This window comes from Trachemys scripta, chromosome 3, assembly GCF_013100865.1.
Source record: "Trachemys scripta elegans isolate TJP31775 chromosome 3, CAS_Tse_1.0, whole genome shotgun sequence".
NCBI classification, from domain to species: domain Eukaryota; kingdom Metazoa; phylum Chordata; order Testudines; family Emydidae; genus Trachemys; species Trachemys scripta.
The window spans coordinates 198,581,861-198,725,229 of NC_048300.1; the positions used below are offsets into that span (position 1 = coordinate 198,581,861).

Here is a 143,369-nt window from a genome sequence, read left to right on the forward strand (position 1 = left end):
ATTGGCTGAGCCTCTGGAGGTTTTTCGCCTTCCTCCGCAGCATGGGGCAGGGATCACTAGCAGGAGGGTCTCTGCCGATTGAAGTCACTAAAACACAGGATTGGGGACTTCAACAGCAGAGTCCAGGGAAGGGGTAGGGACGGTTTTATGGCCTGCAGCATGCAGGGGGTCAGACCAGATGATCATAATGGTCCCTTCTGACCTTAAAGTCTATGAGTCTATGAGTCTATGAGACGCTGCAGCCCCAGCTGAGGATCTGGCTGAGAGTCAAGCTGGGTTTTTTCCTTCTCAGGCCTCATCCCAGTCATTGAGATTTTTCAGGTCCAGTGCTGCCCTGGGAAGCCATTGGTTTCCATGATACCTGGGCAATCCCATGGGTTTCAATCACACCGGTGTAGCCGAGGACACCATCTGGCTCTGCGTTTGCAGTTTGGCTAGGGAATCTGTTGCTAATGCACGGGCCAGAGTGAAATCCGGCTTGTTCTCCCCGAGCTGTGCAGGGCCAGCAGGCCTAGAAGGTAGCGAGCTCTTGTTTTGGTCCGTGGAGTCAGTTGATTTGACCCTGAGATGGACACAGGGCACGGGGGCAGAGCTGCACGGTCACAGTGGGGCAGACTCCAACCTACAAACATCTGAACCCATACATGGATGGGGCTGAAAAGTCCAGCTCCCAGCTTGGAAAGCATGTTGGCTTCGTGAAGGGGAAGGGGATCAGCCGGGGACCATGAGCATTGCACCAGATGGCACCTCCTAGGTCATCAGACCCAGTCCCCTGCTATTGCAGGCACAGAATGCTGGTCATAAATGCATCAGGCTCCCTCTTCAGAATCGCTCGGTTGTTTGCCCGTCAGCATCTCTTTCGAGGACGCCAACGGCCGGTCTTCCCTGGACCTGATCAGCTAGAAAGTGAAACGTTGGTCTCATGCCTGGAAGGGCAGCTCTGAGCCGGGGCACGGGGCAGCAGCAGGGTCTGAAAGCTGCCTGTCTAACCTCCGCAGGGTCACAAGGGTGCAATGGTCTGCCTCTGACCACGTCAGGCTACAGCGTCCTCGTCTGTCATGTGGATCGGTTTAGATCTTACAAGCAAAGCAGGGTCAGGTTGGATTAGTGTGTGGATGAGAGACTGCTACGGGGAACGCAGCAGACTGCTGCAGGGACTGAGCCATGAACCAATCTGGGTCCGCAATGAACTCAAACCCTAGGATGGTGCTAGCGGGCGATGCCCATAGGGCAACTAAAACCAAAGTCCTGACCCCGTTGGTCTGCTGAAAGATCTCCTGAGTCCTGGCCAGAGTCACATTTGGGTAATAACACTGCCTATCTACAATTCCCTTCACATTGTCCGCTGGAGAGAGAATCGTTCTACATGCTGCTCTACACTGCTGTGCTCCACCCCAGAGGTGGCTGCATGTGCAGCTGTTTGCCTGTAAATGGGCATTGTATGAATGGCAGCTTTGTCATTGCTACCCATGGGGGAGGAGACGAGGTAAAGAATCTGGTGTTTCCATGATCATTTGGTGCTGGATCTTTTCCTTAGCCTGCGGCTCTGCACAGGCTCACCCCAAGACACTCGGCGTGAATTAAAAGTTGCTAGTTGTGCTGGGTGATGGAGAGAACGAAGCCAGCATTTTCTGGTTCTTGTCTGAAGCAGCAAAACAAGTAGTAAATTAAAGGTCCAGGACCTTAGTCAAGGTTGGAAGGCTCAGAATATCACCTCCATATTTTCGGTCTGTTTGCAAAGTCTGTGCGATTTCTTTGATTCCAATTCCTTTAATGCATCAGTGCTTATTTCTTAAAAAAAGACAAGAAAAGAAATCACACCAATAGAACTCATGTGCAGGCAGGCCAGAGTTCACAGGCAGCCCTACAATAACACACCAACGTAGGTAGTCCCCCCAACTGAGCAACCCTACAATAACAAACCAATGTACGCAGACCACTTTAATCGAGCAACCCTATAATAACAAATTGGTGACTTCGGCCCACTCTAAATAAGCAAACCTATAACAAATCCATGCATTCAGACCCTACAACAACAATCCCCTGTATGGAGGTTGTCCCAGCTGAGCAAGCCTTCAGTAACAAACCAACATACACAACCCACCTCCAGTGAACAACCTTATAATAACTAACCGGTGTGCTTAGCCCAGTGCTACGAGCAATCCTACGCTAACAAACCAGCGCACACAGCATATGTTTTGCCATTATGAGAGGGGTGTGCAGCCTGGCCCAGTTTGTCCTAATTGCCAATCATTGCCCAAGGGCGGCTGAGGGTGAGGGCAGCACGTGGGCAGATGCAGGTGCCGTGAAGGAGTTTGCCGTGAAGCCCACTAGATTTGCAGTTGGAGTAGATGAAGCATGTGTTGTTATTGCAGTGGGTCTCAGAGGGTGAAATTCACCCCAGGCACGGATTAAGCTGCACTGCCAGCCCTCTGCACGGGGGTGACTTGCACCCAGAGTTTTATAGGTGCCAGTTCCTAGCGATCTTTTCGCCATACAGAGCCCGGGCGCAGATTCCAGCTGTTACTTGGAAACGTTACACAGCTGCCTTAGCAATAACAGGGCCCTTTCCAGTCCAGGCTCCTCCCCGTGTATGCAGCGTGTGGGTCAAGCCAGACATTTATCTCTCCTGACAAGCCAGAGTCCTCGTCTGACAAATGGACTCAAATCCATCCTGTCGCCCTGCCCGAGAGGAGAAACGCGGCAGGAGATCAAGGGAGGTTTTTCCGCAGATGTCAAAACTGGCTCGATTCCGGTTGCTTAAAATCATCTGATTATACTCCAGAGACAGCTGCAAACTTGCAAAGCTTTCCTGCAGGTCCCCGTGGTGCTGGGCGGCCCCTGGGGACCTCCCACTTCAGTGTGTTCTTGAAATTCCTATGGGGCCCTTGTATGGAGCTTTCCTTCGCTCCCATGGGTCCTTCACAGCAGAACATCCCACAAGGTCCCAGTGATTCCTTCTATGGGGAGTAATGCCCCAAGCCCCCTCAATTCACAGCCTCCCTGCCGGGCCAATGGGTCCCTTATGCGGTGCATTCCCTGACTGCTTTCCAGCGGCTCATCTGGAGGCAGAAGATTTCTACAGAGTCCTTCAGAACAGAAGATCCATGCAAGTCCCAGTGGTCGTGTTATAGGTACCTCAGGGCTGAGCAACCCCAGAGACCCTGCACGGCCTAGTCTGTCACTGCTCAGGGTAACTGCATCTGTATTTCCCCCTCATGATCCGCCCAGGGTCCCTACACCCCAGGCTCCTCTGCCACCATCTCTCTTGGGTAGAGACCCACATCTCTCTCCCTCCTCACCGGGGTTTGTCCAGGCTTCCCACTTCCTGGTCTACACTGCGATATCCCCAGCAAGCCAGACTGCCTAAACAGGCCAGAGTCTGCGCTTTGCTCTCTCTAAAGGCTGTGAACAGCTGCACTTGCCAGCAGTTGTCAATTACTACCCACCCCTTTCTAAGCAAGCACATTTATTCTTAAGGTGAAAGCATGAAAGAGAAAACATCTTAAACACAATAAAAGAACCTACACTGCCTGCTAACAGGTTTACCAGAGAGCATCCCAGCTCCAACAAGGGCTCTAGGAGGAGTCGGTCCTTCCAATCCCACCAAGGGGCTTTTGCTGTCATTACAAGCCCATAACAGCCTTAGCTCAGGACCCCCCAAAATAGCTCAGTGTTTCCTTTATACAGCCTGGGCTTTTGATCTGCAGATTCTGGGCACAGGTAATCAGCAGACAACGGTGCCCTCCTCAGGGCATAGCTTCCAAAGGCTGGGATTTTGCATCTCTGGTGGTGAGAGTGGGATTTGCAGTCACCTCCCACTAGATTTCAGAGTGGTAGCCGTGCTAGTCTGTATCAGCAAAAACAACAAGAAGTCCTTGTGGCACCTTAGAGACTAACTTAGTCTCTAAGGTGCCATAAGGACTCCTCATTGTTTCTCCTATTAGATATTTCTCAAGAAATCCACTTCACACATGTTCTCCCATAAGACCGTTCTTGTCCGCCACATTGGTCAATACAGTCCTTTCACCATCCAGGCCCACCATCATACGTGACCACTGCATTGAATACAGTGGACTCCGGCCACACACAGATGTAATTTGATAAGGTTGTTTCAAGGATATTGCAGGGAATTGCTCTGTCCGTCGCAAGGTCCCTCCTTTCTCACAGCTGCCTCTGAAGTAGGACATTCCCACAGAGCCCCTCCGAGCAGGACAACCCTGCAGTCTCAAGGAGGGACGTTCTGAGAGCAAGGACTCTGGGAGGTGACCATAAAAGCACCGCGGTTTGACTGTCCACTCACATGCCTCAGGATGAATCAGGATTAACTCCACTCTAATTAGTAGGGTTCCATTGGACAGATGATGGGCTTGATTTTATGGGACGGAAGGGGGACTTGGGAAAGCTGGTGGAAATTCTCAGCTCTGCTACACACTTCTTGTGTGGCCTTAAGCAAGTTATTTAATCATCCTGGGTCCCATAGTCCCCATGTGTGTGTCATGGAGTTTAAGGCCAGAAGAGACCATCAGGACATCTTGTCTGACCTCCTATAGATCACAGGCCACCAACACCACTCAAAGCCCTGGTTGGGATGATTTAGTTGGGGGTTGGTCCTGCTTTGAGCAGGGGGTTGGACTAGATACCTCCTGAGGTCCCTTCCAACCCTGATATTCTATGAGTCTATGATTCTATATCACCCGCACAGGGAACCCAACAACCAAAATTAGACCAATGTATTACACTGAAATGGGGCTGATAATACTTCCCTATCTCAAAGGGGTGTTTTGTGAGGTGCTAATTAACTATAGCGATCAGGGCCACATAAGAACCTTGATAGGTAGATAAAATTGATGTGAGATCAGAATCAGGACTGGGGTCTAGCGTATTGGTCAGTTGAATGCTGGGAATAAAGACACCACTTTCCTAGTGGGGTGTTATCCGAGACAGTGTGGTCCAGAGAACAGGGGCCCAGAGGTTAGGAGGCCTGGGGTTTATTTCAAGATCTGTCATTAACGTGCTGTGCTACCTTGCACAATTCACTTCCTCTTCCTGTGCCTCAGTTTCCCCATGTGTGAAATGGGGATAATAGCTTTGACTGATGTATGCTCATTGCTATTAGCATTTTGACCCAGCCCATCTATGTGGTGTGAGTCCAGCTCAGTTGGAGAAAAAAATGGTTTGCAAACTTCGGTTTGAATTTGTAAATGAGTTTGCTCTGCCTGTGTCCCTGCCCCTTTTGTGTTCATTCCCCATAAACTTTCTGCTGAATGAGTTCGCTGTCAAGAGAGCCAGGGAAAGCGGTGGGTTCTGAATGAAGAGTGAGGAATATTCATGGGAAGTGAAATTCAAATTCACCTTTGTACTGGGGACACGGATTGTGAGAGGTACTTGTATATGCATCTGCTCAGTTTGTATTATTATAATATTCTTGTCTTTGCGCCCCAGTCATGGAGCAGGGCCACATTGTTCTAGGTGCTGTACAAACTCAGAACAAAAAGACAGTCCCTGCCTCAAAGTGTTAACAGTCTGAGGTAGGATGTATACAGACCCCTCACTGGGCCTGAAGGGGTTAAAGGGCAATACTGGGCCCAGGTAGCCCCGCCCCTCTGGTCTTCAGGAGTGGGCTCCAGCTAGAGGAGCAGACTAAAGGGAGCTCAGAAGCCCAGGCAAAAGTGGTGGACAGGCTGCAGGAAAGCCAGACAGATGGTTGAGCTTGAAGAGGGGAACACAGAGTGGGTGAGGCCCACAGACTGAGCCTTCTCCAACCACCACCCGCTTTGAGAACCAGCAGGTCCTGCAGGGCCCTGCTCCTTTGGTTAAACTATTGGCTGTTTTAGACCGTAACTGAAGGTTCACACAGGTAAGAAGTAGCCCAGGGTGGGGCAGACTTAGACTCTCTGCAGGAAGTAGGGTGACCGGATAGCAAGATTGAAAAATCGGGACAGGGGGTGGGGGCTAATAGGTGCTTATATAAGAAAAAGCCCCAGATATTGGGATTGTCCCTATAAAATCGGAACATCTGGTCACCCTAGCAGGAAGGACCCCTGCCGGTGTTACTTCCTGCAAGGCCCTTGGCTGGGATCTGGTGAAGAGGGAGGTTTTGGGTCCCTCTACCACACCCTACGCAAGAGCAAAGGTCCAGATGCAGGTTGGGGCCAAAATACTTCCATCCAGGGGCAGGAACCAGGCACCTCTACCTCCCCCCGACAGAGAGCCAAGGGGCTGGAGGACAGATACACTAATTACTAGGCTACCTGCCCTTCCAAGTGCCCTCTCACATACCCCTCTCTCTGTCTCCTCCACAGAGGATGCAAGTCAGCTACAGCACCCAGCTAGGAGATTTTGTCCTTTAGCTCAACCTAGAAAGGCTCACGCTCTTAGCTCATGGGTTCGATCACCAAACCTTGATGTGACCCAAGAGCCCCTTAATGCCAACTGGCAAGGGGGGGTTACAGGAATAGCCTGATTCTGGTATGTACATTCTAGTTCATGAAAGAATGTCATATGGAGGCTCAAATGAAAGGTGGTGGTTCACTGGTCCTTCATGTCATGTGTATATATACAGGAAATACGTTTTAAACTCTATCAAGGTATTAGTCACCAGCCGAGATGAAGAACAGGTTTTCTGTCAGACAGGAGGTAAGAAATGTGTATATCTGTCAGGATGTAAATTAAGCAGCATAAGCTAGCACAATGGATGCCCATTTTATATACTAAATCAAATGTTAACGAAGAGATGTGACGGCAACAGGGAAGCAGCACACAGGAAAAACAAGCCACAGGTAGTTATCCTGCTTGTGAGCAAAGACAACGAAATTGAGGCGGTAAAGAAGACCCTTTGCATCCTGCACCTAGGAAGAAAACAGACAATGCGTTTACATTCGTGACAACAGACTCAACCTTGCTGCATGAGAGAAACTTCTTTAGACAGGAGGTTAACCTGGTAGTTAAGTTTAGTCTCTAGAAAGCGTGTTGTGATTTTTTCCCCTATGTAACCCTTTGTTTCCAATATCCTCACTCACTATCTCCCTTATCTCTAGTCTTTGGTAATAAACGTCACTATCAATGTACCTCAGTGCTGTGGTGTTCAGCAAAGTGCTGGTCCTGACCTGACTCTTACAAGCTGGCGTGTCCCGTTCCTTTGGGAAAAGCAGACCTGGTAGTTTTGCGAGTAGCCAATGTTGGGGCTGGATATTGAACATTTCAAAGGGACTCAGGATTGGGGTGCACCTACTGTTAACCTGCAAGGCGGAGTAAGGACTGGCAAAGCCCAGAGGAGAGTGCTTGGGTGGCTGACAGGCTGGGGGTGTTAGGAAGTTGCCAGCTAGCTAAACTCAAGCCAGATTCTCTCCTGGTGTAGGCCGGGGGTAACAAGGTGACTCATGGTCTGTAGTACCCTGAGAACCATCACACTGGAACCATACTTTGCTCATCCAATCAGTGAATAGAAAAAAAAATCATGTGAGTTCTTTGCCCAATGAACATCTCACTGAACTATCTCCGCCTCCTTCCTCCTTTTTGTTTCTCTTCTCTGTCTTTGATTTCCCTCCCGTGTGTGTCTCTGCCCGTAACACACAGGTACGACTGCAGAGTTGGTTTCACTGGAGCCTTCAGCAGATCCATGGGTGTTAAGCCCAGAAGGGATGGTCATGGCCACCCAGTCTGAGCAGGGCTGCAGCGATAAACAAAGAAGAGGGCAAACTAACCTTTTAGGTGTTTCAGGGCAGTGGCATGGTAGTCACGAAAGTTGTGCAGCGATGCCTTTATGCTGAATTGAGTTTAGGCTAGGATGACATCAGGGGCGAAAACCAGACGTACCGTTAAAATAGATTTCTGGCTGAGTGTAACCAGCCAGCACGTAACACGCCCGTCAGTTGCGGGGGTTGTGCAGCTCGGATTTGCTTGTCACAGCAGAGTGGGAATGAGTAAACGCTGTATTCCTTGAAGGAGAGGTGGGTAAAATGCCATATTCCCCAAGGAGTAAACTCTTTACCTGTGTTTCCCCTCCACTCTGCTACTAAGCCTGATCCCGGCTTAGCTCAGGCCAGGAGATGTCACCCTGTGATTCCTGCATCAAACCCAGCACTTGTGGGTTCCCTAGTGCAACTCGATTAGAAAGAGACACCCAGTCTTGATTTAAAGACTCCAAGTGATGGGAAAATCCATCCTGTCCTTAAGTAAATTGTGCCAGTGATTAATTACCCTTGGTGTAAAAAAACCCATGCCTGGCTTCTAGGCTGAATGTGTCTAGCTTCAGCCTCCAGCCACTGGAAGGCAGTAGAGAGACGATTACTTCCCTGCTCTATGTAGCCCAAAACGCACTGGGCCCAATTCATCTCCATTGACTTCAATGGATGAGTCGGGACCATTCGCTTTTCTTGTAGCTGCCGTGTCACATTGCAAGCTGGCTTCTCACCTGCTGACAGCTCCCACCCTCCGGTTGCCATATCCGGGAAGGGTGAGCTACGCTGTCTACTCTGCTTGTGCAAACGCATTCAGTCCCCAGGCCGATCTGCCTGGCAGAGGATCACCTCTGCTTAAACGGCGCCATACGGCACACGGATCCCTGCGTCTGACGCCCGAGCCTGACTCACTCCTAAGACGATGACATAGATGCTCTCTGGGATGGGTGACAATATGGATGGAGGCAGGCTGCTGTTTCCTGAGCACCGTTAGCCATTAGACCACATCACCATGACATCTCGGTAGCTGATGCGTCTGGCATGATGCACCGCGGGTCGGCGGCGTGCAGAGAGCTTTGCAAACAGCTCTCAGGACTCTTCAAAAGGAGATGGGAGATTTGTGGTTTGGAAACGGGGACTGGGAGGCTGCTACTTCAGACGCTAACGTCAAGATCACTTTGCACTGGCACAAACTGTTAAGCTGCAGTCTCTGAAGTCTTCCGCTGGAGGAGAAAAATCAGGCAGGCAGAATGATGGCCTCTGTGGTTAAGACGCAGGAGAGGGTGTCAGGAAATGGGGTTTCGTTTCCCATCTCTGCAGCTGATATCCTGTCTGACTTTGGGGAAATCACTTAGCCGCTTGCTTTGCTCATCTATAAACTGACGCTAATGAGCCCTAGCGCACAGGCTCATTGCAAAGCTCATTTCTTTGGTCTTGTAAAGTGCTTTGAGATCCTGGGGTGGAAGGCGCTACAGAAGTGCAAGGGATTGTAATGAACTAGGGTGTGTGTGTGTATGTATGGGGGGGGAGACACCACTGCACTCTAGTGATTGGAATCAGAACCTCTGTAGTGTGTGTCATAAGCTCTATATTGCTAACAAGTACAAGACATACAGAGCTTACAATCTAAAGGGAAGATGACCTGAATTAGGGCCATAAACAGACTGAAGGAAGAAAGACAGGGAGATGGGAACAGATCATGTCATTCCTCAGCTCTGAGAGTAGGTTCTCATCTTAAGGATTATGCTGCTTTTATTATGGAGACATGGTACCGTCTCGAGAGATGAATCTGAAACTGTGGAAAGCTGAATTTTCCACCCTCTCTAAATTCTGCTCCCAAAGTCCGATCATCCTGAAAAGTGAGAGGTCAGGGTCCAGGGTTGACAGTCTTAGGAAATATTTAAATTCATTTGGCCTCAGGATTCCTGTGGTACGGGGCTGTGACGGTGCTGCCCGTGGGAGCCAGCTGAGGTCACTCAGTCAGGGTGAACTGCAAACAGAACGGGGCAGACAAACCCCAAACGCTGGTGGATAGTCCAAAACTTAGATTTACCAACCAGCCCAAAACAGCTTCTATAGGACCTCACTGGTTACTCAGAAGTCCAAACAACACAGTTCCCTTAAAGTGCCCAGCCTCAGGCCTCTGTCCAGACACACACGTCAGATATGATGATGATTACTGAAAATCTGATCTCATCATAGAAAAGAAAAGGTTCTTCCAACCCCAAAGGATCAGCCACATATCCAGGTTCAATTACAACTTAGATCTTATCCAAAATACATGCTAATAGCCAATTCTTATTAACTAAGCTAAAATTTATTAAAAAAAGAAAAGAGAGAGAGTGTTGGTTAAAAGATCAATCTACAGACAGACTTGAATTCAACTCTTGAGGTTCAGGTACAGAGCAGAGATGAGTTTGTAGTTGCCAAAAGTCCCTTTAGAAATAGTCCATAGGTTATAGTCCAATGTCCATATTCAGGGTGGCTCCAGTCAATGACTGAGGATCTCAATCCTTATGGCTTAAGGTTTCCCACTCTTGAAACCCAAAGCAGATCTGAGATGAAGCAGGATCGTGTCCCAAGGTTCTTATACATTTCCAGCAGCCTTTCGGCCTGAGAAAACAATAGACTTAACATCCTGGCAATCCATTAAAAAGTTCAGACACAGGTTACCACAACCTTCAAAGAGACATAGAGACAATAATACTATTTCACTTAAGTATCATCACAAATGTTAATATTCCTTTTTTGATCTTTGAATTAAAGCTATAGCAATAGACAAGACTTGTTTGCTTACATCACAAGACCTGAGCAAACATCTACCCTTGAGATCTCTAACAATGCAGACTTGCATTTCAAAGCTCTATTCATTTACACATATTCTTGACCAGTCCTTAAGGTTCACCCATGGGTCGGGTCAGTCTGTGAGTTAATTAACTCTTTCTGGCCCTGTCACCTTCCAATGAAATATTATATCACACTCCTAACGTCACAGGGGCACCCTAAATAATCAGCCATTTTTAAAGTTGCAAAATTCCCATGCTTGTTTGTGCACCAATAGGTGAAAACGTACTGAAAGCACCATCTCCGACCTAGACTCTGTGTGTGTGTGCGACTTAGACTCTGTGTGTGTGTGTGAGAGAGAGAGATATTGAGGAATGGACAAGATCTGATCAGGAGTGTGAAGGGATTGGCGCTTTGAAAGGAATTTCTGTTATACAGAGGCTGTGAAAGTGCACCAGGGGAGCAGTGCTTCAAAACATGTCACAATATATAAGCAGCTATGCCGAGAGCAGCAAAGCGAAGGCTGCATGAAAGATTAATGTTTGCAGGCAGAGAGACTGCGGCATCCAAAACACACAGGCCTCACGTCACCCTCTCTTTATTAGCTAAGCCTTATGGACACATCCGGTTAAAAACAAACTTGATCAATTACCCCTCCTGTGATGACTTCTCTGCAGCCATGTGGAAGGATTTAGAGTCAATTAACTTCCTTAATTAAAGGTATTTGAGTATTTTAATGATCTTCCTCACCCAATATGAACTCACAAGACAGCCTAGGGAACAAGATCAGAACATGTCTATCTGTACCGCCAGTATGTTTCTTAAAGGGACTATGCCACAATCAAGCACATTTCAACAGTTTTAATGAAAGAGCCACTGTTTTTGGCAGTGTTATGTGTTGGCCCTTTAAGGGACCAACTAGGGTGACCAGACAGCACGTGTGAAAAATCGGGACGGGGTTGGGGGGTAATAGAAGCTCATACAAAAAAAGCCCCAAATATCGGGACTGTCCTGGGACATCTGTTCACCCTAGGACCAACACACAACAGTCTATTATAGCTTTTTCCTTAGCCTTGGATAGTAGTGATCTGTTGTGTAGTGGTGACGTTTCCAAGTTCAAATCTAGTTGCTGAGGTAGTTGCGATTTGACCTTGCTTTTACAAAACTCAGGCTCAGTAGAAACATTGGGCATGTTTAGTTTTGACAAAAAAACCCCAAACACCTGAGGGGCCCGAGAACAGTCTTCAGGTGTGTCAAGGGCTGTTATGAAGAGAATGGTGATCAGTTGTTCTCCATGTCCGCTGAAGGGAGGAGGCGAAGTAATGGGTTTAATCTGCAGCAAGGGAGATTTAGATTCGATATGAGGAAAAGCTTGTTAACTCTGAGGGGAGTTAAGCTCTGGAACAGGCTTTGAAGGGAGGTTGTGGACTCCGGTCACTGGAGTTTTTCAAGAGCAGGTTGGACAAACACACTTGTCAGGGACGGTCTAGGTTTACTTGGTCCTATCTCAGCACAGAGAGTCAGACTACATGATCTCTTAAGGTTCCTTCCAGCCATACATGTCTATGATTCCATGATTTCCAGGAGTGTTAAACACCCCCCAGCCCCCAACAAAAGTAGGTTTTAAGAAATCAGAATTTCCGCCAGAATGTAACAATGCATGATAAGCTGACAATGAAATTGACCAGAACTGGGAGAAATGTTTTCATCAAATCAGTTTTTTCAACAAAAAAGTGGCTTTTCAACAAAAATGTCTCGGTCCAAAGTTTCAATTAAAAGCCTTTTTTTTAAACCCAACCCCCTAAAATATTTACTGGAAATTGCTTCGAATGTTTGGTTTTCACGTCTGTTTTTTCATTTTAAAAAACCTGCTCCCCCCCAACCCAGGAAATTAAAAAATAAACCAATATTCCCCCCACCCCTCCCAATCTCCCACAAACCTTATTTGGTGTTTTTTGAGCAACTCCGTTAAAACTGAAAGGGCAAGTGACCCAGTCTAGTTGCACTGCCTAAAGCCCATGCCCAAAGGCAGAAGCGGCAGAACGCCTGGGCGCTGCACAGACGCATAGTGGGAGATAGTCTCGACCGGAAAAGCTCGCAGTCTAGAGATACAAAGTTAGGTTGTTCTCTCCTTTTCAGACAGGGACTCAGTGAAGTGAGTGGCCGAAGGGCAGACAAGGAGCCTGTGGCTAAATCAGAAACCGAACACAGATCTCCCGTGTCCCAGTTCAGTGCAGTAGTCACTAGACAACCTTTTCTCTCTCGATGGAGGGCCAGTGCTTAGATTCCCAAGTGGCAAATATTCGGGAAATCCCATAGCTAGACTAGATTAGCGATACAGGGTATGTCTTCATTGCATTGTAATCCTGGGTCTGTGGGACCCGTGCTTATGGACTTGAATGGGCTCGTGGGCTTGCACTTGATTGTCCACACTGCCTTGTAAACCTGGGTTTACACATTGCTGGACATGGGCCTCACAGCCTTGCAAACACGTCCATACGGCACTACCTTTCTGACTCGGGTCTGTGGCTTGGGCTGCGTCCACACTGCAGAATGCCACGGCACACTTCCGAGTCACAACAGGACTTGGGCTGGGGCTTAGGCCCCAGGTCCGGAGTGCTTGCTGACCTGAGTCAAACAGATTTGTGTGGGGATGGTGGGGGGTGTTGGTCTCGAACTGGAGTCTGAGCCCAGGTTTACGAAGCATGAAGACATAATCACACTGCAGGAGTCCGTTGCGGCTGACGCATGTTCCTCACCCCCTCCCTTTGCCGCATGCCCTTGCAGCTGTGAGTCTCTGGTTAACAATTACCACTAGATTCGTTGCCGTCATAGGTTTCTCAGCAGCATTTTCTTGTGCATCGAGAGCTGGTGATGACAACCAGATAATTACCCCAGCAGGAGAGGTGGATGACAAGAATTTCCTCACTTATTTCCTTGGGATCATTTGCATCTTAGTCCCAAATTAAACCAGTGGCATAAATAACCACTAATTCTCCTATAAGGTAGCTAATGCGCTGCGGGAAGTTCTGCCGTGCTCCCTAATCACAGGGAAGAATTTTAAATAGTTACAGTGGATTGTAAATATTTGTACAGTGGTATACAAGGAAATTGGAGTGCTCGCAGGGTGAAATTCATCCCTGTCCAGGGACTGAATATGATGCGTAGGCAGCATTAAAGTCCCACTTCGGCCCATAGGGAAGGTATGGAGGTGGTGCCACCCTGTTTCCGGAGTGGAGAGGGATACACATTAGGGGCAAGAAATCAAACGCATCCCGGGAGTGGGGGTGATTTTAATCTCTGTATTCCAAAGGAGGGGAGGGGAAGGAAAGGAAGGGAATTACCTGAGATGGGATTTGGCCAAGACCCGGAGGCTAACACCTCTGCTTGGAGAGCAAACAGCGCGAGCTCTGTAATGACCGTGTGTGGTCCAGAGCTCAGTTTTACAACGCATCCAAAAGGCAGCACCCGCCGCAGGCCCAGCGCAGCACCCCGTGAGTCATGTGCCCTATCGAGTGAACAGCAGCCACGCTTCCTACAGCATCCCGGGAGGTCTCCCACTCCAATACAGACCAAGTCCCATCCTGTTTAACGAGTGAGCCCTGCTGGGCTCCCAGGCCATGGGGCCTGCCCACGGACTCTTGCCTTAGCCAGCTTTCAGAGCGTGCCGAGCCGCACACCAACACACCTGGCAATAATCTTTCAAATAATTGCCCTTTTCTGCCAGTTTCTCAACAGCTTTTCTTTTTTTTAAGTGGATAATACGGGCTCAGTTCACACCAAGTCAATAGCAGCCCTGAGACACCATCTAATTTAATAACATTAAACTCTGAAAGGAAGAAATCTGCCTTGGCTTACCGCGAGAGCTGCTTATCTCACGAGACGCCCCATCCCCAGTGCATACAGGAGTAAGGTGCTACCAGGCTCTGGTATCAAGGGGGGAGGGATAGCTCAGTGGTTTGAGCATGGGCCTGCTAAGCCCAGGGCTGTGAGTTCAATCCTTAAGGTAGCCATTTGGGGCAAAAATCTGGGGATTGGTCCCCCTTTAAGCAGGGGTTTGGACTAGATGATTTCCTGAGTTCTGTTCCAACCCTGATATTCTATGATCAGACACTCCCTGAAAGTTATATGCCAGCAAAGGATTGTTCTCCCTTGTTACTCTCTGAATTGTAGCAGCCCACCATCCACTCTGCCATAAGAATCCCCCCAGTACATTCAGAGTGGGACACTGGAGGGCACCTTCAGCGCAGCTGCTGCTCCTTTTGCCCACCGCAGTAGCTCTTTTTGCAACAGAACATTGGATCCCAAGGTCCCAGCTCTCCTCTGAGTTGCCAAAGCCGTAGCGCTCCTGTGACGCTGGCAGACCGGGTGCCAGCTCATGCCAGGGTCTCCGTGGGACACTGACAGATACCTAGCTAGACTCTGTCTAGCGCCCCTGTGTGTTAGTGCTGTTGAAGTGGGTATGAGAGTTATAAAAAGGTGTTTAGTGTTCAGACTTCGTTGAATACTTGGTGAGTTGCTCCATCTCGCTTATTGGCATCCCACCTTGTAAGGTCACATCTGAACAGGTGTATTGTGAGCCCAGACAGGAGAGAGATGTTAACTAGCAGGAAGGGTTGATCTTCAGCAGAAGGTGTGATGCCCTTCCCAAAAGGAAAGGTCCATTGATACCAGATGAACTATTGTGGATATTGCAACTGGAATTTCTCTACATACCATCAACAAGAGAACAACAGACTTTTGTTGTTGTTATTCTGCTTCCTCCCAGGATGATGCCTCACGCAGGGGACTGCTCCCATCAGCCAGAAGAGAATAAAACTCCTAAGAAGAAGGAATTGCTGAGCTCGCTGTTGCTTGGACTCCATGGGGCAAAGTTTTCTAGGCATAAATAAGAGATCCCTAGACACTTGGCCTGGGTGAGCCCTAAAGGACATAGAGCGCTTGCTTATTGTAGAAGCTTCTATTACCTTTTAAAACTTAAGGGTATAACTCATTTGTGTGTCTATTTTACCTGCTTTAACCTTGTAAATAACTCCCTGGTTTTCTTTTCAATCTTTAGATAGTTGATTACAGGATTGGCTACAAGCCTTGGTGTGAGATCTAAAGTGCAATTGACCTGGGATAAGTGACTGGTTCTTTGGGACTGGGAGTAACCTGAATATAGCTGTGATTCTTGGTGTACGGGACCATCTATCACAAAGGCAGGTTCATCTGGGGGGCGAGACAGGTCGGTGTACCCGAGGGGACTGTCTGGGACTCCGTGTTAGGGCTTTTATAGTGCCTGGGGAGTTTACACTTGACTATTGGTTGGTGAGATCTAAGTGTAGAACTCACAGCCAACGTGGGGTTTGTGCCCTGGTTCCTACCTGTCTGACCGTAGGTAGGCACCCATGCTTTTGGGTCACTGCAGGGAGTGTCAACAGTGCCTCTCTTCTATCTCTACAGCATCTTTCCATCCTAGATCACTTTATAAACTCAATACATTGCAATTAAACATCCATGGCTGGCCCGGGACAACTGACTCAGACGTGTGAGGCTCAGGCTATGGCTCTGCTCCCATCCCCTTCGTTCGCCAGCTCTTTTCTAGGGTTCTTTCTCTGCTCTCAGACCTCTCTCTAACTGCTGAGGGGCCCCTGGCTCTGCCGACTCCCCCTCTCCCCAGTGGTGTTGCTCCTGGGTCCCCGTTGTCTCCCAATTCGTTCTCTTTGCACCAGTTTCTCTACCCAGCTGCTCCTAGTCTCTCCCTGAATTCCCATCTCTCCTGGCCCTTGTTTCTGCTCCCATGCAACGTGTGCAGCCCATCCCTCGCAGGCAACTCTGCAACAGCAAGCCAGCATGTGCACAGTGAAGGAAACTGGTTTCTAGTCCCATGTCTACCGGTCCTTGGGCAAGTCCCTTCCCCTCTCTTCCTTGTCTATTTAGCTCTGTGGGGTAAGGGCTATCACTCGCTACGACATGTACAGCACCTAGCACAGGGGTGGGCAAACTACGGCCTGGGGGCCACATCCGGCCCTCCAGACATTTCAATCTGGCCCCTGAGCCAGGGCCGGCTCCAGGCACCAGCTTGGCAAGCAGGTGCTTGGGGCAGCCACTCCGGAGAGGGGCGGCAGGTCCAGCTATTCGGCGGCAATTCGGCGGACGGTCCCTCACTCCCACTCAGAGCGAAGGACCTTCCGCCGAATTGCTGCCTCAGATCACGATCGCGTTTTTGGGTTGTTTTTTTTTGGCTGCTTGGGGTGGCCAAAACCCTGGAGCCGCCCTGCCTTGAGCGCCTGCCGGGGAGCAGGGTCTGGGGCTTGCCCTGCTCTGGTGCTCCAACTGGGAAGTGGGGTCAGGGGCTTGCCCCACTCCACATGGCTCTCAGAAGCAGCAGCATGTCCTCCCTCCAGCTCCTTCACATAGGGGTAGCCAGTGGGCTCCACATGCTGCCCCCACCCCAAGCGCTGCCCCCAAAGCTCCCATTGGCCGGGAACCGTGGCTAATGGGAGCTGCAGGGGCGGCGCCTGCAGACAGGGCAGTGTGCAGAGCCATCTGGCCGCCTCTCCGCATAGGAGTCGAAGCGGGGACATGCCGTTGCTTCTGGAAGCTGCTTGAGGTAAGGGCCGCCCGGAGCCTGCCCCCCTGCCCCCTTCCTGTGCCCCAACCCCTTGCCACAGCCCAAGCCCTGATCCCCCTCCCGCCCTCCGAACCCATTCGTCCCAGCCCGGAGCCCTCACCCCCTCCCGCACCCCAACCCCCAATTTAATGAGCCTTCATGGCCCACCATACAATTGCCATACCCAGATGTGGTCCTCAGGCCAAAAAGTTTGCCCACCCCGACCGAGCTCAAAGAGGCTGTGATCTCAGTTAGGGCTGCGACAATAGTGCAAAGAATCATAAGTAATCTGAGTATATTCCAGATTGTCCCTTGAGAAGAAAAGGTGGAGGCAACTCTGAGCTTTGAATCAGACTTTATTTCTCTCTAGAATGAAAGTAAAACAGCAGTACAGATATGCTTTGGCATGAGACACAGATAACCTTTGTCTGACGGTGTTTAACTCTCTCCATGTCTAAAGATGAGAAAGATGCTAAGAGAAAACGTCCCAGAGTCATCAAAACCCTGTTCCAAATTCCCCCCAAATGCTCCTTTACCATCGAAATTTATATATTTATAGAGATATGATGAATATACCTTCATTTATAATAAATATCTTCTCATATCGAACAGTATGTACATGTCATCAAGTATTAGAAACACATTTTCATTCATTAAAAGGTGAGACACAGGTTTGGCTCGTGCTTTGAAAATGCTGCTCTGGGAACAGTTGTGTTCCATTGTTGGTCACCAATAACCCAAATACATCAAGGGTTGGGTGGGTTATAAAATCACCATTGTGGACTTCGGTGGAGAATGCACTGCTTAGTGCGTGTTACCGTGTCCTCCCTGGAAGCACCAACACCTGTAAGAGCCTGCTATGGATTCGCAGCTAGCAGAGTGACGCCTTTTGCTCAAGGAGACAGAGCGCTGTGCTTTGGGTGCAGAAGGTGCCGAATATGATCTCCACTCATGGCTTTGGTGTCGGTGTGCGTGGAGGCGTGGAGGGATGGAACTCGGGAGTCTACTGATTGGGAAGAAAGGGTCAGGGAAGGTGAGAGGGACGAGAGATTTTACTTTGCAAAACACTTGGCATGAAAATGAAACCAGACAGCTCTCTACGTGCACCCGCACAGTACTCCCAACTGCTCTGCAGCTGCCTCATGGCAGTGCTGGGGGTTGGAGCCCTGGGCACAAACTACTTCTGCCTTGTCTCATTGCCCATGGACCCTCTTATCCGGCAGAACCTGGGCTCTCCCAGTGGCAGCTTTGCACTTAGTTTGGTGAAAACCAGTCTAGTTTTTTTTTCTTTTTTTTTTTGTTAAAAAGTTGTGTCCAAAATGTTTCCCTTTCCCCCTCCATAATTTGAGCTTTGTGTGTGCTCTCCGTGTGTGTGTGTGTGCTCTCTGTGTGTGTGTGTGTGTATGTATGTGTGCTCTCCGTGTGTGTGTGTGTGCTCTCCGTGTGTGTGTGTGTGCTCTGTGTGTATGTGCTCTCCGTGTGTGTGTGTGTGTGTGTGTGTGTGTGTGTGTGTGTGTAAAGCAGTAGTTTCCATTTTTTAGGCAAACCCCAATTCCCCCCGGGAAGCTGAGTGCAACTGATCTCCCTCCCCCTCCTTCACCTTTTCCATAAATATGCACCTTTCCCGATGAGGGTTTCCACCTCTGCCTGCTGACCCCCCTCCGACCGCACCCCTAGAGTCAGGGTTTATGCAGTACATCGGCCTGTTTGACTGCATCTTGCTTTTAAGGGCAAGCTGCATACCAGATTTCAGTGACACAAGATAAGTTCACGGAGGATGGGTCCATCAATGGCTAGAGCCAAGATTGTCAGGGACACAACCCCGTGCTCTGGGTGTCCCTAAACCTCTGACTGCCAGAACCTGGGTCTGAACGACTGTTTTGTTCACTTCCTGCGAAGCGTCTGGCACCAGCCACTCTCGGAAGACAGGATGTTGGGCTAAATGCCCAGCCTGGCTTTTCTTATGACGTTGTCAATCTGTGACGAATGCCCAGACCGAGCTGAGCTAGAAAGACAGATGACAAACGCCTTAGAAGCACCTACAATTGCTAGATGATCTCTGGCTATCCCAGGGCCAGTCTGTACATTCTTCCCTACAAGCTGATCCTACCTGCATTTGTTGGGATGCTGCCATGCCCACGTCCACTGTGATTGGCTAGCACTGGTTCTGTAACATTCCCCATCATGCACTGTGCTGTTAGTGCATGAGCTAACCTCATGGGGAAATGTATTTAGGTTGTTGTGGGCAAAAGGCCCCGAGATCCAACCTCTGCAACATTTAGGAAACCAAAGAACCCTGGATCTGAGCTGCCCGGACGTTGGCTCTGACTCCAGCCTCAGGCTTTGCCGCTTGGCTCCATCTGGTTCTAACGACAGCTTCACTTTCGCAGATTGCCTGTGCGCTACAGGCGAATGTAATACATCCTCCTTCCACCAGGCGTCCCATAGGACACACCCCAGAAAACAGATGCACAGAGCCAGGGACTCAGTGGGTAAGTTGCACTTAGGGTGACCAGACAGCAAGTGTGAAAAATCAGGACAGGGGGTGAGGGGTAATAGGAGCCTATGTAAGAAAAAGCCCCAAATATTGGGACTGTCCCTATACAATCGGGACATCTGGTCACCCTAGTTGCACTTCTAAACACCAAGAGCAACAAAGCCCTCCCCCAGCCACCCAGCCTGAGGCTTCCCCGTGGATCCCTCGCTAGGAGAGGATCGAGCAGTCCTCTTCCAACTCAACCTTCTTGAGAGAGACTACACAGTACGCACACAGAGAAGACAGGCGTTCCTGCCTCTGCATCAGCAAAACAGGTGCCATTGGCCCTTGAAATGCAAAGGAGACGTATAGCCGGCCTTGGCCACAGTTGCTAGAGATGGGCCCCACCAGATTCAAACACCCCTGGGTGGCTGGCCTCTGTCTTTATAATGGGCACCGCCAAAGCCCCGCCTATGAAACGTTCCATCTCCGAGGGAATGTCTACATGGCAATGGAAGTCCAGGGTGAGTGGGACTCGAGCCAGCTGACCCATGTTAGGGGACCCTGGGCTTGAGTAGCTACACTGTATGTTAACCAGGCCCGCCAACGGGAGGTAATTGCCCAGGGGCTCGGGCGATTTAAAAGGGCCTAGGGGTCCCTGGCTGCGGGAGCTCTGGGCCCTTTTAAATCACCCGGGCGGGCTGTAGGGCTCCTAGGCACGCGGGGCCGGTACTGAGTTTCCAATCTGCCGGGTGGTGCTACCCATGGCCCCGGCCAGGCCCCGCCCCTACACCACCCCTTCCCCCAAGGCCCCACCCCACTCCGCCTCTTCCCTGCCTCTTCCCACCCTGCCCCTTCCCCACCCAATTCTGCCTCCTCTCCCGAGCACACTGTGCCCTTGCTCCTCCCCTCCTCCCCCCCAGAGCCTCCAGACGCCGCGAAACAGCTGATCCGTGGCAGGCGGTAGCACGGGGAGGGAAGGGGAGGTGCTGATCGGCGGGGCCCACGGCGGGCAGGAGGCACTATGGGGAGAGGACTGCCGGTGGGTGCTCAGCACCCCCCATTTTTTCCCGTGGGTGCTCCAGCTCCGGAGGGCATGTGGAAGCCCTGTCTGTGTTGGAAGAGCGCGCCCAGCAGTGCAGCCATCAGCTCGCTGGGCAAAGCAAAAGGGTTCGGACTCTGGGTCCTGGCTTGACTTGAGCTCCGACCCTCCAGCCCTGCAGAGTCCTGGGACCCTGGGTCTGAGCCCTGGATTAGCACAGTTGCAGTGTAGACCCAAAGGGGCTTAGCCTGGAGCCGGGGCTCCAGCCTGGGCTTACATTGCAGTATAGACATACCCTGAAAGGCCACCCCCATTGCTTAATGGGCTGGACCAAAACCCGGGATCCTAACGGCCCTGAGAGCTGGGTCTGACTTTTGTGCTTGAACTCTAAGTTTAGAATGGGCTGAACCACCCCTCAGGTCTAAATCCACCCTCAACTCTGGGCACTTCTGGCCCAGCTGTGGACTCGGTATCTCCCCCGGCCTTTTCTCTGCAGCAAGATGCATGGATAATGCATCGGCACAGGGAACACGAAACAGAAGCCTGTTTCTTTGCAGGATTGTTTCCCTCCATCGGGATTGTTATTGCAGGGCTGCTCCTGAACACTGGGCCGTGCACGCTCATTTAGACTGGCGTTGCACGGGAGTGCTGGGCTGTGCACACTTGTTTGCAGATGTAGGGTTGCTAGGACTTGACTCCTTGTTGTCAATTTTAGTTTGGCAAGTGCACTGAAGCATGGCTTGATAGATCTTTAATGCATATCCTGGACAGAGACATCTCTGTGATGCACTGGGGCAGCACCCGGCAGAGAACTGAGACAGATTTCTCTTTGCCTTTCTCCCCTTCATACAACTTGGGGAATTTGTTTTGCTTTTGGCCTCCTGTGTTGCAGTACATGGGACAAACAGTCACACGCTGGGATGAAACCTCAGTGGAAGCAGCTGTGTCGAAAGAAGAAGAGATGAAGACTGGTCCAATGTGGCATCATTGAAATCAACAGCAAAACGCCCACTGATGTCAGGAGGGTCCGGATTTCACCCTGGAACTTTTGGGGACATATTATTTGGTTGCGTTTTGAAATGAATCTCGTGGGCAAGCTCTTGCCCCCAACTTGGGGTGGGGGTAGGGGGCTGATCGTTTGTATTGCCGAACCTTATTATTTTTTTATTGAGGAAAATAAAGTTTCTCATTTGTGCGACGTATCAAAAATGGCCTATCTGGAGCTGACGTTTTCTCTGATTTGACGTGTCTATTTCACAGTTTTCATGAATGAAAAGCTGAGCGAGGGAACTGGAAGAAGGAACTCCCCGGATCTGGCAAAACGCGCCATGGGACCTGCATGTTCTCAGCACCCTGGAGGCGATAGTCACACCTGCCCAACAGCTAGGTTGGCATACAGGGGCTGGAGGCCTGGGGCAAGCTGCCTCCCAGGGAATTCCCCATGCAAGTGGTCTCCATGCCCAGTGCAGAGCCGGTTCCACCATCTCTACCCCACCTCCATGGGAGCCCCAGGATAGGAGCAGGTCAGCAGGGGGTGGACAAATGCAAGCGGAGGTTTGGCCTGGGGATTCTTATGTCGTGAGTACTTTGTGAGTGATAGGAGCCACTGAGAGAGGGGCACAGGGTGGCACACCCTCAGGGCTGTCCTAGCCTGCACTGGGGGCCACAACTGCCCCAGGCCTGGGAGAGTGGGAGCCACCTTCCCTCCGTCCCTGAGCCAGGGTCACTGCTGACACAGAGATGTTCATGGGCGCGCCGTGTGCCGAGGGCCCATGGATGGATGCTGGGCCATGGTTAGGCAGGGACGGAAGGAAGGTGGCTCTGCTGGGATATTTTTCCACATTGTTACTTGACTTCTCTTGCTGCCCTGGGCAAGCCACATAACCTCGCTCTGCCCCTCGTGTTTCCCTTCTGTCAAATGGGGCCAATGACCCTTCCCCGCCCTGGAGCGGTGCCGGCAGGCTCAGCCCCTTAACGTCTGGGACGCTCTTTGAGATCCTCAGCCGCTAGAAACGTGCCAAGCGAGAAACAAATAAGGGGAAGGGGGAGAGGCAGGTCAAATTTTGGGCCCATCCGTCTTTACTGCTGCCTCTTGAAGCCCTCGGCTCACGGGGAGGGGCGAGGTGTCACCGCAGTCCCCACCTTGCTTTGAGATGTGCAGGAGGCTGGTAAATCCTGGGCAAGGCTGCGGGCTGCTCCTGGCATCCCCACAGCTTCCCGTCCCGCCAGGGGCCTTTGATCCCATGCCAGAATCTGTCCCTGGTAAGGACTGATTCCCTTCCCCCGCCTGCGGGGTACCTCTCAGCATGCTCTGGGCTCTCCCCAGCCCAGCAGGGGAGGCACCTGGGGCTAAGATCTCTCCTGGGTTATGCTGAAGATGCGCTCGAGATCAGAGTGCAGAAATGAGAGGGAAGGATGGGCGAACCTGCCTGGTTATCTTTAATTAACCCCTTAGCCACAGAAGATGGGCGGTAACCAAATCAGTCCTTCCTCTTCACCCCGCCCATCCCCACCATCGCACTCCTTGCCACTTGGATGGAGCTTTCCATCCGCTGGGGGGGATCAGATCTGGGGGTCGTGTTTGGGAGCCATCTCTGGTTCCCACCTCCCATGCCCTGTGCTGCGTTTGTCCATTGCTGTCCCCCCTACCCAGACATCTCACGTTGCCACTGACGGATGGAGCAATGGGGACGAAAACTGAACAGGAGATTGGCAACTGAACTGAAGAAATGATCTCGGTACAGAATTTATAATCAACTCTTCTTCTGGTGAAAGGGGAAGAAAGGCACCAATGGCATTGGGCGCCCCCAAACAATTAGCAGAGCCCTGCCTGCCCCAGCAGCAGCCGCTTCCCCACACAAGTTGCGTATCGAGAGGTGATGTACCGAAAAAGGCACTGGGGAGGTACTCCCCCGATGGGGGTATGGGAGGAAAAGAGGGGGCGTGGCACCTCTGTGTGACGGTTGTGCAATGCGGTAGCCCCATCCACTCCAGTCCTGACTCTTCCCTGCCAGCCACAAAGTAGCAGCAGATCTGACCTGCCGATCCCTTGCTCAGATTTCATATGGAAGTGCAGTTGTGGTCATGAAAAGGAGCGTAGCGCTGTAAAAACAGCCCCTTCTTACCCATCAGCTTTGCCCCACCGGGGTAGCCCAGAGTCCTATCTGCTGTATAATGTTTGTTTTAGTCCCATGAGCCCAGCAGAACTAATACAGCTATAGAGGAGGGGGGGCTGGAGTTTGTTCTTTCACCATGAACCGAACGACTGAAGTTCCTATAATGTGGGGGAAGGAAAGAAACCAGCTTGCCTCTCAGTCGCCCGGGATCCCATTAGGAAAAGCACCACTGCAGTTGGCAAAGTGAGCGCTTTCGGACAGTCCCTTTTCGGAGCAGAACCAAATGTAAGGGGAGGCCACGGCAGCCGCTTCTTCGGAGCATCTTAGGAGGGAATTCTCCCCCGCCCAGCGATGTGCAATTCACATCCCTTTGTGGCTAAGACATGGCCATCCATGAGTAAAGGGCTAGATACAGAAACTTGTTCACAACAGCCACTCCCATTTCATTATTGCTTACCATGGAAGAGACTCAGACACTGTCAGCGACGGAGCAGACACACCCTTGTTCAGAACACAACAGGTTTATATTAAATAATAAACAGGAAGGATCAGTTGCTTTTATTTCCCAGGCTAGTCTTGCACTGGCTAGGGGGCCTCTAAGCTTTCCTGACATGGATGGATACACTGGTTTGGTTTAGGGGGTGCTGACCCAAATGCAAGAGGAGGTACCTATCGCCTCATCTTCAAGGATCTGTTGTAGCTTTCAACAGATCTCAGCTGCGATCTAGATGAAGCCACAAACCTGCGGTTTGGTGAATAAGAAACAGTTAAAAAAGGACCCCTCCTGGCCCAGATCTGATTTCCATCCCAGTCCTGCCTGAATCAGAGCGCTGGCTACGTGACACCCAGCTTGTTGTCTCAGACACGGTGGCAGGATCACGTGCATAGGAATCGAAAAAGCTTCTGCCTAAGACCCTCTTAGCCTGATTTGCTTGGTGATGCAGCCATGACTTTTAACCAGGATGCTTTGCTGCCCTGGAATCCCTTTTTTATTTTTTTTCTGAACTGATGTTAGCAAATGATGTCGAGGGGACAGGAACTAATGTTGGAGGAGGAATGAGCAGATGGGCCATGGCTACTAATGCTCTTAGATCCGAAAGTCAGAGGTGGGAACCATCAAGAAGTGGGAGTAAGTTGATGTAACTTACCCGGGATAGGGTGGAAGGGTGGCAGCGAGAAAAACAGCCATTCTAGTCGGAGACATAGAATCAGCTAAGTCTCCCCCTATGGCAGGTAAGTTACGACCCACTCTGCCTTATCAATGTGTCAATGGTACCAGCGTTTATATCACCTCTGGCTTTGATCCACCAGTAGAAAACATACAATCCTTTCCAGCTGGCCTAAGAGCAGGGACTCGTCCCCGGCACAGACAGATGTTGCCAGACCTCCCCGCAGGTTTCAGCAGAGTCCTGCATCCCATGGGATTTGAGACCAGCCCATGGGATTACAGAAGGATTACATTGGGCGTCATGTCACAACGCCATTGACGTCACGACATGTAACAACGATGCAGCCAAGCGCTGACGCTGTGGCGAGATGTTAAGCGGCAGACATTACGATGTAGCCACTTTGGGAGCTGGTAGGCGGCCGATGCTAGGAAACTGGAAGTGCATCTTTTAGAGAAACACAGCGAAGGTCCTGGGGAGGAGGAGATGGAAACACGAAGAAGACCCCTGTCCAAGGCCCCCGAGGACATATTTTGAGTTCTGCTTGCGTCTTTGGCTGGGAATCTTTTGTGTGTGTAACTGACCGACCTGCATGGAAGGTACAAAGTTGGGAGTGCGCACCAACACACACGCACGTCCACACTCTTACAAGCGCCTCTTAACCCCCATTGCAGCTGCAAAGCTAATCCCAATGTGTCTGATGTCCCGGCGCGTCTGGCTCACCAGGACAGTGTGGGGGGAGGTTAGAAGCGCAGCGGGGTGCACAGCCCATGTATTTATCTAGGGCAGGGTGTGGGCAGGGAGATGTGCTAAGAGGACACTAAGTCCACCTGTCAGTCCAGAGAGGTATAAATAGAGAGATGCAAACGGAGATGGGATCTGCCTGCACCAGAGCCCTTCAGGTGCTCACCTCTCCGGCGGCTGTTGAAAAAGCTATCCATGTATTCGCTTCAAGTTTCACATTTCATGGAGTTGTTGCAAAATGATGCAAAAGAGTTTCTCAATGAAAGGAGCATTAGAGACAGCTTACCAGCTTACACCCCCGTATCTCTCTCTATATATATGTCCATATACCCACGCACAGACATACTCGTCTGCATGTACATTTGTGCATCCAACATACTCCCAGTCTATCGGGCTGTCCCTTTTGGTATTTGTCTGTTGAATGTGAATAAAATCTGAAGGTTTTTCTTCGTCTGGTTTTGCTGGTCTCCATACGGTTCCTCTCTGTATTAAAAAAAGAAGGGTCCTCAGTGTTGTGTGTGCATTGGTGGGGGGAGTTACACAGAGCTGCGGCGCTTCATGAAGCCATGCAAGGCCGAGAGGCTGTGGAGTCCCGTGGAGACGGAGCTGATGGCCGAGCGCTGGGCGTTGCAGAAGCATCTGTTGGATGGGGTGTCGGGGTAGCGGCTAGGTGAGGAGTGGCTCTGCTCCACGCATGTGTCCGAGGTGGACAGGTCCCTGGGGATGATCATAGGGATGGAGTACTGCAGCTTCTCCCGGCTTTTGTACCACAGACATGAGCACATGGACTGGAAGTGGAGCACCTCCGCGTACACGTTGCGGAATCCGCCCCCGCCCCCTCCCCCGCCGCACCCGCCCACCGCAGTGGTAGACGAGGTGGTGTCTGTGGTGTGCACGCTGCTGGCCTGTCCGTTGTGGGTGAGCAGCGCTCGGTGCTCGGCATCCCGCTTCTCATCCTCGGCATTCATGGTCATGAACCGCAGCACCACCAGGTTGAGGAAGGCCCCGATGACGGTCAGCCCTGTCAGGATGTAGACGAAGCTGAAGGCCACGTACTGGGGTTTGGTCTGCAGTGCCTCATCCTTCTGGAGCGCCACGTAGTCCCCAAAGCCGATGGTGGTGAGGGTAATGAAACAGTAGTAGTAGGCGTGGAAGAAGCTCCAGTGCTCGTAGTAGGAAAACGCCGCGGCCCCAATGCACAGGGTGCTGATGCAGGAGAAGAACCCAATGGTGACCATGTTGGCCATGGACACCTCTGTCCGTCTCATGCCAAGGCACTTCTTGATGCGGTGCAGAAGGTATTTGACAAAGGTGTTGATCCTCTCCCCCAGGCTCTGGAACATGACGAGTGTGAGTGGGATCCCCAGCAGGGCGTAGAACATGCAGAAGACTTTCCCGCCATCCGTGCTTGGGGCCGCATGGCCGTACCCTACGGAGCATAAATACAAAGCACATGGCCTGGTTAGTACACTCCAAATGCTATTCTCATCCCATCTTCCCTTCCTTAGCTATTGTTCAGGGGTGTCCAGATGGGCCATACCAATGGGTTCCCCTAAATGCATTGGAGCAAACTACCAATGGAAGTGGTGGATTCTCCATCTCTTGATGCCTTCATGGCTGCCTTTTTGGAAGAGGCTGTAAGTCAAACCCAAGTCACTGGGCTCAATGAAGACGTAACTGGGTGAAATTCTCTGGACTTGATATACAGCTCAGGCGAGCGGATCTAACAGTCCCTTCTGGACTTAAACTCTGTGACTCTATGAATCCTTTTTGCAGGATATTACTATTATTTATCTTTATTATGATAGCTCCTAGAGACCCCAACCACGATCAGGACCCCATTGTGCTGGGCACTGCACAGATACACAGAAAGAGGCAGTCCCTCTCCCAAAGAGATTACAATCTGCACGGACAAGACAAAGGGTGGGAGAAAAGACAAACGCCCAGCGCCCAGGACATCTGCTGCTGTGGTACTTGCAGCTTCGTCAAGGGATGATTAGAAATTGCTTGTCAACTGCGTCCAACAGCAATAAAAACCCGCAGCTGATCAGCTTTATCTTCATCCTGCAGTTACAAGGAATAATTACAGATGGCTTTACAGACTAAGAGGATAGCATGACCTCAACAAAGAAAAAGGGGGGAAAAAAAAGGAAAAGAAAGACCATATAAAGCCTATGACATGATCAAAAAGCCAGCAGAGGATCACAAGACCTGGGCTCTGAGAGTTTCACTGGCCTCTACGGACTGTACTGCCGCCCCTGGCTTGGAGGAGAAGACTTGCTAGTAATCAGTTGCCCTGATCTGAGACATGGGCTATGACCAAACTCTCAAAGCTCACCGTCGTCCCTGATCCTTTGTTTGAACACTAGCTTGTCTTAGAACACAACCTTGAGAAATCACGTTAACTAACTTGAGACACAGCACATCTTGCATCTCGGCAGGGGGTTAGACTGTGGTCCCTTCTAACCCTGTGGTTCTATGATTCTAACCTGGGGTGAAGCACTGGCCTGGTTGAAGTCAAAAGCAGAACTCCCACTGACTTCAGTAGGGCCAGAATTTCACCCACCCGACTGGCACTCAGTGTGGATGGGTGCCAGGGCATTTAACATCATGTCAGTGGGTGGTGGTCAGATTAACTCTATGATTCTAGTAGGCTTTACCCATGAGCAGGTGACACAGTGTTAAACATCACGGTGCCTGTCTACACTGACAACAAAGTCATGTTTAACCTCTTAGGTAACATGACTTTGGAAGGTCATGACCTCATTCTCTAGTGAAGACGAGCAGGAGCTTGGATCCAGATTTGGGTCTGAACTTGGCATTTCACCCCTTATCTAACGCTGAACTGAACCCCTGGATCTAAACGTCCCCCCAAATTCTGGAGAAGGGCCCATCCGGATGACTGGGGATGGATCACTCACTAATTACCCTGTTCTGTTCATTCCCCCCCGTAGCATCTGGCATTGGCCACTTTCAGAAGAGAGGATACTGGTCTAGAGGGGCCATAGGTCTGCCCCAATATGGCCGTTCTAATGTACTTCTTGCCCTACCTTCAGTGGACATGGAGAACAATTGATCGCCATCCTCTCTAGAACAGCCCAGAACATATGTGAAGACTGTTATCAGGCCCCCCCAATCCTCTTTTCTCAAGACTAACCAGGCCCAGTGTTTTTAACCTTTCCTTAAAGGTCAGGTTTGCTAAACCTTGGATCAGTTTTGTTGCTCACCTCTGGACTCTCTCCAATTTGCCCACATCTTTCCTAAAGTTCAGCACCCAGTACTGGGCACAGTCCTGCAGCTGAGCTCTCCCCAGTGCTGAGTGGGGCAGGACACTTACTGCCCTCGTCTAACACACGACACTCCTGTTAATACACCCCAGATGGAGCCTTTTTCACACCTGCCTCACATGGTTGGTGCATGTTCAGCTTATGATCCACTGTCCCGCCCCAGATTCTTACAACGCCCATAAGTCATGGCAGAACAAAGCCAAGAACTGAGCGGCCCATCGAGTTGCCTGTTTCTGACGAGGTGGGAGGAGGGCTAGGAGAGGAGGTGGAGTTTGAAGGCAAGCGCGAAGGGAAAAGGGAGACTTCGCCCGGGCATGAGCGAAGGCGTGAAAGTGTTTGTGAGAGGAAGGGATGGCGAGGTGCAGACCAAGCAAGGGCAGGAGCGGGAGGAAATGAGATGGGTGACGTAGAGCTGGGGGGGGGGGGGCTGTCTTCAAGGTGAGGCTGAAGAGCTGGAGACGAAGAGTCCAGGGTTGTAGCAGGGTGAGAAAGGCACCAACAGGGTGGGTGGCCAGGCAGGAAAGCCAGAGAGAAGGTTAAACTGATGAAGGCAGGAGACAGCCAATGGTCACTTCTGATGATCATGATGGTCCCCTCTGACCTTAAAGTCTATGAGTCCTTGAATCTAACCAAGGGGTAAGACAAGGGTGGGGAAAAACTCCATTAGCCCAGCACAGTCTCTCTCCATCCCCGCTTCTCCTGCCTGCATCCTGGCTCCCTTGAGCTGCTCACCAATTCCTCTGACAGGGAGCGCTCTGGAGCAGGGACTGGCACCTTTGTTACTTGCCCACACAGCCTCTAACGCATGGGAGCTCTGCCCCGGGCTGGGGGTCCTAGGCACTGCCTCAGGGAGAATCTGGAGCAGTCGGGGGCACCCGCGCAGTGCCCCCAGGGATATAATGTTCAAGCAAAGCCCCGGAGCCATCTGGATTTCAATTAATCTGTTTTCTGCACAGTACAAACCACGTGCCAAATTCTGGTAAAAGGCCTCATTCCTTACGTCTGCCACCTGATTATCCATATCTAATGGAGCCTGTGGGCTCGGCAGAGCCTCTGTGGGAAATGCGCTTGACTCACAGAGTTGGCAGGGATCAAAGAAACCTGGTAACAGCCTGCTCCTTCCTGACTGGGTACCCTGGTCATTGGTCTCTGCAGAAGCCCATGATGCACCCCCCCCCCCCCCACCCGTTTATAATGTTCCCAAACAGCCTGGGCACCGTGCACACAGAGAGGGAGCTGCAACCGAACAGGGGTTTACCTGTGCCCATATCATGCCTTTCGGGCCTTTCGGCTTTCTCATTACGTCAGAACTAGCAAGGGCAGGTCGGAGGGGGCGGCTCAGGGTCTGAGCTGCAGGTTTGAACCACAAGGTGGCTTGCCCCATGGGCTGGACAGCCTGGGGCTAGGCCAACCTGAGTCCAGAATGAGCCCCCCCACCCTGAGGGGAATCGGGCACTTGGCCATTAAGAGAAGCAGGTGGCTGCAGTAATGAGGGAGAGGTGATGAAGCCCAGGAGGGAGGTTCTTATCCAGGCAGAAGCTCAGCCCAAGAATGAGAGCTGGGGGTGGAGGCGGGGGGACTCCAAGCTGAGCGAGGACAAGGTCTCCAGGCAGAAGCCCTGGGACAGACCCTGACTAAGCAAGGAGGAGAAGGAAGAAGAAGCTGAAAGTCTGGGTAGAAAGGGGCCTGGGCAAACTGCAGAACAGGTGGAGGAATCATAGAATCATAGAATCTCAGAGTTGGAAGGGACCTCAGGAGGTATCTAGTCCAACCCCCTGCTCAAAGCAGGACCAATCCCCAACTAAATGATCCCAGCCAGGGCTTTGTCAAGCCGGGCCTTAAAAACCTCTAAGGAAGGAGATTCCACCACCTCCCTAAGGAACCCATTCCAGTGCTTCACCACCCTCCTAGTGAAAAAGTTTTTCCTAATATCCAACCTAAACCTCCCCCACTGCAACTTGAGACCATTGCTCCTTGTTCTGTCATCTGCTACCACTGAGAACAGTCTAGATCCATCCTCTTTGGAACCCCCTTTCAGGTAGTTGAAAGCAGCTATCAAATCCCCCCTCATTCTTCTCTTCTGCAGACTAAACAATCCCAGTTCCCTCAGCCTCTCCTCATAAGTCATGTGCTCCAGCCCCCTAATCATTTTCGTTGCCCTCCGCTGGACTCTCTCCGATTTGTCCACATCCTTTCTGTAGTGTGGGGACCAAAACTGGACGCAATACTCCAGATGTGGCTTCACCGGTGCTGAATAGAGGGGAATAATCACTTCCCTTAATCTACTGGCAATGCTCCTACTAATGCAGCCCAAAATGCCGTTAACCTTCTTGGCAACAAGGGCACACTGCTGACTCATATCCAGCTTCTTGTCCACTGTAACCCCCAGGTCCTTTTCTGCAGAACTGCTGCTTAGCCAGTCGGTCCCTAGTCTGTAACATGAATGGGATTCTTCCTTCCTAAGTGCAGGACTCTGCACTTGTCCTTGTTGAACCTCATCAGATTTCTTTTGGCCCAGTCCTCTAATTTGTCTAGGTCACTCTGGACCCTATCCCTACCTCCACCCCGCCCCCCCCCCAGCGTATCTACCTCTCCCCCCAGCTTACTGTCATCCGCAAGGGATGGAGGAGTGGAGCTAGCTGTTCAGTAGAGGGACCCAGAGTAGAGGGTGAGCCTGAAGGGGAGGACATGAGATGGTGACCCAACTTGGGGGGCTGAGTCACCAGAAGTCACAGCACCAGAGGAACCGTCCATGGGGCAGCCCTACAGAAGGGACAGAGCTGCCATGCCATGCCTGGCCATGAGGGGGTGGCTAGCGGTGAGTGGACTCATTTACCGTTGACTAGCGGTTGTCTCCCACCCCAGAGTTGGCTGCATTTCAGTGGTGCTGTGCATATGTAGCTCCGGAGTGGTGTTGAGATGGAAGGTTCTATGGGGCGAATTACCAGAGGTGCTGAGCTCCCAAACTCCCATTGAAACTGACTCCAAGTGGAATCGGGACCTGTTTGAAAATCAGGCCCTAGGTGCCTTTAAAGTGTCGTTAACAGAACAGTCCGACGGTGGCAGGTTACAGCTCACCTGCCTCAGGGCATAAGATCGCAACCAGTTCAGATCAGGAAGAACTTCTCCCCACTCTGATAGGGCTGCCCTCCTTACTGGTATCTCCCATGTAGCCCTGTCACCATCAAAGACCCAATACCAGACTAGATGGGACCATGATCAGATCTGGTGTGACAGTTCAGATGGGCCAATCAGCTGATCCAGTATGCCAGAAGACTGGGTGGGCTGGGCCAATGATCTGAGGCAGTTTTGCCAGGGGTGGGATAGCAGATAGTCTGATCTGGTTTGAGGCCTGGGACCTCGGCTGACATCTAGGGGGTGTCACTCCCGTGGCTTCAGCGGCGCTATGCTGAGATCCGCCAGCGGAAGAGCTGGCTCCTAAAACCTACATGAGCCCTGCAGCGAGACCCTGTCTCGCGCTGATTTCTCTCCTCAAAACGTTGTGTTGATTGCAAAGCTCCGGGAACTGCGGATGGAGCTTTGATAACCAGATCAAAAGGCTGTTCCCTTTCGCTTTCCGTGTGGAAACCTTTCAGAACACCCACCAGCAATGCGTCACCACAGATCCCAACAGCTACCCCATGGCAGCAGCCCAGGAGGGGAAGGGAGGGACTCATTTTCCCTTCTCCCCCAGCAGTGGAAGCACACCGAACTCACGACAGGCAGTGATGGGTCAGGGCACAAACCCTGTCCATCTGGCGAGGTCTTGTGGTGGTGAGAATAATGACCCACCACGTGTGGGGACGGAATTGTGTATCCATTACAACAGATCTAGGCCAGGGCTAAACTAACCCCCTCCTGCTTCCGCAGCTCCCGGGGCTCTGATCCTACTGCCGTTGAAATCAGCAGGAGATTTGTCATGGCTGGGCATTCAGTCGCTCTCGGGGCCTGATCCGGAGAGGGGCTGAGCACCCACAGGTCCTGTTGACCTGAACGAGGTGCGTGGGCAGCTCAGTCCCCCTCTGGATCAGGACTATCAACGATCAGGGATGGGGAGAGTGCAGCCGACTCTCCAGTTCTGTGCAACGTCTAAGAAGTTGTATCTTTGCAAACCACGGCGTTCGGTGACGCATTCCTCCTCCCCTCCCCCCCCCGATCTGGGCAGACAGGGATGTGGCTGTGCAGAACCAAAGCAAGGGCTGGCTTGTAGCTGGGCTCGATTTTATAGCCCAAGCTCCGGAGTTCAGGTGGGAGGTTCTAGACTTGGGCCCAGCTCTAGCAGGATGGGCGAACCGGGAGGGCAAACAAATGGAGAAGCTGTTTTTCCTGAGCTTTGTGAACCTTGAAGAGTCCAGCCTGACAGTCCTTCGTGCCAGGGCTTCAGGACAACCACGGCAGCAGTGTGGAACCCAAGCCAACCTCAGAGCTGCTGTGAGTGGTTGGCCCTCAAGCGACATCGACAGCCTGGCATCTGGCATCTGCCCTGAACTGCTCCCACTGCCCCAATTTCCCTGGAGCCAAAAGGAGCTAGAACCTCAAAAGTCTCAAGTTCTGCTCTAAATCCAGATCCCACCATTGTCTATTGGGTCCTAGATTCTTAGGCAGGGAAGGACCAGTCGCTCATCTAGTCTGATCACCTGCATGGCACAAGCCATTCCATTTCACCAAATGTCACCCCTTCATCGAGCCCAACAGATTGTGCTTGGCTAAAGTGTCTTCCAGAGCGGCACATGAACCCCCCCTTCGGAGAGGCTAGCCCCCCAGCCCCGCCCCTTCCACCCGAGGCCCTGCCCATACCCTGCCCCTTCTGCCTCCCCTCGCCCGCTGGAGCCCCGAGCCCTCCCGCCCCCTGCCGTGGCCAGAGGAGCCCTGGCTGAACCGCCCCGAGCTCCAGGCACAAGCTGAGCCCCTGCCGGCTTCAGGGGAACGGGGGAGTCAGGGCGGGGCCTCGGGGTGCAGCGTGGGCGGGGCCATGGCCAGGGGTAGGCCTGGCCGCCCATGCAGAAAGGCATCCCGTCTGGATCTGCAGACAGCAAGAGATGAGAATCCACCGCTTCCCTTGGTACCTTGTTCCCATGGCTAATCGCCTGCACTGGTAAAGATTTGTGCCTTCTTTCTAATTCAAATGTCCTGCTTTAATGTCCAGCTTTGGTCCTCTGTTCTGCCTGTCTCCGCTAGGCTAAACAGCCTTTTTATAACCCGCATTTCCTTCCCATGCAGGCCCTTCTACGCTGCTCAAGTCACCTCTCAATCTCCTTTGACTGAATCCTGTTCCTTGCACCTCTTGGCGGAGTGTGAGGGCCACCTTCAGTGCAGCCGGCCAGAGGGTGGGTGGCACCGCCCTGCCCCATCCTTATACGGGAAGGTGGCAGGAGCCTTGTGCGTGTGGGGAACAGATGCTGCATCTGTCGTCCTCAGCACTCTGTGGGCAGACCCGTTGGCCCACTGCTGCTGGGTGGGGGCCCTCCTCACTGCATGCCCCCGCACCGTGGCAGTGGCTTCCAAGGCCACCAGGGAGGCCTGAGTTAGACACAAGAACACCCCCCGTCCCTAGAAATCTCAGCTGTCCGCAGCGTGGCTCCGGGAGAGCTCTGCAGGCAGCCCCTCCGGCACAGCTCTCAGGAGGTCTGATTCAGCTCAGGGTCACCACGGTGCAGCCCGGGGGTCCCCGGCAGACGCTTGTGGCTCGGGCCTGCAGGAGGGAGACTCTGCAAAGCCAACTGCCCGGACGCACACAGCACTCCCCCTCTCCCCATCCCCCTTCCCAGCTGCCATGTCCTGATGCATCACCCTGCCAGCGAGCGAGCGGGGAAGCAGTGGGGAGGGAAGGGATGCGAATGCCAGTGCTCGCCTCCCCCTCCCATAGGCAGCTTGTCCTCATTAGTCCCCCGGCTGCAGGGAGCTCTGTCAGTTTGCTTAACTGCCGAGAAGCAGGGAACGCATCAGTCTCCGAAAGAGATGCTGGTTAAAAACCAGCCAAACTTTGCATGTCGGCCCGTCGGGTCTCCGCAGCCCCCCAGCAGCCCACGCCTGCCTGGCATCTCGCTCCGCGCAGGTCGCGCCCCGCTCTGCAAGGGGAATCTCCTGCACCCCATAGTGCTGTCTGGTTCCCTGCCCTCATCCCAGCCCGACCCTGCAGCCGAAGTTAGGTGAAGATGCTGTGCAGAACTGGTTGGGAAAGGAGGATTTTTTCGGTGAATCTTTTTGCTTTTGCCCAAATTTGGGCCAAAGCCCCCTGAATTGATAATTTTTGAGTTTGGCTTTTCGACACAACCTCAACAATTACTCAAGGAAAACATTTGGGGGTTTATTGGCCAAAATGGCCACTCTGTCAAAAAGCACTTTTCCATCAGCAAACTGTTTCCATGGGGGATTTCCCAGTCGGCTCTAGTCTCAGTCCAATTAGGATCAAAGTTTCCCTGTTTTTTTTCCCCAATCCCTTCACTAACTTCCCCACCATGGACCCGATTCGCTTGAAATTCCACCCTGGGATCTTCGCCCGAGGTTGGCCGCTCCTGGGAAGCGTGTGGCTGACCAGGTGAAGCGTTGGGCACAGGGAGGCAAGGCCCAGGATATGGGGACAAAACAGTATCTTAAATCAGACTCAGGCCTTGGGAGTGTAATAGGAGGCCAAATAAATTCTTCAGGGCCCTGCAGATGTTAACAGCACTTCCATCCCCGTCCCCCCACACTTTCCCATGAGCATAATGCTGGTAACCTGTCATCTAAACCACAACATTGGAGTTTACACAGCGCTCAATACCCATTCAACGGACCCCCAAAGTTGTTAGGGGAACACCTCAGTGACATTTAACATAAGAACATTAGGGCAGGCATACTGGGTCAGACCAGCGGTCCATCTAGCCCACTATCCTGTCCTCAGACAGTGGCCAATGCCAGGTGCCCCAGAGGGAGTGAACAGAGCAGGGAATCAGCAAGTGATCCTCTCCCTGTCACTCATTCCCAGCTTCTGGCAAACAGAGGCTAGGGACACCATCCCTGTCCATTCTGGCTAATAGCCATTGATGGACCTATCCTCCATGAATATATCTAGTTCTTTTTGAACACCGTTATGGTCTTGGCCTTCACAACATCCTCTGGCAAAGAGTTCCACAGGTTGACTGTGCGTTGTGTGAAAAAAAGCCCTGAGAAATTGAACAGCAAGGATCACAGCTGGGATACAACCCAACCGCCCCCACCGCTAAACCTCCAACAAACCATTGCTACACCAGGTGGCAATCACAGCCTCGCTTCTTTCCTAACTTCCCCAGCAAACTCGGCTACACGAGGGGCCCCTTATGGGTCCCTCAAGGTCTATTCTTCACTTCTTTGTGATCTGAAATAAAACAGCCTGGAACGTATCCACAAAGTTAATCTCTCCAGCCCTGGGTCCCTTTTCCTGGCACCGCTTGTCGCCCTGTCCCCTCCCCGTCTCCTTGTGCTTTTGCACCCACCAGTTGAGTTGTGTCTCCAGGGAGACTGGAAGCTCTCCAAAAGGGAAGGGCTGCCTTTCATTCCTACATCTGCAGGCCAGCAGGGCCCAGTACGCCCATCTAGTCTGACCTGCAGAATGCGCTTCCTGCACCGCGCCCAGGAGTTCTGGCTGAGCCGGAGCGTAGCTTTTAGAAAGAGCCCCCCCCAGTCTTGATTCAAGTCCCGCACGCTTCCAAAAAAAATGTCCGCCGTGGGGAGGGGGATGATTTGGAGAGCGAGCCTGGCCCTTGCTCATTCTGCAGGGATGGCCCCTCTACTGCAGGGCTGGGCCTGGCTTCCTGCTCCGGGGGCCAGCATGGCTCACTCCAATCTGGCCTGGCCACCCCCCGGCATGACAGAGGGGCCGCTGGGGCAAACCAAGTCACAGTGCCACTTGGAAAAGGGGGGCCAGGGTCAAACTGCCCCTTTCGCTCCCCGTCCCTCCCGGGGTGGCCCTGAAGGTGATTCGATTGAGGTGTCTGTGCAGCACCCAGCACACTGGGGCCTGATCCGGACTTCTGGGTGCTAGCAAACAGGCCTGGTCCGTTGAAGCTGATGCAGAGACTCCCACGGGCTCCAGTACCACTGAGTTGGCCGGTTCTGCACCCGATCGCCAGGGAAGTACTGCTCTGTGGCTTGGTTTGCCTCTCTCTCAAATGGAATAAATCAACATCCTAGCTCTGGGCACCCACCAACCAGGGGAAAATTCAGAGCCAAAGGGTGGATCTCTATGGACATTTGCAGGCCTTGCTTCCCTTTCCCCTTGGTGTTTTCAGTCCAGGACCGCTCGCCACGGCACAGGCGTCCAACTGCTGCTTCTGTAACGTTTTGCATGGTAGGACTCCCGCCACCATGAGCCATTCCTCACTTGGGCACTGCCAGGGATGTGCAAGGGTCCTCCTTTGGGATTCCAGAGATGGTAGGAAGCCACCGAAGGTGTTTTAAGCAGGCCTGGCCGTGGCTCCAGCATCAGGTGAAGTAGAGATGTTTGCTGAGGTGTGTTGGCTGGGCGGAGAGGAGGGAGCTGAGGGTAGGTCAGGCCGGAAAGGAAGAAGTGGCCGTAACTGAGGCACAATGGGGTGAAGGCCTAGAGGAGGCGCCGGAGAGCGAGGGGCGGGGTTTAGTGACCGAATCTGTGGGGAGGAGAGAGGAGTTGAAGGGGAGGAGGCTGGAGCTCTGGACAGAGAAATGGGAGGGCCGGGAGGCTTTCGGGAGGAGGAATCCAGTCTTTGTCCTGTTGAGTTGGAGGGACACTCAAGAGGAGAAACAAGCCTGTCTCCTGTGGCGAGGAAGGAGGGTCTCAGAGCTGAGACTCCGCACTCACGAAAGCTGGGCCCGTTTCCCAGCTCGGCTATTGGCTCCCCATGGGGCGTTGGGCAGGTCACATGGGGTAGGCCTATGCTGGCCGTGGACTGCCGGCACTGGCACTCAGCGAGCTAGCGTGCTAACAACAGACGCGGAGCCATGGAGGTGCGAGTGGCCGGGGGGACTCACCACCCGAGTGTGCACCTGGCACTCCCGATGGGTCTGGAGCACTCAGGGTGGCTAGCCGCTCGGGGCTGCGGGATTGTTTTAGCACATTAGCTTGATCAGAGCTAGCGTGGGTATGGCTCCTCAAGTTTGAACTTACCCCTGTGGCTCAAAGGGGCGATGGCTTAGTGGGGCACATCACTGCCTTCCAACAAGCTGACCTGGGTTTTATTTCCAGCCTACACAGCAGCTGGCATTGGGGGAGGCTCTCAGGGTCTGATTTTTGCTTTGGGTGTGAGGGGTTCTGGTTCAAATCCTAAACCTGCCTTGGCTTTTTCAAGAAGGATGTTGACAAATTGCAGAGGGTTCAGAGAAGAGCCGTGAGAATGATTAAAGGATTAGAAAACCTGCCATATGGTGATAGACTCAAGGAGCTCGATCTATTTAGTTTAACAAAGGGAAGTTTAAGGGGTGACTTGATCAGTCTCCAAGTACCTATGTGGGGAACAAATATCTGCTAATCGGCTCTTCAATCTAGCACAGGTCTAACACGATCCAACAAGTTGCAGCTAGACAAATTCAGACTGGAAACAAGGGCTAGGTTTGTAACAGGGAGGGTAATTAATCTATAGAACAATTTATCATCGGGTTAGCAGGGACCGCAAGTCTAACCCCTGCCAAGACGCAGGATTTGTTGCGTCTAAACCGTCCAAGGCAGATGCTATCCAGCCTCCTTTTGAAAACCTCCAGTGAAGGCGTTTCCACAACCTCCCCAGGCGCCTGCTCCATTGTCCTGCTGTTCTCACAGTGAAGAAGTTTTTCTTGAGATTTAATTTAAATCTGCTCTGCTGGAGTTTGAACCCACTGCCTCTTGTCCTGCCCTCTGTGGCAGGAGAGAACAACTTTTCTCTATCTTTTTTATGGCAACTTTCCAGGTATCTGAAGACGGCTCTCATGTCCCTCCTTAATCTCCCCTTTTCCAAACTAAACAGACCCAGTTCCTTCAGCCTTTGCTCACATGCCTTGCATTGCATCCCTTTGATCATCTTTGTCGCTCGCCTCTGGATCCTTTCCAGTGTCTCTCCATCCTTTCTCTACATTGGTGACCAAAACTGGACACAGTTCTCCAGCTGAGGCCTGACCAGCGCCGAGCAGAGTGGTACTATCACCGCCTGGGACTTGCATTTACCAAGGGTTGTGGTGGATTCTCCATCACTGGCTACCTTTAATTCAAGATCAGCTCTTTTTCTACAAGATCTGCTCTAGAATGATTGTGGGGCACGTCTCTGGCCTATGCGATAAAGGTCAGACTAGATGATCACAGTGGTTCCTTCTGGCCTTGGACTCTAAGAAAGTTGGACTCTAAGATCATTAGATTGTAAATTCTTTGGGGCGGGGACTATTGCCTATTTTATGTATGTACAGCACCTAGCACAACAGGATTCTGATCTCCATTGGACCCTCTGGGAGCTACAAGGAAAAATACATAATACACCGTGCAACTAACAGGTAGCATTGTCCAGTGGCTAAGACTCCAGATTAGCTTTCCTGCGACCTGGGTTCTATCCCCGCCACTGACCAGCTGTCTGACTTTGGGCCATGCCCAGTCTGCCCAATACTGAACGCAGCTTTCTTCTCCAACCCACCCACACCTCGGCCAGTTCCCCCGCTGCCTGGCCGGGGGAACGGTCCCTCCCCAGAGTGCTTGCAGCTGTGCAGGGCTCTGGCCATTCCAGTGTGAGCTGTTAGCGGAGAATGCAGTCTGGCGCACTTCCTGCCACTTTATTTATAGTGCTGAGTTGCTCAATTATTAAATACTTCGACAACTATGTTCGGAATCAAAGACGAAGTCGCGTTCACCTACGTGTGAAAAACATTTTGACGTGACATCGTTATTTGCAAACCAGGGCCCTGAGATAATTTAGCAGTCTCTTTTTTCTTGAACTGTAATCTGCACAGGTAACTCCCCCACCCCAGTCTATCCGGGTTCCATATTCCCCAGCCTACTGTGTCATCTTATTTAACCCCGAAAGAGCTGGACTATCGCTCGCTCTCGGGCACTATAAAAGAAACCTACGATCACCCCGGCTGCCCAGTTTTGACAATACTCTGCACATCTTGCAGGTCTTCGAAAAGGTTAAAGAATCCGCCTCAAACAAGCTGAAATCCCCATTTTGCATATGGGGAAACTGAGGCAGGGAGCAATTAAGGCACCTAAATCCCCTAAGGTGCCTGAAATCAATGGGAGTTAGGCACCTAACTATCATGGTGACTCTGGGCATAAGTGACTTGTCTAAGGTTGTACAGGGAGTTGGTGGCAGGGCCAGGAATAGGCCCCGCGGGTCTCTTGCTTTAGCCATAAAATCAACCTTCCCTTGAGACACTCAGGAAAGGGGACAGCACTGCCTGGACTCCCAGCTTCAGTAAGAATTGTGGGGTCCCGGAAACCTGAAGTTCTCTGACTTATCAAGGTCACAGGTTGATTCCTTGAGACCAAGGCCAGAAGCGACCAGTAGATCTGGTCTGACCTCCTGTATAACACAATCCATGACCGCCTGTTGTACATCCTTTTGCTCCACCGGATTCAATCGGGTGGGGGCCCGTGCAAATCTAGCCCAGGTGAGTAGCACCCAGTAGCTGTTACTGTCCTGGGCACCGTTTGGTGGTGGTGGGGCTCTGTCCATTTCCTAATGGGCTGGTGCCCACATCACCTAACCCCTGGTGACCCGGCCAACCAGGACCAGCACTAATGGGCCGGCCTCAGCAGACAGGCCAAAGGTGGGATGGGCCCTGGAGACCAATCTTGCCCTGGAGGTGGTGCCTGCCAGCCAGGGTTGAGGGATGGGACAGAGTCCCAAAAAGCCGCCTGCCAGCGAGAGCTCTGAGGCTGTGGACAAGTCTCCTCAGCTGGGGAAATGCAGGGCCGTTTCTACCCAGACTGGCCAGAGCCCTGGAGAACAGGGCCCCCTGCTGCACTAGCCCCGGGGAGCTGGTAGAGATGGGACCCGAACGGTGCTCGGAGGTGAGCCCTACTCTGTTTGCTGGGCCGGGGGTGGGAGGAGATGCAGGGTGGGGAAGAGGCAGGAGGTGCCAGCTTGCTTTAGGGGCGCACCCCTCCCATCCGGTGTTCTCCCTTCCGCCCCGTCCGGGGGGTGCGGGGAGGGGGGCTGCACTTCCAGGAGCAGCTTGGCCCCTGGCTGGTCCTCTGCCTTGGGGTCACTTTCTCTCCTCCCTTAATCCCCCTCGCTCTAATGAGAGACGGGCTGCGAGGTGAGAGGTTTGGCACTGAGCCCGCAGGCAGTGGCTGGGGGGATTGCTGTGATGCCAGCTCTGGGGGTGGGAGGAGCCATTTCCGGGGGGAAAGAGAGGGTGGATCCCCCCAAGGTCCCAGCCAGTCTGTGCCAGAGGGGGACAGATTGTTCCACAGGCGGCACTGAATTTCCAGCCCTTCTGCTGGGAGGCTGAGGCGGGCCTGGCAAGTACTGCGCCATGGGAACGACCCCCTCAGGCAAGGAGGTGGCCTAGTGCCACGGACCTAGGGGTACCACCTCCCCTCGGCCACGCCAATCATCTCCACTTGCCCATGGCCAGTTTTCTGGCTTGTGCCCGCCCCAGTCTCGGGCCCCAGTGCTCGCTGTGCCCGCCCCATTCACCCCGTCGCTGTGGCTGCTGCTCTGCCAGCCCTGTCCCTGCCCGTCCGGCGCGCGGCGGCGTGAGGCTTACGCCCGTGTTGACAAGTCCCCGTTCCGAAGCCCTGCCGAGCCCCACTGAGAACCGCACAGCTTCGCAGACGCAGCCTTTGAAAACACCCTGGCGGGAGCCCTCCGGCAGCTGCTCCCTGCCCTAATCCCTGGCTACGAACCATCCGGCCATCGAGACGGTGTCACAGACCCCAGCACCCAGGGGCAGCGGAGCTCCCGACCCCAGGGAGGCAGGCGACTGAGGTAGGCCGCGAGGGGCTTCCCGCTCCTCTTTTTGCGGCGGTGACTGCCCGGCCCTTGCATGGGGCTCCCACAAACACATCCCCTGTTTGGCTGGCTACATGTGCCCAGGGGCCACTCGAGGGGGGAGCTTCTTCCTGCCCCAGCCCTTCCCACCCCCTAAGGCCCAGCCTGCCTTGGTTTGAATGAGGTGCACTAGAGTCTTTACTGAGTGCCGGGAATTGACTCTGACTCGGGATCAGATCCCCCTCCCCAGCTGCTCTGTGAGTAGCTAGTGTGGGGGACCAGCCTGGAAGAGATCCTGTTTCCCATCTGGCCAGTCTATGTTCGGTACTTGGATGGCCTCCGTTGCTGCAGTATCTGACTACCTCCCAATCTTCAGTGTGTTTATCCTCCTAGCAGCCCTGTGGGGCAGGGCGATTATGCCCCTTGTACAGATGGGAAACTGAGGCACAGAGAGGCTAAGTGACTTGCCCAGGGTCATCCGGAACTTTTGTTGCTGAGCAGCAAATTGAGCCCAGATCCCTCAAGTCCTAGGTTAGCATCTTAACCCGGAGGCTTTCCTTCCTCAATGGACACACCCAGGGGACAATGCTCGTTTCTCTGCTTTGAATAACCCTTGCTCTGTAAATCCGGCAGCCTCAACGGATGCGTCTACACTGCATTGTAAACGTGGGTCCGCGGGAGCCCGTGCAAGCCCACGTTTGAGCGTCCACACTGCATTGTAAACCTGGGCTTACAATTGCTGGCCCGAGGTCTCACAGCCGTGCTCATGCGTCCACATTGCACTATGCAGACCTTCTAGCTTGAGTCTGTCCACACTTCAAACTGACCGGCTTTGGACCTGCGTCACAGCGGGACCTGGGCTCCAACCCACCTCCCGAGCAGGTAGGAAACCGAGGGGGGAACTGAGGCACAGAGGGGGGAAACTGAGGCACAGAGTGGGGAAACTGAGAAACAGAGTGGGGAGGTGACTTGCCCAAGGTCACCCAGCAGGCCAGATCTGGGAATAGAGCCCATATCTGCCAAATGGCTGTCCGGTGCTCTAACCACTAGGCAAAACTGCTACCCACGTAGACTGATCCAAAGCCCTGAGGCACTAGAGGAGGGTCATGTGAGCCTCCTGTTACTAGGGCCCCCAGGAGACAAATCTCAGCTTCCAGTTAAAATTAAGTCTTCAGCCTTTTTCTTGGCTAAGGTAGCCCTGAATCTATGGACAGATGGCCTCCCCCCGCCCCTTGAATCTCTAACCCGGCTGCAGCCGGCCTTGTGCAGAGGAACCTGGGCATTGCCAGAGAGCATCAGACCAGGGCATAATCCACTCCCTGTCCTGGCTCTGCTGAGGACAGTGGAAAAGCCCTGCCGTGGGCGGCTGTAGCAGGGGGAAAGCTCTCCCTGGCCCCTGTCACTGGGAGGTAGGCCCCCGGCCTGAGGTAAGAGTCCCCTCCTGAATTCTGATCCTTGCTCACGCCATCGTGGGTGTTCTCACAGTGCCCATGAACACCTGATCCTCTCCTGAATCCAGGCCCAGTTCGGTGCCTCACCCACCGAGCCTGCCTCCCACCCATCCAGCCTGATCCGAAGCCACCCCAAAAAGCACTAATCGCGTCTGCAAGTCTGAGCCAAACTGATGTGGATCCGGCTCGTTAGCATTCACGGGCATTTGTCTCGCTAGGGCTGTCGGTTTGCAAGTGTCGAGGCCGGAGCTGGGGAAGGATGGACAATGGCTGGGAGAAAGGAAGGGTCGTTACCGCTCTTTTACAGATGGGGAAACTGAGGTACAGAAACTCAGCGGTAGTTAGGGGCCTCACTGCTATTGAACTCAATGGGAGTTAGGAGGCTAAATACCTTCGAGGAGCTGCGACCTAAGTGACTGGCTTGTCACAACGGGCAAAGCCAACCCCAGAGTCCTAGCCCAGTGGCTTAATGCTAAACCCATGCTGGGAGGCCAGAGCGGGTCCGGCTGCAGCAATCAGGCCAGGAGCCGGCTGCTTAGAGTTTGCACAGATCTCTCTGGCTCCCTCGCAGCCGGGCGGAGAGAGGGAACCAGGCCTCTGGGGCTGAAATATTCTGCAGCCACGCTGGCCAGTCGCCTCCTGGTCTCGGCCTGCCCGCTCTCCTCAGTACCTTGACAGCAAAACCTCGTCAGGCTGCTGGGGATGGGATGCGGCTGCTGTTGGAATGCACCGAGCCCCCAGCTGGGACCACGGCGGGGCCTTTAATCTGCAGCCAAGGAACTGCTTTCCTTCCCGAATTCTTAAGCCTCTTAATAGACTCTGCTCATGCACCCGGGCACTGTAGCATCGTAAATCCTGAGCCAGAGGCCAACAGGAGAAGCTCAGAAAGAAGAAGAAGCAGCTCCCCCCCCTCCCCAATCAACTTATTTCTTATAGACGAGGAGTCTAAATTAATCCCCTCCCCCCAGCCAACTCCCCCGATGCCCGCTTGCCCGGCTTATTTATGGGAAAGCGGCGCGTGGGGAAACTACTACTGCTGAGTTCAGCCGGGCTTGTTAAAGGGCCAGTACCGCTGTGTGCTGGGGCCAGAACTAGAGCCAGCCCGACAGGCTGCTCCTTCCATCTGCAGTTCCTAGGCGCGTGGAAAAGTCCCGCGAGGGCATCGGTCTGACAGTCAGCCAATGCCAGGTTGTTGCCTGCAGGCTGTTCTCCCCCAGGACTGTCTGTTGGGGCGTCTCCCATTTAGTTTAGGGACCTCTTCTGCCACCTAACAGGACTCTATAAATAGGTTGCCTGGGGAGTAAGGAGCATTATCCCCACTGGGCAGGTGGGTAAACTGAGGCACAGAGGCGCTAAGGCCAAAAAGTGGCTTGAAAGAAAAGCAACAAAATCCTTTTGGAAAGTTAACCCCTGGAACTTCTCCAGCACCTGGAGGCTTTAAATCAGGGTTGGACTGAAGGGCTCAACCAAGCTCACACATCAAGTCGCTGCCACATGTAAGAACAGACAGAACCCAGGCGTCCGGGACTTTGTCCCCTGCTCTGTTCCTCCGATGTACTAAGTGTAAGGGGACTGTTGCCCCTTACTAACACTCAGTGGGGGTGTTTTGGTTGCTAGCTCCCAGCACTGAAAGGGGAGGGGTCGATGGCAAATCAGGACCCTGAGACTGACAGTCCCCAGGAACAATGGCGAGAGGCCAATGCTCCAGGTCAGCCTGATTGACAGGCCGGGCAGCTAATCAGGGAGTCAGGAGGCCAGGGGGGGTCCAGTCCTCTAGGTGAGCTGGAATTGCCTGGGTCAGACTGAGCGGGGCAGAGCTAAGGAGAGAGCAGGGGCCCGAGCTGAGCTGGAGAGCAGAACCGGGCCAGATCCAGAGGGGCCAGAGACGCCGCCCAGGGAGAGCAGATCCGCTGCTGGGAGCAGAGCTGCAGCCACAGAGCCAGGTGTGGTGAGCAAGTGGGGCCAGCCAAGGGGGGGACCTCGGGCAAAGGGCCCAGCACAGAAAGACACCCCCAGCCAAGGGCCCTTGCAGGCCAGACCGGCAGGGGGACCGTAACCTGACGGGGGGCTGACGCTGGGAAGAAGGGTCCCACCACTCGAAGCCCGGAGGTGTGTGGCCACCACCATTGCAAGTGTCCAACCCGCAGCATCTCTGCAGCACAGCCAGGGCCTGAGAAGGAGCCTGGGACCTACAAGGAACAGACTGTGAACTGCCCTGACGTTCCAGAGGCACTGGTTGTGATGTTCCCTGCCACAGAGCGGGGTGATGTGTTTTCCTTTAACCTCTCCCATTTTTCCTTATTCTTTTCTTTAGATTAATTGTTAATTAAACAACTTGTATTTGCTTTAAATTGTATGAAATGATCAGTGGGTCAGGGAGGTGCCCAGTGCAGAGAGGGTACCCCGGAGTGGGGACACCCTAGCCCCTGTCCTACGTGACCACAGCAGGGTTGGGGGTCGAGCCCCCCAGGAATCCTGGGCCCAGCCTTGTTGGGGTTACGAGGACTCTGCCAGACAGGAGAGTGGAAGGGGAGTCCTCAAGGGCAGGGAGGCCTCTGGGTACAGGCAGTGGGAGCGAGGACTCAAATCCTTTCGCTAGCCCACTTCACCGAGGTAGTGCAGAAGCCAGGAAAGTTCCCCACAATAGCGGGACCATTCCCCCGCTTACATAAGCAGACGATGTAAAGTGGGTTCATTGTTTGCCAACAGATAAGTTCGGCTAGTACAGACCGCGTTCTACCAATGCCTGGCCACGATAAGAACCAAACTGGCCTAGGTGTTTCCCAGAATGCTGTTCACTCCCGCTAAACGCCATCCCACAATACCCTGCGATTCTACAACTCGGCAGCCGGCACAAGCCGATAGGAGACTTGTCAAAACCAAGATCCATTCGTTCTGTGTCTTAGTACAAGCTAGGGAGGGACCTTCCTGGACCAGTCCCCGAAATGCTAGTACAGTACCCCAAACAAGGCATAGAACAACAAGTTAAGAAACTGGGACGAACCAATGGGTTGGATTTGATGTGCAAAGAGTTGTGTAGCTTGTGATATCATCCTGTCACTCCTCCTAGCCGACGGGTGACGCTGGGAGCACACCGGCAGTGTACGGTGCACGTAACAACGCTGCCCGGGCCTGCTTCCCACAGCTGGTATCGGACAGAACCGGTTTTCTGCACCATCGTGTTATTGACTAGTTGGTCTCTTGAGCATACGTCAGAACGAACCAAAGTGTGGTCAAGCAACTGACTGTCCAATGCACCAGGAGCACTGATGTTATCTGATGGACGGCCTGGAGAGATGGGGTGGGGTGGAACACCAGGCTAAAGCCAGCAGGCTACGTGCAGCGGTACCGGACTGGACTGACTCCCTGCTACTGGGCGAAAGATCAATGTAACAGCGCACTGCTCGGTGGCCCATGGTGCATCCCCAAGGCACAGTCTGCCTGCCTGGCCTAGGGTGACAAGATGTCCCGATTTTATAGGGACAGTCCCGATTTTTGGGTCTTTTTCTTATATAGACTCCTATTACCCCCCACCCCCCGTCCCGATTTTTCACACTTGCTGTCTGGTCACCCTAGCCTGGAACCAGCTGGCCAGGACAACGTCAGGGCTGCGCTGTCCGCTCCTGTGCACGGAGCTCCTCTGGGCAGTGAGACGGGAGCTGACAGCTTTCCTTAACGCCAAGCCAGATCCAGCGCTGCTGTGGGAACAGCTGAGCAGCTACCAGCCACGGTGATTGCACTAGTAGAGCAGTGGTGGGGCAGTCAGCTCCTGGAGGGGAAAATCCAGGGGCCTGCAGGAAGTGGCCCAAGTCGGTCCCTAGCTCGGTGCCACCTTTCATAGAATCATAGACTCTCAGGGTTGGAAGGGACCTCAGGAGGTATCTAGTCCAACCCCCTGCTCAAAGCAGGACCAATCCCCAACTAAATCATCCCAGCCAGGGCTTTGTCAAGCCTGACCTTAAAAACCTCTAAGGATGGAGATTCCACCACCTCCCTAGGTAACCCATTCCAGTGCTTCACCACCCTCCTAGTGAAAAAGTTTTTCCTAATATCCAACCTAAACCTCCCCCACTGCAACTTGAGACCATTACTCCTTGTTCTGTCATCTGCCACCACTGAGAACAGTCTAGATCCATCCTCTTTGGAACCCTCCTTCAGGTAGTTGAAAGCAGCCAGGGCCGGCTCTGGCTTTTTTGCTGCCCCAGGCAAAAAACCCGCCGCGCCGGGCCCCGTTGGGGCGCGGCGTGGGAGGGCGCGGGGGGGGAGGGGGGAGGGCGGCGAGCCCCAGCCGGGGCTCTGCTCTCCCCGGTGGCCGGGGAGAGGGCGCCGGGGGGGGGGAGGGCGGCCGGAGCCCTGGGAGGACGGCGGAGTGCCCGGCCGGGGCTCCGCTCTCCCCGGCGGCCAGAGCCGGAGCGCCCACCGGCTCCAGGTGCCGCCCCAAGCACAAGCTTGGTGGGCTAGTGCCTGGAGCTGGCCCTGAAAGCAGCTATCAAATCCCCCCTCATTCTTCTCTTCTGCAGACTCTTCTCTTCTACTGGGTCCTGCCTGCTTGTGCATCGCCTGGCACTTTTGGCAGATCAGGGGGCGTCAGTATGGGTCAGATTCCAGCAACGTTCTACCTTTGAACCCTCGTACTGGGTTAATCAGCTCGGGAGCTCGAGAGAACCACAGGGTCGATCTGTGTCTGGCAGCCTCCCTCCAGAATTCCTTCTAGATTCAGTGCAGCCCAGTCCTGTCTCTCCTGCACCACAAGGAGTGCGACAAGAGATTGTTGCTAGCACCAGGGGCAGGCCCGGCGTGACGTCCGGGTGTCGTCTCAGAATAGAAGTCCCTGCGGGAGTGAGTGGGCCTGGCACAGCCCGGCTGTGTGCAGCTGTCCCGAAGTGTGATTGCATCCAAGGCCCAGAGGTTATTATGGGCTGGAGGAGGGGGAGAGCCAGCCACTCTCAAAAAGTTGACATGGCTTTGGGGATGTGACGGAGAGGCTGGCCGCATTCTGCGTGGCCCCTCCATGCTTCTGGGAAGTTACTAGGAATGTGAGAAAGCCGCCTCCCCTGCCAAGCCAAACGAACGGCTTTGCTTCATCCGTGGCCTGATTTATAGCTGAATCCCCCTGATAGATTCACAGTTGCCTTGGCCAGGTTGCATTCCTCAGGTCAGACTCTTTGGCCGGCGTTTTCCCTTTTTACGACAGGGCTCTCGTTCTGTGTGCAGAGCCCGGAAAGCGCTCGCTGCCCAGAGACCCCTGACCTCCACGCGTTTCTCCACTCTGCCTACTTCCCACGCAGGGCCGGCTCTAGGAATTTGGCCGCCGCAAGCAGCCAAACAAAAAACAAAACCAAAAAAAGCCGCGATCGCGATCTGCGGCAGCAATTCGGCGGGAGGTCCTTCGCTCCGAGCGGGAGTGAGGGACCGTCCGCCGAATTACCACCGAACAGCTGGACGTGCCGTCCCTCTCCAGAGTGGCCGCCCCAAGCACCTGCTTGGTAAGCTGGTGCCTGGAGCCGGCCCTGTTCCCACGGCTACGCTTCAGCCATGCTGAGCTAACTTCCCAGCATGCTCTGCGTTACCCCCAGCCTGTTCTTTAGCTGCTCTGTCGTCCTTCCTCTCCAGCTCCCTCCCCAAGTGCCTGCCGCTCCGGGTGTGGCATGAAGGCCAGAGGCCGCCCGGGCTCACACGTGGGGCCAGCTTTGCCGGCAGCTCAGCACATTGGATGCACACTGCGGGGGGCAGGTCCTGCTGGAGCGATCTTTGGCAAACCCAGCTCCCGTTGCGGAGCCTGTGAACAGCAGGCCCTGAAACCCGGCCCTCAATGTTCAGTCTTGACTTCCGGATTCATAATTAGCAGCTGATGAGATGTCAGGCTTCAGTACCCAACAAATGGCCACAAATCTGGAGTCATCGCTTCCCTGACGAACTCATCTGAAGAACAGTGATACTGGCAGTTACACTAGCTAGAATACCAGTTTTAAGGGTTGTCAGCACTCAAATTCCAGGGCATAAACTACTCGCCAGCTGGGGGTCAGGAAAGAATTTCCTCCCAGGGGATAGTACCATCCAATTAGATGCATGACGTGTGGTTTATGTTGTCCTTTGATGCATCCAGCATTGGCTTCTTACACTAACTTGCCATATCTTCCTATTCAGAGCAACCAGGGGCTTTCTTATAGGATCACAGGAAAACAGCAAAGCAAGAAAGAACAAAAGTAAAGTCCACAGTGTGCGCATCTCCTCCTTCACATGCTCTGCCTCACAACATGGCAGCCGTCTGCATGCACCCCGAGAAATGTAAAGGGGCAGGAGACAAAGCAAGAATATACAGACTACATAGCTACATACCCCAGAAGCTAAATGGGGCATTGGGCTTGTCTCCTTTTTGGGACCTGCTTAGAAATTGGCTCGTTGTTCTCTGGGAGCTGGTGGCTAACATTGATTTGGCTAATGGCCTTGAATAACTCCTAGGCTGTCAGGTTAGAAAGGACCTCTGGGATTCTGCAACCCAACTCCCTGTGACACTATTGACCGGAGAATCTGTTGCCTGTGTCATTCTCCTGGCAGACATGGTGGAAACCCCATTGCTTGAGCTGTTAATAAGCCAGGCTGGGCAAAGGCCTGGAAAATAGACGGTAGGGTTGATGTCCCAGTGACGAAATAGGTCTCTTCCATCTCTCATCCTGTTGGTAATTCCCCACTGAGTCTTGGCAGTGCGGTGAGCCATGCTGGGGATCCTGACTCGGGCCGACCCGGGGGGATGGAGAAGACAGACTCTCGGTGGCAGTGGGTCGGCTGGGAGGTGGGTTGGGTGCTCCAGAGGTGTTAGAGGCCGTGCCCAATCTGAGACCAGGCTGTCTATGGGGCAGGGTGAGTAGAAACCCCTGTGTTCCAGTTGGAATCCTACCACAGCACATTTCGCAAGGGGAGGCCGGCGCGAGATGCTGATTCGGGCTAGTGAGGGTTCATGCAGCGAGCTCGGCGGCCAGCGGGGAATTAGGAGCCAGTTTAGCCTTGTAGCCAACAGGCTTCATATCATATGGCGGTGGCATTATGTCCCAGCGACCTTCGGCCTGAAATTGACAGAACTGCAGCTCTAATGGGTGCTAATCCAACCCGCATCAGCAGCATGGGCGGGGGTGTCCTTCTGCCAAGGGCAGCCGCTGCCGGCTTTGGGCACTGCCGCCAAAGATGGGCACAACGTGCTGGGGCTGATCCGTCCCAGCCCCGCTCTCGCGGGCTGCACCTTTCAGCACGGCAGGCCTCTTCGTGAAACGTGCCAGGCACGGCACACAACAAGCCCGCGGCACTAACAGGGAGTGCCGGATCTGCAATTCAGGCAGCCGTGGGAGCTGTGCCCGGGAAAAGCCCAATGCGGTGAGCACTGTCCTAAGGGCAGCTGCAGGAATTCTCCCTCTGAATAGGAGTTGGGGGGGCCGTTGATTCCTTATGGGAAGCTGGTGCATTGCACGCTCGGCTCTGCAGGGCCTGCAGGCGCCTAGTGAAAGGTGAGACCAGCGGCGTGGGCTGTCTCTGGCCCGCAGGATGCATTTTGACCCAACCAGCTGCTATTTCAGTGAGCTGCCCATTTAGCGGCATTGATTTTCAGTGCAAAAATTAAAACCAACCAACCAACCCAGCAGAAGCATGAACGTCTCGTGCCAGGCAGCGAAGTAGAATTAAATGCCGCTCTGGGTTATAAATTCTGCCTCTGCTGAATAATACATAACCAGATTCTGTTCAGTTGTATCTTTAACACATGGTACATTTCCTCGGCTGACTATTAATAGCATCTGGGCTATTTTTCCCCCTCTAAGTTGTCAGGTTTTGGTGTCACTTGACACTAAATAGAGAGGAAAAACAGCTCGTTGGAATGAGTGATTCTAAAAATGAACGGTTGGGGGAGGGGGAGGGGGTCTTTTGAGAAACGGCAACGTGACCCACGTCAAACTCTGCTCTGCTTTACTAAAGAAAATAACAGCAACCCTAGGAATCGCCAGCCCAGGGGCCATCTAGCCAAGCCCCCTGCCTTTGCAGAGGAAAGCAAAAGAAACCCTGCAGTGACGGCATAACCTGCACCAAGGGAATATTTCCTTCTAACCCCTACCAGGGAGAGGTTGGTCAATACCCTGAAGTGGCAGCAAGATGGTCCAGTGGCTACAGCACTCACCTTGGACTTGGGAGATGTGGGCTCCATTTCCTGCTCTGCTACAGATGTTCTCCGTGACCTTGGGCAAGTTACTTAGACTTGATGTGCTTCAGTTCCCCATCTGTCCAACAGGCTCTCACAAGCTACTTCAGTGCTGGGGGCCAGATACAGACCATAGCTAAAAGCATGCAGGTCTATTCCTCTAACAGAACTCTGGATGGTCTCTCTATCAATGTCCTGTCCTTTTTGGAATCCTGCTAAGCTCTTAGTCCCAACGCGGTCTTCCGGCAATGAGTTCCACAGGTTCCTTATGCACTGAGTAAAAAAAGCATTTCCTTTTACCACTTGCAGTGTTCCATTGGCCAACCCCTGGCTTAGTGATGATGAGAGTGCAAACAGGAGCAGCCCCTGGGCCTTCTCTCCACCGTTCACTGTTGTGTGTCACTCTGTCACGTCCCTTGTTATTCGCCTCTTCTCTGAACCGAACCGACCAGGGCTTTTCAGTCTCTTTCCATGGGACGGATGGTGCTTCAGGTCTCGACTCCATCTTGTTGCCCATCTCTAAACCACGCCTGAATCTGCAATCTCCTGTCTGAAGCAAGGCGAGCAAGCAGAACAAACACAGTAGCCAGGTGAGCATGTCCAACCACTTCATATAACGGCCCTTTTGGTCCAATGACTCTGCTGTCCCATCTCACCCCTCATGCCCCGGCCATCTGGGGCCAACTCTGCTCCAGCGGCCTAGGGTGCTGGGCTAACGAAGTCCTCTTGTGCTGGCCCAGCGAGGCACCCTGAGGGGAGGCAAGGACGGCCTCCGGATCTGCAGCCAGCTGTGAAGCGCAGCTGGGCCCCGGCAAAAACCCAAAGGCTAAAATAAGCCCAAGCCTTGCAAAGTAACCTTGAGATTCCTTCTGTGCCGGCACGTTCGCCGGGCTGAGCTTGGCATTTCTGAGTCGGTACAGCCGAGCGCCTCCCCCCCCTCCCAGCCTACGCACCCGTGGGACAGCCCTGCATGCAGAGGGACCCAGCAGGCACTGCTGTGGTCAGGGTGCTGGGACACAGGCAGCATCCAGCTAGGGTCGCTTTAATCACCGCTCTGAGCGGCTGGCCAGGGAAGGGAGGGAGGAGAATCATGTATCAAGCATTAAAAATGCCAATTAGCTCATTTAATCCCATGCATCCACCTATCTCTAGCGCCAACCCTAGCCAGCACCAAGCCGTCTGCCACTTCCGACACTGCTCTAGCTAGACCTAACCCGGGCTTGGAAGGGGAGATGAATGACTCAGGAGTGGAAGCAGGCTCTGGGGTGAGGCTGGGAGGAGAAGTCTGTCTGGGGTGAGGATCTAAGATGGGGGGAAAGAAGGGATTGGGGGAGATATGTTAGCAGCGCTGAGCCCCACGGTGCCAGCTGGCTCCCTGCAGGGCCCCGATTAGACGCTCGGAGGGTTAAGCTCTGAACGTCATGCAGCACACGTCTTCGGGACGAACTCATGAGGAACCGGCCCGGCTCCTGCCAGATTTCTGTCTCTTTCATACAAACAACGTCCTTTACGAGACTGAATGCACTCGAAGGCGCGGTGGGACCCGAGATGAAAGGAAGAAGCTCCCTCTGAACTGATACGCTGCCGTTTATCTGCGGAAACGAAGATCTAACTCCGATTGATCTGCCCTCTGGAGAGCAGACGCGCGGTCAAGGGAGTTTGTCTCCTCTGCGTCCTATGTGCTGAGCGGGGCTCGAGGCGGAGAGGATGCAGGGGCTGGTTGCCCGCTGCACGTAATGGGTGCTGGGCTGGTGACAGACAGCCCATCCTGGAGGGCTGCGTTCTGCCCTCAGCTCCGCCACCAACTCCCTGGCTGGCCTTGGGCCAATCCCTTCGCCTCACTGTTTCCCAGCTGCAAATGCAGGCTACTGAAGTGCCTCTCGGGGCAGCGGCCTTCTCAGCATTTGTACAGCGCCCGGCGCAACGAAGGCCCAATCTGGGCCGAGGCTGCTGCGATAGACCTAATGCTAGACAGCTAATCGCTGCAGCATGGCCAGTGACTCGGGTGCTCTTGGCAGCTAGCTGAGCTGGGCCTGGGGCAAAGAGGGAATGGGGCCCATAGAGACCTGTCTGCAGGCCCAGCTCCAGCCCAGGTCCGCAGCGCCCAGACGTATTCGCTTTTGTTTGGTGGCCTGGGTGAAATGAGGCAGGGAGGGAGGTCTCAGCCCAGTGGGACAAGGGTGCACCTCATCAGACCGACTCCCCCTCGGCTGTCATGAGCCCCCTCTTGTGGTGGCCTCAGCGGAGAGGCCAAAGGCTGGCAGAGCTCCCCTCCCCCCAGGGTAAAGACGCATGCCCTGCTGCTCTGGGCACAGGGGCATTCAGCCCCCAGGGCTGCGATGCTGGCTCCTGGCGGATAGGTCAGTCCCATGGCTCCCCTATAACGCTAATGCCTTTGCCCTGACTTTCCCTCTATAAACCTCCCTGCCGCCAGTCCTCTCCCTGGGCCCAATCCCCTGACAGGCAGGAGCATGCAGGCTAGAAGCCATAATGCTCTTATGTTCTTATCATAGAACCATAGAAGATTAGGGTTGGAAGAGACCTCAGGAGGTATCTAGTCCAACCCCCTGCTCAAAGCAGGACCAACACCAACTAAATCATCCCAGCCAGGGCTTTGTCAAGCCTGACCTTAAAAACCTCTAAGGAAGGAGATTCCACCACCTCCCTAGGTAACCCATTCCAGTGCTTCACCACCCTCCTAGTGAAAAAGTTTTTCCTAATATCCAACCTAAACCTCCCCCACTGCAACTTGAGACCATTGCTCCTTGTTCTGTCATCTGCCACCACTGAGAACAGCCGAGCTCCCTCCTCTTTGGAACCCCCCTTCAGGTAGGTGAAGGCTGCTATCAAATCCCCGCTCACTCTGCAGACTAAATGAGACCAGTTCCCTCAGCTTCTCCTTGTAAGTCATGTGCCCCCTAATCATTTTCGTTGCCCTCCACTGGACGCTCTCCAATTTGTCCACATCTTTTCTGTAGTGGGGGCCCCAAAACTGGACACAATACTCCAGATGTGGCCTCAGCAGTGCCGAATAGAGGGACATAATCACGTCCCTCGATCTGTTGGCAATGTTCCTATTTATGCAGCCCAATATGCCGTTAACCTTCTTGGCAATGAGGGCACACTGTTGACTCATATCCAGCTTCTTGTCCACTGTAATCCCCAGGTCCTTTTCTGCAGAACTGCTGCTTAGCCAGTCAGTCCCCAGCCTGTAGCAGTGCGTGGGATTCTTCCGTCCTAAGTGCAGGACTCTGCACTTGTCCTTGTTGAACCTCATCAGATTTCTTTTGGCCCAATCCTCTAATTTGTCTAGGTCCCTCTGGACCCTATCCCTACCCTGCAGCTTATCTACCTCTCCCCACAGCTTCCTGTCATCCATGAGCTTGCTGAGGGTGCAATCCATCCCATCATCCAGATCACTAATGAAGACATTGAACAAAACCAGCCCCAGGACTGACCCCTGGGGCACTTTGCTTGATACCAGCTGCCAGCTAGACATCGAACCGTTGATCACTACCCATTGAGCCCAATGATCTAGCCAGCTTTCTATCCACCTTATAGTCCATGCATCCAATCCATACTTCTTTAACTTGTTGACAAGAATGCTGTGGGAGACCGTATCAAAAGCTTTGCTAAAGTCAAGATATATCATGTCCACCGTTTTCCCCTCATCCACAGAGCCAGTTATCTCATCATAGAAGCCAATCAGGTTGGTCAGGCATGACTTGCCCTTGGTGAATCCATGCTGACTGTTTCTGATCACCTTCCTCTCCTCTAAGTGCTTCAGAATGGATTTATTAAGGACCTATTCCATGAGTTTTCCTGGGACTGAGGTGAGGCTGACAGGTCTGTAGTTCCCCAGGTTCTCGTTCTTCCCTTTTTTAAAGATGGGCACTATATTTGCCTTTTTCCAATCGTCGGGGACCTCCCCCGATCATCACGAGTTTTCAGAGATAATGGCCAATAGCTCTGCAATCATATCAGCCAACTCCCTCAGCCCCCTCGGATGCATTAGATCTGGACCCATGGACTTGTGCATGTCCAGCTTTTCTAAATACTCCTTATCCTGTTCTTTCACCACTGAGGGCTGCTCACCTCCTCCCCATACGGTGTTGCCCAGTGCAGCAGTCTGGGAGCTGACCTTGTGTGTGAAGAGCAAGGCAAAAAAAGCATTGAGTACTTCAGCTTTTTCCACATCATCTGTCACTATGTTGCCTCCCCCATTCAGTAAGGGGCCCACACGTTCCCTGACCTTCTTGTTGCTAACATACCTGTAGAAACCCTTCTTGTTACCTTTCACATCCATTGCTAGCTGCAACTCCACTCATGCCTTGGCCCTCCTGATTACACCCCTGCATGCTCGAGCAATGTTTTTATACTCCTCCCTAGTCATCTGTCCAAATTTCCACTTCTTGTAAGTTTCCTTTTTGTGTTTAAGCTCACCGAAGATTTCACTGTTAAGCCAAGCTGGTCGCCTGCCATATTTGCTTTTCTTTCTGCACATCGGGATGGTTTGTTCCTGCACCCTCGATAAAGCTTCTTTAAAATACAGCCAGCTCTCCTGGACTCCTTTCCCCCCACATATTAGCCTCCCAAGGGATCCTGCCCATCTGTTCCCTGGGGGAGTAAAAGTCTGCTTTTCTGAAGTCCAGGGTCCATATTCTGCTGCTCTCCTTTCTTCCTTTTGTCAGGATCCTGAACTCGACCATCTCATGGTCACTGCTGCCCTTGTTGCCCCCTACTTCTACTTCCCCTACCAATTCTTCCCTGTTTGTGAGCAGCAGGTCAAGAGGAGCACGGCCCCTAGTTGGTTCCTCCAGCACTTGTACCAGGAAGTTGTCCCCAACACTCTCCAAAACCTTCCTGGATTGTCTGTGCACTCCTGTATTGCTCTCCCAGTAGATGTTAGGGTGATTGAAGTCTCCCATGAGAACCAAGGTCTGTCATCTGGAAACTTTTGTTAGTTGTCCGAAGAAAGCCTTGTCTACCTCATCCTCCTGGTCTGGTGGTCTATAGCAGTCGCCCACCACAACATCACCCTTGTTGCTCTCGCCTCTAAACTTAACCCAGAGACTCTCAATAGGCTTTTCTCCAGTTTCATCCTGGAGCTCTGAGCAATCATACTGCTCCCTTACATACAGTGCAACTCCTCCACCTTTTCTCCCCCGCCTGTCCTTCCTGAACCATTTATACCCATCCAGGACAGTGCTCCAGTCATGTGAGTTACTCCACAAAGTCTCTGTTATTCCAAAGACATCATAGTTCCTTGACTGTGCCAGGACTTCCAATTCTTCCTGCTGGTTTCCCAGGCTTCTTCCGTTCTTGTGCAGGCACCTAAGATAGCCGATTGCCCTGCTTTCTCAGTATGAATCAGGAGGCTTCCCGTCTTGTATCCTCCTCCTTGTGTTTCCTCCCAGTATCCCACTTCTGCACTTATCTCCGGGCTTAGGTCACCGTCCCCTGGCGAACCTAGTTTAAAGCCCTCCTCACTAGGTTAGCAAGCCTGCCTGCGAAGATACTCTTCCCTCTCTTCGTTAGGTGGATCCCATCTCTTCCTAGCAATCCTTCTTCCTGGAACAGCATCCCATGGTCGAAGAATCCAAAGCCATCTCCCTGACACCACCTGCGCAATCACACATTTACCTCCACAATTCGATGGTCCATACCAGGGCCTTTCTCTTCAACAGGGAGGATGGACGAGAACACGAATTGCACCTGAAACTCCTTTAGCCTTCTTCCCAGAGCCACGTAGTCTGCAGTGACCCGCTCAAGGTCATTCTTGGCAGTATCATTGGTGTTCTTATAATGATGGGCTTTAGCCCCCAGGTGTTCCAGAGCTGCAAACGAGGGGAGCTGGCACACCTGGGCTAACACGCTGACCTAGACCAAGGTCCCATGGCCCATGACCACCTGTGCTCAGCAGCCTGTCTGTGTCCAGGCCAGTGGCACCACCTGGTGAGGGACGCACGGCTGGCTCAGATGCTGGGGGTGGGGGACACTGGCAAGGAGAGGGGAGGGCAGAGGTGTGCATGGTCCCTGGCGGGTGGGAACCTAATGTAATGCCGTGCTGGCTGCTGCGGGTACCTGGCATAACATCCCTTACATCAGGGCATATGGGTATGAGACCTGACCCTCTCCCCACCACAAAAAATGGGGAACCCCCTACCTGGGAATGAAAGCCCCCACTATAACTTCACCCTCCGCTCCCTGAAGGTGCCCGGGAGTGAGGGTCTGTGCTATGGATTTGGCGGCCGGCTGTGACTCCTCCCCCAAGGGGGGCGATGTAGGGGCTGGCACACAGCTTGGAGAGTGTGTGGGGGGTGAGGACAGGGCAGACAGCTTCCCCCAGCACAAGCTGTGGTGCAGGGCTGGAGCAGCTGAGCCTGGGGTTTGGGGGGGCAGGACCAGGGGCTGAGGCGTTGGCTCAGAGCGAGGGAAAGCGGGGGCTGCCGAGGCCCAACGGGCGGCTGGGGAATTGGAAACGTTCGTAATCCTCCAGTCCTGGAACGCCTGATTCCCTGGAAATCCCCCCATTTCCCTGCGAGGTGCTGGCAGGACGCCAGGGTTCTCATTGGAGGGATTTGGGGGTGCTCCAGGCTCTCCTTCACACAGGCCCACGCCGTGGCCAGCAGCTGGTCTCAGCGCATGCCTGAGGGCTGAGTTCATAACACATGGGGCGGGGGGAGGAGGGGAGCTTCGGAGGCAGAGACATTGCCAGCTAGCCCCTGGAGAGCTAACCAGCAGCCGTCTGCCTTTCCCCATTCTGCCCTCTGCTCCCGCCTCCCAGGACCCCGGGAGCTGCCCCACTCGCAACGCACGGAGCTGGGTATAGCAACGATAATGAGCTGATATTTGGACGAGGTCTCCCGTCCCAGAGGGCTCCACAGACTGGCCACAGAAAAGGCAGCCACCTCTGCGGTGGAGCACGATGGCGACCTAGCACAGTGGTATAGGACAGGAAGGACAGGAGCCCTTGTCAGGCAGGAGGTAATTCTCCTTGTAGGAATTTGCGCGAGACGCTGGGGTCTAACGCGCCGACTCTCGGGAGAGGGCCACAAATGATCAGGGACTCATTTTTCCACCTTGCTGGAAAGATTCCACTCTGCAGCCCAGCACCCCCTAGGGGGCATCAGGCTCCGAGGGGAGAGCGCCCCCGACGGCGTGACCCGTCGGCAGCACAGCACCCCTTAGCGTGGTGCCGAAGCACGTGAGTCCACACTGACTGCACTGGAAGAGCACATCCTATCCAGTCACCCACCGTACGCCCTGAAACACCAGGCCCATTGGTGCTGCATTAGGGGCAGCGCTGACTGTCAGGGGAGACTGCCAGTGCTTCATTTGCCTGTTCAGAGCCCAGCACCTCCGGGCCTGGCGGTTCTGAGCCCCGGCACCTCTTTCATTACAAATTAAGCACTGGAGAGCGCCCCCTGTAGCTCCTGCCCACTCACTGCACCACCCTGCGTCTCTCCTAGCCAAACACTGCCAGGCCTGACCATGCTTGACTTTGGAGATTTGGCGAGATCCCAGCCCTCAGAAAAGTGGAAGCCCTAAAATCCCGCCTGTCCTACACGAAAGGAGGCTCTTTAGATACAGGAACTCAGTGTTATTCAATGGCCTTGGGCAGGGCCGATGGGAATGCAGGCGTGGACTGGCACTTTCCATTTCAATTGCTTGGAACGCCCCCCATGGCCAGGGCCCAGCGCCACCTGCTTCCCGCGTAGCCAGGGGTCTGGCGAGCGAGAGAGCCATACCGGGTAGGAAGGGAACCAACCGGCCGCCGGGAGCTGCGTGGACGGCCCGGGGCGGGCGTCCGGGTGGGATCTGTGGACCGCGAGCCAGGCAGCCTCGGAGGTGCGTGGGCAGATCCTTGTCTCACATGTGGGTGGGTGGATCGGTTCCCCGGGCCCAGCCTCGCCCTCAGCACCAGGCTGCGTGCATGTCCACAGGGACACTCCTGCCCATCCTCCTCCTCCTCCTCCTTCTCTTGTCCGCCCGCCCTGTTCCTCCAGGGTCTGTCCTGCAGCCCCGCGCCCGCTGTCAGCTCGGAGCCATCGTCTGGCCGCTCCAAGCCCCCACTCCCATGGTGCTAGGGGGATGGAGCCCTCGGCAAGCTGGGGGCCAGCCAGGCAAACACGGGAGCGGCCAGTGTCATGGAAAATCCCAGCGGCAGCCAAGGGGAGTGTTTGTGCCGACAGAAACTGGCAATTTTTCGCTTTGTGTGGGAGCCTGGCCAGGTCTGTCCTGTGCGGGTCTTGTTCCAAGCCCTTCCCCCCAGCTCCAGGCAGACATTCCTCACACACCCCTCCCCTCGCTCGCGGGGTGCCTCCCCCTCTTGTTAATGCAGCGGGGTCACTGCGACCACGGCTCTCCACCGAGCCAGCTTGCTCTGCGCAGCCACCAGGAGCCCGGGCGGGGACTTCAGCTCCAAAGGGGAGCCGGGTTGAGAGCGCCATGGGGGCTCGGCTGGAGACCGTGGGGCTGGGCACATTGGAAATGCACCCAATGAAATGAGAAAAGGGCGGCGAGTCAGCGGCCTCGAACCCCCACATCCAGCTGCCTGTCTCCCAGACCCAGGATGGCTTTTACTCCTCCCCCTCTGCACCCCCCAAAAGGCTCTGCCATTCTTCCCTCTCCCTTCAGGGTTAGAACATGCTGTCCACAGAGTTTAATGCTAGAAGATGCCGTGAGACCCCCCAGCGTGACCTCCGGGCTAGCACGGGCAGATGCCCCTCACTGGAGCCCAAAGATGCCAGGGAGACCAAAGCAGGTCAGTGCTCAGGAGATTCAGGGCCACAGGCAGAGAACGGGGGGCCCGAGCTAGCCCTGCTGCCAGAGGCCACCAGAGACTCGACCGTGACGTGCCCCGGGGAGAGAACAGGAGGGCGCAGCAGTGCCTGAGGCCCCGCGATAGCAGGGAAATGGCATGAGATCCACCCAGCTGATCCCAGCAAGCAACCCGCACTTCACGCTGCAGAGGAAGCCGAAAACACCCCAAGGTTGCTGCCCATCTGAGCTGGGGGGAAATTCCTTCCTGACTCCACATACGGGGACCCTGAGCCTGTGAGCAAGAACCAGCCAACTGAGCCTCTGAGCGAGAGAACGCTCCGTGCCACCTCCCAGCCCTGACCCACCCCGGCCAATGTCCCGTCTCCAGCCAGGGACATCCCTGATGCTTCAGAAGGAGAAAAACAAACAGACACAATGCTTGGGGGAGCGGGGCAGAGAGTCCTTCCTGACCCCTGCCAGTAATGAGCTGAAACCCTGAAGCATGAGATTGAAGGGAGGTGCTGGGACTCGGGACTTCATCCCCACGGGAGATGCCGGGACTCGGGGATTCAGCCCCGGCACTTGCTATGAGACTTCAGTCCCGAGTCCCAGCACGTGTCACAGGGCTGAAGCTCAGAGCCCCAAACCCCCTTCCCCCACGTGGGGCTAAATTCCCAAGCCCCCTTCCCCTGCTAAAGCCCAGAGCCCTGAATTGGATGGGGGGGGCCTCCGGGGAATAATCGTTAAGAATTTAAGCCCTGCCCAGAAGGGATCCTGGAGGCTGTTGAGCCCCCCCCCGTCCAGGTTTGCCCGTACGTGCATTTGCACAGGTGCGGGTGCCCACGTCTGGGTGCGCAGCCGTTTGCCCCGAACCTGCCACCAGCCACGCCCCCTCCAGCTGACAGGGACAGCAGGTTACATAATAGAAACCGTGACAATCTGCCCCCGCCTCACACCCCCCCCCGGGAGGATTTCGACAGGATTGGGTGACTGCCTGCGTGGCTCCGCTAAGCCACAGCCGGAGATAATGACTGACCCAGCGGCTGAAGACACTTGTGCTCAGGCCAGCTCTGGCCTGCGGTCGCGGGCCGAAAGGGCTCCTGGCCAGCAGCCGACGTCATGGCCCGGCCAAAGGGGCCAGAGCTGGAAGGCCAGTAAAGCTAGGGGGTGCTCACGCAGGGGATACCGAGCTAGAGGGTGCTGGGGGCCCAGAAAGGAGCAAAGCAGGGAGAGTGCTTGGGTGGGAGACCAGTGACACCCCCGGGTGCTGCGGGAAGTGGGTGCATGCTCTCCCCTTGCCCGGCCAGTGGGGGTGCTGTGCTGCTGGGAGTGGCCACCGTGTGATGGATAGAACCTGCTGGCCCTCCTGCAGCCCCCCCCCCCAATTTAAAGACAACCCCAGCTGTGGCTGAACCCCCCCCCATTCCCAAAACAGGCTCCCCTCACTCCAGGCCCCTGACCCTGGGGCCACCCCTGTCTCCATGCCCCTGGCCCAATAATGCCACGAGACACCCCCCAGCCCCCAAATTCCAGGAATTTTGTGGATAGCGTGTCCCCAGAAACCCCAGCATCAGCACCCTGAGCTGCATCTCCCGCTCCCTACATCGCCTCTGAGTCGGTCCCCCACCCCCCAGCCCTCCTGGCATCATCCCCTCTCTGCCCCTTGGTTATCCACCCCTTCACACCCTCAGGGGCCCTCTCCCCCCCGTCCGGGTGGGCACCTGGTGGCAGCTCCTTGTGGAATGATCAGGAAAGCAGATCATCACCGCCCGGCCCCTCTGGCTGACACGGGGGCCGGGCGGTGTCTCCGGTCCTGACCCTGGAGAAGAGCTCCGGGGATGGGGAAAATCCAGGCGACCCCCCCGAGGGATGGAAAGCAGCTTTGCAAGGCAGGGGGCGGTGGGTGCCACGGCATCCAACAGTCCATCACACAGCCCCTCTCATCCCGAGAGGGGAGCAAGCAAACCGCAGCCGGTGCAAAGTCACCCCTCACTGACATGCCGCCACCTCTGAGCTGCAACGAGGCAGCACACGCAACAGCTTAGGGCCAAGAACAGAAGAGCCTACCCCGCTGAAACAGGGATGGCGTTGGACCGGGAGCCCCCAGTGCTTTTGTGAAAGTGGCCCATCACCTGACGTGCAGCATCCCCATTGGAAACGCTCTGGGCCACGAGCCGGGTAGCTCACCGCTCAGCGCGTGTCACGTCCCTGGTCTGGGACAGTGGCCAGGCAGGAGGACCAGGCCTTTAGCACAAGTGGTTCCTGCTCTTAGCTCTGGGAGTCCCAGGTTTGGTTGCTGGCAGCGGCTTTCCCCTCGCCCGGAGGGCAGTTCTCCTTGGGGAGGTGAGTGCAGAATTGGGGCCCAATATGCCGCTTTCTCACCCGAGCGACTGGAGGAAACTGCCATTCGTCATAGACCTCCTGCTGCTTATTTACACGAGCAGTTGGTGAGCAACCTAATTATCTGCTAAATAACCAGGCTGTGCCAGCCTGCCGGGGGAGCGCTGACGAAGGCATGGAAGGGCGTGGTTCGTTCCCGGGCCAGGGCCGGAGAGTGCGTCTCAGGTCTGGGAGCCAGGCGTTTCCTTGTTAATCCCCGGGCCAGGCTGGTTCACAGGTGGTGACACAGCTCGCTCTGCGGCTCAGTTCCAGGATGGCTGAAAGGGAGCTGGCGTCATACTCGGGGGGCTGGGACATCACACCGAGGACACGGGTGTTTTTCTCTAAGAGTGTCTCCTGGGGTTCTACACCCCCTGGGATGGGGGAGCCAAGCGCTCCTTCTCCTCCAGCTACGCAGGTACCGCACCAGCCCAGCCTGCCTCCCATCAACAGTGAGAGTGCCCTTTCCAGCCAGACATCCCCGAGCACGGCATGACCCCCATTTTACAGATGGGGAAACTGAGGCACAGAACGGGAACCTGACTTGAGCAAGCAGCTCAGTGGTGAACCTAAAGAGAGAACCCAGGTCTCCTTCTGTCACTCTCCCAGTGCACTGTGATGCCTCCTAGCTCTTCCAGTATCCAGCAGCATCTCAGAGACACACCCTCACCCCAGAGATGGGCTTTCTGGATCTTGGAAGCTAGATGCAGATGGTCTAAATAGGTGGCACACAGGGCTGGAGTAAAACAAAGGGGTCCCAGCCCCACACCTTGGGTGCCAGCTCCTGGAGTGAGACAAGGTCAGAATCTTAACTTCCCTTTTAAAAGATTCTGTTTCTAGCCTTCATGGATGCAAAGAAAAGCTTGGAAACTTCACCAGGGTAACCCATGTCTGCCTGAGTCTGCAGAGAGCCTGAAACAAGAGCTCTGAGCCGTGTGAGTGGCCCCATTTGTAGTGATCCTGAAACATGCCACCACCCCAAAAAGGGGCGAGGCATAGCATGGGGATGAGAGTTGTGCCGAGGGCCCCAAATTGCCCCATTTCAGCCCTGGGGGCCTGGCACACTCCTTCCCAGAGTTTGGCCTGTTCTGGCTACGCTAACAGCAATCCAAACTCCTCCTCAAGACACAGGAGCGTCTAAACCGCCTCAGCTCCACAAACTACCTTCCGCTGCCTGATCGTCTCCTGTTTCTGTGAGTCAGGGACCTGGGCAGAGCCGTGCGGCCTGAGCAGGGCTGGTAGCTGCTCTTTATTATTCTGCCTTCACGCCTGGGCACACAGCTTTCTGCTCACTCCCAGACACCCTGCAGGCCAGGAGTCAGGGCTGTACCTTGGGACCTGGTCATGAACACCTCGCACCCAGGCAGCTGCTCCCCTGTCTCCTCCCGCTCTCGTCTTCATGCCTCCTTCCTTGCTGGAACTCCCTCCCCATGGCCATCGGGAGACCACCCCCTGCCCCCTCCCCCTGCATATCCCACCCTGAAATACGGGGCTGTAGGCTGGCTCAATTCACACGCCTACCCAGGGCTGTCCCCATTCCCTAAGGAGTGTGGGTAGACAGACAGACAGACACAGAGAGAGGGGGTGGTGGTGGTGGTGTATGAAGATAGATAGATAGATAGATAGATAGATAGATAGATAGATAGATAGATAGAGGGGGTGTATAGGGATAGATAGACACACAGGCAGATAGATAGATTAGATTAGATAATGACTTCAAACAAGAAATCATCATATGCTCCCACCCACTGTAAGGGGAAAAAAAACCAGGAAACCAACGTGGAGATAGGGTGATCAGATGTCTCGATATTATCGGTACCATCCTGATATTAGGGGCTTTGTTTTATATACGCTACTATTTCCCCCCGCCCCTCCCCAGCCCCCCGAAAAAAAGGGTCCCAATTTTTCACACTTGCTATCTGGCCACCCTACCTGGAGATGATGCAAGAAACCCAAAACAAGGATCAAAAAAACCTGATGACACCCATCCAACACAAAGACAAAAAGTGGAACCAGCTATAAGAACGCCACAGAGCACCACCTCCAGGAGAAACCAGGGCACCCGGACCCACCACATGGACACTGCACAACACTCCAACGTCATCAACCCGTCAAGAGTATCCCTCACTGGACTGACTTATCTGTCCTCTCCAAGGAACGGAACGTCTGCTCCACCACAGAACACGATCCCATGCTAACAGCTGGAGAATTAGAAGAATTCTTTCGCTGACTCTTTCTCAAAGAATTTGTTCAGAATGAAGATGACACCACCCACAACTATCCCGTCCCCACCAACAGTCGTAAGAAAAGAGAACCATCTGACTGGCCACCCCACAGCAGCCGGAACCACCGACTTGACCGTTACATAGATTGCTTCAGGAAAAATATTGACTTGGAAATCCTTAACAAATGTCACATCCACTCAATCTCTCCACCAGCAAAAGGACAACCATACAGTCCCTGAAATCCAACCTCCACAGAGTGATCAAATCAGTAGACAAAAGGAGAACCTCAACTGTAGTAACTACATCAATTAGGCCAACTGACAACTCTCCAACAACACCTATTCTACAGAACGCAAAGAAGATCCCGTGCCACAATTCACATAGGAATTTAAGGATTGCACCAAAGAACTCCACAAGAAACTCTACAACCTCATCCCCCACAAACCCACCCCATGGATCTTCTACATGCTCCCAAGAGACACAAGCGAGGGAACCCAGACAGACTCATCCTATCTGGCCATTGCACTCTTACTGAAGGAATATCAGGACTCGGAGAAACCATCCTCAAATCACTCACCACACAAAGGGCCAGTTTCCTCCAGGACACAACCGACTTCCTCCAGAAACTCTAAAACATTAACAACCTCCCTCAGAACACCATCCTCACCACCATGGACGTCACCTCCCTATACACCAACATCCCTCACCATGACAACATCGCTGCCTGCCTCCAATATCTACAAGTCGGGAGAAGAGAACACTGAACCGGGGATATGATAACAGTTTTCAAGTACATAAAAGGTTGTTACAAGGAAGAGGAAGAAAAATTGTTCTTCTTAATCTCTGAGGATAGGACAAGAAGCAATGGGCTTAAATTGCAGCAAGGGGGGTTTAGATTGGACATTAGGAAAAACTTCCTAACTGGCCGGGTGGGTAAGCACTGGAATAAATTGCCCAGGGAGGTTGTGGAATCTCCATCATTGGAGGTTTTTAAGAACAGGTCAGACAAACACCTGTTGGGGATGGTCTAGTTATTATGTAGTTCAGCCTTGAATGCAGGGGACTGGACTAGATGACCTATTGAGGTCCCTTCCAGTCTCGTATTTCTGTGATTCCGTGATAAGATAATGGACAACACTCGGAAATCCATCTCAAATACATCACCAGACTCATCCATTCCATCCTCACCCACAACAACTTTACATTTAACAACAAGCAGTTTGTCCAAACCATGGGACCAGCCATGGGTATTACAATGGCTCCCCAATATACCAACCTCTTCATGGGCCACCTTGAGGAAGAATTTCTGGACAAATGCGCAATAAAACCAGTGAAATACCTGAGATACATCAATGGTATTTTCATCCTCTGGACAGACAACCTAAACTCCCTCGTAGATTTCCACAACTTCAATGACAACCACCCATCCATCAAACTCTCTCTGGAACACTCCCACACCAGAATCAACTTCCTGGACCCCACGATCAGCTTCAACAATGGAACTCTACAGACAACCATATACAAGAAGCCCATGGATCATCACACCTACCTTCATAGATCCAGTCACCACCCCAAACACACCAAGAAATCTGTTATCTACAACGAGGGGCTCAGATACCACAGAATATGATCCGAGGAGCAAATCAGGGAAATGCACTTTAACTCACTTAGAACTGTCTTCACTAACTTAGGATCCTCCACCAGCGAAGTAGATCACATCAGGGAGCCTAAGAGAACCTGCTTCAACACTGTAAAAAAAATCCCAGCAACCACACAACCCTAGCTCACACCTACTACCCCACACCGGAGCCCATATGGGGAGTCAGCAAACAATTACAACCCACACTTGATAGGGAACACATCTTGAAAGAAATCTTTCCTGAACCCCCTCTTCTGGCCTTCAGACAACCCCCAAACCTCACCACACTCGTTGTCCAAAGCAAGCTCCCCATAGTCCAGGACGCATCAACTCAAAGCAGCACCAAACCCTGGCAGAACAGCTGCAAACATGCAGACACATCTCCATTGCTACAATGATCAACACCCCTTCCCACACACACACCTTTCAAGATCCATGGGTCCTACACATGCCTATCCCAACATGTGGTGTACCTCACCCAGTGCATCAAATGCCCCGACAATGATGTGGATGAGAAATACAGGAGCAGGTATAAATAGATGAAAGGATGGGGGTTGCATGACCAAGTGTGAGCTCAGTCATCCCTGAGAGACAGATAAAGAAAGAAAGACACAGAGAGAAAGAAGAAAGAAAAACTAGATGGATGACTGAGAGAGAGCGAAAGAAAAAGAGAAGGAGATGGGTGGATGGATGAGAGAAACAGAAAGAGCGAAAGAAAGAAACTTAATTAGTTGTCTCTTGGTCGCGCTCACCAGCAGTCCCACACTGTCATCTCTCGGCAAATAAATCATTGGGTGACAAACACTTGTGTCCTCTGACAACCAGCACCTGGATCCTAACAGTTCATCAGCCATGGGGCTGCGTGGGGCTGGTCTGATTGGCCCCTCACCCCTGACCCTATGCTGGGTAGTAGCCCCCGGCCCTTGCGGAATGACTCCACGGTCTCACAGATCTGAAATCTCCCTTGATCATCTGCTCTGCCTATGTCTATGTGGTACCAGCTTGGAGCATGGGGGCGCGGGTCAGATTCTGATGTCAGTCCCCCTTAGATTTACACTGAATTAGCAGAGCACAGAGCCTGCCATGCTGCCTAGGGCTGAGAGGGTTGGGGGTTCGTTCCCCGATCTGTCATGCCTGCGTGACTCCCGTTGACAGTAACTGGGGCCTTTGTAAATGCTAAAGCGGCTTGGGTCTCAAAGCAGATCCAGTAAACCAGTGCGGGCTTTAAAAACCAGACTGTGAAGCCAGGCAGAGCCTGACGGTCCCACGGAAATTAATGGGCTTCCTCTCCCGGGTCAGGGCTCCTTGCGGAAGCCAGGACAGACAGAATCAGGGCCCAACTGCAAACTAAACAATGGCGCACTCGGGGTGCACCCCAGAGTAAGAGGCCAGGCCCTGAACACAACCTGATTCTAAAGGCTGTGACTCACCACAGCTCGTTTAGGAGAGTGACAAGGCCAGAGGTCAAATCCGAGACCATCTTTCAAAGGACCTTCATGAACGTAGACCCCTCCTGTAGACCCCTCCTAATCAAGAAGGAATTTATGCCCAGCTCTTTGGGGGTAACACAATCCAATGGAGGATATGCTGAACTGGAGAGCTGACTGCAAATGAGCCTGTGGAACTCATTGCCACAAGATACCATGGAGGCCTGGTGCTTAGCAGGTGATAACAAAGGATTGGACATTACATGACTAGTGAGAACAGTTACAGATTCATGAGATAGAAAACACACAGGAAGGGTTATAAATCCTCCTGTGTCAGGGCACAACTAACCTCTACAAATGGGGAGTGGGGCAGAGGGGGTCCGGAAGAAATTTCTCTATAGCCAGACTATTCCAGACTTGCCCGAGGCAAGGGTTTTTGTACCTTCCTCTGAAGCTGGCCACTGTCAGAGATGGGATACCGGGCTAGATGGGCCCCATGTGTGATGCCCCGTAGCAATTTCTATCTCTCTCTTTCCTCTCTGTTATCTCTTTGGTTGCAAATGGCCCAGCTGCTAGCACCTATATAGTTAGAGTGAGTTCACTTCTGATTTCTCTAGGACCAGTAGAAACACTCCGAATGAAACGTTTCCCCAAGATTTGGTCAAAATCTAAACATTCCACCGGACAAGTGACACAAAGCATTCTGTTTCAGGTTGACATGAATTTCTGCATCTGCCTTAATCAGGGCTGGACATCCCGGGGCAGGGAGAAACCACGGTGCCTCATGGGAGATGTAGTCTGGCCAGAGAACTGAGCCCCTAGAAGAGAATGGGGTCATGAGGAACCCAGAAATACAACTCCCATGAGGCACCACGGAGGCTCAGCGGGATTCAGAGATTCACGTCAAAGCGAAACGATCACAATTTTTCAGATGTTTTCGTTCCGCAAGAGGTTTCAAGATTTCAGGTCGAAATATGGGAAACCCCCGCAGGGCAGAAATCCCGTTTTTCGATTGTTCCCCCAGCGCCAGGCTGCAGGGATGGAAGGTGCTGGTCTATTAACTGTCATCCCAGGAGTCTCGGAAGCCCCGAGAAGAACCTCCAGACGGCTGGAGAGCTTTAATTGATGGCGGATTCAGGGCAAGGAGAGGGATGTTACGTAACCGCACAGGTTGGGTCTCTGATCGGTCTCCTCTGCTCTGTGCTCCCCTCCCTGCCCCCACTACGTTCCTGGCCCTTCTCACCCCACGCTCCCCCGGAGCTGGGTGTCTGTTTACATTCCCGGAGCGCGGATTGACACATTTATTGTCTGCTCTGCGCAGCTCTCTCTCCTGCTCTGAAGCCAGGCTAGAATGGTAATAAAGTCACAGTGATTAGCACTTGCCTTTTACAAGCCCATTACGGACTTCCAGCCAGTGATGGAGACTTGGGCGTTTCAGGGGAGAACAGCCATGCCAGGGGAGCATATGGCCCCGCTGATACAATGACACAGACGCTATCAGCAGGCTGGTTATTTCATTGCCTTTCCAGGCAGGTAGCGTAGTCTGGTGCCAAGGACACTCCCCCGGGATTCAGGACACCTGAGTTCTCTTGCTGGCTCTGCTGTACGACCTCAGTGAAGTCATCGCTTTGCTCTGTGACACTGTTTCCCCTTCTGCTCCGTGTCTATCTTGTCTAGTTAGACTGTAGGGCTGGATGGATGCGTTCGTACAGCAGCCAGCACACTGGTCTTGATTGAGCGTAAAGTCAAAATGGTTGGATTTTTCGGTTCAGAACAAATTTCCATTTCAGTTTGATTTTTAAAAATCGCTCAACAATGCTCAAAATCAAAAGGAAATGTTTCATTTTGCGCTGAACAAAATGTGTTGTCCAACCCAATATGTATATATATTACATTTCAATTCATGGAACATTTTGGAACATTTTGGTTTTGGTTCAACCTGAAATGATTCCCACCCCTCTCCCCATTTTTTTGGCATTGCCAGAGAATGGAACAATCCGTTATGCACCCAGCTCTGGTTGGGAGTTCTGCGTGCTACTGCAACTGAAATAATAACTGAAGACCGGACAATCACCCTTCCAGTTCCAGAACAAACCCGTAGTCTCAAAGCTTATCCCCAAGAGTCACCCATGTCAGCTGCATCAGAGGGAAGTGTGACACCCCCATCATGCAGCACCAATAAGATCAATTTACTTCCTGACCCCAGTTGGTGACCTGTTTGTGTCCTGAAGAATAAGGATTTCCAGCCTTTGCAGTTTGATCCTCGGGAGAGTCTGCTCTCATTCAGCCAACTGACCCAACCCTTTAAGAAAATATTGCTAAGTTATATCATGTAGCAATGAGTTCCACAGGTTAACGTACTACATGCATCTCATTTATCATTTATGAATTGGTTCCTTTTTAATTTCCTGTTTGTATCCCAGGAGCACAAGCCTGCCACAGCCCTCAGATTAAGAACTTCAAACATCCCCTGTCATATATTATCCCTAGGGCATAAGGCCAGAGAGAGGGATCTTTACAATCATCTACTGTGACTCCAGCATAACACTGGGCATGAAATTTCATTTATTCCTATATCTATCCCAGTAACAGCTGGCGGAACTAGCGGGCACCTTTGAGTAAGGCAGCCAGTCTTGATTTAAAGACTTCACGCTGAGCTGTGCCAACGGTTAATTACCCTGATAACAAATGGCACCTTATTTCCAGTCTGAAATTGTCTCATTTCATTTTCCAGCCATTGGCCCTTGCTCCGCCTTTGTCTGCTGGACTGAAGAGCCCTCTCCTCCACGTGGGTACTTATAAACCCAGAGCAAATTGCCCCCCCACCCACCTTCTCTTTGATAGATAAATAGATTGAGCTCTGTAAGTCACTGTACAAGACACGTAGGTCAACCAGGTCTGAATGATCACTCTTGTTACAGAAGGGAAGAGAAAATAACAATCCGCAGCGTTTCTAATTGTTTTACATCCCTCATTAATTAATTTATTCCCCGAGAGCCGGGTAAGTGACTCTTGCCAACCTGTATTTTACTGCTGCTAAATAAACGGAGAATATTTTCTGGGACTTACACAGAGGCTACCATGGTCCAATAGGGCCCAAGGCACTTTATAGATGGTGGTTATCATGATCCCCAAATCAGAGCACGGGTCTCCAGTAAGCACTATAGCGCTGCTCTGTTTCCAGCGCGGACGTAGCCTTAGGCACAGAGAGTGGAAATGACCTGCCTGAGGTCCCACAGCAAGCCGGTGGCAAAGCCAGGGAGCGAACGCAGGCGTTCCATCTCCCAGGTCTAGGATCGGCAGCCCTGCTCACACCTCTCCCTTGGTTGGTCTCTTTTATGAAGGCTGGGACGCAGGAGAACTGGGAATCAGTTCTTGGCTGCGCCATGGGCCAGGGACTCAGGGCAGAGATTTTCAAAGGGGGTCGCTCCCATGGGTGCCTTTGTGAATCTGCCCCTTACATTTTTTTTGATTGCCTCAGTTTCACCATCTGTGAAATGGGAATAATAACCCTTTCTTTCTCCCACCCTGGGCTTGTGCTATCTATGTAGATGCTGAGTTCTCAAGGGTATGGACTGTCTCTTAGGATTTGCCTTCTCCACAATACCTAACACAAACACACTCTGATCTCAGTTGTTACGAATACTTTGGTGGCAATTGTGTCTTTGTCTATCATTATTGTTGTTGTGCTTTGTATCACTGCAGCCCCCAGAGGCCCAGGACTGGATCAGGCCTCCGGCATGCTAGGTGCTGTACAAACACAGCGCAAAAAGACACCGAAGAGCTGAGAACTGAAGCATAAGACAAGAAACGACGGATAGCGACAGACAGGGGGGCAAGGACAAGGAAACAATATTGGTCAGCAAGATGGGCCGTGTTCTTCTTTTTCTCCTTCACGACAGACTCCTCTCCTCCCCCCGCTCCAAGCCCAATTTTTATTCAAACCCAGGAAACAAAATGAACGCTCTCATCTGCCGTTTGTGCCATTAAACTTCCCATGAGGCGCACAGGGATTTATTCGCAGAGCCAGCGCCCGCTATAAATCCAGTGAGCTGCCGTCACCTCAGCATGAAAGCCGCTTGATAAATATTTAATCGGCCGCATAAATCAGGGCGCGGGAGGAGTGGGGAGCGATCGCCACGCCGGAATGTGCCGGGCGTTTCCACTGCCAGCCCCGGCCGCGAGAGCCCTCTGAATCCGTAGTGACCCTTGTTTTTTTAGTTGACATCGGCGAATAAATCACACCCCCTCGGCGTTTCTGTTCCCTGGGCATGTGCTGTTTATGTGTTGCACTTAGTCCGTCTTTCCCTGGCGAGTTTAATGAGGCAAAGGCATGGAAAGCCAAGGCGGGTGGGAGGCTGGAGTCTCTGTTGTTATTAATGGGTGTTATCTCTTTGGGACACAGAGGAGGAGAAATTTTATAGCCCAGGCAGAACAAGCCCGGAACGCTGATAGGTTTCAAAGCGAATCCTAGAGGCTTTTGTTTCGGGAAGGGTTTTTCCTGCAACGCGGATCCCAGCTTGGGGGGCGCAGCTAGGGCTGTGTCACGAGAGGAGGTTTGGAGCTAGAGGAGGCGCAGAGATGTGGTAAAGATGCTCCGGAGGAAGGGACCAATGTGATCATCTAATCTGATCTCCTGCGTAGCACAGGGCTAGCAAACAGCCCTGGGCCTGCTCGGAACCAGACACCCTGACGGAGCCGCTAACGAGGCGCACGCCAGGCACTGAGAGAGGGCAAGGGGGTGGGGTAGCCTTGGGTGACCTGCGTGACCAGTCACGGCCCAGCAACGCGTCCTTTCCGGGGCTGTGGGTGCTGGTGGAAGTCACCAGCTGAGGTGTCGGCTGGAAGTCGCCACCAGGGGGAGCAGGCAGGGCCCACGGCAAACCCTTCAAACCCTGAACACCTCTGCTGTGGGGTGGGTGCGGCTCACCAGCTGGTCGGGGCTCTGGCTGTGGGGGGCATGAAGTTCATGGGACCCCGGGAGCAGAAGTGACAAGAAGCCCCCATCGAGCTCCCGGAGTGATGCAACCTGCAGGAGGATTGAAGGCACACGTATCAGCCGCAATGAGGCTACTGGGAGCGTCTGCCTATTTCTGTAGGGGGCGCAAACACCGTGGTGGGGAGAATGGGATAAAGGCCCGCACGGAGGAGAGAGGGATCGGCTAGAAGGAGAGAGGCAGGCTCCCCGATACTGCAGGGCGGAGGTGCACAGAAGCACTGGGAGACTCAGACAGGTCCCTGGAGGGATTACGTACACACCGAGATCTAGACCCTCAGACAGAGCCAGACACACATACACACACTGTGCTCCTGATCTTCCTCCTGTATAGCCGCGCTCTTTTCATTATTCATGAGCCGCGCCAACCCCTCCTCTGCTCCCCTGGCATGGAGGCTGCCTTTGCTCCTGGGGACCCCCGTTAGCCCCTCCCCCTCCCTTTCGTTAGTGAGATCTACAAGCCATCCGCTTGGAACAATACGGCGGTAGCATGGCTTAGTGGTTGGAGGCATCACAAGACTTTCCAGCTCTGACATTGACCTGGTGGATGACCTTGGGCAAGTCACTTTGCGTTCCCCGTGCCTCAGTTTCCCCATCTGTAGCCTGACCCTCTCAGGAGGTTTATGAGGCTTGAATGTTTCTAAACTGCTTTGGGAGCCTTGGGCTGAAGACGCTGCACCAGGGCAGAGGACGGTCACCGCCTGTCAGTCTGGAGAAAGGCAGGAGCAGGGTAGGGACAGAGCTGGAGGAGGGTATGAGCAGGACAGGCCCAGGACCAAGCCCAGCTGTGGGTGTGAACCGTGAGCAGCCAGAGCTCAGTTGCTATCGATGGGCTCCCGATCACGCTGGCTGACACCCGCCCAGTCCCTCGGGCAGCCCTGCTGAGCTCACCGGCTGCCCACAGACTGGCCAGGTGCAGTGGGACGTCCTCACTCCTGACACCTCCCCTCTGGAGAGAGAGGGTCTCTCCATCCAGCCAAAGGGCCTTTGTCCCTGTCTGTTCCCAGGCTCCAGCCCTGCTAGTCCAGACCAATTCGGTCGGGTCCACAGGCGATCGAGCCAGACTCCTGAGCCAGTGACTCTGCCATTGTCTGTAACGGCCCTTAAGTAATCACCACACAGGGGCTTGTCTTGAGCCATTATCTCCTTTTCCTGCTTGTTTTCCCAGCTACCCTGGTTATTTAACCTAATAAAGTATCAGAGGGGTAGCCATGTTAGTCTGAATCTGTAAAAAGCAACAGAGGGTCCTATGGCACCTTTAACACTAACAGAAGTATTGGGAGCATAAGCTTTCGTGGGTAAGAACCTCACTTCTCTTGAACCTCACAACCTCTCTTGCATCAGAAGAAGTGAGGTTCTTACCCACGAAAGCTTATGCTCCCAATACTTCTGTTAGTCTCAAAGGTGCCACAGGACCCTCTGTTGCTTTTAACCTAATAAAAACACCCCAATAGCCAGGTCACCGTGCAGGGGCCCTGCAGTTCTTGGGGCAGGCCAAGCACTGTACATGAATTACCGCTTCTTTCCTTTTTGGTGAGCTACACAATTACAGAGGTTTCCAATGCAAACCCTCATTATAACTTTATACCATGGGCTACCGATGTTAGAAGTGAGATCAATACATGCAGCACCATACAAGCATTTCAGCAATCCAATCTGACCAACTTAACAGCTGTTTTAACAATGCTAACACACCAGCGAGCCAGACTGGTTTCCAGCTCTGCATTTGTCAGAGTTCAGTGAAGCCGAGGGGCCTTGGCATGAGTGGGCATCTGGTCTGCCAGCGTCATAGATGGAGTTCAGAGAAGAGCCACGAGAATGATTAAAGGATTCGAAAAGCTGTATTACAGCGATAGACACCAGGAGCTGCATCCTTTTAGGGAAGGTGAAACGGCAGAAGAAATTCAATGTTGACAAATGCAAGGTGATGCACATTGGAAAACAGAATCTAACTATACATACCCAATGACGGGGTCTAAACTAGCTGTTCCCACTCAAGAAAGAGAACTTGGCGTCATTGTGGATAGTTCTCTGAACACATCCACTCAATGTGCAGCGGCAGACAAAAAAGCAAACAGAATATTAGGGGCCATTAGGAAAGTGATAGATAATAGATCAGAAAATATTATGTTGCCTCTATATAAATCCACGGTACGCCCTGCCACGGAGTGTGGGGGGGACGCAAGGCCCTGCACCACTGGCTTCCTGCGATTCACCATGACTCTCAGCCAGCCAGTAAAGCAGAAGGCTTATTTAGACGACAGGAACACAGTCCAAGACAGGTCTTGCAGGCACAGACAACAGGACCCCCCCCCAGGTAGGTCCATCTTGGGGTCCCATGGGCACCACAGCCCCATGGGGGGAGGGGGGGCAGAGCCCCGTCTGGGCTCCCTCCATTACCAGCCAGCTCCTGAAAAACTCTCTCCCCCAGTGTCTCCTCCCCCAGCCTTTGTTCAGTTTCCCGAGCAAAGGTGTCACCTGACCTCTAACCCCTTCCTGGGTTTTCACGTTACATGCTCAGGTATTCTCTCTCAAGGCCAGTCTCCCATCCCCCAACGCAGACCATCCTAGCCACACTCCCCTGCCTTCCCAGGCCAACACTCCCCACTCAGCATTCAAAGACCACATTAAGAACAGTCCCAGTTCGTCACACGCCCACATCTCGAATACTGCGTGCTGATCTGGTTGCTCACTGGAGCAAGTGAATAAGGAAGTGTTATTATTTACTCCTCATAACACAAGAACTAGTGGTTATGAAATGAAATGAAGAGGCAGCTGGTGTCAAACGAGCATAAGGAAGTATTTCTTCACACAACGCACAGTCAACCTGTGGAACATGTTGCCGGGGGATGTTGTGAAGGCAAAAGTATAGCTGGGTTCCCTGGAGGACAGGACACGGCCCTGTCACTTAATGCAGGGGGCAGCTCGCTCTGATCCTGTCAGTTTTTTACCATTAGTAATTCCTCCCTGCTGGCCAGGGTCACAGATCCCCAGCTCCCTCGGCCAAACAAAAACTGCCCGAATCGTGCCCCTGAAACTTTCCGGGTCTCCTTTGCCCTGCAGAGGCTGCCGTTGGCAGAGGTGGTGAGAGCGTTGCATGCCCTGCCGCCTCCCCCCTCCGCCCCCCAGACATGCAGCTTCACTAACTTCAGAGGAACGGCAAGCGAGCCCAACCTTCACACGCCTTTCTGCAGAGTAACGGGCTCTGATGCAGCGCATCTCTCCATCACGGTCTATTTCTGATCTGGTGGCAGGCCGGACAGGCTGGATTACATCAGTAGCCGGGTGGGGTTTGTACAGCACCTAACACAGCAGGGCCTTGAGCTCAGTCGGGGCCTCTCAGTGCTGATAGACACAGTCTCTGTCCCAAAGAGTTTAGACAAAGTCGGGAGGGGGAAACTGAGGCACGCAGCATTGACTTGCCCAAAGTCACCCACCAGGTTAGTGGCCGATCCAGGAATAGACACCAGTTCTCCTGAGTCTCACGCCAGCTCTCTATCCACTAGGCCAACACTGCCTCTCATTAATTGGCGCCGTTCCTATTTCGGCTTCCAATGGGGCCTCATGTTTCCCACTTCCCATTTGCAGACTGTGATCCGCAATGCGGTGCTAACAGAGGGCCTGGCCCGTGTTTTGCACATCTCACTGCAGGAGATCAGGGACACGGGACTCTCTCGCCAGCTGGGTTTCGCACTTTTCGTTTTGATTTCGCCAAACTCTGGTGACCCAACCTGTAAAATTTGGCAGGGTGGCACAAACAGGATCCTCGTTTCTAGCTAAACCTTCGCTACAAAACACCAGCTCCCAGAAGGTCCTTTTAACGCAGGCCAGGTTTGGCAGGTTGCAGCGAGAAAACTGAACACCAGGCAAAGCCGTTCGCCCGGGAAATGCTCCAGAACCAAAGAGTGGAACATTTGGGGAGTGGGGAAGTTCCTGTTAACATCCTTGTCACCAAGGGGGCCGTGATCTAGACCAGGCTAGCGGGGTGAGCCGGCTGTCTGAGGTTTGGTCTAAACTTGTTGCAGCTACGTCGCTCCGGGGTGTGAAAAAGACCCAGCACTGTCTATAGTGGGTGTGAGTTATTCACATGGAGTCTATAGCGGAGCAGGGACCTGACTCCGAAGCCTCTAACCACTGGACTGTCTTTCCTCGCCATCAGCCTCCTCCATAGTGTTTTGAGGCCGTTTCTCTCTAGGTTTCATCGTCTGTCTCTTGCACTTGCCTTCGTTTCCCTCATGTCTCTCCCTCTCCCCTTTTCTGTCTTCGGTCCCCATTGCCTGTCCCCCGCGCATGCACCCCAGGGCTGCGTCCACACTGGTTGTATGGGGGTGGGGCTGCACTGGAGCATGGATCCAGGGCCCAGCCTGGTGCAGGGAGCCCGGCCACAGACAGGCTTTCTCCTTCACCTCCTTGAGACAAAAATGACGTCCCCAGCCTGCAGGCCAGCAATAGCCAGGATCATGGCACAAGGGGGCATGTGCGGGGGAAGGGGAGTGCAGGCTTCTGTGACGTTATGAGTGTAATATAAGATCTCATTGAAAAGTGACAGGGCCAGAAAGAGTTAATTAACTCCCAGACTGACCTGACCCATGGCCAAACCTTAGAAATGGGTTAGGAAGATCTGTAAATGAACAGAGCTTTGAAATGCAAGTCTGCATTGTTAGAGATAGAAGGGGAGCTGTTTGCTCAGGTCTTGTGATGTAGGCAAACAAGTCTTGTCTATTGCTATGACTTTGATTCAAAGATCAAAGAAGGAATATTAACATTTAGGAAGACACTTGAGGGAAACAGTATTATTGTCTCTATGTCTCTTTGAAGGTTGGGGTAACCTGGATCTGAACTGTTTAATGGATAAATTACCCTGTGCTAATTGCCAGGATGTTTGGGAGAAGGAGAGTTAAGTCTATTGTTTTCTCAGGCCGAAAGGCTGCTGGAAATGTATAAGAAGCCCGGGACACAATCCTGCTGTATCTCAGATCTGCTTTGGGTTTCAAGAGGGGGAAACCTTAAGCCATAAGGATTGAGATCCCCAGTCACTGACTGGAGCCACCCTGAATATGGACATTGGACTATAACCTCTGGACTATTTCTAAAAGGACTTTTGGCAACTACAAACTCATCTCTGCTCTGTACCTGAACCTCAAGAATTGAATTCAAGTCTGTCTGTAGATTGATCTTTTAACCAACACTCTCTCTCTTTTCTTTTTTAATACATTTTAGTTTAGTTAACAAGAATTGACTATAAGTGTGTATTTGGGATAAGATCTAAGTTTTACATTGACCTGGGTGTGTGGCTGATCCTTTGGGGTTGGAAGAACCTTTTCTTTTATGTGATGAGATAAGATTTTCAGTAATTATCATCCTATCTGACGTGTGTGTCTGGACGGAGGCCTGAGGCTGGGCACTTTAAGGGAACTGCGTTGTTTGGACTTCTGAGTAACCAGGGAGGTAATACAGAGGCTGTTTTGGGCTGGTTGGTAAATCTAAGTATTGGAATAAGCACCAGTGTTTGGGGTTTGTTTGCCCCGTTCTACTTGCAGTTCACCCTGATTGAGTGACCTCATTGGGCTCCCACGGGCAGCACCATCACAGCTTCACGCCAAAGGCAGATCTGAAACCCCGTTGCCCCAAATTCAGAGGGATCGCGAGCCCTGCAGCTGGGAGCTAAGCCCCGAACAAAGCAAAGGTTTGTCAAGGTAGAGCTCCCTGCCCCCCATCCAGGCCTGCACGTCTGTGCCCATCTCCTCTATGTCCCTGCCTGCTCCCTCTGCAGCCTCCACTGGTACCCGCTCCCCTGAAGTCCCGTCTCCAGGGGCCTGTGACACAGGCCAGTTTCTCCCCTGCTTGGGCGTGGATCAGGGCCAGGCTGCCCTCGGAGTGTTTCCCAGAGCCTGGCTCTGCAGGAGAGGCTTGTGATGGGATATCGCAGGGACGACACCCCTCCTCCCCCACAGCTTTCCTCAGATTTGTGGGCCACCTTTCTCCTGCCCTGGGCAGCCCCCCAAGGGCTTGACGTGAGCTGGAGAAAAAAAAACTGCTCAAGAGCCTGGAGAGAAAACGTCCCACGCCTGGACAGCGGGGGAGTGAGAGACCCGATCCCTGCGATTCCAGCCCTGGTTCCGGCTGACGGGTGCAGATGTACCCCGAGGCCAGGGAATGTGCCCGCTGGGGATGGCACGGGACGGGGACCTGCCACACCGTCCGCCCTGAGGAGGGAGGGCAGGAGTCTTCCCCTCACCGGAGGCTGCTGCTGGACACCTGGAATGGTGCTGGGGCAAGGCCAGGGGCTGTGCTCGCCAGGAGACGCTGCCACCATGGAGGGAGATCAGCACTTGGGGCTGGGGGGATTAAGAGCTCCAGCTGTCTGGCGTGGCTAAGGGGGGGCGGGACAGCTGTCTGCAGCAGCGGGTAGAGGCAGTGAGGGAGCATCTGTGTGTGTTCCGGCATGTGTGTGCATGATCCAGTCTACATGCGTGTGCGTTCCAACATGTGTGTGCATGGTTCAGTCTGCATCCATGTGCGTTCCAACATGTGTATGCATGGTTCAGTCTGCATCCATGTACGTTCCGGCATCTGTGTGCGTGGTCCAGTCTGCATCCATGTGCGTTCCGGCATGTGTGTACGTGGTCCAGTCTGCATCCATGTACGTTCCGGCATGTGTGTGCGTGGTCCAGTCTGCATCCGTGTGCGTCTGCGCAGAGCTGCAGGCAGAGAGGTGGCCAGTGGGGCATTGCACTGCTTGGGATCCTATGGCAGCCGAAAGCGCTCTTGTTTAATACACGGCTTAGCAGCACCAAGCCGGGAGGCTGGCCTGGCGGATCGCGGGCTGGGACCACAGGAGCACTGCGCACTGGTCCCTGTCCCGTCACAGACTCACAGCGTAACCACGGGGCAAACCACTTAATCTCTCGGTGCCTCAGACCCCCCTCTGGAACGTGGGCATAATGGGGCTTCCTTTGTCTCTTTAGCTTGCAGGGACAGCGCCTAGCACAAGGGGGCCCCGATCTCCGGCGAGGCCGCTAGGCATTGCTGTGTAAATAATAACGCTGTACGTTTCCATGGTTCCGTTCCTCGCGAAGGAGCCCAAAGCACACAGGGAAACGTAAGGGTCGCCTGACCTGCCTCTGAAATGCAGCCACCTCTGGGGTGAGCATGGCAGCTGCCGAACAGTGCACAGCAATGGCCAGCCGCTGGAAGTGAAAGGCCCTCTGGCAAGGGGAATTGTGGGGAGGCACAAGGCAATTACCACCAGTCAGACGTGACCTGAACCCTCTTCGTGCAACAGGATTTCAGTGACGCCAGGAAATCAGACCTCCGGTCTCACAGCCGAGTGGAAAACAGCTCCTCTGACACTGGTTCAGGCCTGACTTCCCAAGGAGAGCACAACCTAGGGAGTCATTTCTACCACTTCCCGAAGCACCAGCCAAGGTCTCCCATCCAAGGGCTGACCTCACACAGTCCCTGCTTAGCCTATAACAGACTCAGAGGGCTGCTCCCACACCTAACGGCCCAGAACGCTGTGCATACCACACGTCTGTTTCTGGGGCCTTGGCCACAGAATTAGCTCCAGAGTCCAAGCTTTAATTTCACAAATATAAAGGCTGTTTTCAGCCCCTAAGGGCAGGAAGAATCTCCTAAAAGCCACGCACCAAATGTAAATTACTGAGTCTGCAGCCAGGCTGGAACAGTCGCCCGGAAAGGTCCGAATTGCCCTGTTCATCTCAGGAGGGCGTTGACTCTGAAACCTAATGATGTCCTGCTAAATGGCACCAGTGTTCACTCTTTCACCGCTGAACATTTTAGCGGAAGCAGCCAGCCTCCACTTTTATCTCACCATCTGAGGCTGCTTGGCCCCATTGCCCCTTAACAAAGCTACCAGAATGCACCGACTTGCTCCCCTGACAGCTGCTATAACACAGCTCTGTGCGGTCCACACAAACGTCAGTGGCAGATGAAAAATGCAGGAGCAGGGGTAAAATAAATGAAATTGAGGGGTCAAATGAATCGTGCAAGGGGAGCTGTGCCGAGTGTATTATTCATTTTCATATTTAACTTAATAAAAACCCCTCCAGCTTTTCCAATTACCTGAGTTTGTCCCAGAATTCCTGCTCTGTTGCCCTGGGGAGTAGCTGGAGTTAGGGTCAGTTTGCCGCAGGGCACATGGGTATGGAGGGAAGGGGACACGTGCAGCCCAGGTATATATGGGGATATGAGCACAGCTGGGTGAATGTGTGTGTGCACACGTGGGATGCGTGTGAACAGCTCTGTGTGTGTGTGTGTGTGTGTGTGTGTATGCACACAGCTGGCAGAAGGCACATCTGAACGGCGCTGGTTCTGCCATTGCTGTCTCTTGGGGTGGGGTACAACCTGCCTCCCTTACAGCCCCTCCCAGCTGCGAAGAGGAAGGCCCCTGCTCATGCCGAGGGCTTGATTTCAAAGGTCCTGACGATCGCTGCTCAGGGAGCTCTCTAAGTGGGGCAGGTACCGGCTGGGAAGTGCGGCTCCAGGTTTAGAACCTGCACTGAGGTCGGGGGATTGTTACCCAGGCTGGGCCGGGGGTCGGTTCAGCCCCTTCTCTCCCTCGGCAAGGCAAGGCCGTTCCTGCCCTGCCTGGTGGAGACGAGCCAAAACCCATAACAGCCGCCTTTCCTTGCACAGCTCGGCTGCCTCTCGGCTGCTTGCTAAGGCTCAATCACTGAGCGCCAGCCAGGAATCAGGACGGAGACCTGTGTTTGGCTGGGCTCTCTGGCTGTGTTGGATTTCTCAGCCTCACTGCTGCCTATGTGGGACGCAGCCTTGAACATGAACCTCGGCCCAACCGATCGGGAGCACCAGAATAACCAGAAAGTTCTGCCGGGTCCCATCTCGTCCAGCCCCCGGGGCCAGTGCGGGATCATTCCCTCCAGTCTGTTAGCCCAGGCGGCTTTAAACCGGCCCAGGTGATATGGTTTTAGCCTGGTCCCTTGGGACACAGTTCCACGGCCTCACACTTCTCAGCTCCAATCTCCTGGCCCCCAGTTAGACCTGCTTGGATCCCCCTGCCCTCCATAATTAGCAACTAACCTAGACCCTACCACCCACCAAGTTCAAAGCCCGTTAGAGACAGTCAGGAATTCAGCCTCACGGCTCCTAGGGAGCACTGGGAGCCCCTTCCCACAGATGGGGAAACTGAGGCACAGGCACTCACCCAAGGTCACACTGGGGGAGCCAGCAGCACCTCTGGACATCAGGTCCTTTGTTTAGGAGCCTGAATGTGAATGTAGTGGCCTGTCTGGAGGCACCCAGGTGGGACAGCCGTGCCCCGAGGTCATACAGCAAGTCAGCTGCAGCCACACTGAGCCTTGGCCTTACCCACTGCAACATCCTCCCTCTCGCTCTGGGACCCGGGATACTGAGAGAGGGAAGAGGCTGGTGAAAGAAGCAGGAGCCCCTGGAGGGGGCGGGGGTGTGTGTCTCAGGGCAGCCAGGTGGGTCTGATGTTCTTAGATGCCTAGAGATGGAAAGGAGCTATTGTTCATCTCCTTGCCCAAGCCCCTCACCCGGGCATCAGGGCAGCACTGTTCCCTACGCTGCATTCTCCAGGGGGGTGGCCAGTCCCAAGTGGTGGGGTCCCCACCCTACACCTGGGCGACTCTTCCCCCATTCAAGGCAGAAAACGCCTTTGCACGTTTTTATTTCCTGACCCTTGGATGCCCCAGTGAAACGCTGCCCTCTGCTAGCTCCTCGCCTCGAAGGCTGGCCAAGTGCTTTACTGTTCAGCAACCGCTAGTGTCCCTGTGCGAGAAGTATCCAGAGAAGGGACTTGTCCAAAGCCAAACGGCGAGTCAGTGGCAGAGTCGCTAACACCCCCTTCCCCAGACTGCTCTAGATCTCCCCCCTCCTTTTTGGCCTTTGCCCCTTAGGGACATGAAGTCACAACTCCCATTGCTTGGCACTGCTCTGATCTGTATGAAGCGTGACCAGATACCACCGCGATGGGTCCCACATGAACAGTGTCAGAACGGTATTATTACCTAGGACATTGCAGCTGCCCTTATACTGCAGCAGGGATGGAATTTAACTCCTCCTGTTGCAAACAGCACAGGCTCCTGCCAGCTGAGTGAAAGGAGAATCCCCATCAGCTTTGCTCAGTATAGAGACTATGAAACACAGCAGAGCCATGCAGGAAACAAACACAAATAGTGCAGTGCACATGTGTGCATGCCATTGCACTAGGACGATAAATCCTTTGCTTGTGGTGTCATTACTTTGCCCCGTGGAGCAGGGAATGCGACTAGGGGGCTGGACTGGAGCGGGGGAGGGGAGAGGGGCTGGTGGAAGCCCTGTTTGAGTGACAAGCCTGTCAAGCCATGAGCAAACCTTGCAAAGGGAAATTTGGCGAAGCAGAGGAGAGGGGCGTTCGGATTGCCGGCTGAGTGTGGGAGGCTCCCCTCAGCCAGCAAGTCCCTCTGGGGGGCAGACGGCGCTCAGAGCCGCAGGGGTGCTGGTTTTACACAACACTACACAGCTGGCAGGTGATTGTGTTGCGTCTGCAACATGACAGATGCTCTGGACGTGAGACGGAGACTCCTCCACACCCTTCCCCCTTGATCCCCCGCTCAGGCGAAGCGACTCTATACACACGCCATCCAGTGATCTTCCTGCGCCATGCGGCCCTCACCTGACCCCTCTCCCTTACAGCTCCACAGATTGGCCACATCCTTGGGGAACAGTAGGTAGGGAACAGTGCTGCCCAGATGCCTGGGGAGGGGCATGGCCACGGAGATGAACCATGGCTGCTTTCCATCTCCAATCTGTAGGCAGGGCTGGCCTTAGCGAGTGGGGCCCGATTCCTGGGGGTGGGGCTTGCCGCTTGCCGCCAGCAAGCCCCGCCCCCAGGAATCAGGCCATGCTCCAGCCAGGGTCGCGGGGTTTGGGCGTGGGCTGGAGCCCCTGGGGTCAGGTCTGGGGGTGCTCGGCCGGAGTCGCTCAGCTGGGGCCGGCGTGCTCGGCCGGGGACTGGGATGGCGCCCCGGGGCCCGAGCCAGAGCCGCCGGGGCCAGGGCCGGAGGTGCTCGAGCCGGGGCCGGAGCCGCGGGGCTGAGTCAGGGGTGCTTGGACGGAACTGGGGCCAGTGCCCCAGGGCCGGAGCCGGGCCAGAGCCAGAGCCGCTCGGGCCGGGGGTGCTCGGTCTGGGGCCGCGGGGCCGGGCCGGCGTGCTTGGCCAAAACCGGGGCCAGTGCCCCGGGGCCCGAGTCGGGCCGGGGCCGGACTGGGCCATGCCTCCCCGGAGCCCTCCTCGCGCCCCCCCGCCCCAGCTTACCTGCTGCCTCCCGCCTGCCCCTGCTTCTTTTCAGACTTCCCGCGAACATCTGATTCGCGGGAAGCAGGGGAGTGGGGAGGAGCAGGGGGCGGAGCGTTCAGGGGAGGGGAGGAGGGGGAAGTGAGCTGGGGGCGGGGGCGGGGTGGACAGCTGCGGGGTCCTCTTAGGCGCGGGGCCCGATTCAGCCGAATCGGCCTAAAGCCGGCCCTGTCTGTAGGAGTCTAAGAACATCCGGCCTGTCGCCGCAGAGGCTGGGCCGTGCTGTACAGACTCAGTGACTGCAGGGGGGCGGCTCTAGGCCTGAAAGGACTCACCCCAACCAGGTGCTATGGGTGTCGTGCCGTGTGCTTTGCAAGCGAAGCCATTGACGACGGGCTGGAACCGACACCTCAGCTCTGCAGCCTCCCAAGAGTTGCGATCTCGCTGCAGGCTTCGCGGGTCGGATAAGGGGCCGGATCCCACAGGGTAGCTGCTGGCTGAGGAGTTGCCCCAAGAGGTAGACAAGGGGGCGGGTGACCCAGGGGGGAGATGCCAGGGAGCTGCTGGCCCCTCAGGGCTCAGAAGCAATCGAGAAAGAGGAACATGTGGCTCTGGCTGGAGACGACCCAAGGCTGGGGATATTAAGGACTGATGACGCTCGGCCAGCGAGATCCAGGCATGTGGCCCAGCTCAAATAGCAGGCCTGGAATGATAAACACTGGCGTGCTGCAGAGAGGACAGCTGCTCCCAAATCCCCTTCAGCAGAGGTTACTCGGCAGGGCCGTCTCGCAGGGACTCGGCTTCCATCCAGCCTGGCTCTTCCGGGCCAGATCCCCACAAGCCAGGTTTGCACCCGGGGCCCGCGTCCTCCCGGCTCCAGAATGTCTGCGGAGAACCAGGCAGAGAGAAAGAGCCGGGCCCGGCTTCCCCCGATGGGCCGATGGCCAGCCAGGGCAGTGAGCGACCCACAGCTGGGTCCCGGGCGGCCTCCCACCCACACAACGGCTGATTCCCAGCTCTCTGCATCTCCCCCCCCAGGCACCAACGGGTCCAACTGCAAGCGCCTTGGGGCAGGGACCTGGCCACTCCCAAACAGTGCGCGGAGCCAGGAGACCCCCCCATCTCTGAGTGAGCTACGCAGGAGAAGGGGGTGCAGCAGGAGAGCCACCTGGGGTGGGGGAGGATGGAGCTGAGGTGGGCCATTTTGGAGGTGTGGCAAGAGGGGGCAGAGTATGGATGGGGTGGGGGCACGTCACACGAAGTGCCCAGAGGCAAAGGGATCTCCTGTGTGAAGGAGCCTCCCGGGAGGGGAACATGCACTGCAGGGGCTGGGAGGGATCCACCCACAGAAGAGGATCTCATGCCCTTTGTGGTTGTTCTGTCTGCAGCTGGATTCCCTGCGCTTCCCCGCCGATCATCTTCCAGCTGCAGCAGCATGAGGGGCTGCCAGCCCGAGAACAGGCTTGTCACCCCGCGTGCCCGGAGCCAGCCACAGGGAGTCCATGGTGGGCGGGTGCTGTGCTCACTAAGGCTGTGCCCCGGGCGCACGCCCCCAGCAGGAAACGCAGGCACTCTCCTGGAGCAGCACCATCACACCTCACGCCCCCTTCACAGGGGGCTGCACAGACGTGGGACGTGGCCATGCAGTCAGTGCCGGGTTCAGACCCTGCCATGCTGTCATGCCCCAGGCACGTCTGCTTTGCACACACTTGTCGTGCATTCATGCCCTGGCATGTGCACCTATAAACTCACACGCATGCACATGCAGGGAGATGGCGCCCTCGAGTGCACGCAACCCCTCTGTATATGCACATGCCCCCGCCATGCATGCACACCTCCTGGAGACGCAGGGGCCTGAGGCAGAGCTTTGTAATTAGCAAAGGGGCAGCCGAGCGACATAGCAGGGCCATTACCCATTGGGGTCTGGCCCATAGAGATCTCAGAAAACTCCTTCTCTTAGCCACGACCCAGATCAAACCACAAGACAGCATAGAATATCAGGGCAACCCCCTGCTCAAAGCAGGGCTGACCAATACCCAACTAATCATCCAATTTTTTTTTGCCCCAGATCCCTAAATGGCCCCCTCAAGGATTGAACTCACAACCCTGGGTTTAGCAGGCCAACGCTCAAACCACTGAGCTATCCCTCCCACAGCCTGGAACACAGGGAGTTAATTCCTTTGCTCAGAACGCAGCCCCGTGGCCCAGGATTGGTGGAAGAGGTAGCCCGGGCCCCTTGCAAGCAATACCCAGGGCAGTAAGGAACCCACTGGCTGGGGAAGTACCCACTGCCTGCTCCTGCCACAGGCCGGGAGCCACACGCCGTCTGCCCCAAAGAAGAGCACGGCAGCGAGACTGTCAGACGCTGGGAGCGGTTTGCAGCACCGCGAGCCCAAGCCTGAGCTCACAGGGGGCTGCCAGGCAGGATGGGAGCAGGGGCCTGTACAGCCCAGTGGCCCGTCATCAGCTGCTTCAGAGGCACGAGGTGCGACAGCCTCCCAGTAATTCATGAATAACCTGCCCATGGCGGAGCTGCCTCCCTCGCCCCTCCTGGCTAGGGGCGGGTGAGGATTTCCCCCCACTCGGGGGTTCTTGGGACAGTCTCCTGCCAAGCCAGTTTCTCCCTAAGCGCTCAGCCCTGCCCCGTCTGTCTGATTCAGCCCGTGCCTTCCGGCTGCTCCAGCTCCACGGGGCACCCAGAGCCTGGCAGACAGCCACAGGCGGCTCCGTGCCTCCAAGGGCTAGGGGCTCTGCTGCCTCTGTGCATTCGGGGAAGAGGGGACGTGGACCCCGTAGATCTGGTCCAGCAGCGGGGAGGATCCCAGCTCTGTAGCACGCTAGGCCCTGTGGAGAACCAGAGCTGGGACAAAGGTCGATTCTGCCTCTGTGCAGCAGAGAAGATGGGCAGGGGGGAGGGTGCAGTTGCGGGGGGAAGGTGGCAGAGGCAAGAAGCTCCCCTTCTCTCAGGGCTGGAGCCCAGAGCTATTAGCAGGCAAAGCCCCTCTCCACCACTGCAAGCTGCGGGGGAATAACCAGCCTCGGTTCTATCTTAGACTTCGCAGAGCGAGGGGTCAGCCCTCCCTCCCAAGGCTGCTCGGGGACCCTTCTGCATCACCTGTCCCCACTGCCATCGCGCCTGAGCACCTCGCAGGCTTTACTGTATTTATCCTGGCTGCCAGCCCCATTGCACAGGAGGGGAAACTGAGGCACGGAGAGGCTAAGTGACTTGCCCAGGATCAGTCTGAGGCAGAGCTGGGAGTTGAGTCCAGGTCTCCCTTCACCCAGCCTAGCGCTCTAACCACTTGGCCATTCTTCCTTTTCCGTGCAGGGACGCTCAGCGGCACCCACAAGTGGCTTGCCCAGCTCCGTGGACTTTCACAAGCTTGCTCTGGACTGACACCAGATTAAATGAGACCAGAATCCGGTTCAATGTGAACTACACCTGAACAGGTAAGCCAGGCCCGCTTTCACCAGGTGCAATGGCAGCAAAAACTGTCCAGGTGCACCTTGCAAATCTCTTTGCCCGTGAGCGTGCGCAGCACGGGGGGGGATACTAAATATATGTCAGCCCCATCGCCCCTCTCTGCTGCCCATTTACCCCCCTCTCCCCATTCCAATTGGAAGTCTGTCCTTGCAGAGCCCAGGAAAACCCACTGCAAGCATTTCAAACAGCCAGCCCGTGACTCAAATCCCCTTCCGCTGGATACACCGTGCACACGTCTGATTTCCTGCCCAGTGGAACAAGGGCGGCAGTCACATGCCCCTTAATAACGGAGCAAAGTTCAATGTAATAAATACATTGAAAACAAACCGTTATCTGGACAGCAAGAAGCCTGGCCGCGAACGCACTTGAATAATAAGCGGCTGAAGGAAGAGATTCCCTCTTCCAAAAACTGCCAGCAAAACTCCCTCTTCTACTGATTGCCAGCTACACGGACACCATTGGTGGTGGCCAGGCTGTGACGCGGCTCAGCGCTGCCAGATCTCTCTGTGTTATCGCACAGCTCATGCTCTTCGCTGTTTTCCTTAAAGTCCCAGCTCCGGAGTATGTGAAAATCTCAGTTTGAGTATCTGACTCCCGAGTTGTACCAGGCCGGAAGATCAATACGCCGAACCTGTGGTGTGTTATTTTTAACAGGATGGTTTTTTAAAGCCGATCTCACCGGGGTTTTTTGGGGGGGCGGGGGGAGGGTCTGACTCGTGATTTTTGAATACCTGGGCTTGGCAATCACGGGAACATTCCACAAGCCCCATCTGCTGGGGGAAGGTCAAGAACTGGGCCTGGATTCATCCCTGCATCAGACCAGTCGTACGCTGGGGTCCTTCCACTGATTTCAGCACCGTTGCCCTGGTATTCAGGTGCAGTGACGCAGTAACGGCTCAGGTCCTTGATTTCCATTATAAGCCCGTCTGTGAACCGCCCAAACGAAGCCATTTTGCACCCAGGGCTTGTTGCCAGCAGAGAAAGTCATACCCAAATTCAAGGCCATTCCGGCAGACCCGTGTTCAGATGCAGGACTCGGGAGAAACCAGATTGAATCTCGGTTTTAAAATTCATCGCAGGCGGGGACGCTGTGGCTCATCCCACAAGCGACTCACCCGAGAAGCGTCACGTTACGCTGATTTGGAAGAGCGCCCGGTGATCGCGGGCAAAGAATCGGTTTCACGGTGGGGAGAGGCACAGCTGGACGGCTATTCACCAGCAGATTGGGAATGTCCGAATAATCCCCTGGGGGGGCCTTTTAAAATGCAGCAAAGGGCCTCGTCTTCCATTGTTTTTAGCCCTTTTCCCCATTCAAAGAGCTTTCCAAGTGGAGCCCTTTGCTCTCCCTAAGCCCTGATGGCCCAGTAATAACGGTAATTCCTCCGTTATTATCCCTGTTTTATAGATGGGGAAACTGAGGCACAGAAAAGTCAGCACAGAATCCAGGAGTCCTGAATCCCCCCCCCTCTCCCCCCCCGCTCTGATCACTAGGTAACACTGCCTTTAAGATCAACAGCCTTCCTCTGATTGGCAGGAAAACACCCAGCAAGACTGCGCTCTGCACCAATCCAAATGAGGAAATCCGAGATCCTGTCACTTGAGCGGGGGCATGAAGCCACCAGGTCGGATGGCTGAATTTCCAGGAGCCCTGTGGTGGGACAGGAAACAAAGTCCTTGGGACAGAGCCATTGTCACAGGACCGATGCCTCCTGCTTCGAAAATAAACATCTCCCTGTTCGCTGGCAGTTCAGACAGGGCTCGGAGCAAACACGAGCCGGGTAATAAGGTGCCCATTAGAAGCTATTACAGAGATCTCCAGGGCCACCGGAGACGTAGATTAGGAAGCGGTTCCAGAGATAAGAGTGGCCCTGCGGGAAAGCCAGGACTTTGATCGGGGTAATTGCCAGCAGTGAGAAGAGCTGCTCTGCTAATGCCAGGCGCAGGGATACCGGGAATGCCGTACATTCTGTACAGGGCACTGAAGCTGTATGGACCTGCAACGCACCAGAGACTCAGCACCTGGCTGTGCGGACGCACCCAATGCTGTGCAAACCTTCCCCCCCGGCCCCGCAGCGCGGTCAGACAAATAGCTGCTAGTGCAGTTTGGCTTCACCAAGCCCCCTGACGTGCAGGGCCACAGATGCGACTGGTGCTGGGCAAAGGCGCAGAGGTGTGTGAACAAGTGACGGTACCCCAGATCCATGCCCCAAACCCCCTGGGGCGGACTCAGCGCGGGCGTCAATGCACGGGAGAGCAGTACCACCTGCCTAAAACCAGCCTGAGAGCAGCACCAGGCCCATGTCGTGTAGACAGAGAAAACAGAGCGTGAAGCCAATCCCGCCTCCAAGTGCGCGCAGGAGAGAGAGAGAATCAGCAGACCAGCCAGCGCTTGGGAGATGACGTTCGAGCGCTTCTGCTCTGTTCAACTTTCTTGGACTTTACCGGCCAGATCCTCAGCTGGCCTAAATCAACATCACTGGAGGGAAGTCACCTGGCACCAGCTGGGGATCTGGTCCCATACAGTTAACTTAAGCACCCATCTGAGCAGAGTTTGGAGCAGTGGCTGGTTCCGGGAAAGGACGGAGCAGTGATATTTTACCCAGCTCCAGCTGCCATCCCAGGGCAGCCAAAAGGTTCTGCTAAAAGGACCAGCAGCGAAAGAGCAAAGACATTGGACCAGGTATTGCACCATTCGGGCTCAGAGCTCACAGCACTTGAGATGAGTGCGACAGTTTTAGAGCGATGGCGTCTGTGGCCGAGTGAACTTGCGGTGCAACTCCACTGAAGCCAGCGTGGTGACACTTGGGATGGAGCTGGCAGTACGCGGGCAGCCCCAGGCCCCAGGCAATGCTCTCAGAAGAGCCGTGCTATTGGTTTTAAATTCTGTAGTGATCGAGAGGGCCAATGGAGAATTAAAGGGGCAGGCTGCCCTGTTACGATAACCTCTCTACTCCCGCTCAATATTCTTCTGTTCATCCCAGGATGGCATTAACCCCCTTGACCGCAGCGTCGCAGTGGGAGCTCATGATAGTCCCCCATCCTGTGAGCACAGCTCCGGGCTTTGTTCCGAGCTGCAGGACTCTACATTTGGCCATCTTCAAACACGTGTGGTTTGCTTGCCCCTAGATTGCTCTGTATCCGTGACCTGTCCTTGTCATTATTTACCATCCCCCAACCCTTTGGGTCATCTGCAAACTTTATCAGTGATGATTTTTGATAAAAATGTTAAATAGCCTAAGGCCAAGAACTGACCCACGCGGGACCGCACTAGAAACACACCCATTCGACCATGATTCCCAGTTTACAGTTATATTTTGAGACCTGTCGGTCAGGCACCTTTTAATCCATTTAATATGTACCATGTTGACTGTGCATTGTTCTAGCTTCTTCATCAAAATGTCGGGTGGTACCAAGTCAAATGCCTTACGGAAGTCTAAGCATATTACAGCAGCACTACTACCTTTAGCAACCAAACTTATCATCTCATCCAAGAGATATCAAGTTAGCTTGACAAGATCTATTTTCTATAAACCCGTGTTGATTGGCTTTCACTAAAGTCCCCTATTTTAATTCTTTATTGAGTCCTGTATCAGTGTTTTGCCCAGGATTGACATCAAGCTGACAAGCCTATAATTACCTGGGCCATCCCATATACTCTTTTAAAACATTAGCACGACATTAGCTTTCTTCCAGTCTTCTGAAACTTCCCCGGTGCTCCAAGACTGATTGAAAATCAACATTAACTGCCCAGAGACCTCCAGCTCTTTTAAAACTCTCCAGTATAAGTTGTCTGGAGCTGATGATTAAAAAATGTCGAACTGTAATAGCTGCTTTTTAACATCCTCCTGAATTACTGTTGTAATGGAAAACATTTCATCATCATTTGTTCTGAATACATCGTCCTTTTTCCCCAAATACAGACAAAAATATTTAGTGAACACTTCTGCCTCTTCTGCATTATTAGCGACAATTCTACCATTTCCTTCTAGTAATGGACTAATACCATTGTTGGGATTTCTTTTATTCCTAATATACTTTAAAAAACTCCTTGTCGTCCTTGACTCTGGTGGCCATTAATTTCTCATTGTGTCTTTTTGCTTCCCTGATCAATTTTCTGCAGTTCCTAGCGTCTAATGTGTATTCATTGCTGTGACGAAGCAGGGGGCTTTCTTGTTGTTTTCAACCGTTTGCATGCAGAGGGCGTGGGACTCAGTTTCCCTGTGTGTTACTGGTTTAACGAGGTGGTGGGAGAGGGAGTTTGTTGTTACAGAGGGCCAGCGAATGGCCTGGAGAATGGATACCCCAGCGACTGGTGCTCTGGTGAATGGGAGGCCCAGCTCGGGAGTCACAGACGGTTCTGGCCAGTGGGAGGACAATGGGCTGTGGAGAGAGGACTCCATGACCTGACCAGCCCATTCTAGCCAGAGAGAAAACAGAGGAGTGGAGGCCCAGGTGGCCTGTTTACCTGGGACAGAAGACAAAGGACAGAGGCGGGGCTTGGGGGACAGTGATATCAGATGCCCAGCTAGAAGGAGGGAGTTCTGGGCTGGTGGGGGGAGCAGCCAGAGCCCGCCTGGAGGCTGGGGAGACTTAGATGGGCTGGGCTGAGGGAGGCCAGGCCTGAGGCCCTGAGAGTTTCCTGTGCTGGGTTCAGACGCTCAATAAACCTCCTGTGTACGCTGGCTGAGAGTTGCTCCAGGCTAGAGATCAGGGTTGCATTATTCCCTCTGGGTGTGGAGGCCCCGGGGGTTCAGAGCGAGGGCCCACGGCGAGAGACAGGCGTGCTGAAGGCTCAGAGAGGTGCCGTTCCAGGAGGCGGAGGGGCCTACGGCTTAACCCCCGAGACAGAGTGGATCCCCAAGAAGGGCTGTCGCACTGAAGGGGGTTCCTCCCAGGGACCGTACAGAGCCAGAAGAGAGCACGTGTCCTGTCAGTCCGGGACAACTGCTACCAACTTCTTCTTTCCATTTGTTATATATATTTACAGCTGCTTTCACTTCCTTTCTAAGACAAGGTATGTTTTTAACCCTTCTTTCGCAATTTTTTCTGCCTCCCGGATTGGCTGTGCTAATGGCAGGATGATCAGGGACTTTAGAGTCCAGGTTGTCAGATCAATGTGAACGCTTTTTCCATGCTGGCTGGCCCAATCCGGGTTTACTGCGGTTCATCCCATTTATACAACCCACCTGATCCCCTCTCAACACTCATCCTGGGACAAGAGGGAAGGTCCTCTCATGGATCAGTTACTGGTTAAAAGACAGGAAACGCAGAATAGGAATAAATGATCAGTTTTCACAGTGGAGTTTCCCAGGGATCTGTACTGGGCCCAGTAATGTACAACAGATTCATAAATGATCTGGAAAAAGGGGTAAACAGGTTTGCAGATGGTAAAGAATTACTCAAGTTAGTTAGGTCCAAAGCAGACTGCGAAGAGTTACAAAGGGATCTCACAAAACTGGGTGACTGGGCAACAAAATGGCAGATGAAATTCAGTGTTGACAAATGCAAAGGAATGAACATTGGAAAACATAATCCCAACTATACGTATAAAATGATGGGGTCTAAATTAGCTGTTACCACTCAAGAGAGAGATCTTGGAGTCATTGTGGACAGTTCTTTGCAAACATCCACTCAATGTGCAGCGGCAGTCAAAAAAGCAAACAAAATGTTGGAAATCATTAGGAAAGGGATAGATAATAAGACAGAAAATATCATATTGTCTCTATGTAAATCCATGGTACGCCCACATCTTGAATACTGCGTGCAGTTCTTGTTGCCATGTCTCTAAAAAGATATATTGGAATTGGAAAAGGTTCAGAAAAGGGCAACGAAAATGATGAGGGCATTGAACGGCTTCCGTATGAGGAGAGGTTAAGAAGACTGGGACTATTCTGCTTGGAAAAGGGACGACTAAGAGGAAATAGGATAGAGGTCTATAAAATCATGACTGGTGGGGAGAAAGGGAATAAGGAAGTGCTATTACCCCTTCACAGAACACAAGCACCAGGGGTCACACAGAGAAATGAGTAGACAGCAGGTTGAAAACAAACAGAAGGGATTATTTCTTCACACAACGCACAGTCAACCCATGAAACTTGTTGCCAAGGGATGTTGTGAAAGTATAACTGGATTCAAAAACAAACTAGAGCAGTTCATGGAGGACGGGTCCATCAATGGCTATTAGCCAGGATGGGCAGGGATGCAACCTCACCCTCTTGGTGTCCCTAAACCTCTTATTGCCAGAGCCTGGGAGTGGAGGACAGGGGTTGGATCACTTGATAAATTGCCCTGTTTTGTTCACTTCCTCTGGGGCACCTGGCATTGGCCACCGTCGGTAGACAGGATGCTGGGCTAGGTGGACCATGGGTCTGACCCAGTACGGCCGTTCCTATGTTTTTATGTTCTAAGTCTTCATAACCCCTCGCGTTTCATTTACATTTTGCCTCCCCTCCATATTCTTGAATGAAAGCCACCAGGAAAATGGCGCCTCTGTAGACCAAACGGCTAAAACTCACCCCAGTGAGCAATGGTTTGAGACAACTACAAACCATAACCCACTGAAAATACAAGTGTTGTCCCAGCCACCTCTGTTGGCAGGAGTGGAGTATTGCACAAGCTGCAAAGCCCAAAGCGTCAACGTGATGGGGGTCCCAATTCCATCATCTCAACAAAGCATTCATTGAACGAGAGCCCTCACTATCCAACACCAGCCTGCCCCAGGAGATGCCAGCTTTGTCTGTAAGAGCCCGATGCACAAAAGACTGATCCTAATTATTCCTTTACCATTGGAGTCTTCCAACCAAATGCTGACCTGGCTCAGCATGGCGTTGTTTTAAAAACAGCAGAGGCATGGGGAACTAGTGCAGTAGTTTGCAATAGGTTAATAGACTCCAAGGCTGGAAGGGACCATGGTGATCATCTAGTCTGACCTGCTGTAGAACACAGGCCAGCGACCTCCCACACAGCAATTCCTAGAGCAGAGCTTTCAGATAAACAGCCAGTCCTGAGTTAAACATCGTCAGTGCCGGAGAATCCACCACGGCCCTTGGTGAATTGTTCCAATGGGTAATTGCTCTCACTGTTAAAAGTGGATGCCTTATTTCCTGAATCTGTCTAGCTTCAACTTCCAGCCACTGGATCCTGTTAGACCTGTCTCTGCTAGACTGAAGAGCCCACGATTAAATATTTGTTCCCCATGTAGGTACCTAAAAACTGTGATCAGGTCACCCCTTCACCTTCTCCTTGTTAAGCTAAATAGAATGAGCTCCTTGAGTCTGTCACTATCCGGTATGTTTGCTAATCTTTTAATCATTCTTATGGCTCTTCTCTGAACTGTCTCCAATTTCTCAACATCCTTCTTGAATTGTGGGCCCCAGCACTGGACACCGGATTCCAACAGTGGTCGCACCAGTGCCAAATACAGAGGTCAAATAACCTCTCTGCTCCTACTTGAGATTCCCCGGCTTAGGCATCCCCTGATCACATTCACATTTTTGGCCAAAGCATCACATGGGGAGCCGAGGTTCAGTTGATTATCCACCACGTCCCCCAAATCTTTTTCACGGTCGCTGATACTTATCTACTGACTGCTTCGTCAATTGCAACCTACTAGGAAGGTGGTATTTGCTCTGCCCCAGGAGGGAATGATTCCCCTTCTGCTTGATTTTGCTAGATCTTCCGTTTTCCAATGCTACAGGGCAAAAGACAAGGCAAGGAGGGGTATTGCTTCCGGAGAAGGGGTGTTGGGTAGTGCTCTCTTCAAACAGGCACTGGTTCCTTAAAGGGGCTAGAATTGGGTGGTAAGACAAATCCAGATCTCTAGGACTGAAACGCTGCCATGTTTCATCCATCTCCACAGGTTACAGTCTGGCAAAAACCAGAGCCAATCCTGAAGCATAGGACACCCCATGTGGTCCAGTATAAGCATCGCACCACCAAGCCATGTTAAATCATCTCAGACTAGGCATGAGCAGCATATGAGGTATTTAAAAAAAAATGTGTTCTTTGAAAGCCAGATTTCGTTAATCAAGGCCAAACATTCTTTCCCTGCAGGACCGAAAGAACACGTACTTAAGAAGGTCAGAATTTGTTCTGTAATCAGCACAGCACAAAACACGTGGCAACGAGATCCCTCAACAACTGAAAACTCCTCATTCTGAAAAAGGACGTAACTCAAAAGCACCAGCTGGCTAGTTCCAAACTTCATGAGAATTTTCCGCTGCAAAGGTCATTGACGGCGATGATTATTCTTAAAGGTCTGAGACTACAAGTCCCAGTATGCAACACTTAACTCTTTGAGGACATTGTAAATGGACGGCACTTGGCTAGAACTTAGCGTCTGCACAGTTTTCATCCCTCGATCTCAAAGTGTTTTTCAAAGAAGGGTAAGTGTTGGAGCTGGAAGGAAATTTTCTGATAGAAGTTTTTCCACCAGGAAATGCCATTTTGTCGCAGCCAAAACTTTCCAGGGGAATGGGTCAGTTTCATTTTGAAAAGAAAAAAAAAATGGAAAAAGCATGTTTCAGTGCTGTTTCAAGCTGATCAGAATGGAACTTCGCCCCTGGTTTTTATTTAAAACTTGATTTTAGTTTATACATTATAATACAATTTTTAAATGTCGTAATCAGACCAAAGCTGTTTGATTTTTACAGAACAGAATGTGTCAGTTATCCCGACATGAATTCTTTTTCTGAAAATTCCATTTTGTGGGAAATTTTGAAATGTTTTGGTTTTGTTCCAATTTGGAAAGAAAACAAATTTCAAAATGGCAGAACGCCCGACCTCCAACCAGCTCTATTCAGTGTCATTACCCCCACGTTACAAGAGGGGAAACTGAGGCACGGAACGGGGAAAGTGACTTGCTGAAGGACACACCGTGAGTCAGTGGCAGAGCCAAGCAACGCTCTGTTCTCCAGACTCCCAGTCTGGTGTCAGACCCACTGGGCCACATGAACGGTTTTAGCCCTTTAAAAAAACGGCTGTGCTCCACCCGAGGTGACTGCATTTCAGTGGTGGCAAGTGATCTCTGTGCAGCACAGCTGTGTGGCTGTTGAACAGCTGCTGCGCCCCACCCCAGAGGTGGCTGCATTTCAGTGGTGGGTGAGCATAAATCTTACCCGAGATGAACAAGAGGAGACATAATATATACCAAATAATGAATGGGACAGGAGAAGTGAATGAATACTGCCAGGTGCCTTGGCTCATAACACAAAAACAAGGGCCTCTCAAAGTAACCAAAATGTGGCACATTCAACACAGAACAAAGGAAACACTTTTGCACACCACTGAGCTGGCCTGTGGAACCCACTGCCACAGGAGAGCATTAAGGCCAAATGCGGAGCAGGATTTAAACAAGGGACTGGGCATTTATAGAGGTACTGAGAACATCTAGAGTTAGAAGAAGAATTCAGACACAACCAAGAATTTGGAAGGGTGAGTTATCAACCTCCCTGCTTCAGGGCATAAGCTGGGACCTCTCACTATTGTGTGTCAGGAAGAAACTTTCCCAGTGGTTACTCCCCAACAACCCATTGCTGAGGGACCTGGGATCTGCTCCCTTCCTATCAAAGCCGCACAAGTTACTGCTGATTTTTTCAGGAAGCTGATTTTCAAGGGACACGAAATGCTGGTCCAGAGAGAAATGTGTCAGGCAAAAGAAATCTGCTATAGGAAGGAACAGACGCTGTCAGCAGAGGGTTTATGGAAAGTGTCCCTGGTAGGGAGAAACGGATTGCAAGATCAGTAACGGTAATAAACATAAGCAATTGAAAAGGGTAATTAGAGGAGGAGGGAACGTATACAGCGCCCAGCTGCACGGATGACTCCTGCTAACAGTCAAAGGCTGCTGGAGCATACTCCCAGCTGGCCAAAGAGGAAAGCGGAAACAGTCGAGGACTGTCGTGGGGGGAAGATGGGCAGGTTTGTCAAACCTCAGTGTAGACACTGTCCCGAGGGTGCGGGGAGAGGATGGCAGGACACCAGATCTCCAGGTTGGGCTGGAGAGGAGGAGGCCAATGGGCAGCTAAACACAGCCCCTGGATGTTAACCACACAGATGAACAACACAGATGTGCAGCCGGCGAGGACTACGGTTCCCAGCACGCAATGCTCCAGCGGGAGCCGAGACGTGCCTGGCCACTTGGATCCAGGCGACGCTGTGCATGCTGCGGCCTGCACCTACGTATCCAAGAGGAGGCCACCTGCTCTGTTTAATGCAAATGACAGGCCCCTTGCTGCAAGCTGCCAGTGCTCCCTGCACAATGCTGGCGCCCTGGCTCCCGTTGCCCTCCGGAGGGCAGGAGCAAGTGCATGGCTGGAAGTCATGGCCCTGTGGGGTCTGTGCATTGAAGTCCTTGGCTTGGGGTGCCCCAGATACTGTAACGATGGAAACCGCTAGGGGGAAAGGTGTCTAGCGTAGACATGGAACCCAGCCCTGAATAGCCAGGCTTGCTACAGGAGGGATCCTGCCCCCACCGCCTGGATCGGAACACAGCCACTCTGGCACCCTAAGCCACCAGCCGCCCCACGGCTGCTGCATTTCAGCGTGGTGGGGCCAGTCTATCTGCTGAGCCACAGATCAGCCAGCCTGGCTCTCCACCTGCCCTGCCCCCCCGCCCCCAGCCCTGCACAGCCAGGACCGAAAGGCCCCCCAGAGGGCATGTGTGTTAGTGGAGAGGGGTGAATGAGGAGAGGGACGCAGAGGGCAGGGAAGGGGCTGGCAGGGGGAAAGGGGGGAGTGGGAGAAGGTAAGACCCAGCTCAGGTAGCCGCAGCGTGGAGTCCAGACGCGGGGCTGGTAATTGGTGTGAGCCCATCCCCATCTGCTCACGCGCCAGAGGAGAACGCCACAGAGCTTAGCCAGATTCGGGACAACTGGCTGCCCGCTAAGCAGGCTGGGGCAGGGCTAAGAGGCATCGGCAGGGCATGTGCTTGGAGGGGTACAGGACTGGAACAGTGGGGGGCTGCGGGTCAGGACTGCAGGGCATTGGCGCAGAGGGCTGGCACTGGGCCAGCAGGGGGCGCTGCAGCTAAGGGTTGAGGTGCCCTGGCAGGTTGTTTTCAAGCCAGAGCAGGTGCTATTCCAGCTCCTGATTGAGGCCTGCCCCCGTCTGACCTCACTGTCCCTGTCTGCACTGTGGCTTCCTGCCAGCCCCCCTCCTCGGGTGTCAGCAGAGCTAGGAGCCACCAGCCACCTCCTGGGGGTTTAACACCACACCCATGAATCCTGCTCTGAGCCAGATTCCATGACAGAGGCTTGGAAACACCAGCCTCCTGTCTACACCAGGGGCTGCTAATGCTGGTGGAGTTCGGTGGGGGTAGCCAAAGTGGGGAACGCTCAGGTAACTTCCCTCGTGCGGACGGGGCCACTGTGTCTGCCACGAATCCCTCCCTTTCCTGGGACCAAAGGAAGATCAAAGACCACCTCGGTAGGAGGGAAAACATCAGAAGTGGGTTGCTGTTGTTTTTTTACGGGGCTGGGTAGTGAAACAAGACCCTTGTGCGAGTGACAGCCAAGGTGGCGTTATTCAAACTCCTTGGAGCCGTTTGCAGATATTACCCCCACGGCGGAACAAGGCAAATGCAGAGAATGTGAGGTCATTTTCAGATGGCGCTTAATGAGGTTCTGCGACCAAGACGCCCGGGGCAGACAAAGCGTCCTCGGCCATAGGAATGTCCTAAGCCCCACAACAGGGAGATTTGCTTCCACACAGGAAATCACAAAGAGCTGTCAATGGAGTCACGCCGGTGTAAAAATGGGGGTCAGAAATGAACCAGGACGCTGAAATTGGCCCTTCCTCGCTGCATCAAACTGCACCCATTTGCATCTGGTTCAGAAGCGGTCCTGCACCTGATTCTGTTCTGACTGACGCTGCGGTACATCAGGAGCAACTGCACCGGAGTCAAAAGGCGCGACAGACGCCTAAAACAGGCGTGAGATCAGATTCAAACCCGTCCGGCAGCAACGGGGTCAAATTAGTGCTGAGCGGGCTTGGGGGTCTTGCCTGCTAACTTCGCCGGCTGGAAAGAGCCATGCCCGGGTGGGGGAGGGCGCGAGGGCTCGCTTTGGGAATCGCTTCTGCTTCCACATGACACCTTTTAAAAATACCCACGAGGGAGGAACCCTCCGCAGCCCCAGCAACAACAACAAAAGCAAAGCCCCGGGGAGTGGGACCCCCCCGCTTTGTTTTCAGGTCTTGGTGAATTGCAAAACAAGTGCCTCACTTGCAAACAATCCGCCCCCCCTTTTTTGCACGCTTGCAAATTGCACAAACAATGATTCGCAAGTGCGTGTGTGTGTGTATCTGCGTGTGTATGTGTGTGTGTATGTGCGTGTGTGTATGTGTGTGTGTATCTGCGCGCGTGTGTGTGTGTATGTGCGTGTGGGTGTGTATGTGTGTGTATGTGCGTATGTGTGTGTGTGTGTATCTGCGTGTGTGTATCTGCGTGTGTGTATGTGTGTGTGTGTATGTGTATCTGTGTATGTTGTCACGGTGCAGAACAAACAGCCCCAGGGCAAAACACAGCGTGGAGTTTCCCAGGGGGTCCCCGACCCCCGACAGCTTCTTGGGGAGGACAATTCCGTTACCCTCCAAGTCTGGCTCGGGCGCTCCAGCCAGCGCCTGCCCCATGCCCTCAGCACACCCCACCAGCGGACAGTCCGGCTGCCAGGCGCTCCCCAATTCTTCCCCGCTAAGCACCCCCGACCCCCTTTCATTACCCAGATCAACCAAACCCCGCGGCGCCTTCCCTGCAATCAACTCGCTTTCACTCCTGCTCCGGGCCAGCCAAGGGGGCGTGTGGCGGAGACGCCCGGGCATTCGGAAGTCGCCCAGGATTGGGACTGACTCCGGAGTGGTCCCATCATTCCCCACCCCCCGGTGCCAAGCGAATTTAAAAGGGGATGGGGAGGGGGGTGTCACAGGGGGTCCCACCACGAAGGAGCGGTAGCAGCCTCCTTTCTCCAGCGAATGCCCTCACCCCCCACTCCATAAAGGCCGTGTGTGTGGGGGGAGACCCGCGCCCGCCCCGGCCGCCCGCCGCCCGGACGCCACGGGGATGGGCGCGGCGGCCTTACCGATGGTGGTGATGACGGTGATGGCGAAGTAGAAGGAGCCGGCGAATTTCCACTGCACGCCGGCCTTGTGGGGCTTCAGCTTGAGCACCACCCACTCCAGCTCCTTGTAGCTGGCGCTGCTCAGGTTGTATTTGCTCTTCAGCTCCAGCCGCTTCTCCTCCAGCCGCCGCCGCTCCGAGGTCTCCTCCTCCGACTCCAGCGCGTCGAAGACGGCGGCGCCCACCAGCAGGTAGGTGAAGGTGCAGATGATGAGGGCCAAGGTCCGCACGTTTTGCCGCTTCATGGTGCGGCGGGGGCGCGGCGGGCGGCCGGCGGGGGTCCCCGGGCGCAGCGCGATCCGGCGGCGGCGGCGGCTGGAGCGGAGCTGGCCTGGGTCATGGCTGCGCCGAGACCCCCCCCGAGCCGCGGCGCTGGGGGCCCGGGCTGAGCTCGCCGCCGACTGGCGCGGGGTGGGCGGGAGCCGCGGGGAGCTGTTCCTTCAGCACCACCCCCGGGGGAGCCCGCCGCGGCTCCCCGGCCGGCCATATAAGGGCAGGGCCACGCGGGGAGACACACAGCGAGCGAGGACACACACAGCGAGCGGGGAGAGACACACACACACACACAGACACACACACACAGCGAGCGGGGAGAGACACACACACACACAGACACACACACAGAGCGAGCGGGGAGAGACACACACACACACAGACACCGAGCAGGGAGACACACACACCAAGCAGGGAGACACACACAGACACACACACCGAGCAGGGAGACACACACACACACAGACACACACACGCAGCGAGCGGGGAGAGACACACACACACACACAGCGAGCGGGGAGACACACACAGACACACACACTGAGTGGGGAGACACACACACACAGCGAGCGAGGACACACGCAGTGAGCAAGGAGACACACACACACACACAGACCCACACACACACCGAGCGGGGAGATACACACACACCAATCAGGGAGACACACACACACAGACACACACACACAGCGAGCGGGGAGAGACACACACACACAGACACACACACACAGCAAGCGAGGAGAGACACACACACACACAGCGAGCGGGGAGACACACACACACACAGAGACACACACACACACCGAGCGGGGAGAGACACACACAGCGAGCGGGGAGAGTCACACACACACACCGAGTGGGGAGAGACACACACACAGACACACACACACAGAGCGGGGAGAGAGAGAGACACACACACACACACATAGAACGAGGAGACACACACACACAGAGCAGGGAGAGAACACACACACAGACACACACACACACAATGGGGAGAGACACACACACAGACACACAGAGAGAGCGGGGAGAGGCACATACACACACACACTCATACACACTGAGCAGGGAGAGACACAGAGAGAGAGGCGAGAGCACACACACACAGAAGCGGAGAGAGACACACATACAGACACACACACAGAGCAGGGAGAGACACACACAGAGGGAGTGGGGAGAGATACACACATACAGAGTGAGGAGAGAACATACACACACACAGAGCAGGCAGATCACACTCAAAGAGTGGGGAGTGAACACACACTGGGAGACACACACACACAGCAGGGAGATCACACACAGACACAGAGTGGGGAGACACACACACACAGAGACACACACAGATGCACATACAGAGCATGGAGATCACACACACACAGACAGGGAGAGACACACCCACAGAGTGGGGAGATCACACACACAAGAACACACACACAGAGGGGGGAGATCACACACACACAGGGAGGGGGAGATCACACACACAAGAACACACAAAGGGAGGGGGGAGATCACACATACAGGTAGGGGGAGATCACACACACAGGGAGGGGGAGATCACACGTGGGGGGGAGATCACACACACACAAGGACACACACCAGGGGGGAGATCACACATGAGGGGAAGATCACACACACACACACAAAGAGACACACCGGGGGAGATCACACGAGGTGGAGATCTCACACACATGGAGTCGGGGAGATTGCACACACACACACACACACACACACACACACACACACACACACACACACACACGGGGGGNCACACACACACACACACACACACACACACACACACACACACACACACGAGACACACCAGGGCAGAGATCACACATGAGGGGGAGATCTCACACACACAAGGAGACACACCAGGGCGGAGATCACACATGAGGGGGCGATCACACACACAAGGACACACACAGAGATGGGGAGATCGCACACAAGGACACACACACGGGGGTGGGGGGTAGAGGGGGATGCCACGGGAGTTAAGTGTCTATTACATGCATCTAACCCCCCCCCCCACACACACACACACACTGCCTCTGGCCTGGGTGTGGTGTGGGGCACTGGGTGCAGAGCCCCCCAGGGGAGTGTGACTCCAGTCCCAGCGCAGCCAGCAGGCTGGGGGCGGAAAGCGGGCAGGGCAGGGCAGAGAAGCGGGTGAGGGCAGCGGGAGCTGCTCCGGGGAGGGGCCTGGCAGGGAGCCCGGCAGGAGGAACTGGCGCTTTGGAACACTGGCTGCCAGCACGGATTTGGTTTGGAAGCAGTTTGGTTCCTGGGCTCTGGCCGGGAAGCTTTGGGTCAGATTCACCAAAGCAGCAGGGGTGGGAGGAAGGGGCTAGCGCCCAGGGCACTGGCTTGGGGATCTGGGCTCTGTTTCTGGCTCAGCCACAGAGAGTGCCTCAGTTTCCCATCTGTAGAATGGTGATAACAGCGGTGCCCTGCCTTGCAGGGGTGTTGTCAGGATACATACATTAAAGACAGTAGGGGGCTCAGATACTGCGGTAAGGGGCCAGGCAAGCACCTACATGGATAGAAAACTGGAATCATATCGTTTTACAACAGCTTACGTGAGAGCAAAAGCCGGTCCCCAGTCCTCTCTCACGCTCAGCTCCCACTGACTTTAATGGGATTTGTGTAAGAGTGAGGGCTGCTGGGCTGGGCTCTTTTCACACTCCCTCATGTTGCACACAGGTCCTGAACTGGTGCAGATCAGTCTGGCTCTCTCCTCTTGCAGTCAGCCCCCGTCCTCGGCAGTGCATCATTCTCCTAGCACAGACCAGGCTACGGATGGTACATTCTTTGGGACTCTACTTGTCTTTCAGATCTGTTCCGTGTACAGCATCACACCCATTGTCACTGGCAAGCAAACCACAATCATTTAGGCCTGTTTAGACTGGAAATGGGCACCTCTTGCAAAGTCCAGAACCAGATCAGGAGCTGAAATCTCCCAGAGTGCGAAGGGCATTTGGAACTGAGTTATTGGTATAGGACAGCCTTCTCTGAAGAAAAAAATAGACATTGTTGGGATTACACTAACAGATCTGACCCTAATTCCCCGGTGGTGTAAACCAATGTAGCTCCAGAGCTAGGCTGAAAAAATTCTGGTTATTAGAGGAGGATCTGGTAGCACTACCTATAGTTACGGTTGTTCAACTCTTCCCAGTTTAACACCTTGTGTTGCTTATACTGTAATTTTGCCAAACTTTCGCTGGGCTGAAATTTGCCAGGCTGGGTGCCTGCCTTGGGCTGAATTTTTCTGGAATTTTTCAGCCAAAATAGATCAGTTACTTTTGAGAACAAGGGCAGCAACACAACATGCCTTTGTGCCATTGCAAAAAAATGTCCTGGCCACCTTGTCTTTAACATGCTGTAGCACCCCCCTCCTTTGGAGCAGGGACTTGACATTTGGCCTTTGTGTCAGGAACGTGCCTTTTGCCATCCCTGTGAAAATCCATTACAATCAGAGCAATAGAAGCCTTCTGAAAATCGCAAGTTCACACCTGCTCGGCAGAGACTTCTTAGAATTTCACCACTAACATCTCTGATGATTCTGTTTTCACGGAGCACGCTCCATCCTCTCCCAGCCCTAGTACTGAGGACACTGTGCACGTGCCATCCTCGTAGGGTGGCTGAGCGTGATCCAGGCCAGGAGCGCTCTCTCCAGTGCTCCCAGGTCCCCGCCCCGCCCCGCTCCACTACCCGGTGTCCAGGCAGTGTGGAGGCGGAAGTCACCTGAGCTGAATACAGAGAGGAAAAGAGCCAGCCTAGGGGTGAGCGGGAAAAGAATAGATTGGGACAAGGGGCCTGGTGAGAGTGGAATGGGGGAAGGAAAAGGTAAACTGGGCCAGTGAGCCAGAGTTTGGGGTGGAGACTGGAACTCGTAGGGCAAGGAGACTGGGATTAGGGATGGAGGCTAAGACTGGAAGCTGGGGAGGGGACCAGGAATCAGTTGGTAGTGAAGGAAACTGAGATCAGATCAGTGAGGGGGGGGATGACCTTAATTCTGGCCTTTCCCAACTTTTGAGTGCTTGACTTTGCAACCTGAATGTTCTTTTACTGTTGGGGTTTTTGTGTGTCATTTCTATATATAAATAGCCAGGTCTAAGACAGCTACGGCGTCGGTGTCTCTTCATCATAATACAGACGAGCGGATTGGTATTCTCGACAACGTCGCATGATCGGAAATGAAAACATTCTTTGTTCAAACTGGAAGGAATTTTATTAACAGCCAAACATCGTGAACAAAGAGAAGGATAAATTATAAATATTGGGCCTAAGCACATAGGCAATCAGCTGCTAACACCAGAAATTAATGACAATTGTACAGCACGTATAGAGCAATACTTTAAATACCTGAACATACGTAACTCAGACTAGCATTATCACCCCCAGAGTCCAATGTCTGGGGAAATATTGGGAATAGAACCCAGGCGTCCTGGTGCCTAAGGTTCTGCTCCACTCACCAGGCAACTCCACAGCCAGACAAGCAGCTCCCTTTTAAACCACATTTAAACATTGCTTGAACATGGTTTGAATGCAAATAATGCCGAGCGTGAATGCTCCTGAACAGATGCGACCAGGGCTCATGGGGATGGGAAAGCAGGAGAACGATTTAATGCCACACTCGCTCCTAGACCACAACAGGGCACCAACGGGTAGGTCTACCCGGTCACAGTAAATTAACCGGGAGCTGTCCCTCCTCAGGGAGCTTCCCTGGCCCGCAGAAGGAACAATTAGCTTGTACATCTCAGTTTTAAAAATATATTTCTTTTTGGACATGTGAAATCCACGAGTCTGACATGATGCAGGCACGCCTGGCCGGCTCCCCAGCCGGCATAGAGCAGCGTAGCAGCACCGGGTGCCGACGGAGCGCTGCTGATTTACCCCGGTTGGGGATCTGGCCTCGGGTAAAGAATGAAACGTGTTAGGCGGCACCGGAACCAAATCAACCCAAATGGATTCCCCGCCCTGAAACAGCCGCAGAGCTCCCCGGCCGCCAGCCACCTCGCTGCCCCCTAGGGTCTGATCTCATGGACGCTGGTGTAAATATGGCGCAATGTCCCACGTGAGTGAGATCAGAGCCTAGCTGAGGGGCCCCTGAGCCTCCTGGTACTGATGTCTAGGGGCTGTCAGCCGTGGCACCGCCGCTGAGCCTGCCTGTCTCAACAGCGCACAGCGGAGCAGCCTGGCACAGGGGCATGCAGAGATGCCCAGCATGGACCAAGGCGAATGCCCCATGGGTGGGATTTGTCTCCACTCAGTGCCAGGGGGGTGATTGGGACACAGCATGGGCCAGCACTGCACAGGACGGCCGCTCTGCTAATGCCCCGTAGGCAGCGTCACCCTCAGTGCTGCCTCCAGGTCACCGCGTTCTGAGATGGACAGAAATCCAGGCTACACACTGCAATTGCTCAGGGCTTCCCCGTCGCCAGCGGGGATAGGATCCAGGTCCTCTTGCTCCAAAAGCGCACGCTGCTGCCACCCGCTTGCCCGACAGGAGACTCTCCCCTAGGCTGCTGCCGGTACAGGAGCTATGACACACAGGTGAGCAATTATGGCACTTCTGCATGGCTGCCAGACTCCTAACATCAATGGATCAAGGAAGCCAGCCTTCGTTAGCACTAACGAGGGCTATGCATACTCTAGGAAGTGAGCTGCAGATGTACCTGAGGGACGTATTGAAACTGTGAAATGCAGCAATAATTGACTATTAATACTTAATAAATGGAATAAATCTGAATGTAACAGAAAGGGATTCTCTTCTCGGCCACTCCCCAGCTTCTAGCTATCTCAGTGAGCTCCCTGGCCATCCAGCTACTGACTCTGGGGGGCAGCAGAAGAGGCCTGTTACTATCAGGGTTGCACTAGAGGTGCTGCCTGCTCTGTGTCTAGCTGAGTTGAAATTTGCCCCTGTAGAGAGGGTTCGTCACGAGCCCAAAGCATCAGACATTTCAATATGGCTAAATGTAAACGTGTGCACCTGGGAACAAAGACTGCAGGCGGCACTTACAGGGTGGGGGGCTGGATCCTGGGCAGCCGGGACTGTGGATAATCAGCTGAAGATGAGCTCCCCGTGGGCTAATGGGACCCTGGGATGTATAAACAGGGGAATCTGGAGTAGGAGCAGAGAGGCTATTTGACCTCGCTATTTGGCACTGGTGCGACCGCTGCTGGCATCCGGTGACCAGTGCTGGTGCCCACCGTTCAAGAAGGATGTCGATAAATTGGAGAGGGGCCAGAGAAGAGCCAGGAGAATGATTAGAAACCTGCCTTGTCGTGATAGACTCAAGGAGCTGAATCTTTAGCTGAGGGGTAGGCAACTTATGGCACGGGTGCCGAAGGCGGCACGCGAGCTGATTTTCAGTGGCACTCACACTGCCCGGGTCCTGGCCACCGGTCCGGGGGGGCTCTGCATTTTAATTTAATTTGAAAAGAAGCGTCTTAAACATTTTAAAAACCTTATTTACTTTACATACAACAATAGTTTCGTTATATATTATCGACTTCTAGAAAGAGACCTTCTAAAAACGTTAAAATGTATTACTGTCACGCAAAACCTTAAATCCGAGTGAATAAATGAAGACTCAGCACACCACTTCTGAAAGGTTGCCGAACCCTGCTAGCTTAACAAAGGGCACATCTACACAGCAAACAAGCCCCCCATGGCAGTGAGTCTAAGAGCCCAGGTCAACTCACTGCTCATGCCGCAGGGCTAAACTGGCAGTGTCGACATTCGGGGTCCGAGACCCTCCCCCTTCGCCAGGTTTCATGGCCAGGCACCAAGCCCAATGAGCTAAGCTGCAGTGAGAGCCTAAGTCCGTTGACCACCCTATTTTGAGGACTCAGTCTGGGCCTGTGTGATGCACACGGAGCTCCGGTGAGCAAGGGGTTAGTTACACCCCGGGACAACAGCCGACCGGCTGCAATAACATGATGTTGAATGTTCCTGCCTGCAGAAACCAGTGACTGGGGGGCCCCATTCTAACCTGATCTGCGCCCCTGCAAGATACTTGCCCCCTGCCGGGGCAGCCGGCTGTTTGCAAAGTGGTTACAAGCAGCGCGAGGCAGAATGGATGAAGGGCAGCTCACAGCAAACCGCTGGCCCATCTGCTCAAATGCTCCAAACGGATTTGTCGGGGCGCAGCCCATTGTGTCCCCAGGGAGACGATGGGGCTGCGCCCCTTCCCCTAGCCATGCAGCGAGCACCTCGATCAGCAGGATCAGAGGAACGAAGGTGTTTTGCAGCAGGGGAAATGGCTGGTTGGGGGTTGCCTGCTCTCCCTAGCAGGTCCCATGCTTTGCTCCCAGCCCTGCCAGCTGGGGGGCACCTTGTCCTGCCCTCCGCATGCCTGCTGGGACCCTCGGTATCCCTGGGCTTCCAAGTCTCAGGCAGGGCAGAAGACAACATTCTCCTAGGCTAGTCCTAGATGATGGCCAGGGCTGGCTTGAGGGGTATGCAGCCCTGGCCAGGGCTGGGAACCTCTGAACTAACATATCTGAGGCCCAGTCAGGGCATCTGTGCCTTTTGAGAGGTGATACCCTGCATCCACTCCACCTCTTCCCACACTGCTTAGCAACGGCGCCGGGAGATCCCATCATTGCCGCGCTCCCATCAAAGAGCACAGACAGCCCCCCCTGCTGGCACTTCAGAGCGCTGCCCCGTGGGTCGCCAGGCCGGCCTGGGGCGGGCAGCACTGTCCATCTGAGGACGTTTGTGGGCATAACTCATGCGCCAAGGGCAAGAGGAGGGTGTGTGAGCCGGGGCAGGCTCCTGCGGGGCATGCCCAGATTTAACGCTCGCCTTCCCACGCCCTCCGGTTAGGACCTTTCCTCCGCCCCCCGCCATTCACACGAGTGAGTCACACCGGCTCAGAGTCAGTGGGCCAAAATGGGTTGGGCCGTGGAAGGGGGAGAGCTAGAGCCTGCAGAAGGGGGCTGAGGCGCCGTGGGGCTGGAGGTTGCTGGCTGAGGAAGCAGATGTATGTTGCCCCCAATTTAGCCTCCCCTCTGAATCTGGTCCTTTGGCTGTGACTCCTCACGTCACACTGCAGTGATACAAACCCAGCCAGGGCCGCCGAGAGCGGGTTCGGGCCCTGGTGAAAAATATTTTTCGGGCCCCCCAGCAAGGGCGGATCGGCTAAACAGGGCTGACGAAGCCGGGCCCCCTTCCGGACCGCCGGGCCCCAGTAATTTGTACCGACTTCCCCCCCTCCTTGTCGGCCCTGAACCCAGCTCCGGGGGCTGGGGAACGGGAATGGGATGGGCCTTGGGGCTGCTCTGAGTCACACTAGGAGCCCTGCAAGCGCGACAAGCTAAGGATCTAGCCGGTCGAGCCGATGGCCAAGTGGCTGTTGACTTGGATGGATGTGAGCCTGAGCCCCGCACCTGAACAAGCCCATGTAAATGTACCGCTCTGGGCAAGTTGCTTTTGTTATCAAGGGCGGCCCATTGAATCAGTGGGTTCGAATCCCGGCTCCAGCACTAACCTCAGGTGAGTTTCTGGGCCTCTTCTAGCCGGATGGTGAATGCGTTGGGAAAAGGACCGTCTGTGTCTGTGTATCTGTTCCCAGTGACCCCACACAGACCCCCTCTCCCCACTGCCCAGTCCCCCCCACTGGCTGCCCAGGGTCTCCTCTCTCAATGGTTTCTCTGACACAGCTAGGGAGGGGAAAAACACATGGCAGAAAATGCAAGTGGCCACGAACCCCCATTCCCCGTCATGCCCTGCCCGGCTCCTCCCAGCCTCCCCTCGGGCAGCTTGGCACAAGGCAGAGCCACCTGCAGGCGACCCTGATTTGCACCATGTGGCAGTATCGGTCCCAGGCTGCCGGCAGAAGCGCACTGAGGCGGCTCAAAGCCCCTGTCCCCGACTTGCTGGACCCAGCAGGGTGTGGGGAGGGGAAATTCAATCCTTAAAGCGAGAAACCGGGATTTTTGGACTGCTTCGAGGGCACCCGTTGCTATGGAGCCACTACCAGCCCCTCTATCGGCTCCCTGGGACAGGCCGCGCTCCTGGCCAGGTGTCTCTGCCATCGGCACCACCCCAGCCCGCTCCACTCTGCGCAGACAGCCTGCTCCTGGTGGGGCTGCGACAGATGGGCAGCGAGGAGCTTAAGGCCGGGCCGGGAGTGGGTTTAATGCTGTTACAGGGCCGATGACGATCGCACGGGAGCGGCCTGATCCCTCTCTCCCTGGCAGGCTCAGCTGGCCGGGAAGTGTGTCCCCCCACGTGCCCCTAACCCCAGCCTGACACAGGGTGTGACAATGCGGTTCTGGCGGAACCCAACTGAGAGTGCCAACTCAGGACAAATTGCTCAAACAGGGCAGTTACAGCCCAAGGCTGGGGTTTTTTCCACCTCTAAGGCAAACCAAACCAGCCAGACTAAGAGGACTTCAGTCTCACCCCACTGGCTAACTGCAAGTCTCACAAGCAATCTCCTTAGATACTCCAGTTTCCCAGTATTACCACCAGTACCACTCGTTATGGGGACAAATGGTTTTGAAAACCAATACCCCAGTAAAAGAAAAAGGTTCTCCTGATCCCAAAGGACCAAGCCCCAGACCCAGGTCAATATACAAATCAGATCTTACCCACAAATCACGCTGTTGCCAATCCTTTAGAATCTAAAATCTAAAGGTTTATTCATAAAAGGAAAAAGATAGAGATGAGAGTTAGAATTGGTTAAATGGAATCAATTACATACAGTAATGGCAAAGTTCTTGGTTCAGGCTTGCAGCAGCGATGGAATAAACTGCAGGTTCAAATCAAGTCTCTGGAATACATCCCCCGCTGGGATGGGTCCTCAGTCCTTTGTTCAGAGCTTCAGTTTGTAGCAAAGTTCCTCCAGAGGTAAGAAGCAGGATTGAAGACAAGATGGAGATCAGGCATCAGCCTTATATAGTCTTTTCCAGGTGTAAGAACACCTCTGTTCTTACTGTGGAAAATTACAGCAACATGGAGTCTGGAGTCACATGGGCCAGTCCCTGCATACTTTGCTGAGGTACAAGGCGTATCTGCCTTCTCTCAATGGGTCCATTGTATAGCTGATGGTCCTTAATGGGCCATCAAGCAGGCTAGGCAGAGCTAATCTCAGCTTGTCTGGGATGTCACCCAGAAGCATAGCATAAGTTTGCCATACAGCCAGTATAGAGCCAATATTCATAACTTTAACTACAAAACTGATACATACATATAGACAGCATAATCATAACCAGTAAACCATAACCTTGTCCTAGACACCCCATTTGATCCCCTTTATACCAGATTTGGGTGCCACTACAGGACCTTGGTTGCAACAATGATCTATATGGTCCCAGTTTAGGTCAATAACGTCACACAGGGTCCTCTGCCTTAGCCCGCAGGAGCTGGGAGGTGGCCCCCAGGTCTTCTGCCCAGTGCAGTTGGCAGCAGCAAGGGTGCGGTTCAAATCTCTAGGGGATCCCCTTAAATGTTGCAAGCACACTGGTTCGAGCCCCAACCCAGAAGCTGGGGAAAGACCTAGACACCTCTCCTGGGGGTAGGGCTTCCCCTCTGCCACGTGCACAGAGTCTGGCCAGGAAACAATGACACCTCAGTAAGGGGGAAAGGAACACTGCTCTAATTTTGGAAAACTCAGCACCAATAAATCCGCCAGTGACCCCCCCCGCCTCAGTTTCCCCAGCTGCCGGTGTGAATGTCCAATGGACAAATATCCCTTTAACACCCCACTCCCCCCACCCCACCCACTGCACTCATGGGACGCGCTGCGTGGCTTCCATGAACAGCCCCCGGCTGCCACCTCTGTCCTGTCCCTCGCCACACTGCTGCCCCTCCCCACGACGCCAGGTGGTGATTTCAGCTCCGCACTGCCAGGCGAAGGGCCCACGGCCCTAGGTCTTTAGCCCTGTTGTCACACTCTAGGGAGAACAGCATTGGGTGACCCAGCGCTTACACAAAACCTAACCAGAGGGTCAACATTTGAAACATGCAAACCAGGTCTGAGTTGGGGGAACTCTGCCAGTTCACCAATAGACAGCGGCAGAGAGCGCCCTTGCCAGGCGTGCCCCTCGATGTAGGGAGCAGATCAGGGGCATGGCCAGCGTGTGCTGCACTGCAGCTGTTCTCTGCTTCCCAGTGGCTGTGAGAGGCAGAGCGTACATTAGAGCAGCTGTGAGGCTGCTCTAAATGACACCAGGGGCCAAGCAGGGTCTTGAATTGTTCTAGAGTACAGAGACAGCCAGGACGACTAATAATAATACCTAGCTCTGATACAGCACTTTTCAGCTGTAGATCTCAAAGGGAGGTTGGTATCATTACTGCCAATTTACAAATAGGGAAACTGAGGCACGGGGAGGGATGTGACTTGCTGTAGGTCACCCAGCAGCAGAGGTGGGAATAGATCCCGGGAGGGTGGTTATTTGACCTCTGTTTTTGGCACTGGTGCGACCGCTGCTGGAATCCTGTGTCCATGTCTGTTGCCCACCATTCAAGAAGGATGTTGATACATTGGAGAGGGGTCAGAGAAGAGCCAGGAGAATGATTAAAGGATTAGAAACCTGCCTTGTAGTGATAGACACATGGAGCTCATTCCTTTTAGCTTTACACGAAGAAAGTTGAATGGTGGCTTGATCACCGTTTATCTGTACCTACAAACACTAGATAATAGAGCGCTCTTCAATCTAGCAGACAAAGATCTAACAAGCTCAAATGGCTGGAAGTTGAAGCTAGACAAATTCAGACTGAAAATTAGGCAGGTTGGGCAGGGAGGGTGTCCCCAGCCTCTGTTTGCCAGAAGCTGGGAATGAGCGACAGGGGACGGGTCACTTGATCATTCCCTGTTCTGTTCATTCCCTCTGGGGCACCTGACACCAGCCACTGTCGGAAGACAGGATACTGGGGTAGATGCACCCTTGATCTGACCCAGTCTGGCCGCTCTTAAAATAAGGGGCAAATATTTAACAGGGAGGATCATTAACCATTGGAGCAATTTACCAAGAGACATGGTGGATCCTCCATCCCCGAAACTTTTCAAATAAAGACGGGATGTTTTTTTCTACAAGATCTGCTCTGGTTCAAACTGGAATTAATTCCAGGGCAGCCCTATGGCCCTGGTTCAGACTAAATGATCAAAGTGGTCCCTTCTGGCTTTATTATCTACAACTCTATGGGGGAAACGGTTTCCTCTGTCCCTGGATTTCCCCCCTAGATTTGTAGATAATCCACTACCCACTAGGCCACACTGCCTCCAGATGGCTTAAAGCCTCCACCCAGCCTGCCCCTGTTGCCAGCGTAGGAGCAGGGTAACGGCGTGTCAGGCCACGTATTTCCCTAGCAGAGACTCCCGCTGAACTCAATGAGCGTTCTGCTGAGCAGAGGACCCCAGGCTGCGGCTTGGGTTCCTGGCTGCTTGTTCCTAAGCCAGACCCAGAGCCGCGGCACCGGGGGCGGTGGAAGCTGGCAGGGACAGATTGTGATGCATTCTGTTCTGTAACACTGCCCGGCTCCGTCTGGCAAACAGCAAGGTGTTTGTGGTAAGCAAAAACAGAGCTGCGTGGGGCCAAAACCTGCTCTGAGCCGAGCTCCTGAGTGAACAGCAATGAGACGCTTAACCACCTTGCTGGGGACCCAGCCTCCCGGCCCGAGATCATCCCCACACCCTGACCCGGGGAGCAATTGGTTATTCTCCCAGACCCGGGACCCACTCTTGGCCTGGCACACCACTCCCTCTCCCGCCACGGCTTTCACTCAGTCCTCACCTGGGCAAAACTCCATTCACGCCGTGATGGTTTTGCCAAAGTAGGAAACAGGTGAAACAGGGCTCACAATGGGTGTTACGGCAGTGAGGTAAAGGCCCCAGCCTCAGCCGCTCAATGTCACCAGCACAGTCACGAAAACCCAAGGGGCCACAGCACGGTGCATCTGGAGTTAGCCACCGCCTTGGAGGGAATCACGACTGATTTACACCGCGGCAAGTGAGAGCAGAACTGGGCCAAGGAAACCAACAGCTAAAGCCGCCTCCGTACCCAGCGATCACGCTGCCCAAACCCACTCCCCGGCTCCCTGGCACGCCCCAGCCACCTCTCTGCAGGAAGCCAAGCGGCTGTTCCCCGTAATGAATAAACCTGGCTTCTTTGACAATGCTATGTGAGGGTCACTGCAAATGCTGGGCAAGGTGCGTTAGTCCCTGCAGAGCGGCCAAGTTTCCATCAGGGTCTGTCTCAGTTGGACCCGCCGAGTGGAACCCATGGGGGGATGCAGGGGAGCTGAAGGCTCAGAGGAGGAACGTCTCCAGCCTGCCAGACTCCAGGGGCTCTTTCTTCCTCCAGGCTAAGCCACGCGGCTTCACCGCCTCCTGAGATGGGACCTCTGGGCCTTCAGCACCCCTGTTTCCCCCGTGAGCTCCGCTGTACATGTCCCACTGAGGCAGAGCCCTGATGGAGCCATGTCTGCTCCTCAGGGACTGTTCGTTAACTGGCACACAGCCCAGGCAGTGCTTTGGGTAGTCAGAGAACTGACGGCTAAAATCTTGTCTGTTCTAGTGACCCAAAACTCAGCCAAGCTGCAGGGAACCCCTTGGTTCGAGCTCCATCTCTCCGTCCGTCTGACCTCCTGACCACATGCCAGGTGGGAGCCCTGACTCCTTCCAGCAGCCAACGCTTCTCCCCCACCTCCCGCCTTCCCAGTCCTTTGTTCTCCAGCTGGGGACAGGCTGCTCGGCTTCCTGCAGAGAGGTGGAGCAATCTATGGCCATTGGTTGCTAGGTGATTGGATTTGCCCTCATCTTCATGGATTCTCCATTGCTATGGGGCCGGCCTCAACTGTCCTTTTCCAATGACCCACTTAGTCCCTGACAGCTACGTGCCATTCACATCTGTCTTAGCCTGCCCTGAAAGCAAATAGTCCTTTCCCACCCCACTGGGTAACAATGCAGCATATAGGGGAAACTGAGGCACACATAGGCCTCATAAAACTATTACCCAAAATTCCCACTTCTCCACAAGGTTAATCTAGCAGCTAAGACTGCTCATTTGAGTGTGAGCTACATGAATAACATCTAGCACTGTACATCCATAGAGCTCAAAGCACTCTACAAAGGAGGTCAGAATCATTATCCCCATTTTGCAGATGGGGAAACTGAGGCACAGAGTGGAGACGTGACTTGCCTGAGCTCACCCAGCAGGCCAGTGGCTGAGTCAGGGATAGAACCCAGGTCTCCTGAGTCCACGTCTGGAGTTCCTTTGGGATAGAAGGTACTCATAAACATAAGCATGTAAGCTCCTATTCTTATTGCAGGGCGCTAACACTGAGTGAACAGCTGGAGCTGATGACAATTTCTTATCTTCTGAGCACAGTGATGTAACATTACTGGGAGTCACAAGGCAATGCTATTACAGACACTGTTATTTATCTGATTGTATAGATGGCTAGATCTTGGAGAGATGCTTATTGTCAGCTGTGGTGCAGTTCTGATTAGACGCTAAGCATTATCACCAGGAGCCAGTTTGGCCCAGTTTCTCAAAAGTATGTAGATGCTACGAGTTAGTCACCTAAATACCTGCTGCCTTGGTCTCGCGCTCTCAGACTGAAATAATTTCGTAGATGTAGCTGCTGCAATGAAACAAGGAAATGAACTATCCCAAAGGTCAGAACCAGGTCTGATATTTTGAACAGACACTGCCTGCATTTAATCAATTTCTCTCTCCATCTAGGTATTGAGATCTATACGTTTCTTCAGATGCTTCCTCCGACAGAGGGCCCAGCGTCAAGGTGGGTAAGGATGCAGGTGTTTAGGATCCTGCTCCATCCGGCACAAGGCAGCGCAACCCCACAGGCAGAGCTATGGTGCTGGGCAGGCCGACCTCAGGCTCTGCTGTGTTCTGTTACTCCGGCACCCATGTAATGAATGGCCCGTACAAGGCCCCGGCTGGGAAGTCTCAGCCCAGTGAGCTGAGGAAGTCCAGCTTCGTGTGTTTGTGGCAAATAGTCTCTTCATAAGCTAAATCAAAACCTGATGGGGCTTTGACGCCACCAAGCCAGGCTTCTGCATGATGACACAGCTCAGATCTGACCCGCAGCCCCCTGCTCTCCCAGTCCTGGGCTTCCCCCACCCCCTACAGCTCTGCTGATGCCCCCCAATCCCGACCCGCAGCCCCCTGCTCTCCCAGTCCTGGGCTTCCCCCGCCCCCTACAGCTCTGCCGATGCCCCCCAATCCCGACCCACAGCCCCCTGCTCTCCCAGTCCTGGGCTTCCGCTGCCCCCTACAGCTCTGCCGATGCCCCTCAATCCCGACCCACAGCTCCCTGCTCTCCCAGTCCTGGGCTTCCGCTGCCCCCCACAGCTCTGCCGATGCCCCCCAATCCCGACCCACAGCCCCCTGCTCTCCCAGTCTTGGGCTTCCGCTGCTCCCTACAGCTCTGCCGATGCCCCCCAGTCCCGACCCACAGCCCCCTGCTATCCCAGTCCTGGGCTTCTGCTGCCCCCTACAGCTCTGCCGATGCCCCCCAATCCCGACCCACAGCCCCCTGCTCTCCCAGTCCTGGGCTTCCGCTGCCCCCTACAGCTCTGCCAACGCCTCCCCTTTCCTGCCTGGTGGGACTGGCTGAGGCCTTAGGACTCAGTGCAATCAGGGGGCCCAGCTGTGGAGAGACTGGAGCAGTAACGGGGCGGGTGGCAGCTGATCTGGTTTACCCCTTGCAGGGCTGGAGGGTCCCTGCTCCTGTTTCTGTCTAAGAGGAGGCTGCAGTCCAGGGCAGAGCAAGGGAGAAACGCCGACCCCCTGGCAGCCCTCGAAGGGAACGGAGACAGGAATTCCAGCACGTGCCTCTCCGCCAGACACTGCATGGGGTCGAGCCAGGGGCTGCACCAGTCCGACTGCCACTGAGTCGCTGTGTGGCTCAACCATCTTGGGCCTCAGTTTACCCAGCTCTAAAACCTACCTCCCGGGGCCTCGCTCTAGCTCCCCGCTCAGTCCTCACTCAGGCAAAATGCCTGTCCGTGTCCATGGGCCCGTCGTCAGAGAGCAGGGCACGGAGCTCCGGTGCGTCAGCATTTTGGGTTAAGGAGGAGCAAGGAGCAGGGGCATTGACTCAGTAAAATCTCCTGCCGGCATTTGCGCCAGGTGCTGTTCCCTGATCTCCTGCTGCTGCTCCAAATGGGTGGGAGAGGAGATGGGGGCTCGTTCAGCCACTGAGGTGCTCATGCAGGCTCAGGGTTGGAGGGGTTCACTCAGGCGGAAGGATGCAAGCGAGGGATCTGCTCAGAAAACTTCCCCCCTCCATCGCCTACGTCCACCCCCCATCCCAGCCACCAGCTCCCCTCCCAGTCCCTAGTCTGCCTGCCCCACCCCCATGGAACAAAGTGCGTTTGATCTGCTATGATTGCAAACATCGTTCCCCCCCAGTATTTTACACAGCTCTTAGAGCTTTGCAGCGTCTCCCCGTCCCGTCATTCCTGCTCAGAACGCATGCCTGTCCCAGCCCAGACGTGCGTGACTGATATGTGGGAGCCCTCCGAATGCGGTGCCAGCCAGCACGGTGCTCCCAATCCCGATCCGGGTACGGCTGCAGCTTGAAAGCCACCAATGTATTTGCACTCAAGCAAGGCCATTTATTCCCCCCAAAATGTTCCTCTTCCTCCCATTCTACGGCACTGCTTCTTCAAGCTCTTTATCCCAGGCGAGCTGCGCCAGCGTAAGGCAGTTTCAATCCATGAATCACAATTCACACTGGACATGAATAGGCAATGCCATTCTCATGACTGAGGGCCACGCTGATTTGCAACGTGCAAGACTCATTAATGATGCTTATCTGCTTCCGTTGCTTCCCGACAGATGCCAAAGCGCTTTTCGCCACAGACAGGCAGAAATCAGTTTGCCCGCCCCTGGAAATGCAGCCACCTCTGGGGAGAAACACGGCAGCTGTTTCACGGCACGCAGGAACAGTTCAGGAATGGAAGTGAAGAAGACTCCTGGGTCCAGCTGAAACTGCTGGTGCAGCGTAGGGCGGCAGAATGCAATTGGTCACAGTGGAATTAAGCCAAGACACTGGGGTTAACGCACCACTGCTCTGAGGAAATGGGGCATGGGGTTTTTAATGAGCACAAGTGGTGAAGATCTCGGCCTTACACCTCTCAAGTGGGGAGCAGGTGTTTAGAGTAACAGTCCCTGAGGCACCAGGACGTGTGCAGAAATGCAAGCAGAGCGTACAGCGGGAATGCCCAGGTTAGTTGGTGCCATTTTTAACACACCCACACGGACTCCAGTTGTGAGCTGCTCATGTGATTTCTAGGCCAGGGAGTGGGGGGATGGGTAGAAGGGCGACTTGTAGCCCATAGAACTAGCTTCGCCTATTATTGTTCTTAGCAGTAACAGAAGGAACCTGCAGGCCTGTATCCTGCAAGACATTGGCTTAAGCAAGTTGGCAGAAGTAAAGTAGCCCATGAGTCTTCGACTATATCAGATGCCCCCCTAGTTACCCTAGATTTTGCTCAAGAGAGGGAGTTGGTACATGTTACCAGGCAGCTGCAGGAACATGGAAGTCTAAAAGGACTGGCCACAATGCTTATGCTCTAATAAATTTGTTAGTCTCTAAGGTGCCACAAGTACTCCTGTTCTTCTTTTTGCGGCCACAATGAATCCATCTCGTGTCATCCAAATCGCACTTCAGACACAGGGCGCTAAGGCACATTGTTCAAAGAGAGTAAAGAGAGTTCGGTGTCGATATCTTGTAGAGGATCGGAGTCCTGGTGCTTTTAAAGGCTCTGTGGATTTTGGACCTCTCAGTACCCGCCTTGGGATTTCTGAGCATCCGTAACGCCCACTGACTTGGTTTGAAATCGCTGGCTCTGGGCACCTGGGAAAAATCAAACCCCAGGTGTCTCAGGTTGGGCCACTTTTATTGTTATTGTTATTGTTTTATTGTGTAGCCCAGTCGCGGGCCCCCATTGTTCTGGGTGCTGCCCAAACGCATCCTGAGAGACACTCGCTGTCCTGGGGAACTCACGGTCGACACAGAGAAAGAGTAGGAGGGGAAACGGGCACCGAGAGGGGAGGCGATTGCCCGAGGTCATGTAAGAGATCATGGCAGGGGCAGGAACAGAACCCAGTGCTCCCAAACCCCAGTCCAGGGCCCCGGCCACTGAGCAACGTCGCCTCTTTGATGCACGCCCCCTTTCCAAGCCTTTGCCGAGCAGCAATTGCAAGGCAGTCATCACCTCAAGGGACTGGCCGAAGGACAGGAGTGGTGCTCCATGCCCCAGGGGCAGCGTGGAGGGAGGAGCAGACATGGTGGGCAGTGCGGTTAGGGATAAGAGTGCAGACGGCTCTGATGATGCTCAGGGTACCGAAAAGAGACCGGAGCGTCCAGAGGTGGTTGTGGGCGACAGTTCCGCTTCTCAGGCCTCAGGGAGCTTTCTGCCGACTGGGGAAAGTTCATTTGGGCACAACTTCCTCGGGGGCTGGTCTAAGCCTGTGGAACGAACTTCCCCAGGAACGAAGGACCGTCCTGACCTCCCCACCTTCCGCTCCGAGCCCCAGGCGCCATCCATCACACAGAGCGCAGCAGCCAGAAAAACAAGACAAAATGCAAGAGTTCCAAAGAACGCCCTGTGACTTTATATGGTTAAAATATGACCATGCGGATCATTGTTGCTACCACGGTTATACCCTAGCACCAAGTCTTGTTCAACGTGTGTCAAGTAAGGTGTCAATGGGAAAGTTATGATTTGCTGAATATGATTATCCTATTGGTATGCGTGCATCATTTTTATCTAAAGTTATGGAGATTGGCTCTATTCCTGTATTTCAAATGTGTTTGCTTCTGGGTATTTAGCCAGCATGTTGTGAAGGGATTAGTCAAGCGGCTTGGCCCATCAAAGAACACGTCACTCACAATGGGCCACGGAAGACGCCTATCCACACCTGATGAGCTGTGGACATTCTAGCTAGAATATGGCTATGACCCAGCGAAGCATGCAAGGGCATGTGACTAGTCCATGTGACCCCCAACTCCATCTTGTTACCTGTAATTTTCCACAAGCTAGAACAATGGGTTTCCCTCCACAGGGCAGATGCTATAAAAGGCCCTGGAAAAATGTCCATTTTGCCCCTTTCCTGCTCTGATCTCTGGATTATGGATTTTTACTAATGGGAGCATCTAACCAAGGGCCTGAAGACCTTCCAGATCATTTGGAAGCAACCAGAGACATAACAAGCCAGCAGTTTATTTCATCACTGCTTCAAGCCTGATCCAAGAACTTTGCAAGTAATTGTGTGTATTTGATTCTTTTAACCAATTGAAACTCTAACCTTTCTTTCTTTCTTTCTTTCTTTCTTTTTATAAATAAACCTTTAGCTATTAGATACTAAGGGATTGGCAACAGCGTGATTATTGGGTAAGATCTGAGTTATATATTGACCTGGCTTTGTGGCTGGGCCTTTGGGATCAGAAGAACCCTTTGGTTGATGAAATTGGTTTCAATAACTGCTCATCATCAAGTCTAGTGGCTGGGTGCTGAATTCAGGACTGGAATACCTAAGGAGGCTGCATTTCTGACTTCTCGGTAGCCAGTGCGGGGACAGACGTTTGCTTTTGTTGCTGGTTGGGTATATCTTATAGAAGAATACCCACCAGTTTTGGGGTGGTTCTGCCCTGTTTCTCAGCAGCTTGGGGATGGAGGGGGGGCAATAGAGGACCAACCAGGAAGGCACCAAGACACCACATTGATGAGGATGGGATAACAATGGGTATGGAACAGAGCAGATCGTAGCATTGTCACAAAGGAAGACAGGGCAGCATTTGGTCTGGTTTGGGGGGCGGCACACAAGAGGGTGGAGGCAAGGATTTTTTTTTTTTTTTTTTAGAGATATCATAGAATATCAGGGTTAGAAGGTATCTAGTCCAACCCCCTGCTCAAAGAAGGACTAATCCCCACACAGATTTTTGCCCCAGATCACTAAATGGCCCCCTCAAGGATTGAACTCACAACCCTGAGTTCAGCAAGCCAATGCTCAAACCACTGAGCTATCCCTCCCCCCCAGAGTGCCCAGCCAGGAAGGGAAGTGGAGGAGTTCAGTGTGGGCCAGGCTGGCAGAGACGGCAGGGAGACAGGCCAGGTGGAGGGTCAGGCCAGAGGGAGAGGGGTCTGCAGGGGAGAGCAGGTTGGGGAGTCTCCCATGTGATGATGGCAGGTGCGGGAGGGGAGTCGAGCAAGACGCCAAGGAAACACAGTTCAAAGCAGCCCAGCCCTGAGGACCCGACACTCATGCTAGAGCCAGAGAGTGGGCTGGGAAATCCAGAGGGGCCTGAATTGGGGGTGAACCAGGACGATCTCCCCATTATAGCCATGTTGCAGACAGGCAATCCTGTGCTTCTCAGCCCACAGGACCTCGCAACGCCAGACGAGCTCAACAAACTACCCGGCCCGGTTGGCTCAGCCACCTCCGAGATGCAGCCACCGCGGCTGGGGTGGGACACAGCGGCTGTAGCACGGCGCACAGCAACGCCGCCGGACAGGAGGTGTGGAGTTAAAACGGCAGGGGGTATGGAAAGCTGTGACAATGCGGTTCTGGCGGAACCCAACTGAGAGTGCCAACTCAGGACAAATTGCTCAAACAGGGCAGTTACAGCCCAAGGCTGGGGTATTTTCCACCTCTAAGGCAAACCAAACCAGCCAGACTAAGGGAACTTCGGTCTCACCCCACTGGCTAACCACAAGTCTCTCAAGCAATCTCCTTAGACACTCCAGTTTCCCAGTATAACCACCAGTGCCACTCGTACGGGGACAAATGGTTATGAAAACCAGTACCCAAGTAAAAGAAAAAGGTTCTCCTGATCCCAAAGGACCAAGCCCCAGACCCAGGTCAATATACAAATCAGATCTTTCCCACAAATCACGCTGTTGCCAACCCTTTAGAATCTAAAATCTAAAGGTTTATTTATAAAAGGAAAAAGATAGAGATGAGAGTTAGAATTGGTTAAATGGAATCAATTACATACAGTAATGGCACAGTTCTTGGTTCGGGCTTGCAGCAGCGATGGAATAAACTGCAGGTTCAAATCAAGTCTCTGGAATACATCCCCCGCTGGGATGGGTCCTCAGTCCTTTGTTCAGAGCTTCAGTTTGTAGCAAAGTCCCTCCAGAGGTATGAAGCAGGATTGAAGACAAGATGGAGATGAGGCATCAGCCTTATATAGTCTTTTCCAGGTGTAAGAACACCTCTTTGTTCTTACTGTGGAAAATTACAGCAAAATGGAGTCTGGAGTCACATGGGCCAGTCCCTGCATACTTTGCTGAGTTACAAGGCTTATCTGCCTTCTCTCAATGGGTCCATTGTATAGCTGATGGTCCTTAATGGGCCATCAAGCAGGCTAGGCAGAGCTAATCTCAGCTTGTCTGGGATGTCACCCAGAAGCATAGCATAAGTTTGCCATACAGACAGTATAGAGCCAATATTCATAACTTCGACCACAAAACTGATACACACATATAGACAGCATAATCATAACCAGTAAACCATAACCTTGTCTTAGACACCCCATTTGACACCCTTTATACCAGATTTGGGTGCCACTACAGGACCTTGGTTGCAACAATGATCTATACGGTCCCAGTTTATGTCAATAACGTCACAAAAGCGGCAGAATGTCATTCTCTGAGCTGGAACATGGCCAGCACCCCACATTTAACACCCCTATCCCAATTAAAAGGGCATAGGCCCAAATCTTCTAAGGAGGTGGTTCTTAACCTGGGGATCACGCCCCACCCCCCACCCCCCTGGGGGTGCGAGATGCCCTTTCTGGGGGTGCGAGAAATGCCAGATTTTTTTAGATGCTAAATCATCGAAAACACAAATTAACCACAGGCACGTAAGTACAACTACTTTGTTTAATCAAACCTATGTATTTATTAACATTATACATGTTTTAATGATTACGGTGTTAAATTTTAACTGCGAAATTAAAATAAATATATAAATCTCTCTCTTCCATTCTATAGTTATGATATAGCTAGGTTTAAAGAACTGACCTACGTCAACCATTTTTGACTAGGGCTGCGAGAATGTATTTTTTGCGACCCAAAGGGGTGCAGACTGCAGTAAAGGTTAAGAACCACTGTGCACCTAACACCCAGTGACTCCAATAGGAGTTAGGCACCCATAAGGATCTGGACCTTAATGACCAGAGGTGGTCGCATTTGAAAGACTTTCCTCCTATAGCACCGCACCCCCTAACTCCGCACTGGGGCATTCCCTTGGAGGGCTGGCTCCCCCTTTTCCAGCAGCCCCAGGAGGTCTCCCATCCATGTTCTGAACCAGCCCGACCCTGCTTAGCTTATGAGCATTGGCTAGAGCAGGGAAAGTCAAAAGAGCAGGTGGTTATTTTATGCCCAGGTAGTTGGCAGGTCCTGGGAGCGTCACACTCCCTGGATGGGCTATTTACATCTCTGTCTTTTCCGGGAACAGCTGAGCTCAGAGCGCCTGCCAGCAAGCTGCAAGGATCGCCAGGCCAGGCGTGTGTTTCTCTGCAAACGGGAGGCGGGCCCAGCAAAGAGAACAAGGCCACTTTGGAAAGGGGGCGGCCGTGGTGGCGTTTAGGCGGAATAGTGCTCAGAACGGACCTTTCGTCCCGGAATTACGGAGGTGGAGTTCTGTGTCTGCACCAGGTCAGCGGCGCAACCATGGGCTTTGCATTCCCCATGGCTCGGAAGATGAAGAGGCTGGAACCGATGGGGTGTTAATGGGGATATGCTGGCCGCAGCCCTGGGGTTTTCTGTCTGCGGGCACCCAGCACCTGTGGCAGCACAGCACGCCCAGCGTATGCGGTTGTCCCTGGTGCAACGGGCAGCCCAGCGTGTGTGATCTGGTGCTGTCAGCATCTGAGCAGGTGCAATCTCTGTGGCACAGCTGGCTCCAGAGTGGCACGGTTCCACCTGGGCACAGCTGGCACCATCAGCAGGAACTGAGTGGCAAGACCCCTGGAGAGAAATCTGAGGGGCAAGATAGAGAAAGTGTTTTCTCTCCCAGCTCGGGCCTCCTCTCTAGGTACCTGCATGGCCGCAGTCCCCTTAGTATCTGAGCAACTCGCACCACTGCTGGGAGGTAGGGAAGCATTATCACTGTATTACAGACCGGGAATTGAGGCCCAGAGAGATTAAGTGACTTGCCCAAGGTCACCCAGGAAGTCTGTGGCAGAGCCAGGAATCAAACCCAGGTCTCCCCGAAGCCGTCTCCGACTACTGGCCCATCTCAAACCTCTTACTCCTGTGCAAAATAATTGAGAAAGTAGCAACCACTAAGTGCCAATAACATGTCACAGCAGCCAACATCCTGCCTTAGAACCAGGGTCCAGACCAGGGCACAGCACAGAGACCACCCTAGTGGCACTAAAACCCGAACTCCTTACAGCCAGGGACACAGGTGAGATCTCCATGCTCCCACTGCTGGGCCTCTCTGCAGCCATTGACAGCACATGACAAGGCCCAGCTAACCCACCTACATGGCACAGCAGGAGTAGGTGGGCCAGCGTTACGGGGGCTCCAATCGTGCCCCTCTAGCAGAACTCAATGAGTGATGATGGGTATCTGCTCCTCCAGGCCCCACATGGCTCCATGCTATCCCGCTTCTCTTCAACGTCTATGAGATTGGATCCTGAGAGGCCAAGGGCTTACCTGCCAACAGGATGCTTATGGCACTCAACTCGACGGCTCATTTTCTGCCGCTCCTCAAATGTCAGACTGCCTAGGGGAGACTGGCTCGTGGCTGAAGTGCAGATTGCTCAAGCAGCAGCCAGGCAAGACCGAAGTGATGCTGGTTGGAGAGGGGAAAAGCTGGGCAGAGCTGGCTCCACCTTCTACTGAAGGCACACAGTCCCCATTGGTTAAAGTGGTTGTGACACTCCCCAGGGGTCACCTCCCTTAACATGAAGCAGGCTTGTCTGTGCCTGCTGTGTGTGGACCATCTCCCTGAAACCAGAGTCTCTGGCAGCATAAGCACTGCCCTCCAGGCCTTGTCCTCTGTATGGGTAGCAACAGGCACCCACCAGGCCCCAAGTCCTTCTCCACTGGACACTCACGGAACTGCCAGGCCTGCTGATCCCACAGACCAGGACTCACCAGCTTCTAAGATCCAAGTCAGCACTTTGCCTCACACCACAGCACTGAGATAGATTGATAGTGGAAAGAAGAACAGGTTTATTTTTAAAGACTGGAGATCCGAGGGATAGTGAATAAGGATATTGGAAACAAATGGCTACATGTGAAACAAAATCCGACCATGCTTTCTAGACACCAGACTTAACTAACAAGTCACACTCTGGTCTAAAGAAGCTTATCTCACCCAAAGTTCTCCTGACTGAGAGCCCTTTTTCATTAAGCAAAATCACTGCCCTTTTACTTCCTCGGTGAAGGCTGGCTGGGTCTCCCTTTCGTTCCCCCAAATATACTCGAGCAAACCGTTGATTACTCTCCACGTAGGGCTTCCCCCCTATCTGCTTTTCCCATCCGGTTAATTTCTTTCTGAAGTCCTCACGCTCTTTCATTTGCAGTCAGTTCAAGCTGGTGATAAGGGGCCCCATGGCGAACCAGACAATAGTCCATTTACATGTAAACAGGTAGATGGATGGACATCTCCCATGTGACAGAAAACCTGTTTGTCACCTTTGCTGGTGACTTTGATGCAGACTTCAATAATATTTTCGGTATACGTCCTCAACTCCTTACATAGCATCTGTGCGTATATTTCAAAATAGTATCGATGAGCAGTGTGACACCGGCTTTCATTAGAGGTGTCACATGCATTCCTTGGTGCACCAGAATGTACACGTCAGACTCAGGAGATCCCAGCACCCCCTTGCCTGTTGGCATAAAGAGGTGCTTAGGCCACTGTCATGCAAATCTTTGGGTTCCTATTTGACTCCTCACTATCCTTGGATGACCAGGGAGTGTCAGTCTCCAAAATGCCTCCTTTCACCTCCAGATCTCTAGGAAACTTTGTCCCTTCCTCCTGGAGAAGGTCCTGGCCCCAGCAATCCATGCATGTGTCCCATCCAGGCTGGACCATTGTAATTCACTGGCTCTGACGCTGAATGTGAAGAAGATGCAAAGGGTCCAGCCAGTACATGGCTGCCCGCCTTCTTCCTGCCTCAGGCTGCTGAGAGCACGTTAGGCCTGTGCTCAAGTCCCTCCCTTAGCTCCTAGCTTCCAATGCATGTTAAATTCTTTGGTCCTAATCTTCAAAGCAACTAATGGCTAAACCCCCCCAATGTTGCTCGATGAAGCACTGTGACAGCTGCGCTCCTCTGGGACTTTGCAGGCCACAGAGCCTAGGACGAAGCATGGGACAGCTGGGGACAAAGCGTCCTCCGTCGAGGGGTTCAGGCTGTGGAATGGACTTCCAGAAATAGGGCACATCCCAAGTGCGGCCATACTTAGGAAACCCTGCAAAACCCCTCTCTCTTTGACAAGCCTTCCCCCTGGGACCCTCCCAAGATTGAGCACCCCCCTTCTCCTCAAAAATCCCAACCAAGACCATAAGAAAATGGGTGAAATCTAAAATACTCCTAACCCACCGCCCTACCCCCTGCAGAGTTTTGGCCCCGATGATGGGCTTACCGCCCGGACCCACTCTATTTCTTGGTGGGCCCTTTCAATTTCCTGGCCCCAGCTCCACCTGCCTTGGCTGCCAGCCTTTCCAGATCAAAAATGACTTGAAACTCAAACCTAGAATATTGGAAAAAATTACCCCAAGTAGACATACAATATGATGGGGGCTAATTTAGCTACAACTAATCAGGAAAGAGATCTTGGAGTCATCGTGGATAGTTCTCTGAAGACGTCCACGCAGTGTGCAGCAGCAGTCAAAAAAGCAAACAGGATGTTAGGAATCATTAAAAAAGGGATAAAGAATAAGACGGAGAATATCTTATTGCCCTTATATAAATCCACGGTACGCCCACACCTTGAATACTGTGTACAGATGTGGTCTCTTCATCTCAAAAAAGATATACTGGCACTAGAAAAGGTTCAGAGAAGGGCAACTAAAATGATTAGGGGTTTGGAACGGGTCCCATATGTGGAGAGATTAAAGAGGCTAGGACTCTTCAGCTTGGAGAAGAGGAGACTAAGGGGGGATATGATAGAGGCATATAAAATTGTGAGTGGTGTGGAGAAAGTGAATAAGGAAAAGTTATTTACTTGTTTCCATAATATAAAAACTAGGGGCCACCAAATGAAATGAATGGGCAGCAAGTTTAAAACAAATAAAAGGAAGTTCTTCTTCACACAGTGCACAGCCAACCCGTGGAACTCCTTGCCTGAGGAGGTTGTGAAGGCTAGGACTATAACAGGGTTTAAAAGAGAACTAGATAAATTCATGGACGTTAAGTCCATTAATGGCTATTAGCCAGGATGGGTAAGGAATGGTGTCCCTAGCCTCTGTTTGTCTGAGGGTGGAGATGGATGGCAGGAGAGAGATCACTTGATCATTACCTGTTAGGTTCATTCCCTCTGGGGCACCTGGCATTGGCCACTGTCGGTAGACAGGATACTGGGCTGACTGGACCTTTGGTCTGACCCAATATGGCCATTCTAATGATCTTACGTTATATTCTTATGTGAATATCAAAGGTCCTTCCGCCGTCCCGTGTTCCTCCTGGGTGGGGTGGCCTCTGACTCCACCTCCCAGCCTGGACAGGAGAACCCAACTCATCCCATCTCAGTGAGATTAGGGGGGCTTACATATGCTGGTCGTCCTCCAGGGGTTTGGTCTGACTGGGTGGGAGATTGACTGGAGGGGAGCCCCTGCCCACCCCACACACACTTCACTAGAAAGTTTCTTGCCCTGGGGGTCTTAAAGCAACGGTCACCTCTTCTTGCTGAGACTCATTTCTAACCCAGGACCACTTCTTCTCTCTCTGAATCTGCCCCTGCTATCCCTAGAGTTTTTGTATGGTTGGGGCAACTTGGAAGGGAATAACTGGGACCCCAGCCAGCCCAGTTCCTCTTTCCTTAAAGGGACAGTTGGGGCAGGGGCAGATGAGCCAGAGACCCCACAAAGTCCACTCAGGACTTTGCTGTTGCTAGTCATTTTACATGGACGTTGTCCAGATGCTATGGGGATGGGCAGCAGTCTAAAGCCCTAAGAGAAAGCGAAAAAGAGATTTTCTGAGTCCCAGTCTGGTGCCGTAACCACAGGGCTGAATTATCCAACACGGCCTCGGGTGTAAGCTCAAAGCCGCCCACGAGTTCCTTCGACTGGGTCGGTAGCGCTCTTGCTTCTCTGTTAGCAGATCATCGACGAAGTCCGCCAATGAGGACTCGTCCTTAACGCTGCTCCAGTGAGGCATTGCTTGGCAAGAGTTACACAGCAGAGTCATTCAGAGACGATCCAAAGGGATGTTCCTGTAGCACATTCTGCAAAAGAAGTAACCCCCACGTCCTGGTCCTCAGATACTGTCCGTCTGGGCTGAGATACCAGGGGACTAGACATCCAGCACAGACCTGCATGAGTTTAACTACTTGATGTTTGAAGTGTTGTTCATCGAATCATAGACTTATAGACTTTAAGGTCAGAAGGGATCATTATGATCGTCTAGTCTGACCTCCTGCACAACGCAGGCCACAGAATCTCCCCCACCCACTCCTGTATCCAACCCCTGACCTACGTCTGAGTTACTGAAGTCCTCAGATCGTGGTTTAAAGACCTCAAGGTGCAGAGAATCCTCCAGTAAGTGACCCATCGTTGTAGCTGTGCTGGTCCCAGGATATTACAGAGACAAGGTGGGTCAGGTATTGGACCAGCTTCTTGGGGTGAAATGGACAAGTCTTTGGGCCACACAGCCCGGAAGAAGAGCTCTGTGTAAGCGCCAAGGCTCGTCTCTTTCACCCACAGAAGCTGGTCCAATAACAGGTATTACCTCCCCGACCTTGTACCTCCGAGTTTAGCTAAATCCGTTTTACAACAGCGTTAGCTAAACCGACGTGAGCATGGGCGAGGCCTTAGGGGCTGGTTGCAAAGCGGGGATCAACCCGAAAGAGCCCTTCCAGCGGGGAATGGTCCCAGGGGCTGAGTTTATAATGAACAAAGCCTGCCAGGCAAACCTGATCATTTCCCGGCAGAGATTCTGCGCCGTTCGTGGATGAAGGGATAGCAGCTGATCTGGATTTCAGAGGAGTGTTGGAGGAAGCATCTTGGAACCTGCCTGGGAAAGATGCATTCAAATTGGCTTGTCAGGCAGACAGCAGGCGGGCTGACGGATCCCAAGCAAAGGCTAATGATGAGTGAGACTGAGGACTGGGCTACACTGCGGGGGGGCGGGGTGTCGATGTAAGATATGCAACTTCAGCTATGGGAATAGCGTAGCTGAAGTCGACGTATCTTATTACGACTTACCTCCCATCCTCATGGTGCGGGATCGACGGCCACGGCTCCCCCATCGACTCCCCTACCGCCGCTCGCTCCGGTGGAGTTCCGGAGTCGATGGGAGCGCGTTCGAGGTAGTCTGGATGTACCTGAGTGGAGCTGGCTGGGTGGGAAGACAGGAGTATCCAGTGAGGTTATAACTAAACACTAGCTTATGGCCAGCATCGGAGACAGGACACTGGACTAGCCGGACTTTGGGGCAATGCCCATGTTCCTGTCTATTGCTAAATTGGAGGGAGGTGCCGGCGAGATCCCAGGTCCATGGTTTTGGGAAAGGTTGAGAGCCACTGAGCTGGACAGAGCAAAGCAGAAGGCTAAAGCAAGGGATAGCAGTAGGAATAAATAAAGTAGTGAGTGACCCTCACCATCTCAGAATTCCTCTTTCCTGCCACCCCCACAATCCCAGCATTCCCTAGGCTCTGTGCAAACTTCAACCCATGTCCCAACTCAGCATGCAGGCGGCAGCCGCTGTTGGTTATTTTCGGCCACCATCGGGCCCTGTAATTCAATGCCCTCTCCAGCCAACTCGATTTAGCTCTGGGAAATGGCATGGTTTCCTGATCTGATTTCCTGCTCTGAAATCGTCGTGCTCCTCCTCTTTGGATTGGATGACCGACACCTGTGAGAACACGCTGTTGTCTCAACGGGGCCAGGGGTCAGTAACGAACAGAGCCACATTCTGGGTTCTTCCTTTCCAAACAAAACTCACCGCGTGCCTCACTCACATAAAGAGAGTCAACCTGTTGTTCAGGGAAAAAAAAAAATCACCCAGAACATTTAGTGCTTCTTTAAAAAGCAAACAGAACACCGAGAGCAGCATTATTCATGACATCTGGAGCACAAGAAAATGGAATTTTAATTAAAAACTCATGGGTTGGCTGCTATAAATACACCATCTCGCTGTAAGTTATTCGCCCATCAGAAACAAAGGGACTGATCCTGGGCTGAGTGAAACAAATGGGATTCTATCCATTGACGTCAATCGGACCTGATCTAAAACCCATTGAAGCCAATGGAAAGAATCCCATTCATTTCAGAGAAGTGCTGGTCTTACCGTAAATCCAGTCACAGGTACATCTTTGTCACAACTCCCACTGAGGACTTCACTATCCGGAGAGCTAGAGGGGACAGTCTCTCTCTGAGACTGATTGACAACTCCCATTCAACTTGATGGCTTGTTAACTCTGAAGTCTAATGACCACCATGGAGGAAAGGGTGTGGTGTTCTGTTTTTGTTTTGTGTGAGCCTGTGTTTTTCCTGACAGGAGCTTAGGTGGGAAGGTTATGACAGATACAGAGGCAGCAGTGGTAGTGACCCAAGGAATGGAAGAGACAAGGAAGATGACCGGATGTGGAAGCTACGAGATGTACATGATCCTAGGGTGGGTACCCGAAAAGAGCTTCATTTGTATGAAGTGCCACCTGCTAGAGCTGATGGAACAGAAGTTCCGAGGTTGGAGATGCAGATAGAAATTAGGTTGAATTTCAAAGGGGATTTGAGCGGATGATGGAGAGGTGGTGAGAGGAGGCAGAAGGGAAAAGTCAAGACTTGTAGTTACAAGCTGGACTGTAGAACTGTGAGGTAGATTGCTGGGCGAAGAAAGTGGCCAGCGGAAGCATGTGACTACGAGAACCAGGCAGAGGACAAGACCTGTGAGTGAAGGAGAAATAGAGCTCAGGAACAGGTTTGCTGATTTGGAGAATGAGGAAAAGGCATAGCAGGCTGTAACTGAAGGTGTGAGGGCCAAGAAGAAGAGAAGAGTGGCTAGTCCTGTAAGAAGAGGGGAAGAGTCAATGGAGATAGCCACAGTTCAGAGCCCCATGAGAATAGAGGATGACTCACAGAAGATGGCAAGGGAGAACAAAGGACAAGAAGACTTGCAGCCAGAACAACAGGAGGAAGGCTGGAGAATTGCACCACCACCAGGAAGAGGCAGGTCTATGTGACTGAGGACTCTCTCCTAAGAAGAATGGACAGGCCTGTCACCAGAGCTGATCCGGAGAACAGAGGACTGTGCTGTCTGACAAGAGCTAAGATACGGGATGTGAACCTGAGGCTGAAGAGAATCCTAATGGGAGCCAGAAAGAATCCACGGATTGTCCTTCAAGTGGGAACAAATGATATGGCTAGATTCTCGCTGGAAGGCATCAAGGGAGACTGTGCCAGGCTGGGGAAGATGCTTAAAGAAATGGAGGCTCAGGTGATCGTCAGTGGGATTTTACCTGTCCCTGGAGGAGGCTAACGAAGGCAAGACAAGATTGTGATGATCAACAGATGGCTCAGGCAGTGGTGCTATCAGGAGGGTTTTGGGATGTTTGACTACAGGGAGGCATCCACGACAGAGAACTGTTCCCTGGGGATGGACTCCCCCTGAGTAGGGAGGGAAATAGACTTCTGGGATGGAGATTGGCACAAGTGATTAAAAGAGCTTTAAACCAGGAACTCGGGGAGATGGTTGGGAGATGCTCATGTAATCTCCACACCTGATTCTAATAGTGAGCAGGAGGCAAATCAAGTAAGAGAGGGCACAGCAGTGGAGAAAGGACCAGCAGAGGGTAGGCGAATGGACAAGAGGAAAGGTAGTGCCAATCCCAGTGACACTAACAGGCTGGTGCGAGATACTGGCAGGGGAATGACTGGACCTAATCGGGGAGGAGTCCAGGCAAAACCGAGCAGAAACAACTAAGAAGTCTGCACACCAATACAAGGAGCCTGGATAACAAAATGGGGGAGCTAGAATTCCTGGTGCAGGAAGTGAAATCGGATACTACCGGGATATCAGGAACATGGTGGAATAGTAGTCATGACTGGAGTGCAGGTATTGAAGGGTATGTGCTGTTCAGGAAAGACAGGACTAAAGGTAAAGGTGGTGGAGCAGCCTTGTATATTAATGATGTGGCAGACTGCAAAGAAATGAGACATGATGGAATGGATAAAACAGAATCTGTTCGGGTCAAAATCACTTTGGGGAAGAAATCCACCAGAGGCTGCACTGGGACGGTGCTAGGGGTCTGCTGCAGACCCCCAGGATCCAATCTGGGTATGGAAAGAGACCTCTTTAATGTCTTTAATTAAATAAATGCTACTGGGAATTGTGTGATTATGGGAGACTTCAATTTCCCAGCTATAGATTGGAGACAAGTGCTACTAGTAATGGTAGGATCCAGATTTTCCTAGATGTGATAACCTGTCAGATTTCTTCACCAAATAGTCACCACACCAACAAGAGGTGAGGCTTTTTTAGATTTGGTATTGGTGAGTAGTGAGGACCTCGTAGAAAAACTTGTTGTAGGGGACAACCTTGGTTCGAGTGATCATGAGCTAATTCAGTTAAAACTAAGTGGAAGGATAAACAACAACAGATCTGCAGCTAGGGTCCTTGATTTCAGAAGGGCAAACTTAAAAAAATTAAGGGAACTAGTTAGGGAAGTGGGCTGGACTGAAGAACTCAAGGATCTGAATGTGGAGGAGGCTTGGAATTACTTGAAGTCAAAGTTACAGAAGCTCTGTGAACCTGCATCCCAAGCAAGGGGAATAAATTTGTAGGGAAGGGTTGCAGACCAAACTGGATGATCAAGCATCTCAAAGAGGTGATGAAAAGAAAGCAGAAAGCCTACAAGGAATGGAAGATGGGAAAGCTCAGCAAGGAAAGTTACCTCTTAGAAGTCAGAAAGTGTAGGGGTAAAGTGAGAACTGCCCAAAGCCAAGCAAAGTGGACCTTGCAAAGGAAATTAAAACCAATAGTAAAAGATTCTGTAGCCATATAAATAAAAAGAAAACAAGAGAAGAACAAGTGGGACTGCTAAACATTGAGGATGGGGTGGAGATTAAGGATTGTCTAGACATGGTCCCTTGTGGCCTTAAAGTCGATCAGTGTAAACGGAGAGAAGATTTCTGATAGGAGAAGGCTCTTGGAGTTAGTGACCAAGGCAGACCAAGGTCTGTGGGCTGGAAGGTGGAGTTTTATAAATTCAGACTAGAAATAAGGTGCCATTATTTTTACAGTCTGCGTGATTAACCATAGGAAGAACTTATCCAGGGATGGGGTGAATTCCCCATCATTTCACGTCTTTAAAATCAAGATGGGATGTGTCTTTCTATAGGATCTGCTCTCGCTGAAACAGAAGTTCTGGGCTTGGTCCAGAAGTCACGGCACGAGGTCTGTGGCCTGTGCTTTGTAGAAGGTCAGACTGGCTGGGAATACTGGTCCCTGGTGGCCTAAAGATCTAAGAATGTCTGAGGAGCATGTTCATGTCAGCATTGGTAACCTATTTCATTGCCTGTCGAAGCATGCAAGAAAGAAGTGGGTAATGATAACCAGATGTCACTGCACACAGAGCCTGTGAAAAGGAAGAGGGGGCCGTCCCGTTATGAAGATCTGCACAATATATGTTTTAGTGGGTGGAGCTTGGTTTGTGGGCAGGGCTTGGGCGAGTACTACTTCCCCTAACCCTGGTGTGATGTCTTGTGTTGGACCCTTACAGATCGTTAATGCCCACCCCATGGGATAAACATGGAATAAATGGCAAGTGTAACATACTGGCCAAGTGTATATTACATCGCCTGCCACAGCTGCAGCACTTGGAGAATAACACTCTCCTGCCAGCTGGTGGAGTTAGTCCTTTAGCTCAAGAGGCAGAAGTCTGTGCTAAGGTTCAACCCGTGCTACTCCCCCATGTGGGAGATTGGTTACCAGTGAAATGCCTTGTCCCTGGACCGGAGGAAAAGCTGAGTTGACCTTGATGGGATGCTGAATTTGAGTTCCTGGGAATTAAGATGGACAGACCATAGAACCAACCCCTCCAGGCACCAGAAATGCCAGGACGGGTTTCATAGCAAGGGGAAATTTGCACCTAAAGCCTCGTGATTTTGCTACTTAATTCTTGGGTGGTCTCCCCAAAAGAAACACATACCCATAATGCAACTTTCTGAACTAGCCCACTGGGGCGCTGCATGGGTGCAGGTTTCTGCAGGGATCCTGTTGTAGGCCTCAGACCTAAATTAGTAAAATTCAAAGCACAACAAGAGACTGGCTGCTCTTCTTGCTCATACGCGGCCTCATTTAAAGTCCACAGAAAGATTGGATCAGCCAGTGGAGCAGGCCCAAACAGCATCTGCAATTAGTCTAGTGAGGATAAATTCACAAGGGCTTTTCACCCCCATGCTTCAGGGCAAACACAGCTGGCGGACAGGAAGAAATTTCACTTCCCTGTCCATAATTAGTTTTATTGTAGGGGGCAGGGTGAGGGGGTTGACAACTTTCTTTGAAACCTTTATTATAGGCCAGGAGCTAGCAGACGAGATGGCCCGTTGATTTGTTCCCAGCTGGTAATTTCCAGGGTCTTCTAAAATACAAAAGGAAAACTCAGTTCTATGGCACCGTGTGACCATCTGTGTCAGTGGGAGTGGCGTTGGCCTGTCACTCAGCCCCGTCTCTCCCCAGGCTGCAGAGACAGGCAAGCAGCGGCATTAGTGTCTGATTGCCAAGCCCTAGAGAACAGGAAACGGAGCAATATGGGCTCAGGTTTCTTTATTCGTGAATGTGCGAGACTGTCAGGATTTATTTCCTTCCCTTTCTTGCAGGCAGTGACACTCTGCTCACTTTTATTATTACATATTATTCCTATTACCCTCGTGCCAAGGAGCTAAAATCGTGGACCAGGACCCTGGTGTGCTAGGAGCTGTATAAACACAGAACAAAAGGACCATGGGCAGCGGGTATCAAAGGCCAGGGAGGCTAAACCTCCCCTAACCCAGGCGTGGCCCCACCTACACTCCACCCCAAGGCCACCCCTCTCCCCTGAAGCCAATGGAGGCTCAGGTCTGGCCAGCAGCCTGGAGCTGGGGCTCGGCCAGTGGGCCAGGGCGACTCATGGCTGGCTGGTGACTTGGGGGTTGGGCTTGCTGGCACAGCTGGGGTGGGCCGGACAGCTGCCCGGGGATTGGGCTGGTTTGGCCACAGCTCCTCCTGCTGTGGTGGGAGGCTCCGGGTTCTGGCAAGCGAGGGGGGCGGAAGGGGCAGGGCCTTGGGCGGAAGGGGCGAGGCCAGCAGGCTAGCTTCTCCGAAGAGGCAGTTCATGTGCCACCCATGAAAAGGACAGTCCCTGACTGTGACACCCTGACACCCCAATATTCACCACTGTCATGTAATTAGGTTATGTTCTGTACAAAGTCTGTCTTGTGAGGTGTCATTCTAAAAGTCTTGATCTGCTAGACATAAATATCTTGTTGGATTGTATGTGCTCTCGTCATATGGGAAGTTATGAAGTTGGGCTATGTAGGTGTTACTGAAACATGCCATGAGGTTGAAAACACCCACAAGCTGCCTTTCAGGTACAAGAGTAAAAAGCCCAAACAATGTTAATGTCTCATTGAGGAAATGCACACGAGCACAAGGGTTACCCAGGAACTGTGTACAATAGAAACCTCGCAGAGCTAGCTCTACACAATGGGAATTGTTTGAGCCAGGTCACAGCAAAAGAGCTTTCCAGCAAGTGAGGAGAAGATATAAAAAGGGGGGAAATGACATCATGGGAGGACTTCACTCTCCTTGCAACAACACACCTGGAAACACCTGAGGGGCAAGGACTGAACTGTGGGAAGTCGTGGTCCCAAGCTAGAAAAATTTTTAGCCTGTGTATGAAAACGTGGGAAAGCCAAGGCAACTTGTGTCTTAAGAATCTGCCAGCCTGTTTATCACTCAGGGTGAGAATTTGCTAATGTGTATCCTACCTAAGCTCAGTTTGCAGTTGTTGTTTATTTACTAAGGTAATCTGCTCTGATCTGTTTGCTAACACTTATAATCACTTAAAATCTATCCTTTTAAAGGACATGCGTGCCTTCCCTTGAGAGGCACTGTGGCCTAGATCCTTGAAGGTACGTAGATGTCTCTCACTCTTTGGGTGCGTTTGTCTTAAGAAAAGTGGATCAAACTTCAGCAAGAACAGCTTCAGTCCATCTCCATTCACTTCTTGTTTTTTCCTCACAAAGGACAAGTAATACCATCTAAAAGGCTATTAAGCAGGTGAGATTTTTCAAAACACGCTGGAGATTTTAAAGGCAGGAGGGGAAGCAGGATTCGGGTCACTGTGACCCCTGGGCAGGAGAGGTCAAAACTTCAACCAGAGCAGTCCCTATCGCAGGGACAGTGGCACTGTGGGATTGTTGCTGGAGGACTCTTTGTACTAGTGCAAATAATTCAGCATCGACACAAGCACAGTGCTGGTAGAAGGGTGCCAGCAAAGGGCTTATGCCCCTCTTGGAACTGTTTTAACTTCACCTGAAGTTCAGGGTTTTGTCAGCAGGACTGAAAACAGAGCTGTGCTGTCAGAGGGCCATTTATCCCATAAAACTTTGTAGTGTAGACCAGGCCTGAGTATATCACAGCTATGCAGTTACCTTTATCAACCAAACTTGTAATCTCAGCATGGACTGAAATCGGGTCTGTTTATTGTAAGCCCAGGTGGATTGCTATTAATTATATTCCTAACATTTAATTCTTTATCAGGTGAATCCTGTATCAGCTTCTCATTATTCTGCGTGGGACTGATGTCAGGTGGACTGGTCTATAGTTACCTGGGTCATCCCACTCTGCTCTTTTTGACTTTGCACAATATCAGCACTTGTCTAGTCTTCTGGAATTTCCCTGGTTTTCCAACATGGATTAAAAATTAGTATCGGTGGGCCAGAGATCTCCTCAGCCAACCCTTTTATGACTCTTGAGTGCAGATTATCTGGGCCTGCTGATTTAAAGATGTTTGTTCCTAGTAGCTGTTGTTTAACATCCTCCTTAGTTACTAATGCATTGGAACGTACTTCAGCCTCTTCAAATACTGCTAGTGTATCATCATTCTCATCATCCCATGTCCCTGAGCACTAAGATAGGCAGCTCAGACTATTCCATCAGTGTCATTGCTTCACTCTGTCCTCAGAGGAACTGGGGACGCTCACCTGCTTCTCATTTAGTTGGCTGAGACGTGCTAATTAAATGCGTGGCAGCCCTTGGTCTTTTGCACAGACGGTGACGGGACTTTTAAAAAGGGACCATGAGCCTCTACTGCGTGAGCCATGAGCCATGTGACCCTTAGCTAAGGCTGTAGCAGACTCATTAATGTCTAAGCGGTCTCAGTGCCAGGAGTCCCTTGCAGATGGGAGTGAGGCCCAGTGGGGGTCCTGTGGTAGAAAAAGTGGTCCCAATGTGGCCAGATTAAGGCATAGATACTATAGGCCCATGTATAGGACCTCATCTCCGGGAGTCACATGATTGCATGAGAATTGTAGCTGTCTTTTTTTGTTTGTTTCTAGTGCATGTGGTTGTGAAGAAAAGCTTCCAAAGGCAACCAAAATGGTAACGTCTGCCTGAGGCTGCAGACAGCCCAGGAAAACAGCTCGGAGTGGGGGAACTGATCCAGGCATCTCCACAGGGTGTAAGCTGCACCAGCCGCCGCTCTGACACCGCCCCCACAGACGGCTCTGGGTGTGGCAGCCAGAGATGAGAGCTGGGGTAAATATTGGGGAGCCCCCTGCCCTCTCCCCCGCCTCTCTTGGCACTTCCCCCGCTCTGTGGGAGGAGAGGAAGGCCTTGCAGCCCCTGCGACTCCAAATGGCACGGGGGCGCGGGCGCAGTGATGGGGGGAGGGACGTATCAGGGGCCTGCGCCTGTGCTCCGGAGTCCCAGTATGGCAAAGGCTGAGGACCACCGGGCGAGGGAGCCCTGCCTCCCATCTAATCCTGGCTGTGGCAATGCCTGGCAGCAGGGAGCCCCTTAGCGCCGTCTTGCTTTCCCTCCTCTCTGAAAGAGCAGTAATCATTCTGACAGGCTGCCCAGCAGGGACGCGGCCCAGAGTCTTTAATGAACGGCTGCAAAGCACTTTGAAAATTAGCAAGGGTTATTTAAATGCTAGGTCTGGATGTTATCCCTGGGTGCTCGCCCTCTTCAAACGCTCGCAGGCGCTTATCACGGCCCCATCAGGAATTGTTTCGCCCGCCGAGAGCGGAGTGCTTTTAATCTAGCCCCACAAATCAATTCTTCCCGGCCACTTCATAATGTGCCTCGCTCTGCCACCGTTCGCCTGGCGCTCCGGGAATGAGACGCTCGGAGAACTGTGTGACATCCTGGAGACACTGGGCCGGATTCTCCGCTGGGGGAGATGGACAGAGCTCCTGGGAAGTCCCCTGCAGTGCCTTTACTATGGGTGAGCTAGAAAGAGCCCAGTGAGTCGGATCCTAGGGCAGGCTAGTGGAGAGACCAGGGCTTTGCTTAGAAACCCAAGCAACCCTTGATATGGAGGGGGACTAAGATGGCCCCGTGATGCCACTTCTCCAGAGTCACCTGGGGAGCCCAGCCGCACTGTTACAAACCAAGGGGCCTGATTCTGAAAGGTACAGCCTGTGCTCCAACCCAGCCTAGATAAATACCATCTTCAGCCACGCAGCCCCAGCTGCGAAGAAGCACGGAAACGGAAAGTTTTCTCATGAAATGTTTCTTAAAAGCCAAACTCAGCCAGCTCCTCCGTCAGGTAAATGCCATCTTCCACAGCCAGTATCGCCGCTGACTTGTCAGAGGACTTAATTTCATTTTAATTGCTCTGCAGTTATTCCAATGACATCATTGCTTTCCTCCTGTCTACAATAATTACCTTTTTTATTATGTAGCTTGCCAAGAGACATAAAATGGTCTGAACCGTCGCACGGAGGCAGCCTATAAACAATTAACGTCCGCCCGAATGAATCCGCATAAGGGACTTTTGCAGTGTCATCCTCCCCTGAAAGGGTATTTTATTGGCTGGTTGGATGGAAAGCATTGGAATAATAACACAAACGGGCTATTTTAAGGAAAGCAGGATAATGCACAAAAAAAACCCAAAGGTTCTGCCAAACTCCATAGAGTTTCAACTCCATAGAGCGCATTGGTTCAACTGAAAACAATCCCAGTTGCCCAATTTAGGAAAAACTATACGCACTGAGATTCAGCCACTTCCCAGATCCACCTCCCCACAATAGCCTCCAGGCATCTCACAAGTATTTAATAATAGAAACAGCAACAACCATTCCCAGTCTGCTTCCCAGCACGGAGGAGCAGTAGCTCACCTGGCTTAGCGGGGGGTTGTTCGCCTGATGATTGCCTGAAGTGAGTGAATGTGTCCTGGAGATCTGTGTGTGAAGACACTGAGGGACAGCTGAGTCGAAGAGATGGGCTTTGCATTCGGTTCTGAGGCCCGGGCCTGTTTCCCTCTCTTGTGGCAATGAGTTCCACAGGTTTGGCCCACTCACGCGCCCCGCCACTGGTGGATGATTCTATCGTTCTGGTTTTGTACGTCAGGACAGAGCCCTGACCTGGCCTCTGTCTTACACAGAAGTGACATGCTGCTGAGCAGGTGGGTTCCTGCGTTCTGTCCCAGCTGGGGTTGTTCAGGCCACCCGGCTTCGTTCCTAGATCGAACACGCTGCGGTCATCGAGCCTCGAGGTCACGAACACTTGTCTCAGCCCGGCCCGGTCTGTGTCAGGTGCGGCTGGGCTCCATCTTCTGGCCAGGGGCAGGTGGACGTGGGAACTTTTCACTGCTTAGCCTATTTGGGCATTCAGTAGCTTGGTCTTTTAAGCAGGACCTCAAGGCTGCAGTGAGGCCTTTCTAATGGGGGATACCACAGCGGAGATGAGTTCTTTCAAACCTTCTCTCACGCGTCACCTGAGTCTTGCCTGGGGTCAGCTTTAGCCAGCTGCTCTTCATCCAGGGGCCAGGTTCAACTGGGCATAGGCTGTGGATGCCTTTGTTTTCTGCTCACTGCACCTTTAAACCGCTAAGAACTTGGCAGCCATTTTGTGCTCAGAATTGCTGTGGCCTGTTCCAGAGAGACACACACACTGTGCTCTCCCAGGGAAACTTTACTTTTGTTCTTTCTTGGTTCCCTCCCTCCCCCAATCTAAAAATAAATGTCATTAGACAAGGTGCATGTTTTACTTTTGTGAATGGGACTATAACACAAACCTCCCCACCTGGCTACCTACACACACACACCCCTCCCTCCAAGGTGAATACACATTCACCTCTCTTTCACCACACAGATGATCTAGCAAATGTAATATATTAAATATTAACAGTGCCTACTTATGATGTCTCAGTGCCATCCTGTGGTTTACAGATGGGGAAGATGAGACATTTGAACATGTCCAACGTCACGCTGTGAATCAGTGGCCAAACCCAGAATAGAACCCCGGCGTCCTGCTTCCCAGAAGCCTGCGAGAACCCTTAGCTCACACCTTTCTAATTTCAGAGAGACTCGCCTGCCTGCTCACAGCCAGGTTTCAGCCTGCCCTTTCAGGCGGGGGCGGGGGGGAGGAAGCCTGGTTTTGTTTTACAGTAATGTGGTGCACAGATAATCAGCTGGTGATTTTCCACAGTATTCCTAGTGTGTTTACAGGCGCACTCTAATAAAAGTCTGTGTTGGAAGCGTTCCAGACGTTTGGAGAGAAGCAAAATAAACAAACAGAAAGCACCAGAGACCTGGCTTCTTCTCTGCTGCAATATGCCTCCCTTAAGGCCGATTCTCTGCTTGGGCTGAAGGCTGTTTGCAACTGACACCTCCCGGCACGCAATTCCACAGGAATATATCCAGGGAGGGTGGAAAACAAACTCAGTGATTGACAAAGCAACCTGTCACCCGTTTGTCCTGAGCTGAGCCATAAAGAACGGCAAGGCCAGTTCACCTCAGTTATCCCACATCAAACCAGGGGGAATCTGCATCAAAGTCAACAGCTTCAATCTAACATATATAAGATGAACTTCAGTTATGTTTGCAACCACAGCCAGCCAAGAAGCTGTCATATAACATTAAAGAGCTTCTAATGGTAACAACCACCCCTGGGGTCATCAGTTGGATTTGAGCCTGAGCACGCCAGCGCTCCAGCACAGACGTCTCCCCTGTCAACTAACCTTGTCAGCAGGCAGCAGTAGGAGGCTGTTATCCGCGATGTGAACCAGTCATTAGACAGGTACAGGACACACACTTTACAAATGTGTGACAGGATCACTACTGTGCCGCAAGTTACAAAGCACAGTAAATCACTAATTAGCAACAATTAATCAGCATCCAGACCATGACTGCTCCCCCGGCCTTGGCGTCAGTTTGCAGCAAGCCCCGTCCACTGCATGATTCACAGGCATGATCTTTGAAAACTCATGGCAATCGGGGAGGCCACGGACAGTTGGAAAAAGGCTAATGTAGTGCCCATCTTTAAAAAAGGGAAGAAAGAGAACCTGGGGAACTACAGATCAGTCAGCCTCACCTCAGTCCCTGGAAAAATCATGGAGCAGGTCCTCAAGGAAACCATTTGGAAGCACTTGGAGGAGAGGAAAGTGATCAGGAACAGTCAGCATGGATTCACTAAGGGCAAGTCATGCTTGACCAACCTGATTGCCTTCTATGATGAAATAAGTGGCTCTGTGAATATGGGGAAAGCAGTGGATGTGATATATCTTGACTTTAGCAAAGCTTTTGATATGGTCTCCCACAGTATTCTTGCCAGCAAGTTAAAGAAGTATGGATTGGCTGAATGGACTATAAGGTGGATAGAAAGCTGACTAGATCGTCGGGTTTAACAGGTAGTGATCAACAGCTCCATGTCTAGCTGGCAGCCGTTATCAAGCGGAGTGCCGCAGGGGTCGGTCCTGGGGCCGGTTTTGTTCAACGTCTTCATTAATGATCTGAGTGATGGAATTAATTGCACCCTCAGCAAGTTCACGGATGACACTAAGATGGGGGGAGAGGTAGATACGCTGGAGGGTAGGGATAGGGTCCAGAGTGACCTAGACAAATTAGAGGATTGGACCAAAACGAATCTGATGAAGTTCAACAAGGACAAGTACCAAATCCTGCACTTAGGATGGAAGGATCCCATGCACTGCTACAGGCTGGGGACTGACTGGCTAAGTGGCAGTTCTGCAGAAAAGGACCTGGGGATTACAGTGGACAAGACGATGGATATGTGTGCTCTTGTTGCCAAGAAGGCTAACGGCATATTGGGCTGCATTAGTAGGAGCATTGCCAGCAGATTGAGGGAAGTGATTATTCCCCTCTATTCGGCACTGGTGAGGCCACATCTGGAGTATTGTGTCCAGTTTTGGGCCCCCCACTACAGAAGGGATGTGGATAAATTGGAGACAGTCCAGTGGAGGGCAACGAAAATGATTAGGGGGCTGGGGCACATGACTTACGAAGAGAGGCTGAGGGAACTGGGCTTGTTTAGTCCGTAGAAGAGATGAGAGAGGGGCAGCATTTGATAGCAGCCTTCAACTACCTGAAGGGGGGTTCCAAAGAGGATGGAGCTCGGCTGTTCTCAGTGGTGGCAGATGACAGAACAAGGAGCAATGGTCTCAAGTTGCAGTGCCGGAGGTCTAGGTTGGATATTAGGAAACACTGTTTCACTAGTCTCAGAGGGGTAGCCATGTTAGTCTGGATCTGTAAAAAGCAACAAAGAGTCCTGTGGCACCTATAAGACTAACAGATGTATTAGAGCATAAGCTTTTGTGGGTGAATACATGCATCTGACGAAGTGGGTATTCACCCACGAAAGCTTATTCTCCAATACATCTGTTAGTCTTAAAGGTGCCACAGGACTCTGTTACTATTTCACTAGGAGGGTGGTGAAGCACTGGAATGGGTTACCTAGGGAGGTGGTGGAATCTCCTTCCTTAGAGGTTTTTAAGGTCAGGCTTGACAAAGCCCTGGCTGGGATGATTTAGTTGGGGTTGGTCCTGCTTTGAGCAGGGGGTTGGACTAGAACCTCCTGAGGTCCCTTCCAACCCTGAGATTCTATGATTCTATGGGGCTGGAGCAGCTGCCAGCCCTGGCAGCTCTGTTTGTCACCCCTCCTCCTCCGGGGTATTTTTAGTAAAAGTCAGGGACAGGTCGTGGGTTTCCATAAATTTTTGTTTATTGCCTGCAACCGGTCTGTGACTTTTAC

The 143,369-nt window shown here is 53.1% G+C and overlaps 1 protein-coding gene across 1 annotated transcript; it reads right to left on the minus strand.

The window, feature by feature from the left end:
- Positions 1-21,746: 21,746 nt before the first annotated feature.
- KCNK3 (potassium two pore domain channel subfamily K member 3) lies at positions 21,747-101,025 on the minus strand. The gene is made up of 2 exons (XM_034766816.1): positions 100,686-101,025; positions 21,747-27,034 (listed from the first exon to the last, which is right to left on the minus strand). Exons 1-2 carry the CDS (start codon positions 100,966-100,968, stop codon positions 26,142-26,144), a joined length of 1,176 nt encoding a protein of 391 aa, XP_034622707.1. The 5' UTR covers positions 100,969-101,025; the 3' UTR covers positions 21,747-26,141.
- Positions 101,026-143,369: the final 42,344 nt, after the last annotated feature.

Excerpts from the sequence above, each read along its gene's own strand:
- KCNK3 (XM_034766816.1), bottom strand. The coding sequence starts at position 100,968 with ATGAAGCGGCAAAACGTGCGGACCTTGGCCCTCATCATCTGCACCTTC. Across the intron at positions 27,035-100,685 it reads CACCGTCATCACCACCATCG|GGTACGGCCATGCGGCCCCA; the intron begins GTAAGGCCGCCG and ends TATGCTCCGTAG.